This window comes from Sarcophilus harrisii, chromosome 1 (genome assembly GCF_902635505.1).
Source record: "Sarcophilus harrisii chromosome 1, mSarHar1.11, whole genome shotgun sequence".
Taxonomy (NCBI): domain Eukaryota; kingdom Metazoa; phylum Chordata; class Mammalia; order Dasyuromorphia; family Dasyuridae; genus Sarcophilus; species Sarcophilus harrisii.
Window position 1 is genome coordinate 4,956,606 of NC_045426.1, and position 144,179 is coordinate 5,100,784.

A 144,179-nucleotide genomic window follows, 5' to 3' on the forward strand; every position below is an offset into this window, starting at 1 on the left:
TCATCTGGCCATGGAAATTTTTCTCTTAGAGTTCATTGATGTCTTGTTAAATTTCTTTTTTCTAAACTGAGATAATTTAAGTAATTTATTTCCTCTTCTATTAATCTGGGCAATTTATATTTTTGTAAATATTAATCTTTTTCAATTAGATTGTCAGATTTGCCGGCATACAATTGGGCATTATTGCTTTAATTTCATGGTAAGTTCATCCTTTTTATTTTTGATGCTAATAATTAGTTTTTTTTTCTTTCCTTTTTCTAATCAAATCAACCAAAGGTGTATCTATTTTTTTCCCTTCATAAAATCAACCCTTACTTTTATTAGCTAGATTAATAATTTTCTTAGGCTTGATTTTATTAATCTCTCTTTTGAGTTTAGAATTTCTAATTTGGTATTTAATTGGGGGTTTTTAATTTGTACTTTTTTTCTAGCTTTGCATGCCCATTTCATTGATCTTCTCTTTCTCTATTTATTCATATAATTATTTAGAGATATGAAGTTTCTCCTAAGAACTGCTTTGTATGCATCCCATAAGTTTGGATATGTTGTATCATCATTGTCATTCTCTTGGATGAAATCACTGATTGTTTCTATAGTTTGTTGTTTGATTCACTCATTCTTTAGAATTAGAAGATTTAACTTCCAATTGGTTTTTGGTCTATCTTTCCCTGACCCTTTATTTAATATAATTTTTATTGTATTGTAAGAATTTGCATCTCTGCCTTTCTGCATTTAATTGTGAGATTCTTATACCCTAATATATGGTCAATTTTTGCACAGGTGCTATGTATTGATGAGAAAAAGGTATATTCCTTTCTGTCCCTATTCAATTTTCTCCAGTCTATCATATCTAAGTTTTTCAGGATTCTATTAACTTCCCTAGTTTCTTTCTTATTTATTTTGTGATTAGATTTATCTAATTCTGAGAGAGGAAGTTTGAGATCCCTCTCTAATATAGTTTTCTGTCTATTTCTTCCTGTAAGTGGCTTAACTTCTTTAAAAATTTGGATGGCCTACCATTTGGTGCATATACATTTAGCATTGATACAACTTCATTGTCTATGGTACCCTTTAACAAGATGTAGTTTTCTTTCTTTTCTCTTTTAATTAGATCTATTTTATTTTTGCTTTATCTGAGATCAGGATCACCACTCCTGACTTTTTTTTTGCTTCAACTGAAGCATAATAAATTCTGCTTCAGACTTTTACCCTTATTCTATATGTCTCTGTTTCAAATGTGTTTCTTGTAAATAATATATTATAGCATTCTGTTCTGTAATCCACTCTTCTATTTGCTTCTGTTTTCTGGTAGATCACAGTTATGATCACCAGCTCTGTATTTTTCTCCATCCTATTTTCTCCACTGTATATGCTTTTGCTCTCTCTTTCCACCCTGTCCCTCCTTAGTAGTGTTTTGTTTCTAATCCATCCTCCACTCTCCTTGACCTTCCTTCTTTCACCTCTTTTCCCTTCTCATACCCTTTTGTCCTAGTGTTTTCACCCTCCCTTCTATCCATCCTTTCCTTTTTCTTTCCCCTTTTTCCTCTACTTCCATGTAGGGAAAGATAAATTTTTACACCCAACTGAACGATTATGTTATTCTTTTTTTAATCCAAAACGGATGAGATTAGCTTCAGACAATGATCATTCCCTTCCCTTCTTTCCCTTTATTGTAATAGGTCTTTTGTATCTCTTAATGTGACCTAGAGCCTGGGGTTAAAGGAGGCACTGTCCCAAGCTTCCCATCCAGCTCTGAACTTTGGCTTTGAGCACAGGGACGCATTTGTTTGGTGTTTTGCTCACTGAAAGGGTTGGCTTTTTCCTGCTCTTTTCAGGAGACATCCTGGTTTCCCTACTCGGCAGTTTGCCTTCTGAGCTGGGACTGGAGGCTGTCCCACTGGTCTGCTCTGCTACTGATTGAGGACTGAGAATCTCATTTGCTGATCTGCTATGATTAAGACTCTCTTACTGGCTTTCCTGGACATTGTCTGAGCTGGGCTGAGCATCCCTTTCACTCCAGAGACTGATCTTTTTGGATGTCCTTTCAATCTATTTTGAGATGAAGAGTGATTTTGTTCCATCAGACCAAGTTCAGAGACTTGGTTTCATGCAGTTTTTCAAGGGAAACTGGGAGAGCTTGTGCAACTTCCTGACTTTACTTTGCCACCTTCACAGGTGAGCATTTTAGGTGAATATGTGTCTGTTTTACCTTTTAGTTGATGTAAATAATCAGTGGGTTGTTGAACAAATTTATCTTTGTAACTGTATCTATTGTGCAGTGTTACACAATTTTAACATATGGATAGGAGATAATGTCTGTCATTGCTTAGAAATTTGGTATAATATCAAATAAGGAGATCATTTTCTGGCACTGTTATTGTGCTTAAAACAGTGTTAATGTATAAATGTGTGAATTAATGAATGAAAAACTATTTATTGATCACTTATCTATTTGTCAGAAACTTGGTTAAGTCCCTGGGAAACACTGAGCAAATTTCTTGACCTCTATTTACCTCGGTTTCTTTTTATGCAAAACGAGGACAATAATAGAACCTCCCTAGCAGGGTTGCTGTGAGAATCAAAAAAATCTTATTTAACTGTAATATGTATACATATAATATTACATTATATTAAACTGAATTGCAAAGCACTTAGCACAGTGTCAGGCACATAGCAAGATCTACATAAATATTGGCTATTTTATCTGTCTCTTTTAGGAACGATGGTTGAATTTGTTCCATTTTCCTTTGAGATTCCCCTTCTTTTTGGGTTTGTGCCTCAAGCACTGCATCAACACAATAGCTTTTAGGGTGGTATTCTTTATTGTTGTGATTTTCTCCTTCTTCCAGCCCAATCTCCCACTTCAGATTCAGTGCTAGAGCCAGGTCTGTCCACTTCTGAAGGGAAGGTCTGGGCTGGTCTTGTTTCTGCCTTCTTGGAGTACTGAGTGTTGCGTTGTTCCAGGACAGCCTAGGCTAGGGACCTGCAAGCTTTCAGTGGTCTGATCCAGGGCAAAGTCTCATTGCTACCTTCACTCCCTGATTAGAGCTTTGTAAATTCCTGGCTTGGTTTTAGGGTGAGCAACTTCAGCCTGCTGCTGCACTTGGCTGTTATCAGCCCTCTGGAAAGCTCTGTTGGCTCAAAGTAATAGAATCAGGCTCTGGTCTGGAATCCTTGTCTTGGTTATTCCTCTGTAGGTTTCAGAGACACATTGCTGCTGATTGCTTCAAAACCTGTTCTCTCTTGGTGTACCACCCAGGTCCCCATCCTCTCATCATTCCCCTGGTTCTGTGACCAAAGCGTTCAAAGTTGCAAGGTGCACCTGTCCCCATTGAGACACCCCAGTCTAAGTCTAAGCATGTTTTGGCAAAGATCTGGGCCTCTGCTTGTTCAGGTAAACAGCTTCTTCTTGTGCTAAAATGCTCCCTACAAAATGCTCCTATCTATGTGTTGTCACAAGTATCCATAAACCTCTTGGCTTCCTTATACTGACCTGGCTTGGGAAAAAAATGACTTTATCTTGTATTTCCCCATTGAGATTTGGTCTGGTGCATTTTTTAGATCTGTTTGGAGAAGGTTTTTTAGAGGAGCTCATTGTGCAACTTTGTCTTGCTCTGCCCATCCTCAAAGATTTTATACCTGCATGCTATATCCTGTACCATCCCTATTTCCCAGTGAGCTAGGAGATACTTGAGGGCAAGAATAATCCTGGTTCTGATCTCAACCCAGTGGGAACATGCTATCGATCACTTTCACAGAGCAGAGGCTTAATCTGAGTTTGTGGAATTGAACTGAATGGTTGGATAGAAGGACAATCCTTGACTTTTTCTGCTCTAGTATTCCTGTTAGGAAAAAAAGGTACAGAGCAGAGGAGGAACACTTTAATGAGAGGATGCATTTCATTCCAGGATCTCAGCAATCTCCACTAGGAATCTCCCAGGAATGCATGCTGGAATCCCCTGGGAATGTGTAAGATGCTATGTGCCCTTTTTATAGCCCTCCCTCCTCTTGGACAGAAAATTGAGGTCCTCAGATATCAAGTGATTCTCCTAAGGCCACCCAGATTTGAAATCAGATGATCTCCCTCCAAATCTAGTCTTTTCCCCTCTGACCCAGTTGTCTCTTGATTTCATCCATGCTCAAAGGGGCTTTGACTCATCTAAGTTCTTTGAAGAAATAATTCTGTCTAATACAGTTTTGCTTTTTTTCTCCCTTCCTAGAACAGTAAATACCTTTTCCGTAGCAGGGGCTCAAAAGATAAAAAAAAAATTGAGTGAATCAATTGTGAAACCCTATGCCTCACAAGTGACTGGCACATAAAAATAATTAAGAAATGCTTTTTGATTGATTGGCACAGGCAGGAAGAGCTGAAGGGGCTGGAGAAAGAAAGTCATGAATTTTTCTTGAATGACATGAGTGGGTGGGAGGGAGGTCTTGAGGGGTTCGGTGCCCTTCCAAGAGTATTATCCTTCCAGCTAGATCTTCATAATGGCTTCAGGAACCAGCATTGCCAAATCCAGTGGGAAAAGGGCACCAGGGGTAGCTTACTCTTAATAAGGAAGGGATGACGTTAGATAGTGAGCTCTGGCTTTAGTGACTGAGATTTCATCAGCTGAATCTTTTCCTTGTGCTGGCTGACTGGGCTGATGGATGGACACACATAGGATTAGAGTGGGGAACAGCCTGACAAGGTGGTTAAGAGATTCAAAAAGATCAAACTGAGGATTGGATTTCTATTTTTGGATCTGATGCTTACAGTGCGATATTGGGCAGGCCATTTCACCATCCGACTGCCTCCCTGTCTCTAGGAGAAAGTCCTTCTTATCTCTTTTCTTTCTATCTTTTCCCAAAGGGTGAACATTGTTGGGAAAGTGGAAAAGATATCTCAGAGCGTGGTGGTCTCAAGACTTTCCCTCAGCAAAGCTCAAAAAGCAAAGCATCATCCTTAAAGTCCCAGAGACTCACTCTACAACTTGGGCCATAAATCATATTTCTCTTTCTATTAACCCAAGAACAGTTCAATAATGCACATGCTAATATAAAACTTCTCTCCCCCTCCCTCTACACACCTACTTTTCCGGCTATCACTGGGTCTGGTGGGCTGGGTCCCTAGGAAATCAATGACTTTTCTGCTGAGAGCCCCAAGGGTGTTTCAGAAAGTTAGCGTATTCAGTACTATTGCTCATGAGCCCCCATTCTGTGTGCTCCTCAATCTTTGAATCAGCTGGCTGACTTTTATAAAAGAGATATTTACTGAGAAGGAATAGCAAGAACAGTAATTATAAAGTGATCATCCTCAAACTAGGAGCATCCTCTCCACATATACCCCAAGGTACCTGGGGGAGGGTGGAGAGAACACATATATTCAAAGGGTAAATCTGGTTACTAGAAATCTTTACTTCCCTTTGTGGAATTCTAATTAAGCTCTGAGGCTGAGTGCCTTTGCAGAATCCTGCAGCTGCCTTTCCTTAGTTTGTCTAGTTTTTAGTTGGCTCCCAAAGTAGAAGCTGCCAGCAGCCCCAGCTGCTCTGGGGACAACAGTCTATACAATAATAACCTAAGCTAGAAGACATACTCAAAAGGGAAAATGGTAAAAGGCATCTGAGATATGGAAACCAGTTTAACCAAAGCTGGTTACCTGGGCTGATGGATGGTCATGGATAGGATTAAAAGTGGCAACAGCCTGACAAGATAGTTAGGAGATTTAAGGAGATACTTGTATGAATTCAGGTACCAAATACTCCTAAAGAAATAAGTTTTAATTTTTTTTAAGAAATAAAATTAAAGTAACAATAACAACAGCTTAAATAGCTGGAGGGATAGTTAGTGTTCATGACTGGGCCATGCTAATATAATAAAAATGACAAGACTTCCCAAGTTAATTTACATATGTAATGCTATATCAATCAAACTACCATTTGGATAATTACAGAGGCAGACAATGAAAAAAATTCATTTGGATGATAAAAGATTGAGAATATCAAGGGATATAATTACTAAAGGGAAAAATGTACAGGGAATATCACTTCTGGGTCTAAAATGGAAAATAGGATCACAAGTAGATGAAACATGTCTGGCAGCGTTTTTTGGAACAATGCATTTTTTAAAAAATTAGTGATAGTAGAATCACCTCTGATAGCTAGCCCCTGATAGTCCCGAAACTCGAAAGGAATAGCTACCAACAGCTCTGAAAAAGACCCAAACTGGGCAAACAGCTAGAGCAGTTCAAGTATGTACACATATGTGTATCTGTACTTATACTTACACACATAAAAATGCTGAAAGCAAAACCATTTAGGGATGAAATGAATGGTTCTTTGGTTATCTGAAAGAGGACATGCTGAACAATGAGAAAAAATATGTTTAGGGGTTGCTAGGTGGTATATTGGGCTAGAACAACCAGTCCTGGAAATCAAAAGGACTTGAACTTCTAGATATTTACTAATTTACTAATAGAAAAATACTACTAATTTACTAGATAATTACTACTGGGCAAGCAGGGTCCCTACTTGGACCCCTGTAGGGTCCAAATGACCCTGATTGCCTCCAAGAAGGAGGAGAATGAGGAGAGAGCAAAAGAGAAAGGGACAGTCGAAGGAAAGAAAGAAAGATTAAATAAAGAAAGGAAAGAAGAATGAGAATAAGGAAGGAAGGAAAGAAGAAGAAGAGAGAAATAAAAAAAAAAGGAGGAAATGAACCAAGGAAGAAAAGAAGGGAGAGAAGGAAGGAAGGAAGAAGGGAAGCAAGGAGTGAGGAAAGGAGGGAAGGAAGGAAGGAGGGAAGGAAGGAAAGAAAGAAAGAGTGAGCCGAGATAGGTAATGGCATGCTATTGCAGAAATGCTGGTGTTCTTGGAATCAGAGACTGTGAGTACTAGACTCAGTCTTGTTCCTAAGGGACATCTCTGACCATGAGAAAGTCCCACCTGTCTCATCGACAAAATGAGTTGGCCAGACCAGTTTATGTCTGAGGCCTCCTGCTCCAAGTCTTTAAAAATGATCTGGGAGCACATCCCTCCATGCTTATTTTCTCATGTCTAGAAAATGTTCATGGGAAAGATCTATTCACACAAATGAAGGACTAGACTAATTGACAAATTGAAACACAAAATGACAAAACTAAGTATCATGATTCAGTGAATAATGGAGGAATTTTGGGGTCAGGAAGAACTGAATTTGAGGGCTACTCCTGACACATACTGACTATATCACTCTAACTAGTAAGTGTTAACTTATATACAGGGTGTCTACAAAAGTGGTAATGCATTTTTAAGTCTTTAAAACTTAAAGCTGGACACTGATTTTTGGGGATACCCTTTTGTGCTCATCTCTCTCGGAAGTTCAAGTAATCTCTCAGTGACACAGATGACTTTCTAAAACTTGCAGCTGATCTACAATGGTGGGGGAAGATTCATTAACTTCTACTGATAAAATTTGAGATCTAGTCTCCCCTAAAATGACAAAATATTGGAAAAGGACTGGTCTTTTCCCTGGATATTTAGCAAAAGATCCCATCTGCAAAGAGGCATAACTTTGAATGATGCAAAGAATCCAACATCTGAACTTATGTTTTATTATTTATTAATAAGCATTGACGTAAAATGAGGTAAAATGTCAGTTTATTGGCTCATTTCCAACAAGGTGTCACCTGCATGTATGTTCAGATTATACAAGATTCCTACACTGTTCCTAATAAGCAAGATAACAGGGCTGATATTGGTAATCATCATCATCAGATCATCCCTCTTAGGGGAAGGAGAAACTCAGGGGGGTGCTTGCCAAAGGTGCTGGTTATTGCCATAGGCAGTGGGTCAGACTCGATATTTGTTTTTTGTTATATTTTTGTTCATGTTGTTAAATATTTCCAAATGACATTTTAATCTAGTTTGGATGGGGAGTGTGAATTGCAGAGCTGACATATCTGCCATGGAGGATGTTCATTGTATCCTGGGATCGTGGCCTTCGAGTTGGAAGGGAAGCCGGTCTGTTTTTAATTGAGAGCTTATTCTTAACCATTTTTTATGTCCTGGTGCTCTCTGGCAGCAGTCTGGGGAACCCTATAGATTCTTTCTCAGAAAAATGTTGCGTTCTTAATGGAAGAAAATGCTAACTTTCAGTTAGAGTTTAATGAAAATAACTGAGTTCACAGATCTCATAGAGTCTATCCCACAGGCTGTCCTTGGACCCCAAGAACTCTTGAGCTATTCCAACCCCCTTGTTTTAAAGACTGAGAAATTAAGGTCCAGTAAAAGTGTTGCTTCCTAAGGTCCCACAGGTTTCGAAAGGAAGGATGGGATTCAGGCATCATCCTCTGATCTCAAAATAGATTCTAGACACAATACTCTGCTCCCAGAGCTCAAATGGCAGAAGAAGTCTCTGGAGAGAGCGATGGTTCCTTCTATTTGAGCTAACATGGGTTACAGCCAAGACCCAGAATGCTCCAAGGCCTCCGGTGCTTTATTTGATGGGAAGGTGGCCCTGGTCCTTCCAAGCTCAGCCTCCAGAGCACGAGTCCCAAGCTCCTGCAGCCAGGCGGCATCTCTTGGTTAAGCTCGGCTCGGCTCGGAGACCTCGGTCCAAGGAGACGAACCAATCTTGTATCCGTCCGGCGGCAATAACCATTTGGAGTCTTGACATACACACAGAGGAAGAACATATCACGATGAGATCATTACCTTTGGAATCAATTGCCATGAAATCGAGGCCGATAAAACAGACTCCTGCTACCGAAAACCTTGGCCGGTGAGTTCTCCCTACAAGAACGAGCTGGCTCCGAGCGCTCCTTTGGCCAGGGGTCTGGTCAGCTGCCATCTTGGCGCCCAGAGGGCCGCTTCTGTTACCACTCAGCAGCTGCAGGGGAAGAGCTGGGTGACTCATGTTTTGGCTCCCTAGCAGGTGAGCCATGAGCAGAGCAGGATCAGCTCCTGTCCTTCAAATATCCTTTTGCCAAGGGAAGATAAAAGCACATTGCAAGCTTAGCAAAAGCCCAAACCAACTCGAGAGTGATTAAAATCAGAAGCAAAAAAAAATTCCGCACGCCCAAGAATCTTGAGATTCATCAGGAGATCTGAAGTCAGGGTCTGAGCTGGCTGTCTGCTCAGGATTGATAGAAGAGAGAGATTTGATGGCAGTTGGCAAAAGCATCCTTGGCTGAGGATGCCCAGCTCCACATCTCCGAAGTGATGTGCAAAGAGACCCCGAAGCCCTGGCTCCAGATGTGGGACCTTGCTGCTCAGGGGTCTGGGTCTGGGGGTCCCATGACCCGTCAGAGCATCTCTACCACATTGGGCCAGGTGTCAGATCTCTTCAGGTCTCAGCTCTAAAAGGAGGACCCTGGATTTCTTGATCTCGAAGGTTTCTTCCAGCTTTATGATGTGATCCTTCTCTGTTACCCATATGGCAGCTCCCATAGCATGGGCAGGGCAACCCAATCACGGGAAACTCAATCTCCATTTTCAGAAACCAATTCATGGTATCTCTAGGTGTTAGCACAGAGACAAAAGAGAAAGAGCCCCCGCCCTCTAGAAACTTGCATTCTCCTGGGGGAAGCAACATTTATGCATATACATTTATACAAAATATATGCAAGATAAATTCAAGGTAATTTTTTTGAGGGAGGGAGACAATCCAAGTCAAGATAATCTATTTCAGTCTCTTCTCTCATCTTTGCATCTTTGCACAGACTGTCCCCATGCCTCTGTTCATCCCTTGGAACCTCTAGGTTTGTTTAAGGCTCAAATCAAATGTTAGGGCTTATAAGAGACTTTTCTTAATTATCTTATTATTAGTGGTATCCACCCAATACTTCCCTTAAATTGTCTCATATTTATTTATACATATTACATATACATATATTTATACTTTATAAATATTATACTTATTTATATATTTTCTTTTCAATGCACATGTTGGTCCCAGGACAGAATATTATCTTCTGGAAGTCAGGGAGTGTATTTATGTTTTTTTTACTTTATATTCCCAGTGCCTGACATAGTAGGAGGTTTATAAGTGCTTGTCCAATTAAATTGATCTGGTTACACTGAGTATGGCACAATTGGGAGGTAAAGTTGGGAAACAACAAACAACATATAGACAGTGTCAATATGACCAAGGACATATCACTTGCGGCCTCAAATTCAGTTTCTTCCATTGTAGAAATTGGGCTGAGAACACTCCTTTTTCTCCCTTCCAGGCTTGTTGCAAGGTTCAAATTAAATCACCCAACAAGCCTTTGTTAAGAATCTCTGAAAGCGCAGAAAGTTACAATATTTCAGAGTCTGATTCTTTTTCTACAGCAAAATAACGTTTTGGTCATGTATACTTATTGTGTATCTAATTTATATTTTAATATATTTAACATCTACTGGTCATCCTGCCATCTAGGGGAGGGGGTGGGGGGGGGGGTAAGAGGTGAAAAATTGGAACAAGAGGTTTGGCAATTGTTAATGCTGTAAAGTTACCCATGTATATATCCTGTAAATAAAAGGCTATTAAAAAAAAAAAAAAAAAAGAAAGCGCAGAAAGTGCTCTGAGAACTATCCTGCCTCTCCCTATCTGTCTGTCTCTCTGTGTCTGTCTCTCTGTCTCTATCTACATCTCACTTTCTCTGTCTGTCTGCCTCTTTCTCTCTGTATCTCTCTCTGTCTCTCTGTCTGCATCTCTGTCTATCTCTCTGTGGCTCCATCTATATCTTACTTTCTCTGTCTCTGTCTCTCTGCCTCTGTCTCTCTCTCTCTGTGTCTCTGTCTCTGTCTCTCTCTCTCTCTCTTTCTCTCTCTCTCTCTGTCTTTGTCTCTGTCTCTGTATGTCTCTGTCTCTGTCTCTCTGTCTCTATTTGTCTCTCCATCTCTGCTTCTATATAGTGCTTTCCCACTAGCACACGTACTCAGCACCACTCACCGCACTTCCCACTTCTTTCAGCAACGTAGTTTTCTGGCTCAGTTACAGGCTGGGGAAGCCTGAGGGATTTGGCCCCAGTTTTGGACGTGTTGGGAGGAAACGGGAAGCAGGTGCACTCCCAGTCGCCCTGGGTGTGATGGACGGGCCAAGGCCCTCCGGGAGGCTGAAATTAGCTTCCTGGCCCAGGTGTCCTGGGTGGGACAGGCTGGATCCCTCCACACTCCTCCCTCAGACCGCTCCCACTGGACAGCTGGGAACCCCCCCCCCCGCCACCCTGGGCAGCTCTGTCCAAGGCACAGGCTGGTTGGGGCCCCTGAAGCATCACCAGAAAGAGCCCCTGGCGAGCTGGGCCAAGGCCAAGGCATGGAAGCCGCCGTGGGCACCTGCCAGCGCCAGGCAAGTGAATGATTACTGAGCAAAACACCTGAGAACAGAAAATGGCGGCTCCTGCTCCTCAGTTAGCGGTCACCCATGGCTGTGGGGCCCGAGTTGGGGTCCCGCTGAAAACTCCCTGCTCCCCAGCACCTCCTGCTCGGCGGAGCGCCATTTCCCCTCATCCTTAGGGAGCTCTGTAGCGGAAGGAACACTGGATTTAGAGTTAGGAAAAGCTAAGTTTGACCCTCTCAGACACTTAGATAGGCGATCCTGGACAAGTCACCCTCTGCCAGCCTTAGTGTTTTCACCTGTAAAATGGGGATAATAACAGCATCTACCTTCAGAGTTGTTGTGAAGATGAGCTAATGAATGTACAATTCTTTGTTGTCTTTATGCAGTATTATATATACATGTATACACACACAGAGGTTATAATCATTATCCCTCCTGGGGATTTTTCCCATCTTCCTCCCGAGAAGGGAGATCTGATGAGTTTTTTAGGGACACGTACCGGTTCACACCAGCATTCTTTCAGGGACAGGGAGAGAGCGGGATCCCAGGAGTGGGACCGGGGGGAGTCCTGAAGCCTCCACCTATTTCAGCAATTTTCTGAGGCCCAGAACTAGTCACCAACAATTGTGGGCTGACAGATCCAAAGCGATGGCTGGGTGCCAGGCTTTTTTCCCCTTGGTTAAGCCCACTAGCAACTTAATGGTTCCTTGGAGGCATTTGCAGTTTAATTGGGTAGAACAAACTTTCCCATCATGCTCCTGCCCCACGGCCCACAGAAGCAGGAGCAAAATGACAGCCACTTTGTGGCTGTAGAACTCGGAGGCTCAGACTAGGAAGGGGCTCCCGAGTCCAGCGAGTCCGATGCATGTGTGGCCAAAGGGCTCCCCGGCCCCAGGAGAGTGACCGTCCAGCTCATCCAGCCTTGGCTGCTGCGAGGGCTGCTTGTTTCTGACGTGACTTCCAAACGTTGAGACCTGTGACATGATCAGTCTGCCAGCCCAGCTCACCTTCCTCCTTTGCCCCTCTCGTCCCTCCTGGGGCTCAGCAGGTTCATCCCCTAGAACCAGGGGCCTGGGGTCCTCACCCCCTACCCTGATCCTGCAGAGTCTGTGCCGGGTCTCCTCCCAGGGGCTAACAAACATTTATTGAGCACTTGCTGTGTGCCTGGCATTATGCTCTATCCTGGAAATGCAAAAAGACCCTCAAGGAGCTTGTATTCTAGTGGGGAAAGAAAATTGGAAAGGGGGCAGAGAAGAAGGGAGTCAGCAAGTGCATGCCAGAGAGGAAGGAGGGGTGACGGTGGCTGGCTCTCCAGTAGGCCTTGAAGGAACTGACCATCAAAGGGAAGGGGTCCCTGAGCAGAGAGACTTTCTAAGGTCAGAAGACTGCCTGGGGGAGGGGGTTGAGGAAGTTTGAGGGAGGAGAGGTGGGAGGGTTTGGAAATGGCCGGAGCATGTCCAGAAACAACTTGCCTTGGGCCCAGGAGCCCTGATGATCTTCTGGCCTTGAGGGACAGTGCCCCCCATGATGCCATCTGGAGTCTTCTAGGGTCTTGGCCAATGTGGCCAATGCACCCAGTGGAGATCTAGACCAATTGTCTTCCCAGATGCATGATCTCTCCCCACCTCAGAGAAGGCTCTATTTGTCCCTTTCCTTCCTGTAGGCGCCTGTCTCCCTCACACTCTCCCCTCACCTTCCGCTCCAGTGGCTAGTGGTGGTTCCTTGATTCTGGCCCTAAGGCCTGGGCATTTGGCTCAGCAAAAGAAATGAGCGGGTTTTTTCCATCCTCTGGAATTTCCATTCAATGATTACTTTTAAAAAATAACAATAACTTTTTTATTAAAGCAGCTCAGAATCAACATTAATCCCCACAGGAAGTGTCTAACTCACTAATCGGGGGGTTCCAAAAGGAAATTTGCTGATTCTTGGGGACTCAGGGCACACTTACAACCCTACATACAAGTGTGTTAAATGGGGGTCAGCCTCCCAGGCTGCCCTGCAAAAGCCCATTTCAGCCATAATGTGGCACATTTGCAACGAAAAAAATCAGAGACAAATTCCGTTGCAAGGCTGGTAACCAAACCAAACAAACAGGGCCAATTAAGTGAGGGGCAGGTGTTTATTGTGTCCTCTGGGGCTTTGGGGAAAGCAGATTTAATGGAAGGGGAAGGAGAAAAGAGGGTTTTGTTTTTTGGGAGATTTTGAGGAGCGTTTCTGGGCATTGTGAGGGGTTCTTTCTTTAGTCTAATTTCTCTTCACACCTGAGGATTTCCTTTCCTTGAGATCAGGGTCTTACTAGAATCACTGCTCTGCTTCTCCGCCACAATTAAGAAGATGTTTTGGAACTGCCAGCGAGATTCAAAATGCAGAGGCCAAGGTTTTCCTGAGGTAACTCGGTGAGATTAGGAGATTGAGGGCAGCGAGGAAGGGGATAGAAGGGATGTGTGTGTGTGAGTGTGTGTGTGTGTGTGTGAGAGTGAGTGTGTGTATGTATGTGAGTGTGTGTGTGAGTGTGAGTGTGTATATGTATGTGAGTGTGTGTGTGAGTGTGTGTGTGTGAGAATGAGTGTGTGTATGTATGTGAGTGTGAGAGTGTGTGTATGAGTGTGAGTGTGTATATGTATGTGAGTGTGTGTGTGTGTGTGTGAGTATGTGAGAGTGTGTGTGAGAATGAGTGTGTGTATGTATGTGTGTGTGAGTGAGTGTGAGTGTGTGTGTGTGTGTTTTGTCATAATTTGTCTAAAGTGGACATGGCGAAAGGCGGAGGGAAGAAGATCACCACGTGCCTAGGAGCCTCTGAAGGAGCAGGTTGGGAAGGAGAGACACCAAAGAGGGTAAGAAACAAGAACCAGATGGGATAGTTTTCTGTGGTACTTCCCGGGGCTGCCATTGGCCCAGGACGGCAGGATTGGGGAATGGCAGAGACTGAGCAAGCAGCGTTGGTACAGAGGATGGAGGAGTCCGCAACGCTGGTCATTCACATCGATGGGACACTCGTAACCTGTAACGCGCTAGTGCAACCAAAAATAGTCTATGTGAGGAAGGCCGATGTCGCCCAGTGGCCAGGGCCGGGAGGATGCGAACTCATGTCCCGCCTCTGACATATCATAGCTGGACAACCCTTATTTAGACCTTGTGACTATCTTTTTTTTTTTTTTTTTTTTTTTTAAATATCACAGCCATTTTCCAGTGACTCCTTCCCTCTCTCTTCCAGGGAACCATTTCTCATAATAAAAAATAAAAATAGGCTTCAGAAAAACTGGTGGTGCATTTCATACCCAGAATCCTGTCTCTGCAAAGCAGTTGGGGAAGATGCCCAAGCAGCTCCTGAGATAATCGGCTGGAGATGAGCTGAGGATGTGCTTTGGGTAACAGGACTTTCCATGCTAGGATCTCTCTCCCCAAATGGAACTGTAAATCTAGCCCAGAAAACAACGGCTTCAAACCCACTCTGCATCTAGAGTTAAACCACAGATGGGAGGTATAACTCAATACCTTTTCCTCTAATCCGTGGCTGTTGCCAGTTACCGGATCCTTTGGGCCCAGAACCTCCATGATTCAGCAAAGCATTTCTTGGAATTCTCCACTTACGCTGGGGGACAAATACTGAACTGGGGACTCTGGGGCATCAGCAGCTTCCCCTGAGCTCCTCACTCTTGTACCATCAGTGGCTTTCAATCCCTTTCCAATACTGTCAAGGGTTTTCTCACCAGTACCACTTTCTTGATCTGACTTTCAGGGTCCTGACCCAGGTAGAACAAAGAACAGGTAATCATCCTCCCCGCCATCAGCATTTATTAAGCACCAATTATATTCCGGGCCCTGTACTAAATTCTATATTCCCTGTCCTCAAGGAACTTACAGTTTCATAGCATGACTTTCCAAAAGGGAAAGCAGTCTATGCTTCCCAAGCAATGAGCTTAGGGGACTGCTTTTTTATAACTAAGGAAAAAGTCTCCTTTTTTGCTCCAGCACAACCGCCTTCCTTTCCTGCGGGTCTGTTCTCTTTTTCATTCTTGCCTCACACCGAGGCCCGTAACAATGGTGCTGTATATCATCCAAGAGGCTGAGAGAGCTTGGGGAACAAAGCTTCCCACACTCCCCTGAGCTCTTGGTTCTAGATGGGTTGGAACATCTGGAAATAGAGGGATGGGAGAATGGCGCAGCCAGAGAGCACTCTTAGCCCTGGAATACTTGGCTCCGAAGGGCAAGACATTGCTCCCAGAGTCAGGATTAGGATCCAAGTAAAAGCTACAAGCGATTGAATCCCAGACCAAAATATGGAAAGATTTCCCAACCAGCCTCCTTTCCATGGCAGAAGGAGGGTCAGAAGGAGACCTTGGAGGGAGAGGAGGTTCTCATGACCAGCTGGGGACTGTTGATCATGGAGGGCTTCAGGTCAGGCTAGGACTCGGTGCCTTCTAAAGCTTCAAGGTAAGTGAATGATCAGTCCTGTGTTTTCTCCTGGTTTCTAGCTCATCCAGATCAATCCTGGAAAGGGCTGGATTTGCCCTGACTCCGTCAGGGACTCCTGGGATGGTGGGAACGAGCTTGGAGAAGCAACCGCCCGTACTGTGCGATCTCGGGTGGGTCCTTCTCTCTGCCTCAGTTTCTCTGGCCGTGCCCTGGGGTGTGTGTGACCTCCCAGGATCCTCTGGCTCTGACAGTCCTGCCTCTCTCCCTGTCTGGGCTCCTGACGCTCACACAGAGTTTTCCACATGGAAGTGATTCACAGCGTCCCGGAGGGGGCTGGGATCTCCCCCTTATCTCCCTCTGCATGGCTGCCTGCCGACAGCCTCGATGTATCACTCCCCGGGAACATCTAGCCAGCAGCAGGTAGGAACACCCATAGATCACCCTTCTCTCTTTCCAGAAGAATTTCCTAATTTCTGTAATCTCTTGGCAGCTCCATATTTCACTGCTTTATCCCTTCCCGCCCCATCACTGATCCCTGATAGGGGTTTGGGCAGCAGAGAGACCAGGCTGGAGGCTCCGCCACGGGCTTTCCCACCAACCTCATTGCGCTCGAGCTGAAAATCAAACTCTGCTTCCCCCAGTGAAGAAAGCCCAGAGGCCGCCCCTCGCCCCCCGCCGGCCCCCCGGCCTTCACCAACGGACGTGTGGAACAGGGATGGATTTTCCATCTGTGCCCGGCCTCTTGGCAGGGGCCGAGTGCGCTGGCAACACATGTGCTAAATTATTGCATTTTACTGTGTTTTGAATTATTTCATATCCGACCTGTATTTGTGGAGCTATGTGGCAGCTGGCCAATTTTCTCATTCTGCCTGACTTTTCCTCTTATATGGATTAGGATGGGGCAGGCTGAAAGCCCGGCTTTACGGATGAAAATCTGCCCAGGGCTCAGCCAAGTCCAACACCAGCACAAATGCCCCAGTGTTCCCTGCTTGGGCTTAAGTGTGCAGCTGTTCTGTGGGACCCTAGTGGTCCTCCACCCCCCGGGAAGGGCCCGCGCAGGAACCAGGGAGAATTCTCCACATTTAAAGTCACCATGAACATGAGCAGCAACTTGGGATGGAGACCTTGTGACAGAGCCATCCCAAAGGGAAGGAGGGGCAGGATCATGCCCTGGATTGGAGGGCTTCACGGGGAGGTGGGAAGACCACTTATAAGGATAAGATGGATTCTCTTTCTGTTGGACTAGATCCCACTGAGATTCCCTTCCCATTGGGAGAAGATTGAAATCCCACAAGATATACATTGGGAATAAATGATAAATGAGAGAGAACAAAAAGGGAACCAGATTTGTGTTCGAGAGAGCTGGGTTATTTAGTCCTGGGACTCTCCTTAACTAGCTGTGCCATCTTAGACAAAGCCCTTAATCCCTCTGGCTCTCAATGGCCTCATTTTCAAAATGAGGTGGTTGGACTGGAGTAGGAGCCCTTAACTTGTCCTTAGATTTTCAGTTTATGTTCTAGGAGGTCACCTCTGGGGGCCACACAAGGGTGCAGGGATCCTCAGACCTCTCTCCTGGAAAGCCCAGCAGACCTGTTGGACGATAAGAGGACCCTGGTTTAGCTGACCCATTTTGCAGGTTTTTGCCCATCTGTTCCCATGCAGATTCATCCTGTGGCACAGGGAGGACTCCTTAGGCTCCTCTAGCCCATAAACTGATTGCCACACACACAAAACTCAGTCCTAGGGAGAAACAGCCCTGCTGCCTTTTTCTGTTTTTCAGGGTCAGGATCTAGAAGCCAGTGGGAGCTTCCAAGGATCTTTGGGTGTTGTTTATTCTGCTTATCACGAGTCAGAGGGAACCGTAATCCTCACCGGAGTTAACACTTTCACCAAGTGCTTCCACAGCTTTGATTGGCTTTAAAGGGCTCTTCACACCCCAGTGGACTCTGATCATCTCAAGTGGGGCTTATTCTCCATTAATAATGCCGACCATCAATATTGCTGATAATGCTATATTATGCATCGGACAATCTATTATTATTAATAGGAATAATAACCCCAAACTTGGCACATAGTAACTTAATAAATGCTTGTTGACTTTAATGGAATTGATAATTATGAAAAGACAAGAAGTTTTACACCTTTCTACAGCTTTGAGAATTTACAAAGTTCTTCCTCTAGTAACCTTCTGTGAAGTCTGCAGCATGGGTATTATTAGTATCCTCATTCTACAGACAAGGAAGCTGAGGCTTAGAGAAGATGGGAGAGTTGGCTAAGAATGCACAGCCAACGGGGAGAGTCAGGGCAGCCCCAGCTGAGGGCAGCAATCTTTTTTTGCTACATTACTCTGCTGTCTATTTTCGGCCATTTCTTGGATTTCTTTTTTCTTTTCTCTTTCTGCAGAAATTTTAACCCTCTTAGTCCCCAATCCATAACAGTTTATATTTATCGGTATTGTTCAAGGTTGCTAAGTTCCACCCATCCCCAGGAGAACCACCTAATTCTTGTAGAAGTGAAGAGTATTTAAAGATTAACGATTAAAAAATGCAGACTCTTCAGATTGATAGAACATCAAGCAGAGATTCTATTTTTGATCTTCAGTCTATAATTCTCTTTCTTGGATTTATCCTTCCCTAGTTTGGATAATAAGTCTACATTTATTTCATAAGAGGATTTTAGAAGAGTGTTTTTTCCAATTGAAAATAATTTGTGAAGCATAAATAATAATTGTTTTTTTAAAGGTTAAAATCCATTTGCATGGTTCCTTCTACTTAACTGCACTCCATCCCCGTTCCTAAAAAGCCAGTTAAATTTTCTTTTCTGAAATGGGATTGTTTAAAATTTCCATTTGGTTCTGTTTATTGGCACATTTCACATTTCTGTAGCTGGCAGGAAGCTCCGGCTGCTGTAGAGCAGGTTCTGAGACTGGTTTTTACCTCTTTTCTACTAGGTGACAGCCGCCATGGGACAATGCTGGCTCTCGGGAAATGTCTCCCCTCCCTCCACACCTCCGAGTTGCATTCAGTGCTTCATGAAGGCAGGACAAGAGCTTCCTCTAACTTTGGCCTTCTCCCGTGTTTACCTGGGCTCAGCACAGAGAAGGTGCTTAATGACTATTTAGTGACTGTGAAAGGATCCAGGAGAGTGTCCAGCAAGTTGAAGAGAGGGAGAGTTCTTCACATTTACTGACATAAGAAGCAGAAACAAAAGGACTTTTTCCCTCCCTCCCTTTTTCCTTCCCTCCTTTTCTCTCTCTCTCTCTCTCTCTCTCTCTCTCTCTCTCTCTCTCTCTCTCTCTCTCTCTCCTAATTTCAAATTTTGTCTCTGACTCCAGTATATTACTCAAGAGCAAAGTGCTTCGGGTAAATTGTTAATATGTCAGATAACAAGTGAGTTACTGATTCCCCCTTTTTGAGGGAGTTTCAGCACTGATGAAAACAAATTCCTTGGTTCTTGCCCCACCATACCCCCCCCAAAAAAAAACCCTTGCATCGTCTTTTTAGGGTTTCTGTCAGGTTTACATGAGATCACATGTGCAAAGCATTTCGTGAACACTGACCAGGCAAAAAACAAAACAAACCAGCTTATAATGTTGATAGGGTCATATGTCGGCAGATTAAAAGTTGTCCAATGGGGCTCGAGTTGTATTCACAGTTACTTAGGGCTTTGCTATATTAGGGTTACATATAATGACTACCCCTATATCTATCTTGCTCTCTAGTCTTCATTGTTACTACTTTCCTGTTGCTCAGCTTTTCTCCAAGTGGTCATTATGGATCATGTCCACAAATGGTGGGACTGAGGTCATCTTTTTAAGAGCACCAGTTTTTAAGTTCTCAATAAGAACTTTTGGTGGGATCTTATTTCCCCATGTATTCCCCAAACATTAATTTGTTAAACATTATCCCCATCTAAAGCAAAATAGGATCCAGCTCTCGTTGCCCATTATGAGAAAAAGAAAATATTTTGTCATTTGATAGTAAATGAATCAATTTGCATTTATGAGGTGCCTACTAGATAATATGTTAAATGCTGGGGAGGACAAAAACAGAATGTAAGAAAGTGAGAAAGGAAGGAAAGACAGAAATGGAGAAAGAGAAACAGAGAAAGTGAAAAAGACAGAGAGAGAGAGACAGAGACAGAGAGAGAGACAGAGACAGAGAGAGAGAGAGAGACAGAGAGAGACAGAGAGAGAGAGAGAGATCGGTCTCCTGGTTTCCTTCAGGTTCAATTCTCAGTTAAAATTCTACTTTCTATAAGAAACCTTTCCTTGATGTGATTCGTTTTCTCTTGTTCAATTGTTCTATGGGTCTTGTCTCCTGCCCCAGCCTGTTAGACTGGGGACTTCTCAAGGGCAGGGCTGCCTTTTGTCTGGTTCTGGGGGTCAGTGCAGTGTCTGCCACATGGAGACAATTGTCCCGGAGGCCGTCCCGACACTCACCAGCCAGAAAGCAGGGACAGATTCCTGCTCTGATTCTGTTGCCTTTAACAGCCTGGTCTCCCCAGTTCCATCCACTCTAGACTTCTGAGCACATTTCCATCGCTTCTCGCCAACGGCGCCTTCTCTGTAGGAGGGTGTGGGTCATGGGCCACCTGTGGTTCTCGGGGAGTGTCTCTCTTGGGGCAGCCCTGTCTCCTCCATGTCGGGGGGATTGGGCCAATTACCGGGCATTTGCCCAACAGAAGAAGCCCTGGATGCCCCATTGCTGGCCACCCCCTTCTCTTCTCTCTGTGTGTCCTTTCCAAAGACCTTGGCATAAGGGGGTCCTCTATGAGCACAGTGTGTTTGCATATGGAATTTACCATCAACATAAAATCAATAAAGTGTGTGAATGGTGAATGCTAAACCAGCGGGCCCGGCCTGCTCCCCTACGATCTCTCCCCAGCAGTTCTCAGATGGGATTTCTCCAAATCAAGGAGTTCTGGGGAAAATGCCGTGGGAGTTCAGTGAACGTTTACCCCTGCCCAGGCCAGCAAGTGTAGGAGCACGGGCAGTGTGCAGGTGGTCGACTCCTGTCCAGAGTCAAAGATTCAGGACTCTGGGGGAGCTCTGGGCCCAGGCCGGCAGCACCCTCCTCATGGGGGCACCTCCATGTCTGGGAGCACTTGTGCTCTTTCACTGGGGAGGGGGCCCGGCAGTCTGCTAGCTCATCCCTCATGGTGGCATCTCACCCAAACCGAATTTTGATTCTGTTTGCCTAAAAATAAGTTAAGTTTTTAACTCATATCTCTACAATTGGATTAAATAAATACTTATTAGCGCTATCTACACTTGTAGTGGAAGAGATGCTAAAATTCAGAATTGCCAGCATTTAATGAGGATGTACTGTTTGCTGTCGACTCTAGTCTAGAGTCTCTAACGATTCTGACCCCAAAAAATTCTTCCTAGAGAGAGGAGAGAGAGGTCCTTCAGAGAGGACACTTTAGTAGATGGAGTCCTGGATAAGGTCATTGAATTATAGTTCCCAGGATCTAGCTAGGCTCCATTCAATCCCTGTGCATCTTACAAATGGGAAACTGAGCCATCGGAGTTTCTTTTGTCTAAAGATCGAAGTATAATAATCAGTATTTGAAAGGCATATGACATCTGGGCTCAAGGCTATCTCACTGATGCCTGGGAGAGCCCTGCTAAATGGAGAGGAGGGCATCCATGAGGATGAACAGCAGATTTATAGACGAGAACTGACTCCTCTCATTCAGGCCTGAAGCCCTGATTAGAAGACCAGAGAGGAGGATTTGTAGAGGAAGGCCGCCATGGGAAGCAGATAATAAATGGGTTGTACTCCCCTGTCAAGATTGAGCTGGCATCCTTCCCATGTCCGCGATCCATTCCAGGAGGCCTTTTAGCACTTTCAGTGATCTCGGGTTGTGAACCTCTAAATTACTGGGCTGCGCCTGGCTCAAGGGGCTTCGTCTGTTCCACTGACCCCTGACGATGGCAGGGCCCACTAGGAGCCGCCTTGACGAGAGCCAGGTAAGGCCCTGCTCAGGGAGGAACAAGTGCTGGGCTTGAGTCATGAATTTTCCCTGCCAGGCCTGGCCCATTTCTAATGGCTAGGATGTTGAGAGGGTGGCTGGCATGGGAAAGATAGTCTACTCCGCCTGTCAGGAAATTCTGCACCCTGGCCCGGGTAGCATTCTGCCTTCTGGGTCCGGGTTAGGGAACCGTGACTCGAGGCTGTGGCTACGTTCCTGTAGCCAGTGCCCTGGCACGACTAATGAGCCGGGCTCAGCAGGTGGCATTCAGAGGCTGAAGGGAGATAGGGGATGAAGGCCGTTTTCTTCTTTCTTTCTTTCTTTCTTTCTTTCTTTCTTTCTTTCTTTCTTTCTTTCTATGCTGTGTTCTTGTCTTTCGATCTTCCTTCCTTCACTTCTTCTCTTCCTTCCTTCCTTCCTTCACTTCCTTCCTTCCTTCTTCCTTCCTTCCTTCCTTCACCTTCCCTTCCGTCTTCAGCTTCTTATCTGCTTCTTTCTTTCTTTCTTTCTTTCTTTCTTTCTTTCTTTCTTTCTTTCTTTCTTTCTTTCTTTCTTTTCTTTCTTTCCTTCCTTCCTTCCTTCCTTCCTTCCTTCCTTCCTTCCCTTCTTTCCTTCCTTCCTTCCTTCTTCCTTCCTTCTTTCCTTCTTCTTTCTTTCTTTCTTTCTTTCTTTCTTTCTTTTCTTTCTTTCTTTCTTTCTTTCTCTTTCTTTCCTTCTCTTCCTTCTTTCCTTCTTCCTTCTTTTTTCTTTCTTTCTTTTCTTTCTTTCTTTTCTTTCTTTCTTTCTTTCTTTCTTTCTTTCTTTCTTTCTTTCTTTCTTCTTCTTTTCTTCTTCTTCTTCTCTTCTTCTCTTCTTTCTTTCTTCTCTTTCTCTTTCTTTCTTCTCTTCTTCTTCTTCTTCTTCTTCTCTTCTCTTCTCTTCTCTTCTTTCTTCTTCTCTTCTCTTCTCTTCTCTTCTCTTCTCTTCTCTTCTCTTCTCTTCCTTCCTTCCTTCCTTCCTTCCTTCCTTCTTCTTCCTTCCTTCCTTCCTTTCTTTCCTTTCTTTTCCTTTCTTTCCTTTCTTTCCTTTCTTTCTTCTTCTTCTCTCTCTCTCTCTCTCTCTCTCTCTCTCTCTCTCTCTCTCTCTCTCTCTCTCTCTCCCTCCCTTCCTCCCTCCCTTCCTTCTCTCTCTTTCTTTCTTTTTTCTTTCTTTCCTTGCTTCCTTCCTTCCCCTCAAGTTCTCTGGCTCCAAATCTCTTTCTAATGCCCTACAGCTGTTTTTTGAGTGTCTCAGCCTCTTATCTTGAGCGCCTTCTGTATGTAAGTGTCCTAGCACTGAAAAACCATATAGCTAACTTTGGGATGAAAATGGTTAAGGGAAAACACTTTGTTGGTTTAAGTTTCCCCCCAGATTTAAGAAACCCCCAGATTGAATCTCCATGGGAAAATCCCTTTGTGTGTTGGCACAGGAGTGCCTCTCCCTGTGCTGGGTAAACAGTCATGTTTGCTCCCTGTATGACCTTGGTTTATTTATTTATTTATTTATTTGGGCCTGAGTTCTGTCAGCTTCAAACTGGGACTCTTGATCTGGATGACTCTTGAGGCCCCTCCAATCGCTAAATCTGTGAATTGGTAAAAGGCGGACCCAGCTTCATTTGAGAAAAGCCCCCCAAGTGGTTGTTGGCAAGGAATTTAGGTCCCTAAGAAATCATTAGATTTTCCCCTTAAAGAGAAGCAGATGAATAAGGCTTCCCCCGCTCCATCCCTCATCTTTGTCCTCAAGTCCTCATTAAGTATTGCCTCCCTGACTCCCCGATAGTCTTGCCTCCCCGAGTCTCTGGTTGAGACTTTCCTGGGTTATGGAAGACCTGCCAGAAGGGACCCAGGTGGTCTAGTCTGATATATACATATGGAAGGAATACTCGTGCATGCTGGTGGGAGAGCCCACTGCCAATAAAGAGGTGCTGGCTTTGGGGGGGCCCACTGCCACCTTCCACATTTGGGGTGCTGCTGGCTTCTAGAAACGCCAGGTTTGCCGCTGAAGGGGCTCAGCCCAGCCACAAGGCCAGGATGGCAGCGGGGGCTGAAATTTCGGAGAGCAGTTGGCTCGTTCTGAGCACTTTCAGGCTGAGCTCAGGAGCCATGTTGGGAGGGGGGATGTCCTGTTCCTTCACCACTACAGTCCTGCTCCATGCCATCACCAAGCAGAAAAAGCAGCCTTTGGGGTCGTCTAGAGCAGGGGCTGCGGGCCAGTCCAATGGGGTCACAGGATGGGCTTTGAGGGTCTGACTTTCCTCTCAGGCCCCGGACCCGGGCGGGAAGGAGAGGGCGGGGGGGGGGGAGAGCAGGTTCGCAGCTGCCGGGCCAAGCCTGTCCTCTAGAGTGGGGTCAGGGCATGATGCAAAGAGAGGGTCCTGGACTGGGCTGAGGCAGCCGCCATCCAGGCAGAGAGAAAGGCCCAAGATCCAGCCTGGATGCCGAAGGGAAGGGCTGAGAGAATGTGAGCTTCTGGAGGGCAGGGACCACTTCATTTTGCCCTTGGACTTTCAGTGCCTAGTACAGTGTCAGGAACACAATCAGTGCTTAATTATTGCTTGTCAATCAGCTCATTAATAGCAGACCTTTGGGGTGGCAGATATTCACTAAGCACCTACTATGCGCTAGGCAACGTGCCTAATGCTAGGAATCCAATATGGAAACAAGATAATCCCAAACATTCCTGAGTTCAGTATCTGACAGGGAGAGACAATATTCCAAAAGGAAGGTGGCAGGGGTGGCAAGGAGCCATGGTGCCCGGCGGGCACAGACTGGACATGAGGAGAAGAGTGGGCTGGGATGTCCTGAAGGGAAGTTAGGGCAGGACTTCTCCACCCTCCATCAGAGCGCCCTCTGGATGAGGTGGGAGTACCAGGGCTGGTGGGATCTGGAGGGCCATGAAAGAGGGTCCAAAGGAGGGTAGGATGGGCTGGGGGTGGGCAATCATGGCCTTGGGCTCCTTCCTGAGCCTGGAAAGAGGAGATGCTCAGAGTTCTAATCCTCATTCTAACATTGACAGTTTTGGGGTCATGAGAAGCTCCCTCAGCCTCTCTAAACCCTGGGTTGCTGCTATGGTTATGTGGGGTGTTGGCCCCAGCCCCTGATTTCCTATTTATAGAGATCTCTTGGCACCTGTTGCAGAGAGTTGATTTCTATCCAATTTATCATTTAGCACATGAGGGGCTCTGCTAGAATATGTGCAAAGTGTGGAACAAATCTGAAAGGCCCTCTGGGAACTGGTCCATTTTTAATGTGAATGATCATTTTTAATCAACTATTAAGTGTCATCCCCACCCTTTACATAAAGGATAATAATCGTCCTGCTTTTCCTACTTTATGTTATCAACCTTCACATTCAAGTCTTCTAGTTCTAAGACCGTTTCATGATTAAACCTTGTTGGGGGAGGGTTAGGGTCTGACCCCCTGGCAAGGCTCAAGCTGAGGCCATGGCACTGCCCAGGTAGAGAGAGGGCATCCTGTCCCGGGCTGACAGTCACTGGAGGGGCTGATGACAAAAATCATCAACCGGGGTGAGTCTTGTGTTTGTAGGGTAAATATTACATCAGATATATCAACACACATTTCTATAGATGCCCATAATTAGCCAATGCCCCAGACCATGAGGTGCCCACCAATGGGGGAGACAAGGGCCAGGAAGGGCTCAGCCGCAGTCGGCAGGAAATGTTCCCCGGCTGTGAGGGCACCGCAACAGAGCCCATGGTCAGGACTCTTAATCCTGTCACAGGCTGAAGGCTGGGACTTGCTCCCTTCCCACTTCCCCGCCCCATCTATGTCTCCTGAGCCATGGATTTCACATTAGGGTTACGGCTCTTTCACTGCAGGCAGGAGGGTTCTGGGGCCTCAGCCCGAACTACTGAGACTTTCACCTCCTGGAGCATTTATGGAATCAGGGAAGATGGAGTGAACCCCAAGGAACACCAGGCCCAGCTGTGCTGCAGGGGAGAAGGAGCCAGCACACTTGGAGTACAGAGGCAGGAGGGCAGGGACGCTGCTGGCTGTGGGTACTTACTGGAGGGGGGAGCTGTGGTTTGGGGTTCCAGATCAGAGGGGAGAGCTGAAGTGAAGCCAGAGGTCATTCCTCCCACCCCATGTTTAGAGGTACTTATATTAATACCTCTTATTTTAAAAGAAAAAGATGAATGGGCAAAGAAGAAAGAACCCCACTATATATACTTACTATGGGAACAGAGAAGACTGGGGTTCATCTTCATAGGACACTAAAGCCAAAAAACAAAAAACAAAAACTTCTATCAAAGAGTAACATGAAATGGCTCCCTGCCCAGAGAGAATTTATAGAACTCAAAAAAGAATTTAAAAATAAAATGAGAGACATTGAGAAAAAACTAAAAAAAAAAATCATCCAAGAAAAATAAGATTATGAAATAAAGTTAACCAACTAGAAAAGAAGTAGAGTCTCAGAGATTAAATTTGAAAATTAAAATTGGGCAAGGGGAAGCCAATGAAGCTCTGAGATAACAAGAAATAAAACAGATTATGAAGATTGAAGCAATAGAACAAAATGGGAAACATCTTATAATAAAAAAGGAAAGTTTTGGAGAACAAATCAAGAAGAAAAATATATAAGAATAATTGAACTGCCTGAAAGTTATAACCCCGCCCCCCCCCCAAAAAAAAAGAACCTTGAAACAGTAATGCAAGAAATAATCCAAGAAAATTGTCCTGGAGTGATAAAACATGAAGAGAAAGTAGAAATGGAAAAAATCCACCAATCACCACCTAAACAAGATCCTTTGTGGAATATACACAGGAATATTATTGCCAAATTTTGAAACCCCTAAATGAAAGAGAAATTTTTTCAAGAAACAAGGAAAAAAACAATTAAAATATGTTGGAGCTACAATCAAAATTGTACAGAACTTAGCAGCAGCCACAATAAAAGATAGTAGGTCCTAGAATCATATTTGCCAATAATCAAAAGAATTAGACCTGTGACCAAAAATATCATATCTAGCAAATTATCTATAATGTTGAATGAGGAAAAAAATGGACATTCCACAAACTTGCAGATTTTCAGGACTTTCAACCAAACTGAAATTTAATAGAAAATTTAACACATAAGACTCAATATCAAAATTCAACTTCAGGGAACTCAACATGGAAAAATGGTGTGGTTTTGGAAATGAATATCATTGGTTTAACATTGACATCAACAGTAGGGCAGCTCAAAAGAAAGATTGGAGCATAGTTAAGGTAAAAATAGTGATTATATTATACAAATGAGCTGCAGAGGAAGAATAGACACAGAGACATTGGAGGGGTGTGGAGGCTTTTGTTTTATTTTGTTTTGTATTCCTTTTCTTTTTTTTTTTTTTCTTATTCTGCTATTTTTAAAATAAAATAAAGTAAGAGGGAAAAAATGACGCCCTGTTCTTGGTGCTGCCTCCTTACAGGGCCACTGAGAGGAAAGCCCTTGGCCCACTGGACAATCCATCAGGAATCATGGAAAAAACCACCCGACATTCAGCTCCTAAGCTAAAGGATGTCAGGACATGCCGGGTGGGTGGGCCTGGGCTCTGGGCTGAGCCTGTCCTAGCTTCTTGCTGCTCACCTTCTTGGGCAGGGTGGAGGCTGCCCTGCGGGGAGGACAGTGGAGCAAGCCCACTTTGGGACTCAGGATTCCCATCTGCCCCCCTAGATGACCTTGGCCAGGTTCTACAGAATAGCATTAGCTCATGGGAAAGACGAAGAGTCTAAAAGCCCACCTTCAGATCTCATCTCTGAAGAGTCCCTCGGCATCCTTTTCCCCATTGGTGAAAGGAGAATGTCAGACGGACATCCTTTCCAGCTGATTATGCTCTGCTGGGTTCTGGGGTCCCGACTCCCCCCTTGGCTCGGAGGCCCATCCCAGGGTCTTCATGTGGACACGGACAAACCCCCCATGCTGGGGACTCCCCCTGCCTGGATCTTTTCCTAACCCTGATATTTAAGCATCTATAAGAGGGAGATTTGTGAGAAGGACAGAAGATATTCCCCAGGCCTTTGTGGGGGGATTTGCCTGTGGGGGCCAGCGCGAGACCTGCTGGTCCAGGAAGCTGCGACGCCGTCCCGATATCATCACCGGCTCCTCCCCAGATGCTGGCCGGCTCTTCTGGGGCACCTTTGTACGTACCAAGAGCTGTCACCTTCTGAGGCAGATGGATTGTTTTCCAGGAGTCAGGAGTGGGGGAAATGCAAAGGACATCTCATTCTTTGCTTTAACCTTGGGGGGGACGCGAAGAATCTGGTTTGGACATCTCTCCCAGGGAGGGAAGAAACAGCCGTGTGTGCAGGAGCCTGGAGAAAACCGAGCATCCCTGGCAAGAGAGGGTGAGCTCCTGAATACATCTGAATAATAGGCCCAGGCAAGAGGCCCGGCTTGGGCAGCCCGCTCGCCGGGGAATAAATCACGGCGCTCCCCGCGAACAGCCCATCAGATTTACCGAGGAGCCATCCGGCTCATCTCTGGCAATGGCGTTCCTGAAGTTTGTGCAGATAAATTCAAGTGGCGTTGTTAAGACATACATATATATCATATTTATATCTCGGGTGTGTGAGTGCGTGTATTCCTATATTCCCATGGCAGCCTCTGAGCAGCCTCCTGGCTTTTCCTAGCCAGACTGCAGACTGCTGCCCCGACTGCCCCCCTGGCCCTCCTCGAACCCCAGCCCCTCCATTCTGGCCTCCTTTAAGTCCCAGACAGGTCTGCCCTTCCATGAGAAGCAATCCCTTCTCAGCCCCTGCACTCCAAGGTTCTCTTCATTACTTCCATTTGTCCTGTTTGAACTCGGTGTGTTCATTATCTTCCCTTTAGATTGTGAGCTCCTGGAGGGCAGCTCTGACTTTTGGTTCTTTTTCTCTCCCCAGGTCTTAGCACAATGTCTGCCATACAAGAAACACTTAATCCATTCTGTCTGTCTCTTTATCTCTCTCTCTCTGTCTCTCCTTCCTCCTCTTTGTCTTTCTTATCTCTCTCCTCTGTCTCTATCTCTTTTTCTGTCTCTGTCATTCTGTCTCTGTCTCCCCATATTTGTCTATTTCTTTCTCATTCTGTTCCTTTTCTCTGATTCTATTCTCTCTCTATTTTCTTCCTCTCTCATCTCCCTCTCCTTATATCTGTCTCTCTATCTCTTTCTCATTCTGCTCTTTCTGTTCTCTATCTTTGTCTCTTTTTCTCTGTCTCTGTCTCTCCCTCCCCCCTCTTGCTTTCTGTCTGTATGTGTCTTTTTCTCATTCTGCTTTATCTCTGTCTTTCCCTCTCTCTCTGTCTCTCACCTCTCTTTCTCCTTATATCTGTCTCTTTATCTCTTTCTCATTCTGAGTCTTTTTGTTCTCTTTGTCTCTTTTTCTCTGTCTCTGTCTCTCTCTCCTCTTGCTGTCATTCTGTCTCTTTCTCATTCTGCTTTGTCTCTGTCTCTGTCTCTGTTTCATCTCTCTTTCTCTTTATATCTGTCTCTATCTCTTTCTCATTCTGCTCTTTCTGTTTCTGTTCTCTATTTTTGTTTCTCTCTCTGCCTCTCCCTTCCCCTCTCTCTTGTTCTCTCTCTGTCTGCTGCCTGTCTCTCTCTTTCTCATTCTGCTCTGTCTCTCTCTGTCTCAGTCTCTCTTCCCCCTCTCTCCCTATATCTGTCTCTCTATCTCTCTATCTTTGTCTCTGTTTCTCTGGGTGCCTTTCTGATGGGCCTCAGCAGCAAGAAAAGCTTGGAGTCATTAAAATAACTTTTTGATTTCTTGGAGAAATTCCAATCCTACCTTAGTGCAGATCACCCCTGTGACCCTGTTCAAGAGCATCGAGCTCTCGATGCCCTCAGGCACTAAGTCTCTAAGCCAAAGAGAAGTTGCCAATCAGCATTTGTGAAGGGATTTTCCACCCTGGGATTTCCCCATTATGATGAAGTCACAGAACTGGATCTAGAACGTGCATATATTCACTCCCACAACTCCATACACAGGCACATTTACTTTCATTGTGTATATATACATATGTATACATTTATATATTCTTCTAACTATATGTTTATATTTGTATCAACAGCTCCAGTCACAGCTGATAATATGGATATAAATTATCTATTTACACACACGTACAAGATCCTCTGTGGGGGCACAAAACGATGTCTGATGAGGCCCACCGGTGTTGGCTTTTTAACAGTCAGCCAATGGACAAATGAGCTCAATGCAAAGGCCCTCCCTAAAAGGACATAATGGTGAGGAAATCGGCCCCAGAAGATGTCCTCCCCAAAGCCGGGGGGCTCGCTCTCTTGAAAACACACCAGGTGTCATCAGGGAGAATGGACAAATGGAGGCATCGTGGAGGGAGACTGAAAGGCAAGGAGCGCCTGCTGCTAAGGGGTGCCTAAGTAATGAGGGCCAGCTCTTCCCTACCTCCAGAGCCCAGGCTGATTGATATTTCTGTGTGGCTCCCACTCCCCCGAGTCTTGACTGGACGCTGCCCGACTGGCCAGGGATGACTTCTGCTCTGATGGCCCCTGCCAGACACTTCTTCCAGTGTGGCTGCAGCTGGAGACTACTTATAGACTCTTCTCTCCCCTTTTCTGTATGAGACAGTAGGCCAGGCAGCCAGTAAGCATTAATTAAGCACCTGTTGTGTACCAGGCACTGTGCTTTTCTCAGAGGAGACTAAGGGATGCAAGACAGTCCCTCACCCAAGGAGCTCCCAGAATGACGAAGGAGGCAACAAGCAAAGGATGATGTAAAATGAGAGGCGGATGTTTGCCCTTCATTGCTTGAAGAGAATGGAGCCTTCAGGGAGCTGAAGCCACGACCGGCAAGTGAATTGGATGTAAGGGAGGGAGGCTGGGCAAGGTCAACAGCCTCACTTTCCCCTCCAGAGCCCTCTGGGCCCAATGACAAGACAGAGAGCAAGATGGTGGATGAACTGGGCGTGTGTGCACAGGAAAACCAGAAAACGGACAAACAAGGGGCAAGGCATTGTAAGGAGGGGGCTGGGAAAGGCTTCCTTTAAAAGATAAGGGTTTTAGGGGCTCTTAAGAGAAGTTGGGGAGGTCTTGGTCGGAGCTTGGTTGTGGAGCAGGGAGAGCAGGAGAAAGTGCCTGGAGCTGAGAGAAGGAAAGGTGGAAGTCAGTGTTTTTGGCTGGGAGGAAGGTGGAAGAGGCCTGGAAAGGAAGAGAAGGAAGGGCTTTGAAGGCTAAGCTGAGCATTTTGCATTTACTTCTTTGTGTCCAGTTTCCTTAATCCAACGGCCGATGACCACCAGCTTGTCTGGCTCTTCAGCTTAATAACAAACAACGTTCCGTGTTCTGTTGTCATCGGGTTTTTAAAGAGACTCTTAGGGGGTTATTGGGTATTTAGGAGAATTCGGTTGGATCAGGGACTTCCCCACTTACATCCTTTACACTTGTAAAGTTTTATACTTGGGCCAATCAGCACTGACCAGGGAAGCTCGGATGAGGTCCAGGAAGCAGCTCACAGCCTCTGGGAGTTTGCTTGACAGGGCTGGACGTTGTCTGATTGTGTTAGACTCTGCGTGATACCCTGGGCTCTGGCTCTCCAGGCCTTCCCTCTCCGCTGTCTCCCCAAGTCTGGCCAAGCTCACATCCTCTGCCTCCAGGACTCTCTCTCCATCACATTCTCTGCCTCCCCCTTTGAGCTTTCTCAATGTCAGCTTCTTTTCCAATGCGCCCCATCTTCTCACGATGTGTCCAGAGTATTTAACCTTTAACTTCGTATCTGACCTTTCAGTAAATAACCTGAATGAATTGCTTTGAGTAGTGAATGATCTGGCCTCCTTGCTGTCCAAAGGACTCTCAGGAGTCGTCTCCAGCACCACATGACCAAACTTTAGGAAAATCCCTTGAATACTGGGAAGGATGGATTGGAGTGGGGGGTGCCTGGGCAGGCCCCGTCTTGTGCCCCCAGCTGTTATTCTAACAGTCTGGGCTGAAGCGATGGGAGCTGGCACAGGGTGGGCAGTGAGAGCGGAGAGAAAGGGGCACAGATGTTGACCCCTGGCAGCAGCCTGGCTAGGAGGGTGAGAGAGAATGAACCGTGCAGGACGATCTCGAGGGACTGGGAGGGAAGGGAAGGGGAGGGGGCCGAGAGTTGGGGGAAGATAGCGAGTTCGGTTTCGGACATGCTGAGTTGGAGATGTCTCAGGAGATCCAGCCAGTCGTAAAAGCAATTGGAGATAGAAGATTGGAGGTCAGCAGAGGGCTCCGGGCAGGAAAGGCAGATCGGAGAGTCCCCGGCCCAGAGACAGACGTTAATTAAATCCCCTGGAGCCGAGGTAAGCAGCGTGGAGAGAGAAGAGCAATGGGCCGGGAGAGTGTCCTATGGGACGCCTGAGGTCCGAGGCCGTCGGAAATCCAGCAGCGAGAGAGGAAAGCGCGAGATCTTCTGCATGGGCTTGTTATAGTCAGGCTGCCCCAGGACGCACCTTCCTTTTCTCAAAAGCTTCTGAATCTATCGTCTGGAAATCTATAATTCCCCCTTCTTCACACAGGGCTGAGTCTCAGAAAGGAATATTATGCAATAATCAGCAGCACGAGCCTCCTGTGGCCCCGCACTTCTGGAAAGTCACCATTGGTACGAGGGGAAGGGGGAAGACTGAGTCCTCGTGAGGCGAGCAGAGAACATCTGCTGGAGATGAGTGTTCAGAGCCAGTCCGTTTCCTTTTTTTTAAAGAGGCAATTGGGGTTAAGTGACTTGCCCAGGGTCACACAGCCAGAAAGTGTTCAGTGTCTGAGACCAACTAAAACTTTACACAGGACCGTGACTCTCGGGAAGCAAGATTATTGAATAATCCCTAGGAGTAAGTGTTAAGTGTCTGAGACCAGATTTGAACTCAGGTCCTTGACTGGCGCTCTCCTTCACTGAGCCGAGCAGCTGCCCCTGCATTTGCTTTTTATAGGCCCCAGGGATGTGAAGGAGTCTTCACATTTTAGAATCCTTTCTGGCCAGTTTCCTGAATCTGCTGGCCAATGAGCTCTGGGGTGTCCGGCTCTAACAAACTCATAGTCCCGAGGGTCAGGGTGCTACTGCCATCAGGTTTTTATTGCCTCACAATGTTATGGGGCTATTTAGGAGAATTGAATTGGATCGGGGACTTCCCTCCTTTACACTTGTGTTGATCAGCATTGACCAGAGAAGTTCTGCTGAGATCCAGGAAGCTGCTAGAAAGGAGTTCAGCTGACACATACTAAGGGCTCTAAAGTGATTGTGCTCTTAGTGAGGCTTCACAAGGGGACAAACAGGATGTGCTAGAGCGAGCGCACACCCACACTGAGAACCTTGGAAATCCACAGGCACCATAAATCAGGGCTTGATTTTCCCTTGACATTTTTTTTTTTAACTTGTCTGGACTTAAGAAAGTGATGGAAAAAACTGCTCATCATGGGCTAAGCTTCTTTGTTGTTTTGTTTATTAAACATTTACAACACATCCTCAGTGACATCAGTGGGAAAAGCTAAGGGGATCTCAGGCTCCAGGAGCAGGGGTGAGTGGATTCCGGCTTTTAGCTTGCATGGGACATGAAAGTGTCTTTAAACGGTTAAATGTCTGCCATATGCAAGAGCGCGGAGCACTTTTACTTAGCCTCAAAGGCCAGCACTAATAGCAATGGCTGGAAGTTGCAAAGAGGAAAATCTATGATGTAAGAAAAGCCCCACCTTAACAATTACAATTTTCCCAAAGGGGAGTGATTCTCCTCAGGAAGTCACAGACTTTTAGATGGAGAACTGGGGGAGACTTTAGAAGGCGTCTTCAACCCAAACTCCTTGTTTAGAGATGAAAAAATGAGTCACGCAGTAGGTGCTTCATATGTATATGAATATAAGTATAATGTATAATAGGTACAGCAGAGGGGCTTAATAAATGCTTGAGGCCCTAGGAACTTAACCACTTTTTCAAAGACACAGAAGTTAAGCAGCTGGAAATCAAGTCTTTGAAGGATCTGCACATAGGAGATGCTCAGAAGCTGCTTGTTAAATATAATTATATTGACTTGCTTTCCCATCCAGAAGACTTTCTGTTGTACAAGCTGGTGAGGTTCCCATTTGGGGGGTTCTCTGAGCAAAGGTTGGATTGAAGAGGGGACCCCGAAACTCTGAAAATCTCCTTCAAGATGATGGACCATAGTGTGGGGGGCATTAACAAGGATTCTTGGGTAGATGGCCTCTGATGTCCCTTCTAGCCTGAGATTCTGGGGTTCTCTTGTTATTTTCAGCTCTCTAAGGGAATCTAAAGATGACCCCACTTGTGATGAGCCAGAGCGGCAGGGCCAGCCCACACTGGGAGAGGAAACTCTTTTTGTCTTCTGAACGCTGCTTCAAAGGGGGATGAGTTGATGGGTGTGAGTTCTGGTGCCCATTGTCAGTTAGTGCCTCAGATTTATTCAGGAAACTTTTCTAAACAGAAAAATAAAAGTGTCTCCTGGGGACAGTGATTCCAAGGGCTCTGGCTCCCTGGGGGACACATCCTGCTCTTTGAATCACATCCTACTTCCTGGACTGCCCTCAAGACATTTTTGTGCTACCCACACTGCCTTTGGGAACCCTCATTAGCGTGGTATTCCCCGCTGTAGAAGAAGGAGAACAGCACATTTCAGCTCTCCCATCTTCCATCATCCCACACTAACCAAACGCCCTGTCCCCAAACTTGCTGAAATGGGAGGCTCGGTGTCGGGGAGAAAAGAGCTCCCAGCTTAGGAAAGCCATGAATCCCTCCTCCACAGAGGAAGCCAGAGTCCCAAGGTTTTGTTTTCAAAGGAAGAAAGTCTTTGTGGAGGCAGAGCTAAGGTCAGGCGGGGGAGCATCCCAAAGGCTCCCCGGCCACCTGTATTCCTGCTTCCGCTCAGCTCGGCTCCAAACACATTTTTTACTTAATGACGTGTTGTACAAGGGTCAAATTCCTCAGGTCCCAAGTGCAGATAAATCTACTGCTTCCAGCTCCTCGGCGACGGGAGGCTCCTTGCGGCCCCGAGAGGGGCTTCCTTCTGATGGAAACCGACTGCCCTCCGCTGGGGCAGGGCTGGGGACCTGCATCTCATTAGTGGTCAGCGGCTGACCGGAGAGAATGGCCAACGAGCACAATGGAGGCTGGGTCTCCCCAGGCTGCCTTCTGTCGGGGGGAAGGGGCCTGGAGACCATTCTCATTAAAGGACAATGGGGAGAAGTGGGACAGTTCATTAGGCAGGTAGGTAAGTAGGTGGCAAAGGTCTCCGGCAGGAGAGCAGAGAGCCCAAGATGGCAAATTGAGCCTCAGAATTCAAAACAAGCAAAGGGCCTGGGATTTGGGGAACTCTCCATACTGGATGGTGAATTCTCCTTTGTTCTTTCTTTGCTCCAGCGAGTCCTAGAATGTTGCAGCTGGAAGAGACGTGATCCGGGCCAATGCTCCTGTTTGACAAAGTGGGAAACTGAGGCCCAGTGAGGGGAAGGGGCTCTCTGAAAGTCTCTCAGCTACCTGATTGCAAATCCAAGGCTTGAGAGCAGATTTTCACGACTCAAAACCAGATTTCCTTTCATTCATTCTTTCTCTTTTGAAATATAATTATAATGATTGCTGTCTTCTCTATCACTTTCCTTTCCATGTATTCCTCTTCTTGTATCTCTAGAAAACCATCACTTGTGACAAAAGAATGATCAGGAAAGAAGGAAAAAAAGGGGTTTTGCAAAGCAACCAAAATATCAACTGAGCTTGACAGTATAGACAAAGTTCTGTGCCCAGAGTTCCCCACCTCAACATGGAGGAAGCTCAACGCTCCTTTAAGACTCTGTGAGCATAATGCTTCATTCATTTTGGGGCCATTATTAAAAAGCGGCTTCAGTTTCCATCTCTCTGAATACAGATTGCCCAGGAAATAGTAATAGTAAATAGGAATTGTAAAAGAGACACAAAATTGTGAGGAATAACAAATGTGAAGCTACAAGCCTCTCCAGCACGTAAAAGCTCTCCTTTGTGTATCTGACTTAACTCTGGGAGCCACGGGTTTGCAGGCCTGCAGGGTCTATGAGACCCTCCCTCCTGCTGGAGCAGGGAAATCGGGTCCAGACCTGGGCTGCTCTTGGAGTCTTTCAGATGAAATCTGTAGAAAAAGTTTTTAATATTAAATTAAATTAAATTTTAAAATATTTTAATATTAGAAGCAAAAGATCCCGTGTTCATTTCATTACAGGTCAAAGTTGTTTTATAGCATGTATTTCACTCCTTCTCCCATAGGTAACTGCTGGGGGACCCCCAGCTCAAGGATTGCTGGATGTCTGTGGAAATTGATGGGTACCGTTGAACACTTGGGGTTTGTGCTTATGAGCAATTGTGTGACATTTATCTATAATTATGGTCTTTCAGTCACCTCCTGGAGATTCATGTAGGAAACTTAAGGCTTAAGCTCAGAAGAAGTGAGGTAGAATTCTGCCTTTGCCACCAGGAGCTATGGGATCTACTTGAGTTGTGCCAGTTCTCTGAGCTACGATCTTTTTAATTTTTAAGGGGATGGTGATGATCGCCTCATAGATTTTGTGAGGAACGGATGAAGTAATACAGTTTCAACTGGGGATCTCCTCCATGCGCTGATCCCTGGATAGAGAACTCCCCAGCCCAGTGATCCTTGCCTCCTAGTCAGTCATTGCTTCCGACCCTCTGCCTTCTGACTTTGAGTTATCATCTCTCTGCTTATCCAGCCTGAACTTTTCCTCCGATATTTAGCCTTGATTCTCCAACTTTCTTCCAGACATTTCAACCTGGATGTCCTTTATCCATCTCAAACTCAACAGATGCAACATCGACCTTTGTTTTTCTCCTAAAACCTTCCCCTCTTCCTAACTTCCCTGTTACTTTGAGGGTATCATGATCTTCCCAGTCCCCCAGGGTCCAAGTTTAGAAGCCTTCTTTGACTCCTGGCTTTTGTCTCACCCTCCAAATTTAATCTGTGTGCAAGTTGTATCACTTTTGCGTTCTCCACCTCTCTCCAACACGTCCCCTTCTTACCTCTGCCACCATGACCACTCTGGGGCAGACCATTATCTGCCCCCCACCTTGCAGCAGCTGCTGGGGGGAATCCCTTCCACGAGTCACCCTCCATTTTATCCGTCCCTCATTTAGCTGCCAAAATGATCATCCTAAAGTGAAGGTCCGACCACATCAGCCTTCCCTCTAGTCTCCAATGGAGTTCCCTCTTTTATCTTTTTAGAGCAAATTTATAATCCATTGTTTGGCTTTTAAAGCTTTTCATAATCTGCCCCTCCTACTTTCTAGTCTTCCCAGACCTTCTTTGCTCCCTCCCACATACTCCCCGGCCCAGTGATCCTTGCCAGTCCTTGCTTGTGACTCTCTATCTTCTGACTCTGCATCTTCACCAGCTGCCTCCTAGGTCTGGAATGCTCTCCCTCCTTTGCTCATCTGACGGAGGCCTCTCTGGCAGCCTTCAAGTCCCAGCTAAAGTCCTACCTTCTGTCGGAAGCCTTTCCCAGTTCTCCTTCATCTCGGAGACTTCCTCCCGAGACCACTTCCAGTTCCTCCTGCCTATAACTTGTTTGGATAGAACTAAATGCATTTTAACTGCCCTCATTAGAGTGGGAGCCTTGAGATCAGGGACTATCTTTTACCTTTCTTTGCATTTCCAGTTCTTGGCACAATGCTTAACACATAGTGTTAATAATAAGTTTAATAAGTTTATGTTTAATAAGTGCTTACTATCTCTATATCTACCTATCTATCTCTCTATCTGTCTGTCTGTCTCTTTCCATCCACCCAACGATCTTTCCCTATCCAACTATCCATCTATCTATCTATTTGTCTCTCTATCTTTCCATTCATCTATCTCTCTATCCAGCATCTATCACTCATCTATCTAACCCATTGATTAATGTCAATGAAGGCAGCGGTTGGACTCATGGGGTGGAGCCATTTTTGGAGGAATTCCCATAGGGAGGACTCCCGGGGCTCCTGACATAGCTCCTCCTGATTCTGGATAACACTCCGTGTTAGGAAAATGACTTTCTCTTTATTTTGCCAGAAGCCCTTGCCCCCATTCTGCACACTCTGGCCCCAGTTCCTCGGCCCATGGCTGCCCATGCCTTGCCTAGATCCTCTTGAGCTCTTTTCCCCACCGAGATGGGTGCGAGCTCCTTTCGGGAGGGGAGCAGGTCACTTTTGTCTCCGAGACCTTGGTGCCCAGCCTGGAGCCAGACACAGTGCAAGTCCTTGAGGTCCTGATGATGCAGGGATGATCAGGACCCATTTCCTGGCATCAGACTGAAGTTGTCTCCTTGTAACCATCCTCCTCTGCTCCTACTTCTGCCCTCCGGGGACAAACAGAGAACTGATGTTTCTTCCATGTGAGGGCTCTTGAAAAGAAATGTTCAAACATAATGATTATTCCATCCTCCTGCTTCCCGCCAACCAGGCTTCTCTTCTCCAAGACAAATACCTCCTTCGCTCATTCCACAGAGGCTCCTAAGGTGTAGACTTGAGACCTTTTGCCATCCCCTGGATGCCATTTTATAATAATAGCTCACATTGCTGTGACGCTTTAAAGTCTGCAGAACAGTTTATACACGATGTCTCATTTTGTCCTCACCACAACTCTGGGAACTATGGGCTATTGTCATTTTACAGATGAGGAAACTGAGTCTGAGAGCCATGAAGTACTCTCCCAGGATCCCACAGCTAGTGCGTTTCTGAGGCAGAATTTGAAATGAAGTCATCCTGCCTCTAAGGCTAGTAATCTCACCCACTGTACCAACCAATCTGCCTCAACATCTTTCCTAGCTGTTGTTGCCCAGAACTGACCACAAGACCCGGTATAAAGTCTGGTGATGGCAGAAAATGGCAGACAGGACCCCGGCTTTTCCATCCTTGAAAGCTGCTCTTCTCAGTCAGCCAAGATCACATTCTATTTCCTCCTTGCCTTCACTGTTAAGTTCTACTGAGCTGGTAGTCCACTAAACACTCCCAACTTTCTTTTGGAAAACTGTCCAATCATCCACCCCTTTTCTTGATCCTGTAAAGTCCATTTTTTGAGCTCCAGTGTCTGCTGCTGCATTTATCCCTATTACATTTCATCTTCTCCATAATCTTCTTCCTAAGCTCATCTATCTCCCTCCCTTCTCCCAACACTCACCCTCATCTCAGCAGAAGCTTTGGAGGTTTTCTAACATCCACAGTCTCTACTTACATTATTTTACTTTTTCTTACCTACTTTAGTTTTTACAATTTGATTTGCTTGATTATTTACCCATTATTCATCTAAGTATTGATTTATTTTCACTTTTCTGCTCTGTTACCTAATTGAGCTATTTACAGAACAAACCAAACCTGGCAGTCACATTACAGGAGGGAGCCAGAGCTCCTTTTGCAGCCTGGGCCAATTATTCCAGGGGCCATGCTAGCTTTGGAGACATCCCAGGACCAGGGACGGCAGCAGCCACGGCTGACCTGCCATGAGAAACAAGATACTTTGGAACCCACCCTTCATGAAAAAAGAACATACTCAATGCAAAACAGAGACCAAGTAGCCTTGGGGCACAGTGTCCCAAATGAGTGCCGAAGAGCTGGCATCCAAACGCAGGTCTCTGACTCTGAGTCGGAGTTGGGGATAGTCTGTTGGAGCTAGGTGAGTTTTCAGGCTTTATTTTTTGTGGGAGGGGAATTAGGGTTTCTTGTTGAGGGGTTGTTCCTGGACAAAATGAGAAGGGGATGGGGAGGGGATGGATGTCATCTGGTGAGGAACCAGGGAAGTCACCACCCACAGCTCAGTCCAATTCACATTTAAAATTAATTGTTAAAAATACATCCAGAGTAAAATGAATTGTTAGAAATATATCCAAGGACACCACCAATCAGAACAAAGGGAAGACTTCAGAAAAGTGAGCTACAGGCTTCTCAAAGCCAGGAGGCTTCATTGGTTTGGGGATTTAACACTAGAAGGACTTCAGAGGCAATGGGCATTTATTAGACCCCTACTATATGCTAAATCTTACAAAGGAAGAAACCGAGGACCAGATGGGTCCATTCTTTTGCCCAAGGTCACAGAGGGCTCATTTTCAAAATGAGGTTCAAACCTAAGTGCTTTGACCTTATATTAGAGTGGAAAAAGAGGGCTGGATATTCTTCTGCTGGGTCCTGGGAGAGCCAAGCAGGTGTCTATGAAGAGAAATGTGAGCTATCTAGATCAAGCACCTATGGCAGCTTTAGGTCTATGCAAGCAAACGTCCACTCATTGGATAGAGATGGGAAGGGGAAGGGCTTACAGAACTTTAGTCAATACAAATATTGCTCTATTGTTTTGAAGAAACACAATCTCTTCAGATGAAACAGTTGAGTCAGAGGTATTCCCAAGTGAGCTATGATAAATTTTAGGAGGTTTCTGAATTTGAATGGAAGAAAACATCAATTTCTTACTGGATATTCCAAACCAAATGGCTTGGAGACATTTTAAATCCAACATGTCTAAAAGTGAACTCATTATCTTTCCCCCAAAACTTTCCTTTCTTACAACTCCATCCCTATTTCCCTTGAAGGCATCATTATCCTTCCAGTGTCTCATGTTCCCTAGACAGCATGATCCAAGAAGCTAGTCTCCGAGTCGGAAAAGGGATTTCCTGGAGAGTACCAAACTGGGGAGTTTCCTTATAGTTAATCCCAAGTAACAAAGTTCCGAGACCTGGGCTTCTAGAGGCAGGGGATTTCCTGAGTAAGAGAGAAGACATTCCTCTGCATCTGCAATCATTGGATACATGAAGTTTGAAGTCCTAGTACACATGGGAGTGGGGGAGTGGGAAGAGATTGTACCTTTGCTACTTGTATTGCTCTTGTACTGAACTACTTCAGTGTTGCAGTTCTGACGGGAAGGGGAGTGAATGGCACTTTGACAGCCCCCAAATTCATATGCCTTCAGGAGTGGTCCAGGCTGCAGGGAGATCTTGTGGAAGAGGTGGAAATGCACTGGAAGGTCGAAGGATTCTCTCAGTGTCTACCTCAAGCTCAGTCCTTCCCAGAGGAGCAGGATTATCAGACAGCGTTGCAGCAAAAGGGCAGACTTTAGGAGAGATTATCTACAGCAGACATACTATTGTGGTCACTCACCTGACTGAGAAGGAGGGAGAACATGAGTTCCTGTATTTTTTGGTTGTGGATTACAAAGACCAAAAATAAAAGTGGCTCAGGGGAGCAAGGGTTGGCCTTAAAGGCCCTGATCCCACAAGGTCTATGATCAATACCACATGAGATCCCATAATAGATTTGAGGAAGAATGTGAAGTTCACTGATCCTTTAATTATCAATGGCAAGTCAAGTTTAGGATTGGAAGTAGAAAAGGGAGAGTGAACTGTAGGATGATGAGATAATGTATGAGCCTCATGGCTAACCCCACACAAGAAAGGTACAAGACACTGTCACCTTCTGTCCCATTGCAGTACTGAGTGTCCCCTTTCCCCATCTTTGGGGACTAGAATTCTCATAGGCTCAGATAAATTCCAAACCACTGATTCTGCTCATACTGCCAGTATGGACACTGACCAGCTCTGGCTGTCCCTGCCTGTCTTTGTATCCCCTCTCCTTTGCAGCAGGAATTGCCCTCATGGATATTCACCTGCTCTGGTTGTCCCTGCATGTCTTTGCATCCCTGCTTCTTTGCAGCAGGAATTGCTCTCATGGATGTTCATGAGCTCTGGCTGTCCCCGCCTGTCTTTGCATCCCCGCTCCTCTCCCAGAGCCTGATCTAACTGGTCTGCATCAGACAGAGACTTGGCAGTGCCATCTGTCAGTGCCATGGAGGGCGGACTGGGCAAACTCCAGCTTTAAGGGGGGTTCCCTTCCAAAGGGAAGGTCTCTAGGTGCTGCTTTTTGTGGATAATGCTAGGAAAGGTTAAGATAATTCTTGGGAGATCGAGGCCTCCTCAGGGAAATGTATGGTCACTTAAAGAATATCAGCCTCATAGTCAGTCCAGACAATCTAAGTGAATGTGCTTCAGCCATTTCAGTTTAACTAATTGTCTGTGACCCCATGTGGGATGTTCTTAGCAAAGATACAGAATGGTTGCCATGTCCTTCTCTGCTTCATTTTACAGTTGAGGAAACTGAGGCAAACAGCTTCAAATGACTTGACCAGGGTAGCACAGCTAGTAAATATCTGGGGCCAGATTTGAATTCAGCCTAGCTCTCTTATCCCCTATACCAGCTAGTTGCTTAAAAACAACAGCAACAATTGCATACAGAATGATAATAGGTTTTAGATGTGAAAGGGATCTCCAAGACCATTTACTCTAGTTCTCCTATTTAAAAGATGAGGGAACCCAGTCTGAGAAAAATTATATGAATTGCTGATGACGTTAAGAAGCAGAAGAGCATTTTGAACACAGGACTTCTGCCTCTAAACCTAGCATTCTCTCTACATTATATCACTTCCCACAAAATAGAACAGATTGTAACATCTAACTAGATGGGCCGCTTGTTGGATCAATCCATCAAATGAGATAATATTTGCAAAATACTTAGCACAACGCCTGGATACACAGTCAGTGCTTAAGAACCGTCTTTCCCCTTCTATCTGCATCCACTGCACATGGATGAATAGCTGTGTCCAGAGTTGAATAGGAAGGCAATGTTTGATTAGATTTCATTTGAGAAATCGTGGTGTGACATTAATGATCCCTAACTATTCGGTACCAGAACAACCCATTTTTTCAGCACTAGGACTTTCCCACTGATGAGAGGTGACTGTGATTGGTGTGACATGGACCATACTCTTAAAATAAACCACACTCTGGAAAGACTCACGTTGAATATGAGCAGTCTGCAGCATATTATTAGAGACGATGTGTATACCAAGTCGAGTAGGACTGAACAATAAGCTGGGCTGGTCCTTTAATGAGATTGAGGGATAACTTACAGATGGGACCTGCCATGCTTTTTATCTGCTGATCTCAAAGCACTGTCTGGAAACATCTTCTCTGCTTATTTTTGCAAGCAATGCCTAATTTTATAGATGGAGGAAGTCTACGAAATATAACTTACCAAGGTTAAAGGATGTGCTGAGAACGCTGGTGTAAGCAACATTCTCCCCATGACTTCCCAATCCCACTTCCCAAATGCAGCAGAAGGAGCACTAAATTTGGAGTTAGGGAATACGAGTTCAAATCTACCCTCCGACTCCTTGAAGTGATATAACCTTAGGCAAGTGTCTTAACCTTTCTGACAATCAGGGTCCCCAGTGGTAAAAGGAGGGTGGTCAGACTCTGAACCTTAAGATCTTTTCAGTTCTAAATCTCTGATCCTGTGGAATTCTTGAATGTTCAGAAGCCTCGGTTTTCCCATCCTGCATTACAAAATGAGGACACTGGACTACATGACCTCTTTGGTCTGTCCCAGCTCTAGAAATCAGATCATATGATTCCCTACTGTTCACTGATGGCCCAGGAGAGGCTTTTTTCTTAGCCTGGAAACATTGGCCCATTAGGGCAGAATAGTCATCTCAGAAAAGTGTTGAATTTCATGTCACTTCCTCCAATAAAAACACATGATTTAAGAGCTTTTTCCCCCCTAAATTCTGTTTTTAATTTTTTTTTTCAAAAAAAAATGTCATCAAATAGAAATTTCTTAGATCAAGATTTTAAAACAGGAAATGTGAGTCAGGGAGCTGGATCTCCCCCAAGGAGCTGTCTCCCCAGCTGTGAGGAGCTGTTGTAATGGGAGGGAACCTAGAAGTGGGACCATTTGCATGGAGAGGAGGGGGGTGGGTAGGACATTGAAGACTTTCAGGAGTCTGAGAGAAGGGAAGAGGGAAAGCCAGTTCTGGACACCCTGGGGTGGGTTGGGGGGGGGCTGTGGGGGAGGAAGATGCCTTTAGGCTAATGAGCTCTCTCCAAGCTCAGATTCTGGGTGATGATGGAGGGCAATTCAGAGGGACCTTCTCCCACACCAGGGGGAGGAAATTGCTGAATCCCAGGCAATTGGAGCAATGAATGGCCACTGATGGTAATTACAGGCCTGCCCTTCTCTGCCCAGCTCCAGGCTGCAGACCCAGAGACTGTTGTTTTCTTTGGGGGGGGGCAGGCTGGGGTGCTGTTCCTGGTTATTTTTAGTTTGAACGATGGATGTGCCCTGATTCAGTCACTCTCTCCTGATCTCTGAGGTATTGTCCAAACCCCAGCTTTTTCCTGTGACAATCTGATGGTGTTTCACAAAGGGTGAAGAGCCTGGCTGCTCATTTCAGACACACCCCAGATTTCAGGATTACATTGAGAGGTTCCATCTGGGAAGAATCACAATAGCTGATTTTTTTTGACCCAATATTATGGTTTCATATATGTGGATGTATGAGCTCTTATTTCCATGGTACCAAGGACTTTACATATAATATCCAATTTGATTCTCACAATAAACTGTGAGGTTTATTACTTCATTTTATAGATGGGGAGCCTGAGGTCGAGAGAGGTTAAATTACTTGCTTAAGATGATACAGTTGGTAAATATTTGAAGAGGGATTTGACGCTCTCACTTTACTCTTCCACTCTTCATTTTACAAAGACCATCTCATTTGACCCTCGCAATAAGCCTGTGAGCTAGGTCCTGCAGCTATGAGCATTTCCAATCTACAAATAAGAAAAAGAAGATGAAAAAGGTTTGATGATTCATCCACAGTCCCAAAGTGAATGTCAGAGGAAGGGTTTGGTGGAAGGAACGTATGCTCCAGAGTCAGAGGCCCTGGATTCAAATTCAAATTTAAAAAATGTGCAGAATCTTGAGCAAATCACTTCCCTTCCTTATCTGTCAAATGGGGGGATTGGGTTAGATGCCCTTGGATCCCTTCTGGGGTCATGATCTTATGAAGTCCTGCCCCTTGTCATCATGACAGCGAGGAACAAAATGAGCCTTTCATGGGAGATAGACACGGGCAATGCGTTCATTTGTTTTTCTTAACTATGCTGGGTAACAAGAGAGGCTTTTTTCCATTTTAGAGGAGAGAGGGGGCCATCAGTGGAAAGTTACAGCCATGTATAAAAAAAGAACCCAGTTCTGGTGTCTCTGACTTGAAGCCCAGAAAGCTTTCCACTACGGCACATTGACCAGGGGATGGCCAGAAGTGGCCAGGGCTCTGCCCTCCTCCCGAGTCCCTTCCTTTGGGAAGCAGCCGCACAGAGCATCCCCCAAAGGAGGGCCAAGCCAGGGGGGCTCGAGCCTCCCTATTAGAGCAGGAAGTGGACTGAAGGGTGAAGCTCTGGAGGGGAGTCAGCCCAGGGCGTGTGCCGGTTCACCTGCCCAAATGCTTGCACTCTCAAAGGAGACAAAGCGAGTCCATAGCTTGAATTTGGAGAAAGTAAATACAGGAAGATGTAAGATAACATTGGAGGAACTGGGAGGAGGATGGGCAGATGGACCAGGGAAGCTCTCTGTAGGAGACTTAGATTGATTCCTCTGAAGAACAAGGGAGGAGGGAGGGTATTCCAGCCTGCAAAGGCTACAGCGGGGGATGGCACGTCACGTTCTGTGCTGTCTGTCCTTCAGTTTTGCAGAGGACCAGTGATGTCATGGGTGATGGCTTGTGCATGGATTGTATTTAAGGGAGGCTGAGCCATGCAAAGTCTCTCCTCCTAGTGGTGGGCAGAAGTTAAGCTGACCAGCAATGGCCCAGGATACCGGGGATGACCTTGGCATCCACCAGGAATGACCTCGGTACCCGCCGTGTCTGACCAAGCTCTGAGGGTTCCACAGAGCCTGCTTTAGCCACCTTCATGGCTATGGGTATGATTGTTCTGCTCTGCCCATCCTTCCCAGAGAAATCTTCACATGACTGGGGGAGACATCCCCTAATTCACCAATGGATTGGAAACCCCTTGTTACCCCCAACCGGGTGCAGCCCTTTGCCTGGATGATTTAGTGCTTGCTGCACTCCTTGGAGCCACAAAGGAGAGATGAGCCAGGAGAAGGCCCTGAGGGGAGGTCCAGTGGCCACCATCCATGGGGGGCTCGGGATAAACCCCTGCTCTCCTGCATTAGCTGCATGTGAATCCAGAATAACTTCACCTGCTTTGATGCGCAGGGTTCTTGGGTCCTCGAAGGACTGATTTCCTTTTAACTAAGCCTTATGGCTCCAACTCGCAGTTGCCAGTGCCACGGGCATCCCAGTGAATTTGTTCACTTGACAAACGTTGGTGGAAGCCTTATGTAGTTTTGAATTGGAGGATTCATTATTTCTTTATGCAATAAATAATTCCTTGAGCCCCTGCTATATACAAGATAGCTTTTAAAAATTTGTTTGATAAAGTGTTTTATTAAACCTTTTTAAAATTTTGTTTTAATTAAAACAAAATTAATTTGGCTAATTTATACAGATCGGAATGGGGAAAACTAAAAGCTGAAAATATACATTAAGTCTATTGGATTAATCCAGGTATGAGTTGATGGTATGATCCAGGTACGAACCTGGACTGAGAATAGGAAAGAGATGTGGGTAAAAGATATTTTTATCTTTAGTACCCAACATAGTGCTTATTACTTGGTAGGCACATAATAAATGCTTGATAATGAAAAAACAAACCAATATGAGTACCAAGGAAGAACGGACAGTTCTCTGCAATGGTTCAATGTAGGAAATGAGGGATAGAACACAATTAGGGCTGCTTGAGCAGAGTATTCAAAAGAAGCCAAAAAAGGAAAAAAGGAAAAGAAAACATAAAAGATTCAATGTAAGTGAACTGTTTACATGCCTACATGGGAAAATGATACTTGTAACTCTTAAAAATTATATCACTAATAGTACACCTAAAAGGAATATACATAGAGAGAAAGTATGGGTATAAGGTGAATCAGAAAGAATGACAAAATAATGAAGGGATGAAAAAAGAGGAATGCGCTGGGTGCAGAAGGAAGGAAGAAGTAGAAGGAGAAAACATTTCATGAGTAGGGGTGAAAAAGCTATTAGAATGGAAAAAAATGAAATTATAAAACAAAAATCAAAAAATGAAAAAATAGAGGAGAACATGAAATATCTCATTAGAAAAATAACTGACCTAGAAAACAGGTCAAGAAAACATTATATAGGAATTATTAGACTGACTGAAGATTATCATTTTAAAAAAGAGCCTCAATCTTGTACTTCAAGAAATTATTTTTAAAAATTGTTCTGAAGCTTTAGAATTAGAGGATAAAATAGAAATTGAAAAATCTACCAATCACCATCTGAAAGAGATCCCAAATTGAAGACTCATGGGAACACAATAGTTAAGTTTCAAAGCTCCCAAGTCAAGGAGAAAATATTAGAAACAAATAGAAAGAAACAATTTAAATATTGTGGAGTTATAGTTAGGATAATATAATTAAGCAGCTTTTACACTAAAAGACCAATGAAGTGGTATATAATATTTTGAAGAGAAAAGATTATTGGAATCTTAGATAAGTCAGATATGATAAACACCTGGAGAGAACAGAATAGGAATAGAATGACAGAAAGATATATATGTATGTATATTTTTTTCCTTAGTGTTATGTGACACCTTTACAAAAAATGATCCCATATTAGGCCATAAAAACTTTACAGCTAAATGTTTAAAAGAACAAATACTAAATATATCCTTTTCAGATGATAATGCAATAAAATTACACTTAACAAAGAACCATAGAACACAAATTCAAAATTAATTGGTGTCTAAATAACCTAAACTTAAAGAATGAGTAGGTCAAAAAATAAGTCATAGAAAATAATAAATAATTTTCTTAAAGAAAATTATAATAATGAAACCACACCAAAATATATGGGATGCAGGAAAAGCAGTAGTTGGAAGAAAACTGACTTCTTTAAATATTTATGTCAATAAAATAAAGAAAAGAAAGATCAAATTTAGATTCCCCAATTAAATACTAAATTGGAAATTTTAAAAAATAAAGATGACATTAATAAAATTGAATGTAAGTAAATACTAAATTAATAAAACTTGGAGTTGATTTTATTTAAAAAAAACCCTATAAAATAGATAAACCATTAGTTAATCTGATTTTTTTAAAAAGAGAAGAAAACTAAATCACTAGTATCAAAAACAAAAAGGGTGAATACATCACTAATGAAAATGAAATTAAAGCCGGAGTTTATTTTGTCCAATCGTGACAAATTTAACAATTTAAGGGAAATGGAAATATACTTACAAAAATATAAACTGCCTAAAGTAACAAAAAAGGAAATAAAATATCAAAATAAATATCTTTTGAGAAAAGAAGTTGAACAGGCTATAAATGAGCTTCCTAAGAAATAACACAAGTACTAGTTGGATGTACAAGTGAATTCTACCTAACATTTTAAAATCAACTGATCCCATTGGTAAATAATTTATTTGAAATAATAGGCAAAGAAAGAGTCTTTCCAAACTCCTTTTATGAAACAAATATGGTGCTGATCCCTAAACCAGGAAGAGCAAAAATAGAGAAAGAAAATTATAGACCAATTTCACTAATGAATAGGGGACTGCAGCAATATATGACAAAGATTATAAATTGTGACCAAGTGGAATTTATACCAGGAATTCAGGGCTGATTCAACAAGGAAAACTATTAACATAATAAATTTCACAAGTAACAAAAGTAACAAAAATGATTACATCAATAGATGCAGAAAAGACTTTTGATAAATGCAACACATATTCCTTTAAAATATAGATGTAAATGAATTTTTTATTAAGAAGTCCCTACTTAAAATAATCATCAAACATTATCAGTAATTGGGATAAACTAGAAACCTTACCAATAAGAGTGGGAATGAAACGAGAATGCCCATTATCACCATTATTATCCAATGTTGTACTAAAAGTGATAGGAATAGCAATAAGAGAAAAAAAAGTTGAAGGAATGAGTATGAACAATAAAATAATAAAACAATTTATTTTTGCAGATGATATAAAGATATACTTGGAAAATCATAGCAATTCAACTAAAATTTTACTTGATTTTAATAAATCTTTAATAATAAATAATACACTTTTAATAAAGGAACAGGATATAAAATAAACCTACATAACTCATTAGCATATTTTTGTCATCAATGAAGCCTTGTAAGAAGAGATAGTAAGGAGGGAAAGGGACCCACGTGTGCAAAAATATTTGTGGCAGCCCTTTTGTAGTGGCAAGAAACTGGAAACTGAGTGGATAACCATCATTTGGAGAATGGCTGAATAAATTGTGGTATATGAATATTATGGAATATTCTTGTTCTATAAGAAATGACCAACAGGATGATTTCAGAGAAGTTTACATCAGCTGATGCTAAGGGAAATGAACAGAACCAGGAGATTATTGTACACAGCAACAATGAAACTATATGATCAACTGTGATGGACATGGCTCTCTTCAATAATGAGATGATTCAGGTCAGCTCCAATTTCTCAGTGATGAGAGGAGCCATCTACATCCAGAGAGAGGACTGTGGGAACTGAGTGTGGATCACAACATAGCATTTTCATGCTTTCTGTTGATATTTGCTTGCATTTTGTTTTTCTTCTCAGGTTTTTTTTTCTAGATCCGATTTTTCTCATGCAGCAAGATAACTGTATAAATATGTATACACATATTGGATTTACCATATATTTTAACATATTTATTGTATTGGACTACCTGCCATCTGGAGAAAGGGGTGGAGGGAAGGAGGGGAAAATTTGGAACAAAAAGATTTCCAAGGGTCGGTATTGAAAAATTACACATGCATATGTTTTGTCAATAAAAAGCTTTAATAAAAAAATACAAGCAAAAAAGAAGAGATAGTAAAAGATATTTTAATGAAAATCATTGTACACAACATGAAGTACCTAAGTATAATTGCCAAGACAAATTTAGGAACTATATGAACTTATTTATAAAAGCACTCTTGTACAAATAAAGTCAGATTTAAATAATTGAAGAGATATTAATTGTTCATGGGTGGGCTGAGGCAATATAATGGAAATGACATATTTAACCTAATATTTCATTTGGTGCCATCCTAATTATCAAAAAGAAAGTTATTGAGCAAGAAAAATAACAAGCTTCTTTTGGAAGAACAAAAGAAAGTTCAAAGGAATTAATAAAAAAAAAAAAAGTAAAGACAGGAGATCTAGTAATACCAGATCTTAAATTGTAATATAAAGTGGCAATTATCAAAACTACTTGGCACTGGCTAGGAAATAGAATGGTGGATCAGTAGAATAGAATAGACATACAATACAGTGGTAGATGATTACTGAAACCTTGTGTTTGATAAATGTAAAGATTTAAACTTTTGATATAAGAATTCACTACTTGGTAAAAATTGTTGGAAAAGAGAACAAATTTTATACCATTTACTAAGATAAGGTCAAAATGGACAGATGATTGAGACATAAAAGGTAGATATCTCAATTTGAAAAACATGGAATGTATTACCAATTATATTTACATAGAGGAGAAGAAATTTATGAATAAACAAGAGATAGAGACCATTGTGAGATTTAAAAATGGATAATTTTGATTACATTAAATTAAAACGGTTTCTCCAAATAAAACCAATGTAGCTTAGAAGGAAAGCAGAAATTTGGGGGAATTTTATAGATAATTTCTTAGATAAGGGTCTCATATCTCAAAGATATAAAGAACTTTATCAATTTTATCATATCACCATAATGGTCAAAGGAAATGAATAGGTAGTTTTTGGAAGAATAAATCAAAGTTATATCTAATCATATAAAATTGTTCCAAATCATTGTTGATTAGAGAAATGAAAATTTAAGCAACTTAGATACCATCTCACATCCATCAGACTGGCTAAAATGATAAATGAGGAAAATGACAAAGTTGAAGAGAATGTGAAAATTGCAGTTTCTGAGACAACAGCTGAGACCAGGACTGACAGATTCTCAGGATTTGAACCTAGTTATGCTGGTCCCCTCAGTCTTACCACTGATACAATTGAGCCATAGAGCACATGGGTGACATTGCCATGTTGGTGCTAGAAGTCACCTCTCCTAGGCTCCTTCGGCCATCACTGCTCAGTCTGGCTGGGTCCCTTTGCTAGGAGCATCTGCACCCAAGGCTGCTTGTAGTTGCTTAGTGAGGACCAGCTTCCTAGACCAGCAGTACAACAAAACCTCTCTGTAGTTCTGGAGGGAGCTGCCCAGAACTGGGAAACCTGAATTGGACTGAAACTTATCTTCCATGTGCTCTCTCTCAGTCTTTAGGACTGGTCAGGAATTCATGGAAGATCCAGAGACTGAGCCTGGAGTCATTTAATAGCATCACTTTTTCCTCAGCTAGAATGTCAAGCTGGATGAGTCCCCACTGAGGAACTCCCCTTTTCAGCCCCATGTAAATGGGTGCAACCTGCCCAACGCACAGCCTTTTTTTCTTTGGGAAATAAATGTTTACCAGAGCTTTGTTATTTCCTCCTCCTCATTTCTTCCCCTCATTTTCTCTTGCCCTGCAGTGATATGTCCCATCCTAACTTTATCTTATCCACGAATGTCAGAATAACCTCAGTACTTTTCATTTTACAGATTTGACCTTGCTTTGTCAAGGTTTATCCTATTTCCCACCCACATATTATAAAGCTCATAAAGTTCTTTTTTCATCACTTATCTAGTCCTTTCAACCAGGGCTTCCTCAGCTCATCCCAAAATCCAAACCAAGATTTCCCTTTATTTGTTTATTCCACATGAAACTACAGACAGGTTTCCTCATCAGTAAACTTAGAATGATGCCATTTGGATTCCCAACATTGAAGAAGTCATGTGCGATTCGGAAAACATGATGGAAAGATCAATCAATAAACACTTAAGTGAAGCCCTGTGTTATGGTGTTGATATAAAGAAAAGTAGAAATTTCTGCTTTCAGGGACCTTGTGGTCTAATGTGGGGGAGACAACATTCAAATAATTTTGTTCAAACAAATTAAACTTGGGATAAATTGGAAATAATTAAAAGAGGGAAAACACTAAAATTAAGAGGAGTGAGAGTATGAACCCTTAATCGAGACTGTAAGCTCCCTCAAAGAGTGACAGTAACCAGGTTTTCCACTCTTTCTTTGAGCTCAGTGGGGCACTAAAAACAAACAATAAAAACAAAGTAAAACCTTGTGAATTGGATGAAAGAAGCTTTTTTCTATTCCATCATCACCTAATGAATTGAGGCTCCATCTTGGTACCAACCCAATTAAACATTTTGTATTTACTCATTGAAACTTTTAGTCAGTGACCTGCTCAGCCCTCTTGGGATGCACTCGTCCCCAAGGAGACTTATTCCATTTCTTCCCTTTTTTTAAAACCAAAACTCATTGAAAGAACATTAGCTAATGGTATGAGATCATTAAAGCTTCATTTTTTAAGCTACAGCAAGAGGAAGGAGGAGAAGGAAGAAGAGGAACATTTATGAAGGGCTTCTTTGCAAGGGCTACATCTGCATTAATTATCTCATGTGATCCAATAGCCTAAGCACATGCTAACCTCCCTGACTTGTGGGGTTCACAGATTTTCTGAGCCGAGTTCAGGAGTTTTGCTCACAAAGACGGCCAGGATCTCCCAGTCACGTCCCAGCTCTGGATCTAAAAGGGACCGCAGAGTCATCAAGCCCGGCCTCCTTCTTTGCCAAGGGAGGCAGCTGATGGCCCCAGAATTGAAGGGACCTTCCTAAAGGCATGGAAGGAATCAGGAAGTAAGCCAGCATGTGACTGCTCTTTCTCTGAGCTCCATCCTCTTCCTTGCCTTATTCCCCAGCTTCATGCATGGTCACCAACCCCCTGAAATGGGGAAGTCACAGGCGAATTTGTTTGGCTCTTTATGCAAAGAGGAATGCCAGTATGGAATTGAGGATCATGGGAGATTTGGCCGAGACTTTGGTGGAAAGTCCTCCAAGGGTCAGGTCAGCCTCCGCTGAGGTCACTGGGACTGAGAGGGCAGGAAGCCAGAGCTCTGCCTTTCTGGGCTAGTGGCTACCTTTAGGGCTGGTGAGGACCTCTGCTTGTACCACCCTCTCATTTTACAGATGAGGAAACTGAGGCTGAGAGCTTACATAAGTGAGCCCGAGGACACCCAAGCAGAGAGCATCAGAGATAGGATCCAAAGCCCTAATCCTCTTACCCCTAAGCAAGAAATCTTGTCACTGAACCACACTCCCTTTCTCTCCCCACATCCCTTCTCAAGGAGCAACCAAGGAATTTTGTTATCTTCCTTCTATGTAAGAAGGAGGAGGAGGAGGAGGAAGAGGAGGAGGAGAAGGAGGATGAGGAGAAGGAGGAGGAGGAGGAGGAGGAGGAGAGGAGGAGGAGGAGGAAAAGAAGAAACAGGAGGAGGGGGAAGAGGAGAAGGCATAGGAAAAGGAAGAGGAGGGAGAGGAGAAAGAGGAGGAGGAGAAACAGAAGGAGGAGGAGGAGGAAGGAAAGAAGGAGGAGGAAGAGGAGAAAGAGAAGGAGTAGGAGGAGGAAGAAGAGGACGAGAATAAGCCTCAGACAGTTGCTAGCTGTGTGATCTTGAGCCAGTCTTTCTCAGTTTTCCCAGGGGTAAAATCAGAATGCTAGCAGGGTGTCTGGGGAGAATATGTGCAAAAGGCCCTCCCCGATTTCTCCCGTTCTCTCTCTCTCTCTCTCTCTCTCGTTATTCTCTCTCCCTAGGACCCCACACCTGAGATTCTCCCAGAGTTTATCAGTCTTCATTTATTTGCCGTTATTTATTGCTGTTTCTCTTGGGGCTGGAGGGTCACCCCCGGTCACACCTGTCAGGAATAAAAGCATTGGCTTCGGGGTCTCCAAGGAGGGCCCCACATCCGGCAGCAGGAGGAGGCGTAATTGCTGTAAATGTCCTTCAGAGAGGCTGTAAGTCATTAGCAGTGCACAGGAAGGGCTGGGCGAGGGAGGATGCCCTCCTTCTGACTTGGGGGAGCTGACTTCCCATAGGCACAAGGCATGGAAAAAGTGGGGAGGAGGGAAAGGGAGACTGAGTCAGACATCATTAGCTGGACCCAGAGCTGGGAGGGCCAAGATCAGGAAGGGAAAGGAAAGTGAGAGACCAAAGAGACTGGCCTCCATTCACTCTCTCAGCGCCTCTGGGAGGAAGAGGGGGAGACTACTTTGATTGAGAAAACGGAGACCTTGGGCCCATGAAGGGCATCCCTCCCATAGGTGGGCCAGCCTCGCAGGCCCCTCGCCATTTTGTAAGGAGTCGGTGCTGCCCTTTGGGCAGGAAGGCAGAGTCACAGAGGAGCCCCGGAGATCTGGGAAAGTCGGGGCCCCAGGCTGGAGCCCGGTGGCTCCTGTCCTTCGAGGGCTCCTCCATGGCAGCCGGGGAGGAGGCAGCTGTAGGGAGTCAGTCTGGGCCAAAATCCAGGAGCACAAGTCAAAGCTTTTTACTAAAGGCTCAAGTTCTGAAGTCTGGTTGGCGTGACTTCTCACCCCTTTGCCGAATGGTGACCCTGGGACAAGAGGGACAGCCACAGGTCTCTGAGGCAGGGGGAGAGGCTTTGTGAGTGAGGCTGTGGGAGGGCAGCCAGAACAGGGCTGCTGCCCTCTGAGGACAAGTCCCACGCTGAGGCCTCCTGGGAAAACTAGTCAGAGCTTCTCACCTGGCGTGGATGGTACCTTGGGGTGCCCTCTCCCCTGCCTGACTGAGCAGCCCCCTCCGGAGCCTCTGCATCTCCCATTCACGGGCTCCCACTGGCGTGGACATAAGTTGGGGGGATGAAAAGGGAGGGATCCAGCTCCCTCAGGGCAAGGAAGCTTCCCATTTGGTCCTTACCTGTCTGCCACGTTCTGCCCTCCCATAACTCATGATCCACTAGAAGATGCACCAAATAAATAATGTGGGGAGTGGGGGGGGGCAAGCTACCAGAACCAGGAGGTCTCCGCCCCAAGTCCATGAACACTGGTGTCTCTGACAGTTCGATGACCATATTTCAATAGAACTGATTTCCTTCGTCATTTCTGGATTTTATATTTTGAGATTCAAATCATTCCTCTGAAGGGGGGTGCACAGGCTTTAGCAGCCTGGGGGGGGGAGGGAGTGTCCCCAACACAAAGGTGTCCAGAAGGACCGAGGAAAGAGTGAGCTCCCCTGCCTGAGGGGAAGAGCGGGAAGGAGAAGACAAGGGACTAGGCTGAGAAGCTTCCAGGATCCAGGGCAGGCAGGGCTGACCTGCAGGACTCCCGGTCCCACTGAGTTGGTTTCTGACCCCAGATTACACATCCCCATCCGGACAGAGCTCCGAAAGACCGTCCTCTTTGCCTCCTATACGTCCCGATCGTTCACACGCTCTCCCACGGCCAGATGTGTCCTGGGGGGAACAAAGGCAGCAGAAAATGGGGCGGCATCCCTGGCCACTTGGGGAATTCCCCCTCTGCACCCAGACAATATTCTCGCTGTTTCTGTGGGTTATTATGGCAGTGTCACCAGCATCTGGACAACGGGGTCCTTATGTCCCAGATGAAAAGGTCTTCTAACCAAGGAAATCCATTATGTCAGGGCCAGCCATGGTCATAAAAATTGTTTGACATAGATTTTTCTGAGCTCCGTCCTGAAGGGGGAGGGGGCTGCTGGGAAATGTGGGCGCAATTTAGACGCTTTGTTTGTTTTTTTATCTTCTTTCAGATGAGCTAGAAAGATCAAACTATGGGATCCTGGAGTCCAAAGACATCAAGTCACTCACCCAAGATGGTCTCATCTCCTGTCCAATAACCCCTTTCCTTTTTCCTTCAGTTAGAGATAGAAACAGAAACCCAGACTGAAAGGGGGTTTAATTTTGTTGAGTTAAATATAGCAATAAATACATTTTCTCTTATCTCCTTTTTCCCCCTTCCTCTTGCCCACTTTATCACAAGTATTCCATAAACAATACAATAGGAAGAGAAAATGGGCTGGTCTTATGGAGAGGAAGAAAGAAGGTGGCAGGTGAACATTTCATGGTTTCCACTGGCACTTTCCCCATGTTGGGAGAAGGTGAGGAAAGCTCCCGACCCCTTGGGTAGACTTTTGGGACTCACTTAAGGGAAGATATTATAAAGGTCTCCAAGGATGGGCAGGCTTGGAGGGGTTGCCATCTGTACCAGGGGAGAATCAATAGATATTTATTCAGTGTTGATTATGTGCTAGATGCCACATGAAGTAATCACTGCAAATTCCTAAATGGATGAGATTAATATGTCCACTAGAATATTTAGAGTCAGTAACTACAATAATGCTTTGTTACCAAAATGAGCCTTTTTTTTGGGGGGGGGGGATTTTTGAAAAATAATTAACAAAGGAACTGAAGCAGCTGGATAACTCAAAATACTAAACAAACTAATTTCAGAGGAAGCTGGGAGGACCCCAAGGAAGTTTGCAAGACTTTGGAAAGCTGACCAATGCAATGAGAGAGCATAAGTGCAGAGGATCCAAGAGGAAACATTCCCCACCGCCTGCCCACCAGAGAGGGATTATGTTTAAAATATAGGAGAAGACACAATTTTTTTGACATGGCCATTGTAGGAATTGGTTTTGAAGGGGCGTTTGGTTATTCATCATGTTATTTATTTTCTGTTGTTCAATGAGAGGGGTCAGTGGAACATAGAAGTAGATGCTTAAAAATTTTTAAAAAGAATAAGTTTTTTTTTTTTTTTTTAACAAAAAGGAACTTGAATTCTTATTTCTATTATGGGAGATTTTATGTCCAAAACACATACTATGGGCTAGAGTTGGATCATGTGACCTCTCCAAACTCTGTCATTTTGTTCAGGTTCAGGATCTCTGAGGCTTATAGACTCCCAAATTTTTTGGGTCTTGTTTCATAGTATCTAAAGAGATGTGCTTTAAAAAAAAAAAACAAAAAAAACAAAAACTATGTAATTACACTAAAACAGTGACCCAGACCCGCCTCTGATGCCTCATTCTGGCTTAAATGGGAGCCAGGGGTAACAAAATAAAATTAAAACATTAAAACAGTTGGAAAGGGGTCAATCAGCCTTTTCTCCAATTTTAAATCTTTAGAATATTTAAAGTTGCTTTTGGTACCCTTCAAACAATGTCACTACTGGACCTGTATCCCAAAGAGATCGTAAAAAAGAGAAAAGGATCCGTGTGTGCAAAACTGCTTGTAGCAGCTCTCTTTGTGGTGGCAAAACATTGGAAATTGAGGAATTGGAATAATGCTGTGCTCTAGGAAGTGATAAGCAGGGTGATTTCAGAAAAACCTAGAAAGAATTAGCTGAACTGATGCTGAGTGAAGGAAGCAGAAACAGGACAACAATTGTACGTAGTTAACAGTAACATTCTATGGTGATCAGCCAGGATAGGCCTAGCTCTTTTCAGCAATTTGATGAAGCAGGACAATTCCAACAGGCTTGGGATAGAAAATGCCAAATGAACACACAGAGAAAATTATGGAGACAGAATGTGAATCAAAATATACTATTTTCACTTTTTTTGGTTTGCTTTTGTTTTCTCAAGGTTTTCCCTTTTGTTCTGATTTTTCTTGGACAACATGACTAATGTGGAAATGTTTGCAGTGATTGTACATGTGTAATATGCAGATTGCTATATCTGTATCAGATCCAGTCTATATCAGATTGTTTGCTGTTTTGGGAAGGGAGGAGGCAAGAGAAGGAAAGAGAAAAAAGGTGGAACTCAGAATCTTACAAAAATGATGTTGGAAGTTATCTGTACTTGTAAATGGAAAAATAAAATACTATTGAAATAAAAAAAATTATCAATTTGCAGATGAGAAAACAGGAGGGCCAGAGAGTATGAAAGATTATCCAAGGCCATGCAGAGAATTAGCTAGTTCAAGAGTGGACAGCTAAGAGGGTGCAATGTATACAGTGCTGGCCCTTGAGTCAGGAAGACGTGAGTTCAAATCCAGTCTCAGACACTTACTAGCTATGTGATCCTGGCCAAGTTCACTCTGTTTCCTCATCTATAAAGTAAACTTGGAGAAGGAAATAGCACATCATTCCAAGATCTCTGCCAAGAAAATCCAAAATAGGGTCAGGAAGAATTAGACCCAACGACAACAAAGAGGGGAATGGGATCAGATTGTGTGATCAGACATTCAATCAGTCAATCAATCAACAATCCCTCAAGTACATCCTAAACACTGGGTATGCAGACAACCAGAAACCATAGCCTTGCACTCAAGGAGCTCACAGCCTAACGAATGAGATGGCCAGCAAACTGGTGCAGACACAAGACCTGTTCTCAATGATAGTGCTGGCGACTAACTCTGGTGTGAAGGACCACGGCCCCAGAACCCCATCTGTTGTGCCATCCAGGACTTTGTGGTAGACAACGCAGAGCTGAGGGGAAATGTGAAATACAAAATTAGCAGCCTACAAAATGCTTTAAAGTGTCACTCTCCAAGCATATCAGTCCCATACCTGATTCATATTATATATTGTATCATATCATATTTTATTATATATATATGTATCATGTATATACATATACATATTGTATGTATGTATAAATAATGTATATATATATATATATTTATATTATATACACTGAGGACTCTACACTTCTCCCCTCCCTTTTTTCTCTTTTTGGGGAACTCTGGACAAGATCTAACACCTAATCTTGAACAATGTCTTAGCTGGAGCATTGGGCTGGGGGTCTAATGAGCCAAAGAACATGAGAAAAGGGAGTCTAGTTTCCTCTTGTTACAGGTCGGGTCCCCCGGGACTGAACCTCTTCTGCTCCACATTCATGAGTCCAGAGCGCAGGGAGAGAGCGGAGTAGCACCGAATCCCGGCCTGATGGAGATTCTTAATATTGGACTAGATCCTGGCTAAGGGCTTCAAAGGGCAGCCTCAGGGCACTCGGTGCCATTCTGTTGGCCAGCTTTTCCCCTCTCATCTCCTCTCCAATCCTGTTCTGTTTCCTTCCTCTGGCATTTTCCCTCTAACTCCTTCCCCTCTCCTGCCCGTATACAATTGAGATGAATGATGAGTAGAGCGCATTAGAAGAGGAAAGGATGAGTGGAGAGGCTGCTTCCACCTCCAGGAAAACCTTCTCTGATTTTCCTGTTAAGAATGAGGGAGGGGAAAGGGTAAAAAAAGGTCACTGGTTATGACTAGACCTTCTCCCCCAAGCCTGAATCGACATCGTAAAGGAAGACCCCCTTCTGCTTGTTTCTTAGCCATAATTAAAATGAATCATAAAAATAAAGATTTAATATCCCCCGCTCCCTGAGCCAAGAACTCTGTGTATGTATGTGCACACGTGCCACAATTTAGGGACCCCTAAGAGCTCAGCCTGTCTATTTCTTTCCATCCTTTAAGCTCAAAAGGAAAGCACCAGACATTCTCTCCCCCACACGCCAGTGCCAGCCCAAAACCGGGATTAGGATAACAGGGAGCTACAAATCAGCCTCCCCTTCTGGAAGACACACTCCACTTCCCCAAAGGCTTAAGAGCACAGGGACTTTTGTGAAACCAATTATAGACTGAGGCCAGATCCCTAAATAAGGGGCCAGGGAAATTCCAGCCTTCACACACTTTGTCTGAAGAACAGATAATGGAAATGTAAAGAAATGGGCAACGGAGGCATTTCAGGGAGCTCCACGCCCCACAGTAAGGGGGTCTCGATATTAGGCAGGGACATTCTTCCCTGTTGAGTTTACCTCCTGGTCTTAGGCCAGAGGCGTCTGAAATGACGCCGCGTTGTTAGAAACCGTGGAAAAGATCAAATTTAGAATTCAGAGACTCAGGTTTCAGGCCTCTATTCCTTGCTATTATTGTGATTTGGGCAAAGTACTGTATTCTGGTATCCTGCTTCAACCTCCCAAACGTGTCAAATGTGAAAGTGTGTGAGTGTCTGTGAGTGTGTGAGTGTGTTTGTGCATGTGTGTGTGTGTGAGTGTGTGTGTGTATGTGAGTGTGTGTGTGTGTGAATGTGAGTGTGAGTGTGTGTGTGTGTGTGTGTGTGTGTATGCACACTCACCCACAAGTGTGTGGGACCCAGTGACTTCTAAGGTATTTCCTGCTAATGGCCCCATGTGAAGATTCTGAACTACCTAAAGAGTGATTTTGGAATAATTTGCAGGGTCTTCTCAGACTTCTATATTCTCCACCATTTGCAAATCCCTAGAGATCTTTTCTTTGGACCATATTTTCCCATAACCCCCCCAAACAGTGGAAGACCATGGGCACAGAACTGGAAGGGCCCTAGGAGAACCTCTAGTCCAATCCCCTCATTTTTCAGAATAGGGAACAGACTCAGAAAGGGGAAGGGACTTCCCTTGCATCCCTCAGAGATGAAGGATCTTGGGCAGGAGTGGGGAACTGATACACCTCTCATTGTCTGTCTGTTGCTCAATGTTACTTTTTTCCTTTCCATTTTCTCTCACACAAACCATCTTGGGCAACATGTCCCACGTGGTGCAATTATTCCTGCCTTGTTTAGCCTTTGTGTCATTTAAAATCTTTATTCTGATGATTTATTTTGTCTCATGATTCAAGCCACCAAGCAGCTTTGGGAGTTGGCCCCCTCCCCACCCTGAGGAAATAGAAGGGCTCAAAAAGGGGAGAGGATTAGAACACAGAAGATGTCAGTGCGTAATATAGATCACTTGTCCAGAAAAAAGACAATATACCATGAGCCAGGAAGGTGCCCCTGCTCTAAAGAAGCTCATGGTATAATGGGAGGAGACAGTGCTCAAAAGTCACACAAAGCTGACGAATGCGGGATGGTGGGAGATAATTAACAGAGAGAAGGAGCAGGATCAAGAAATGCCAGCTTGGAAGGCCACCTCACAACACACCTCAAAGCCATCTAGTGTGTATTGTTTGGTATGGTAGATATTTCTTTTGTTGCCCTAGTAGGACATAGGCTTGCAAACAAATTTTATGGCATTGAATTAAATTGAAATGTTAGGCTTTTCCTTTTACCCAAGACTATTTAGGTTCTTCCCCTCCTCCGATTTTAATCTTCACTGATGTGTGGTAGACTCACTTGAGTAGCTTCTTCCCCTTCCCCTTGAGTACCTCCAGGGACATCCTTGAACAAATAGGTAAATGTCCTATTTATGGTGATATGTCCACTTCCCTAAGACCCCCAAGTCTGTGATGAGTAAGTGATGCACTTGTTGCTCTTCAGACACCTAACTTTAGGAGAAAAGGCAACTCGCTGCCTGGAGAAAGAATTTCTGTTGTCTCTTCTTTCCATTACTATTTGAACAAACCTACTTTTTGTTAAATGCCTGGGAAACCTCTGTTTTCAGGAGAAGAAGCTGATGGAAAGCAGTTCTTTTAGAGGAAAAAAAAGACAAATATCTGATGTTAGCCAGGGTAGGGGCTGAGCCATGCATATTATTGCTAATTTGAAGACCCTGAAGACTGAATGTGGCCTGTGAGAACTCCATCCTGAGGTCCTGAGCCATATGCACATCCTTTCCTGTTCTGCCCTTGGTTGTGTGTAACTGAAAATTATTTATCTATTCAGGCAATTCATGTTGATCTTGAAGGAAGGGGACACATACGACTCATCTTGGAGGATGAGAAAGCGTGAGATCCAGCCAGAGAGGACGAAACCATAGGTGGAGGATCCCAGTTACACGGCCGCCATCTTGGACTTGGACAAGGGCATGCTGTTCTTTTTATAGCTGCATATCTGGCTTATTCCTCAAATGAGAGGATCTTGAAGAATGGCTTGCCTTTGTTACTAACGACATGACTCCTTGACTAGGTCACAAGCTGCAAGTGGACTTGCTCTTAGTCTTCCCCAGGTCCCTCACACTGCCAAATACAGGCCCTTGAGGCAGGATTTGGGGTGTAGACAGCCCCTTACACTAAACCTGACACTTCCCTTAGACGGGCTGCTATTCCTCAGTGCATGTCCTTATGATGTGGTGGTACGGGCCAGCCAAGTCTCTGGTGATGAGCTTCTCCAGACCAATGCTTGGGGAGCAGGCCCCCGTCCACCACTGATCTACACCGACCTTCCTGGCTTGGTGGGAGCTATGATCTGCTGGCCTATTTTTCCCAGAGCCGAGGCTCACATATATGGCATAATGAGTAATTGGAGGCCGACCTGAGTCTGAGAACCAAGAAAATAAAACTCATTTGGCAAATCCCAGAATTCAAAAGTTGAAAGGGATTTCAGAAGTCTCTAATCCAGTCCATACACAAGCGAATCCATGTTCTATCACACTCAACTATTGGTCATCTGGTCCCTTCTCAAAGACCCCCAAGGAGGAAGAGTCTATCAGCTTCCTTTTGGGCAGCTCTACTTGCTGGGACAGTGAGAAGGGAGTTCTTCCCTCACATCAAGGCCAATGGGTTGTCATGGGCTCTTGGGCAAAGTCTGAAAATTACACACCTAGGGAGAGGGACGTGTCCCTGAAGTCTTGGATTGGCTCCTGATGCTGCCTGTGTGGAGCAGCTCAATATCAATTCAGTTTAGATGATGAGAAGTGGCTGCAGATTGGAGTCTGAGTTATCATAGATTTGCTGGGTGATAGCAGCTGGTTACCTGCCGGTTGGGCTGTGTCCAGAATGGGAGCCCTGAGTTTGCCATTCTCCTGAGAAAACTCTTCAAAACTGGAGTAAAAGAGAAGAAGCTCCATCACTGGGTGGATTCCTGGGGAAGGTTCCTGCGTGGGTGGCAAGCTGCTTTACTGGAGTGACTGCCCACCACAGTGACATCAGATGCTAAAGCCCTTGGAGCTTCCTTGAGAGAGAACTAGCTGCAAGGCAATAAACAACAATTGTGTTTTTTTCTTCTACTCGGAAAAGAAAAATAGGAAAACAATCCTCTGATTCGATAAGTGATTGTTTCATTTCACCTCTGTCCCCAAAATGTTTTTCACTCCAAACATAATCACAAAGAAAGATATAGAGAATCGTGTAGACTTGTCTTTTTGCCCAAATAATTGAAGCGACCCGAAGCATGGGCGCTGGAAACAAGGGATACAAATTATGCTGCCTTCTGGGACAGGACTGGGCATCCTCCAAGATATTCTGACAGTGTCAGGATAGAAAACGCCCTCCTTTGTGGCTGGACTTCCATCCACTCCCACTGCAGGGAAAGCTCTTCAGAAGTGACTCAAGTTCATGCTTTTGGCCCCCTTGTCGGAGGCCGAGCCTGTCAATGGAGCTGGTGAAATTGGCAGAAACCTCCATCCTGGTCTCAGCAAACACCAGAGAGCCATAAAACGGCTCTGTGTGGAAAATTCAGCTTTAGCAGAAATTACACGTCTGTGGCCAACAGCACCAAGTGGACTGGAAACCAACCAGAATATTAGAAAAACAAATGACCACAAACCAGGGAAAATGTTCATATCCGCAGTCTGATGAAAGACACTCCAAAGGCTCCAATGGTTTGATTTATATATGATTCCAGCCCTCACCAGTGCCTCAAAATCACAAGCCTTTTGTGCAACTCCATTCTTAATGTATTTTACATCAGAGTGTGAGAAAAAGCATGGAAGAATGGACACAGTCATAGGTGCTTACACGTGCACCTACTCTGTGTGTGTGTGTCTGTGTGTGTGTGAGTGTGTGTGCGAGTGAGTGTGAGTATGTGAGAGTGTGTGTATGTGAGTGTGTGTACATGTGTGTGAGTGTGTGTGAATATGTGAGTGTGTGTCTGTAAGTGTGTGTGTGAGGGTGTGAGTGTGAATGTGCATGAGTATGTGAGTGTGATTGTGTGTGAGTGTGTGTTTGTGAGTGTGAGTTTGTGTGTGTGAGTATGTAAGTGTGAGTGTGTGTGAGTATGTGCATGTGTGTGAGTGTGTGTGTATGAGTATGTGTGAGTGTAAGTGTGAGAGTGTGTATGTGTGTGAGTGTGAGTGTATGTGAGTGTATGTGCGTATTGTCTGTATACATAAATCAAAAAGAAGAGTCCTGTTTGGCCTGTAATCAGCATAGTATATGAAGCCATCTCTTCTTGGTGGCTTAACCTTCTGTGAGAACCACCAGTCTTATCCCAAATGGGATAGAAAGTCTAAGAAAGTCACATAAGACCAAACAAACTTGGGCTAAAGAGTCTCACAATTTGTGAGAAATAGAGTAGGTAAGAAGAAATGGAGAGAGAGGGAGGGGAAGGGAGGGAGGAAAGGATTTAGAAAGACAAAGTGAGACAAAGACACACACAGAGATAGAGAGAAGGAGACAGAGAGGAAGGAAGGAAGGAAGAAATGAAAAAAGGAAGGAAGAAAAGAAAGAAAGAAAAAAAAGAAAGAAAGAAAGAAGGAAGGAAGGAAGGAAAGAAGGAAGGGAGAAAGGGAGGAAGGAAGGGAGGAAGGAAGGAAGGGAAGGAAAGAAGGAAGGAAGGAAGCAAGGAAGGAAGAAAGAAACAAAGAAAGAAAGAAAGAAAGAAAGAAAGAAAGAAAGAAAGAAAGAAAGAAAGAAAGAAAGAAAGAAAGAAAGAAAGAAAGGAAGGAAGGAAGGAAGGAAGGAAGGAAGGAAGGAAGGAAGGAAGGAAGGAAGGAAGGAAGGAAGGAGAGAGAGAGAGAGAGAGAAAGAGAGAGAGACAGAGAGACACACACACACACAGAGACAGAGAGACAGAGAGAGAGACAGAGAGAGAGAGAAAGAGAGAGAGAGAAAGTCATCCACTCCTAAACTTGAGGAGTTCTTTCCAGCTCATTACATTCTCCCCCTCACAGGCTCTCCGGTCCTCGGGCCCAGCAGCTCCCTCTCCCCTGTCCCCCAGCTTGGAGCACCACGGTGACAGAAGGTTATCAGGGCCATTGGTCCCGGCAGAGGTGGGGGGGGGGGGCTCGGGCCAGCAGCTTCCCGCACACCCCAGTCTTTCCCCCTCCCCCTGATGACTCTTTAATTGATGCAGCCTGGAATAATCACATGTGCTACAAGCTCCGAGTTAGGGTTGCCTTGGGGAGGCCTGGGAGGGGCGCTTGGATGGGACTCCTGGAATTCTGTCTGTGGCTGAAGACAAAGAGTGTTCCGGTAAAGTCCAGAAGAGACCCAGCCCCCTCCCTCCTGGGTCACTGTGGACTGTGCCTCGGAGCATCCACCAAAGTCTGGCCCGTCTGCTGATTTCCTTCTGCCCCAGAATCCTTTGAGAAACTGGGAAAGGAGCAGGAGGGGGGCGGTGGCCGTGCTGTGTCTCCTTGCAGCAGCTGTAACAGCACCTGGAGGACCCATGGGCCTCAGCAGAGCCCTTAGAGCATCCACAAGCAGGGATGTGTGTAAAGAAAAAAAAAAAAAAAAGGCTCAGGTTCAATCAATACAATTGCTTGTCCCCCAGATAGTTGTGATTAATAATGACAGGAAGCATCAATGGCTTGATTTTGGCCTCCCTGGGGAGGCAACTTTCCAGATCTCGGGGTTGGGCTCCCAGCGGGGGTGACGAGGCTGTGGAGACGCAGCCATGGGAAGGGCCTCTGTCCTGCAGGACCCCAGGACTCACACCGATAACTAACAAAGGGAGACTAAGAGCCGGGCACTCCCGTGAGAGATCCCAGGAGGAACAGGAACTTTAGCTTGGCGGGGGGGGACCAGGGAAGGCCCCACAGCAGCCCAGCCCCGAAGATCCTCTCAGGCCAGGAAATGGGCTGGCGGAAAGGGCCCTGCAGGTTAGCTGCCGAGCACGGGGGCGCCCTCATCTTCGTCCCTGTGCCCCAATGCATGGCACACAGTAGGTGTTCAATAAGTGCTTGTCGACTGATCAGTGAACAATGTCAGTCACCCTTGGTCTGGGTGACCCCTGGGGAGGGAGCACAGCTCATGTCAAGGAGCTAGAGAGACTTTGGAGCCTTTGACAGCAGTTTCTGAGTCTGGTCCAGGTGTTACCCAAAGCTGGGTCTGGTCCTTTGGGTAAATCTTTGAGTCTGAGCATAAAAAGGAAAGCGGCTGTTGTCAGCCTTTTCTGTCTCAGCCATGCCCCACTTCTCCTTGGGGCCACAGCCGTACCTCAGGGCATTTCTTTCCCTGCTTGTCTTTTGGTTTTGTCCAACTATCAGCCCGGTTCCTGTTCTCTTTTATTAAGAAGGGGCATCTGGGAGGCACCGTGGGTACAAGGCTGGGCTGGCTCAGGAAGCCTCCTCCTCCTGAACTCCAATCCAGCCTCAGACACGTCCTAGTCGTGACCCTGGGCCCGTCCCTTAATCCTGTTTGCCTCAGTTTCCTCTTGTGCCAAATGAGTGGGGGAAGGGAAGAGCCAGCGGCTGTCGTGTCTCTGCCAAGAACACCCCAAATGGGGTCACGAGGAGGCAAAAATGACTGAAAAATGACTGAAAAGCAACAATAAAGTTCCTGGGAGCTTGGGTAGCCTCAGACCTAGACCTGGCAAGCGCCTCTCAGGCCTTCTAACCCAGAAGCCCAGAGAAGTGCACAGGTTTCCCTAAGGTCACACAGAAGATAACAGTACGAATGCTTAACTTCAGTGGTCCCTGCTCCCACTTTACAGATAAGGAAACTGAGACTGAGAGACGGCTAATCAGTCTAAACTCAATCTTTAAAGCAAGAAGCACAAATTAAGTGTTTATTGAGTCCCAGGCACGGTGCTGAAGTCTACAGAGGCCATAAAGCAGAAGCCCTCCCCTCCCGCCTCCATTAGCCTTGTCCAAAGCATCCTCCTTCTCTGGGCTCCAGGTAAAACGATGGGGTTGGGCCCGGGGAGGCTGGCAGTCCCTGAGATAGTGTTAGGCCTGGGGAGGCCGGCAGCCCCTGAGTGTCCAGTGATGCTCAAGTTCTCTAAAATCAGTTATTTGGATCTAACATTAGAAAAAACTTCCAAAAGCCAGAATTGTCCCCATTGGGCTGGGGCCGGCCCACAGGGTTGAGGCCCCCCGATGGAGGACTACCACACGAGGCCGGGGTGGTTCTCGGGGATGTTGGTACACAGGCCGGCTTGGAGATCCTCCACCCTTGTGCTCTCTCTCGTGCTGGCAGTGCTGGCAATGCCGGCGATCAGCGCCTCGAGCCTCCCCGGCTACTTTGCCATCCGTGCTCGGTGAGAATCCGAAGTGTCCCAAGGCCTCCATTTTCATCTTCCTCAGTCCCTCACCACATCCTCACTCTCAGCATCGCTTCTGGCAGGAGGCCCGGCCCTGAAACCATCAACACCTTTTATAGGAATTTGACATGATTCCCCAAAGGAAAGGGCTTGTCTTTCAAACTTTCAAGCAGTAAATGATGTCAACTCTCCGACAAATTGGGTAAACAGAGACATTCTCACCTTCGCCATGAGGTCATTGCAGCCATCCTTCAGTGCCATTTTCCAGACTCCTGTGGATCAGCTGCGAAAACAGGGAGCAAAACGCAGTTTGGAAAAGAGCGAGCCCCAAGAGCACGTTTTCTTGGGTAATGAAGAATTCAGATCCTGTGCCTTAAAGGGATTAAATCTGAGTGAATTAAGAGGCCGGGGACTTTTACAAGACATGGTTCCCCTGCTCTGGAGGTGAAGGTGAAAGGACCAAGGCTCCCTCAGAATGTGGGGAGAAAGAAAGCTCCCAGGACAGCTCCCGTTCCTGCCCAGTCTCTCCCCACATCACTAATGGACAAGTGGCGGGTCGGCGAGGCCTTGAAGGCCAGAAATGAAATTTCCAGAGGGCGAGGGGAGCAAGGGGGGCAAAGGGGGCAGCCTCCACTCCACGTCCTTGTGGTCCGGCTGACATTTTTCTCAAAACCGAAGCAAGCATCTCAGACAGAAGAGTTCAATGAGTCTCTGGCCCGATTTATTTTTGTTATGATCATCAAGTAGGTATTTTTCTTGGGTCTGAGCTTCCCCAGCCTCCTTCCTAATGTCCCCAGAACTAAGGCCTACATCCAAACCCCAATTCATGGGAATGGAATTAAGTCTCCTCTTAAGCTAAGGGCAGCTCAGGGGAATCTCAGCAGCTTTAGATGACTGAGTCCTGGCCAGCCCATTTCTGACTGAAAGGGCCTCTAGGCCATCGGGTGAGAACACGGACGAAGCCGATTCCACAGCCACTAGGGCTGAGAAAAGGGAGGGCTTATTGTCTGCGGTTGTTCGGTCCCTGCAAGACTCGAGAACCCCAAAACCTGGTCTCCTTCTCCTCCCTATGCCCTTCTCCTCAAGTCAAGCTTGTGTCCACCTGCCCTGTCTTCCCTACAAGTTTTCGTCTGGATTTAACTCTTTCCTGCCATCAGCAAGCTTGGCTCCCTCTCTACACACCTTGGGGTGTTCTGTTACCCTTTTAGGGCAGGGCCATGCTCCCTGTTTTCCCTGAAATGCCCCCCTTCTCATTTGATGGCCGTCCTCCAGGCTCCACAACCGGCAGGAAATGGAGGCGAGGCAACCCAGAGATACCCGTGGCACTTTAGAGAGCCGCCGACAACAGAGAGCAGGGCAGGGCACCGGCAGCTTTCATCGGGAGGCTCCTGAACGCTTGGTCATTGGTTCAGTTTGCTGGGCGTTCTGACAAGTGTTGGGAGAGATTCCAGCCACTCCTGCCCAAGCGGCCCCCAGCGGCCGTCCCCAGTGGCTGAGCTCCAGGTGGAGCTCTGAGTTTTAGGGGTTTGGGAGTTATTGGGGGGCACAGGAGACTGGAGCTGGACCCACGTCCACATGAATGGTTTAGAGGTGGGGACAAGCCCCCAGCCAGCTTCTTCTCTGCCAGGACACTTCAGATGCCAGTCTGAGAGGGAGGCCCCGAGCCAAGGGCCGTTTCTCCCGTAGCTAGGTAACGACCTGAGGAAATGAGAAGAGGTGGGCTGCTGACCTGGTGGGAGCTTAAGGAGGGCAAGGAAAACCATCCTCCCCTCTCTGTGCTTTCTGAGCAACAATTACTCGCCCAGTGGGAGAGGGAAGGGCAGGGTTTCCTGGAGGTTAAAATGGGATCCAAATCCAACTTGAGTCTACTCAATCCAACATTTATGGAGAGTCCTGTGCTAAGGATGGGGGCCACGAGGATGAAGAAAGGACTCAGTGCCCATTCTCCAAGGGCTTGGTTTTTCTGTGGGCGGGTGCCACATGCTCACAGATAAACACCTGCACTATTTAAGAAGGAGGAGACCCCGAGCGGGTGGGGGGATTAGAAAGGGCTTCAAGGAGGAGGTGGCAACTGAGGATTGGAAGAAGATAAGGATTGTAAATGGTCGAGGTAAAGAAAGAGGGCATTCTCATCCCTCTACAAATTATAAGTGATAGGAGTTGGAGAACATCATTATCACCATAAATAATGATGAATAATAAATGACCAGAATGATAAATAATAAATTAGTCATCATATTAATAGTGATAAATAACAAACAAAACAAGACTCCTCATCACAAATAAGTTGATCATTATCATAACAGTTGGTGAGATCTGCCAGTTTGCTGCAGAATCACTCAATTCCCAGAGAATTCAAGGTGATGGACCAGAGACTCAGGCTTTCTTGATCCTTATGTCCATAGCCTCAAAGATCCATAGCTGGAAGGGAAGCTGGTGGTCCCTGAGCTCAACTCCCTCATTTTCCAGATGGTGAAACTGAGGCAGAGAAGATGTGCCTGGGGTCATGGAGTTAGTATTTGTGGCAGATTTGAATTCGCATCCTCCGATTCCAGGTCCAGTGTTCCATTCTAAATGCCTCCTGACTCTAACCCTCTTTGCCCTTTTCTTCCTCTATAAAATGAGAACAATAGTGTCGTACTTCTCTTATGCTTTTAAAGTCTTAAAATTCTCCACACAAAATGCTTTCTGAGCCTTAAAACAATCTATCTCCACACATGGAGAAGCATACATATGGCTGACATTAGCTGCTATCTCCTTGAACATAGTTGATTTCTGTGGTTATCGTGTCCTCAGTTCTTTGGGGATTTCGTTGTGCTTCTTCATTCTATTTAAAGATCACTCATCAGATAACTCTCAGATGCCTTTTCCGCGAGCTGCCATGTCTCATCACCAACTACCTACTGGGACACCTTGGGGTCCCATAGGCAGCTTCAACTGGATCTGTCCAAAGCATCTCAAATTTGACATGTTCCCAACAGAACCCATTCCCTCCTTCCTTTCCGAGCTTCTTCCTTTCTGGGAAGGGCCCCATCATCTTCCCAGACACCCATGTCCACCATGTTGGAGTCATTCTCAGCTTCTCATTCTCCCTCTGCCCATGGGTCACCATTAATTGCTCAGTAGGTGTTAATTCCTCACAGTTCCCTAATCAGCCTCCCTTCTTCAAGCCTCTGCCTTCTCTTATCCACCTCCATATGATAAAGAAGGACATTTTCCTGAAACAGAGGTCCTAATATGTCACTCTCTTGATCAAGAAGCTTCTATAACTCCCAGTTGCCTTTAAGATCAACTACAAATGCTTTTGTTTGTCATTTAAAATTCTCCAAAGATTCTTTTCTGCCTTCCCACACTTTCTTTCTTCTTTCTTTCTCTTGGCTCACAGAGGAAAAAGTCAGTAAACTCCTCTCTCTCTGATGGCTTGGAATAATAGCCATCCATCTGTCTGTGCTGTGTGTCCATGGGTGCATGTTTGTGTGGACAAGTCCACACCAATTTTGTGCTTGATGTTGATGACCAACTCCTTGGGTACTGCCCCAGGACGTGAGTCCCAGAGCCCAAGAATGCGTGGATCGGCTCTACCCCAGTGATGAGATCACAGCCGTCTTTCCATTCCTAGAGGTGGAGAATAGACTATATAGGAAAGTCCCAAATGAGAAAGCTTCCTCTGCCAGTGTGGACCAGCACCTTCTCTGCCAACATATGGTCTGAGAGAATAGCTGAGAACACTGAGAGAAGTGACCTTTCTGGGGTCACACATACGGCCATGGTGGGTCAGAGCTGGACCTGGAACCCGGATGCTTCTGGCTCTGATGCTGCCATGTTGGTTGATGAATTCTCTGGGTAGTCTCCTCATTAAACAACTTCTCTATTTCCTCCTCATTAGAAGCTTTTCTAATTTTGTCTTTATACTTTCATTCACAAGAGCTCTCTTGGGTCAAATTCCCCATCGTTCCCATACTTCTGAAACCACTGAAATTCAACTTTCTACGATCATCCACAGTTTTCACTTCCTCTGTTACCAACTCTACCACTGAGAGCTTTCTTGCCTTAAAAGTTCCCATGGTCTTTTCTTAATTTTTCTCTCCATAATTCACCAGGCAGAGACAGTCACTGTCAGGACTGACAAGTCTGAGAAATCTCCTACCAAGGCATGTTGACATTTCCTGAGAAAAAAGCTGATTTTTCTGTTGCAAAACCATGGAAAATGAGGTTTGGTGAAAGTAGTTTCTAACCTAGAGAAGAGGTGGCGGGAGTGGGGGTGGAGGAGGAAAAGTGAGGCCATCTTGAAAAAGTGGAAAGGTGTCATGTGGAAGAGAGAGCGTACTGGCTTTGCTCAGCCCCAGAGCACATGAAGAACGGTGGTGGGAGGCACAAAACAGATGAGTTTGGACTCCTAAGGGAAGCCTCTGGACCACTGAGTTATAGCTAATTAAAATGGGCCCTGTTTGGAGGAAGGATGTCCCCTTCACTAGAAGTCGAGGCAAAGCTGGATGAGCACTACTCATCGAGAGGCAGTGTTGTATCAGGAACTTTTGTCCGGGTACTGGTCGGACTAAATGGCCTCCGAGGTCCCTTTCAACAGTGTGACTCTGAGGTGCAGGGACCTGATGAGTGATTCACAAGTTCCTTTCTGAACAAATCATTTATTTTCATTTTGGTGAGATTATTTGGGCCCCAGAGAATGGGACTGAAGTCTCTGAACTTCTAGGAATTTAAACATGCAATGTTTTCATCAGCATTTGTAGATGTCAACTGGTCATCTCACATTCATCAGCAATAAAAATAATAACAGAGACAGACGTGTCTAGACCAGGATCTTTACATTTTTTACACTTGCAAACACTTTTTTCTCTTGGGAAATTTTTATGTGGTCCTGGGCATATAGCTATATAAAATAGATATACAAATAGAACATTTACTGATAATAAATGATAATATGATGATATTATAATGATATGATATAATGATGATAATATGATAATGATAATAAATCATGATTGTGTGACCCCCACATTAGTTAGGAGAGCCTATATGGGGTGACGGATCACAGTTTAAGAAGCTGGGTCTAGAGCACCACAAGGTTTACCAAGTCCATTACTTTCTTCTATCCTCACAACACCCTGATGAGGTGGGTTTTATCTCCATGATTATCCCCATGTTACAGATGAGGGAACAAGGATTCAGAGACTGAGTGACTAAATAGATATATATTCAATAAGTTTTGAAGGTGATCTGAACCCCAAGCTCATTTGTTTCAAGGCTTATTTCTTTTCTTTTTCCACCATACTGCTTCTTCATGGCAGCGCTATATTTAAAGACTCCTCCTGCTAGAATTCTCCATATGGCTAAAACTCTCAAAGCCTAAAGCAACATAATGGATCCCAAAACACAAGATGAATCGCACTCCTACATGTTGTGCTTTAAGGAAATCCAATATGTGACCAAAATAAAAACAAAAAACACATTGGGGAGGTATCTGCATCTCAGAATAATTCTTTATTTCATAGTGTAATCCATGGGGGGCCCTTTCTTGGAGCTAAAACAAGACATGACGATGTGTACCTAAGGTTTTAGACTGGTTGTTCATCTAAAGCAGAGGATACCCGCATGGGAGAGAAATAACCAGCCTACTGTGTGGCAAGGCAGAATCTTGGTCAGATGCGCCAATAGAGGTCAGGTCTTAGAGGTCCTTTGGCTATAGAGGCATCAGTTACAGGAAGGATGCAGGCTGATGGAGAGGAAACAAATAGTCAAAGGTGACTGATCATCAGCAACAGCAAAAGATTTTTGTTTGATTCCAATAAACAATTCTAACATTTCATGATATCCAAGTCATAAAGTTTGTGTTTGGTGTTTGGTGTGTTTGGTGTTTGTGTGTTTGGTGTTTACGTCACTCTTTACAAAGCACTTTCTCACAGTGATCCTAACTGTGAGATAAAATAATGCAAGCCCTAACATTCCTGCTTAACAGATGAGGAAACTGAGGTTTAGAGAACCAGCAGGGTCTTGCTGAGGGTCATATCGTGGCTCCAGCCCCTATTCTGCCCTCTGAGACCAAACAGAACAAGCAGGAGCCTTTTCCCAGATGTCAGGCCTTCCTTCACAAAGCCAGCTGTTGTCTCTCTGCATCTTCTCTGCTGCAGGTGAATCATGTCCAGGGCCCTTGAAGCAGCCTCTCCTGGCATGATCTCAGGGCTCATGGAAATGCTTTCTGTCTGTCCTATGATAGCTTCTTTCTCTCTCTCCTTTCTTTCTTTCTTTCTTTCTTTCTTTCTTTCTTTCTTTCTTTCTCTTCTTTTCTTTTCTTTTCTTTTCTTTTCTTTTCTTTTCTTTTCTTTTTTTCTTTTTTTCTTTTCTTTTCTTTCTTTTCTTTTCTTTTCTTTTCTTTTCTTTTCTTTTCTTTTCTTTTCTTTTCTTTTCTTTTCTTTTCTTTTCTTTTCTTTTCTTTTCTTTTCTTTTCTTTTCTTTTCTTTTCTTTTCTTTTCTTTTCTTTTCTTTTCTTTTCTTTCTTCCTTGTGACACAATTAGGAAATGTTAAGTGTCTGAGACTGGCACTCTCTCCACTGCACCATCTTGCTGCCCCTGATAGTAGTCAAGATGCTACACAGTGAAAAAATAGTTCATTAGAAATCATGGGTACAGTAGAAATCAGTCTTCACAAATTAGTGTTCTTAATTTTTTTTTTTTGCTCTTTCTGACTTTTTGACTTTCAAAACCATACCGATTATTGTTGCCATATTCTGGAACTTCTCTCAGCCCCTGGGATCTCCTTACCCTGGGATATACAATCATCTCTGTAGGCTGCTCCCTTTGGAATATCCCTCTGTAAGCCCTGCCTTCCTCCCCTTATTCCTCATTTTGTGGAGGGGCCTCCAGCTGTCTGCCTATATTTCCCGTGACCCTGTTCCTGACTTTCTGGACTTCAAAATCCTGCTGAGTGTAGAGGTTCCTTCACTCTCTCCTTCCCTTTTTGTGTCGTTCCTCTCTTCCTCTTTCCCTATAAGAATTTAAGCTTCTTGAGGGTAGGGACCGTGTTTTCCTGGAGCTCTATGCCCAGCATACACTAAGCTTCCTCCTTTTTTTGCTCATGGGCTCTTCTGAATTAAATCAATGGACTTGGATCCTCGAAGTCCCCATGAATGACATAGGAAGGTGTAAATTCATTATTGGCAGGGAAAGGGAGTGGGGCTGAGGGAGCTCTGGGTGCACCTTATTCTGAACCCATTGGTTTTTTAGAATGAAAGCTCAGAGAAGACCAGACAAAAGCCAGCAAACCCCCCAATTGCCTCAGTTTGTGTTTCTTTCCCGCTTCTGGGGTCAGGCCCCCAGATCCCCAGAGGCAGCTCTCAAAGCCACTCATCGCCTGTTCTGGGCTGCCCAGCATTACTTTGTGCTGAGGAGATGACGAGCCCAGGGTTCCCACGTCTGCTGACAGACTTTTCATGTCAATGAAGAAGACCCAGACAGGCCGGGGGTTGGCTGTCTAGAGAGAGCCTCACCCAGCCTCCCCAGCCTCCGCAGAAGAGCCCAGCCGGCAGGAAGGCAAATGGTTCACATTATTATTAGCTAATTAATTTCCCCCCCACTGTGTCCATTGATGGATTCCAGAGAGATGGAGAACGGACCTTTTGGCTCAGGCTCCGAGCCCCAGTTGCTCAAGCAACGCAAAGTCCGATGGAATCCGCAGCTCAACCCCAGCAAACCTTTGTTATAGGGATCTGTTTTTTCCTAATAAGAGGAGGCAGATGGTAGGCGTCATGATTCATTCCCAATGTGCTGGGCCTGACTCTGCAAGTGAAATGGGGGCCACAGGGCCCCACCTTACTTGGGGTCCCATAAATCCCACCTGTGAGTTTCTGGGTGCTTGGTAGGAGACCACGGAAGGCTCTACGGTCCTGGATAATGGCTCCCTCTGCCCCAGTCACCAAGGCTCTTTGGCTCTGGCTCCCATGATGTCCCTCAGGGACTTTAGTGCTCCCTTAGCTGGACCCCTCCTCCAAACCTCCAGACCAATGATGCTGACGGGTGCCCGGCTGGTTCCTAATTAACCCATGGCTATTGGCTGGGGAATCCTGTTGGGAAACCATGCTGTGGTTGGGTTAGAGGGATCTCTGGGGCTGCTTTTCTTTAACAATGTGTGACCCCAAACAGGGATGTGGAGCATGTGCTCATCCTGGCAAAGAAGCGCCGACCTGCTGGCCCTACGGCCCCCAAGGGGTTGGGACACTGGCTACAAACTCCTTTCCTGGGGAAACTGGCAGGGAAATGACTACGGCTATCACCCCTGTCGGTGACGTCCCGCTGGGACTTGAGGAGCCAGAGCTTCTGACTTTGGGCTTTATTTTCCACCCCAGCTTCCGCTGTGTCTGCAGCCACATGTTCACTGGGAAGCTCTGAGAAGGCTACAGAGCCCATGGTCTCCCCGCCCAATGTCCCCGGGATGAAGCCCAGGTGTGTGCCTGAGGTATCCTAAGGCTCCAAATGGGGCCCGGCTTCTTTGGATCTAGGCCCAAACACTTCATTTCTGCCGTTATCAGTTTTAGGAGATGAGCAAAGCCAAAGGGACTAGAAACAGGGCTTCCCCCAAACCCATGTTCGCACGCTGATCTGTCCAACTGGGTTGTCTCTCCAGGCCCCACCTGGAGGCCTGGTCCAAATAGAGGGGCTTCATCCCTACAATTTCCCAGCAAACTGGCTTGTTTTACAGGAAAGAGGGAAGGCTGATTGAGGGGGAGCAATCTCAGAATCCAAAAGGGCCTCCGGGGACCAGGAGGGAGTTTATCCCTCCAAGGCTGAAGGGTGAATGTCCCAGGCTGGCTTATAGTCGGCCACACCCACCCGCAGACTCGGGGGGACACCAGTAGAAATGCTCCAGCACACGCATAAAGTGGGAAAGAGGCTCTAATTCGTATTTCCTTTCCAACCGTAACAAACCAGGGTCTGGTCTTCAACTTTCTTATGGTCCTCTGACTAGTCTTCCCGTCTCCCTTCTCTCCTCTCTTGCAGCCATCTTCTCCACATCTGCCGGACATTGGTCAGGTCAGGCCATCTTTAGTTTTTCATCATGGAGATTGAAACACAAAGGCAGAATTCTCTCTCTCTTTTTTAAAATAACTTTTTATTGCCAGAACCTATGCCAGGGTAATTCTTTACAACATTATCCCTTGCACTCACTTCTGTTCCGATTTTTCCCCTCCCTCCCTCCGCCCCCTCCCCCAGATGGCAAGCAGTCCTATACATGTTAAATAGATTACAGCAGATCTTGGATACACTGTATATGTGCAGAACTGAATAGTTCTCTTGTTGCTCAGGGAGAATTGGATTCAGAAGGTAAAAATAACCCGGGAAGAAAAACAAAAATGCAAACAGTACATTCATTTCCCAGTGTTCTTTCTTTGGGTGTAGCTGCTTCTGTCCATCCTTGATCAATTGAAACTAAGTTAGATCTTCTCTTTGTTGAAGAATCCACTTCCATCAGAATCCATCCTCATGCAGTATGATTGCTGAGGTATATAATGATCTCCTGGTCCTGCTCATTTCACTCAGCATCAGTTCATGTAAGTCTCTCCAATCCTCTCTGTATTCATCCTGTTGGTCATTTCTTACAGAACAATAATATTCCATAACATTCATATACCACAACTCATTCAGCCAGTCTCCAGCTGATGGACATCCACTCATTTTCCAGTTTCTGGCCACTACAAACAGGGCTGCCCCAAACATTCTTGTACACTTGGGTCCTTTTCCCTCTTTTATGATGTCTTTGGGAAACAGGCCCTGAATCAAAAGGTATGCACCATTTGATAGCCCTTTGGGCACAGTTCCATATTATTCTCCAGAATGGTTGGATCAGTTCACAATTCCACCAACAATGTATTAGTATCCCATTTTTCTAGCATCCCCTCCATTTGTCATTATCTTTTCCTGTCATCTTAGCATGGTATCTTGTCATTGTTGAATTATTTCAACTGTGTCTAACTCTTTGTGACCCCCTCTGGGATTTATTTTGCAAAGATACCGAAGTAGTTTGTCATTTCCTTCTCCAGCTCATTTTACAGATATGGAAACTGAGGCAAACAGAGCAAAGGGACTAACCCAGGTCACACAGCTAGTAAATATCTGAGGCCACATTTAAACTCAAGTTCATCTGACTCCAGGTCTGGTGCTCATTGATTCTGCTATTTAATTTGCTTCAAGCTAATTTTCTAAGACATCATTCAGGCTCCATTAAAACCTGTTAAGTGTCACTGAAAGGGAACTCGATTTGAAGTCAGGAGTAACCTAGATTTGAAACTCATCTCTAGCTCTATATGATCATCAGCAATCTTTGAAATGTTTCTGAGACTGTTTCCTTATCTGCAAAATGCAGGTGATGTTATCTGGAGCACCTACTTCACTGGACTATTTTCAGGCTGAGATAAGATAACGTTTGTGAAATATTTTCCAATTATGACAATGTTTTATAATATTAAATATTTTTAAAATAAATATTAATCTTATTGATTTCTTTGGATGAGAAGAGAAATTCTGTGTCTGAAAGACAACTTGTGCTTAGATCCCTCTCTTCCTTACCCTTCATAGGCCTTGTTACAGGGAGACCTCTCTCTTTGGGGTTGATTCTACAATCATCTAACGAGCACTCTACAGTTGAATCTAGGATGAGAAATGACCTCAGAGGCCGTTGAATCCGAGCCGAAAGAAGAAGAAACTGAGTCCCAGAGAAGTCTGGTCAAAGAGTTCCCCTGAGGTCATACCATCAAGAGCAAAACGGGGATTTGAAGGATATGAAGATGGTCTTGTTCTCCATCTAATACACTTGGATATACAATTGTATAAGTGAGGGATTAGAGGAGTTAGGAGAGGCATAAGATGGCACTGCTTGAGTCCATCTGTTCAGGGGACACTAGGCAGGGCTCTTCCTCTGACTAGATCTTGGTTTTCTAATTTGTAGAAAGGAGTTGAACCAAGCAGATAGTGTGACATGGTGGATAGAACATTGAACTTTGGGTCAGGAAGATCTGGGTGAGGATCCTGCTTCCAACTTTAGCTCTGTCACTAACACCTTGAGTCTCAGTTTTCTCACTTGTAAAAAATGGTCTCTAAAGGACCTTCAGAACTGGAGCTCTAAATGATATTCTGATCGATCACATGGTTCCATAAACCTATGGTTTCTAAGGTATCTATGATTCTATGACTCTTAAGATCTCTTTTCATTTATTTATTTATTTATTATTTTTTGCTGAGACAATTGGGGTTAAGTGATTGCTCAGGGTCACAGAGCTAGGCAGTGTTAAGTGTTTGAGACCAGATTTGAACTCAGGTCCTCCTGACTTCAGGTTTAGTGCTCTATCCACTGCAACACCCAGCAGTCTCAAGATTTCTTCTTAAATTATGGTCCTGTGAAAGGAGGAAGGAAAATGAGTTTTCTTGGGAGGGCCGTGATCCTGGGCCCATCCCCCTGTAGCAAGCCGTCCAACTGATCCCTCAGTGGTATCTAATTTCTGATGTTGTTTGAAGGAACGTGATGGGAATTCTCTCTGGAGGCTTCAGAGGGCAATCTGGAGAACTCAGTCATGCTCCCTCGACTGCTGCATTTTGGTTTGGGTTTTTCCCATCACAGGAGAAGGGCTGTTGCCTAGGCTGCTTGGGCGTTAGATGAGGGTGCGGCAGCTGCAGGGGCCATGGTGGACCATAAGCATGGAGTCAGCTTACAAGAAGTCAAATGATATCCAAGAAAGCGGATGGGCTCTGGGCAGGAAACATCCAAGCTCTGCTCCTGGCTGCAGGAATTGTTTTGTTCTCCTGCTGTGAATATTGAAAACTCAAAGCATTTGAATTTGGAGGAGCCTGGGAAAGCCCCATAAGCGGGAATGGTGGGGAACGTGAGACGCCCCCTGACTTTATAGAAAGCACGCAGAATGTGGGGTCTTTGGGAGGGAGGGATTACACAGGCCATAAATCGGTGACCAGATCTGAGCCCTAATCCAGCTGAGATCTCCTTCTCATGTTTTACAATAGCTGAAGGCAAAGAGTGGATTACCTTTGTTGTTACCCCCTTCTCTTGGTGTAAAGAACATGAGCTCCTCAGAATCCGAGGAGGCTGGAGGGCCATCTCAAAACTCGTGGCTCCTGTGGAAGGCGGAGGGCATTTTGCGGCGAAGAATCCTAAAGGTGCTTTCTCTCTGTGATGGATAAAGGTTTGTCTAGTTGGCTGCCCACAAATGATAGGATGTTAAATTGTATTTCTTCCCATGCATAATAATTAATCCATCACTCTATGGAGGAAGAAGCATTTATTAAGTATCTGTTGTATACTGGGACTATACTGAAGTTAGGGATACAGTTACAGTGAATGAAATAATTCTAAAGAGCTCACAATTTAAATGGGAGACGCACATATAAGAAATGAAAAGAGCATAAATCTAAAAGAAACAAATACAAAATGAATACAGAGTAGTCAGAAACAGGCTACTTTCGGAGGTAACAGTAATTCATTTCTATAATAATTTGTTTGCAAAACCTCGCAGCCCTTTGATGGCGCCGAGGCGAAGATCCCGTTCTTGTTTTGCAGAGAGGCCAATAAACTCCTCTAGGTTAAATAGAAGGCCTACGATGACATAAAATACCCTGAAGGCTGCCCTAGGTTGAAATAAGCTTGGATGTGACTTAACATTCACTCAAAACTTTACTCACAACCAACTGATTATTTTCTTTTACTCAACACCCAGGAGATGCATTAGTTCTGAAAGGACTCTGAAGCAGAACGACTGGGAAAGGCTGCTGACTTTTGTCCCTCTGCACACCAGCAGCAACTCCCTTCCTTTTTTGTCGGCGGCTGTGTCTCTTTACAATTTGCCCCCTTTTCTTTCATATCTAACGCCTTATTCTCCATGAAATCAGCCATCCCTGCTCTCCCACTATCATTCCATCTCCTGTCTGTGCATTGGCGCAGAACATTTCCCTTGCCTGAAAGGCTCTCCCTCCCCACCCCACCCTCTGGGAATTTCCCACTTCCTTCAAGATTCAATTCTAGTGCCCCTCAACACGAAATCTTTTTTGGTCCCTGCCCCACCCCCAGCTTCTAATGTACTTCCCCACAAAACTGGATTGCAGATACTTTGCATTTGCAGTATATACCCACAACATATACACGGAATCTGCCTCTTTCTGTGTCTCTGTCTCTGTCTATGTATATAGAGATATCTATCTATCATCTATATCTATCTATCAATCAATCATCTATATCTATGTATCATCTATATCTATTTATCTATCATTTATCTATCTACCTATCTATCATCTATTTATCATCTATATCTATCTATCATTTCTATCTATCTATCTGTCATCTATCAATCATCTATCTGTCTATCATCTATATCTATTTATCTATCATTTATCTATCTATCTACCTATCATCTATCTATCTATTTATCATCTATATCTATCTATCTATCTATCTATCTATCTATCTATCTATCTATCTATCTGTCTGTTTCCAGTCAGCCATCTATGTATTACCTATCATCTATTAATTGGTGTCCTTCATACTTGAAGAGGACCAAAGTGACATCATGATGTTAGAGTTGACTGACCACGTGTCTGTGTCTGATCAGACACGAGCTTGAAATGCTCTGCCACAGATGGGACACAAATAATCCCTAGGGACATTTAGGGTGAATTCTAACTTGGACGCTTGTGTTTCTTCGGAGCTAATTCACTTCTGCTTTGCTCTTAGGGCACAGAACCTCTCTGATGAGAGCAGGGCATGCTGGGTGATCCTGTGCCAGTGGCTCTCGTGTCATACAATCAGTTCTAATGTTCTTAAAAGGAAGTGTTCTTGTATCATTTTTTTCTGACTACCTTGTGAGCACTTGCCTTGTATGAGATCTTCATAAGAAGAGAAGGAAAAGGAAGAAGAAGAGGAAGAGGAGGAGGAGAAGGAGAAGGAGAAGAAGATGATAAAGAAGAACTAGCAGGAGAAGAAAACAGGAAGTGAAAGAAGGGAAGAAGGAGAAGGAGGAAGAGGAGGATGAAGAAAAGAAGGAGGAAGGAGGAGAAGAAAGAGGAGAAGGAGGAGGAAAAGGAGGAGAAAGAGGAAGAGAACTTAAGGTTAGAGTTGGGGACAGCAATGGTTAGAGCAAAAGCCATTGGGAGTAGAACAGAAAATCAGGCTACTGATGACTCCCGACTGGAGCTGTGGGGTTTGCCTGCAACATGCCAATGGATATGGACCCAGACATCCAGAAGCACAGACAATGGAGAGAAGTTTGACAAGATTAATGTGGTCAAGGCAATGATGGCATCCTGAATGGTTAAGACCAGCAGGTAAGGGCCCAGAACCCCAAACAAAGCAAGAGAAGATAATACAGCACAGCCCAGGCCATTGATGAAAATCCTTAAGGGTAATTTAGAAAAAAGTGGTCTGGGCTAGGAATCACAAGGTGAAGTTCTAGAGTCAGCTGAACCCCTCTAGGCCTTAATGTCTATGTCTAAATGAGAGAGGGTGAAGATCAAATGAATTTTGAAGCTCCTTCCAGCTATGCCTATAATTTATATTAGAGGCAGCTGGTAGTACAGTGGAACAGGTGTGAGATGTGGAACCAAGAAAACTTGGGGTGGTTGTTGAGAAGGAAAGATTTTATAAGCTCTATGGAAGAGCTCCATTGGAGGACTCTTTGGGATCAGTGTGCATAACAGACACTTAAAGAGAAAAGGGAATTCTAAGGCATCCACTTCCTAAATCTGGGACAGGTGGAAGTCCTTTGGCCATTATAAGTCCCTTTCTCACAGAAGGGAGGAAGCTTCCTTTTTTGCTGTTGAGAACACATAGATTAAGGAGGGAGAAGAGATGGTAAGATCTATGTAACATGGGTAGGAATGGGGATCAGGAGAATCATAAGCAATAATCTTGCCTTCTCTGCCTGAATTTCCTTAGGATTTGGAGAACCAGGTGGATTTTGTATCCTCAACTCAATTGTACTGGGTTTGGAGGGACTGAGTCCCTAGAATTCATTTTTTGGGGCATTGGATCACTACTGGGAGTTAAATAAAAATTAGAAGGAAATTTCTTACGAAGGCCTAAAAGTCCAAAAGTTTTCTTGGATCTAGACTTTGAACCAACATCAAACACAAGTGGTCAAAAAAGATAGACCTAATCTTAGCCTAGCTTCACTTGATTTGGATTTTTATTCTTTCACTAGGTATTGTGGGGCATAACTCCTACGGCTATGATCTAAAAGAACTAAATTCACCTTTGCCAGAAAGAGGCTTTCTAGTTACTATACCACAGGCAATGAAGAGAATAAAGAGATATTCCCAAAGAACTGAAGCCCTGGACAGCGCTCATCCCAGAGGAGCATTTTGATTCTCAGCAGAGAAAATGAAGCCAAGCCAGGAAAACAGACCCAAGCACTACAAGAAGGGAAGTGCAAAGAACCACGACCACAAAACGATAGAAAATGAATATTGCAAGCCAGGACCCCAAGAAGAGCTAGAAGATGGCAGCTCTGTCCATTTCTTGGCAAAGGGAGCCAGTCCAGAGGTATGAAACATCCCAAAGTTTTTTCAACATTTTTCCGATTCTCTTCTTTTAATATAAAAATATTCATTGTTGTATAGAATGGATGTCTGGGAGAGGAAATGCAGGGGGAGAATCCAGCCAACGGAAAAACAAAAGGAGCAATAAATATATCAAAAAATAAAAGATAGTGCTCCATTTCCAGCGAAATAAAGCTAGTGAGGAAAGCTAAGCTCAACAATATTTCTTTGATGGTGGTACTGGTCCATTTTTCTTAGTTATATTGGGTAAAAAGGAGGATCAGAGAAAAGATAGGATCCCTCCAAGGGAAAGGTTGTGTGATTGTGGGATTCTGTGATGTCTTCCAAAGGCATCGGCCACACTGCTGTGTTTGAAGCGCAGCTGGGGGAAAATCTTAGCTAGCTTGCCATGGTTACGTTTGTCCCTGAACCCAACAAGCCCCATGTGTGCTCTTGAGTCACTGCTTTTACATACACATCCCCCAACTATGTATGTGATTTATGTATGTTCTCTTTATCCACATTCCCTGATCATGGACGTTCTCTGTATTTGTTCCTTTCTTCCTTGGCGTGGTGATGAGGAATTTATGGAACAAAGCAACCCGAGTGTATCGGGAGGGATTTTCTTCATCATTTTATCTCCTCTACACTTTAATTAAGAGGCTTTTTATTTGAACCGATGTATATTCTGGATGATGAGAGAAAGCAAACCTAATGGTGGGGACTCTTGAGATGTGGCTTTCCGAAGATGCTGAAAGGCAGGCCTTTCCAGGGCTCTGCATATGAAATGGTCTAGTCTAGTGCTACACTTGAAAGGCTTCACTGGCTCCCTCTCATTGGGGTAGTCCCAGAGTCACGAAACAAAAAGAAGCAGTTTAAAAAATAGCTTTAAAAAATTAGAGCCGGTTCCCAAGAAGACTCTGGAATCGATGGCAATATTGTGCCTCCTCATTTGAGTTAGCTGAGCACACACAGCCTCTTAGGGGAAGAGGAGTGATGAGGCTCCCTACCTTCTCTGGGATGGATGGATGCGAAGGGTTCCTGGAGCCTTTCAGATGCTCCGAAGTGTCTTCCAGTCATTTCTCCTTTTTTATTTTGAAGAATTTGTTTCTCTCTTCAGAAAATGAAAGTTCTGAGCCAGATACTCAACTAGAATTTGTCTGGGAAGAAAGTTAAAAGCATTAGCATTTCTCCAGGCTGGGCCACCTCTTAGCAAGTGCAAATTGTCTCCTCGTGTTTTGGGTGCCACAGAGGGAGAAGTATGGGGGGGGCAGCTTCTCCCTCTGGTCCCTCACTTGTGACATCCAAACATGAGAATGATGCTGTCAGAACAGGCCTTTTTCATAGGACTTTCATTTTTCAACTTATAAAGTAGACTTTCCTCCAGTCTTTGGTGGGAAATAATCCTCGCTTCCCTGGAAAAAAAAAGGGGGGAGGGGTTGGTTTTCTTTGGAAGGCCACTTTTGTTCTCTTGCCATCTGCTTAAATCCCCTCTTTCCTCATTCTTAAATCTGGGCTCCTCATTCTCTTCTCCTTTCCCATGAATTACACCCCCAGCCCCACGCCTCCTCCTACACCTTTTCTGCTTTGTTCTGCCCCAATTCTTTCCCTCCCAGTTCCCTTTATCTCCCTCACCCACCCACTCAACTCTCTAACTCCGAAGCTCTTTTCATCCTGCCCTGCTCCTTGCCAATCATCCCACCCCAGACCCCACCCTTCTCAATTAGAGACAAAAGGGGAGGGGGATGGAGAAGGGGCCTATAGAGCCTACCTTCTCTGGGAGATTTGTCATTCTCTCCTCCTGCTCCGGCTATCTCCCCTGGTGAATCAAATTGCCGCACAATGTTGCAGAGAGTTGGGGGCAAAAGAGCCCTTATCACTAAGTCATCGCTCTAATGACCCTCTGGGTCACTGACAATGGGGCTTGGGACTGGCAGTGAGCACCCTGGCTGGTATTTCTCCTCCCCCACCTGCACTTTGGTCTTTATTCTCCATTCACGAGCCTGGGTACAAGAAAGGGCTCGGGACCAAGAGGCCAGGTCCTGTTGCTGGCTGAGGGAGACCAGCCGCACCACTTCCTACAGTCGCTTCAGCATCCCTGGTGATAGGGTTCCAAAAGTCTATGAATTTTCCCTACAGTCCGGGGCCAGGCACACTAATAGTATTGATCATGGGGGGAAAATATGGCAGAGTGGAGTGTGGTGAGCCTAGAGTTGGGAACAATTGGGTCCAAGCCTGTCTTCTCCTTTCCTGGGGCAGCTCTTGAAGACTCTTAGAAAACAAACAAACAAACAAAAATGGAAGCTCTTTGAGGGACGTGTTGGTAGAGGGAGTTTTCCCCATGGGCACATACATGCACATGTACTCATTATATGATCATGGAGGTCAAGCCCAGTTCCCTCAGTGTACATGTGTCCAAAGCAGATAATTCTTATTAATATCAGTATCTAATGAGAAGGCTACTTCAAGATGGGGAATAGAAGTTTCAGTTGTTTTTGTATCTTACCACTTGGTAACGAGTGTACACATAGCAGGTGCTTAATCCATGTTTGGTGCATTCGGTTAGAGAGGAGGAACCTGAGCATCGGACACATGGGATGTCCTGTAATTATCCGGGGGCTCTATGTGCCCAGAACAGGGGGCCTTGCTTCAGGAAGGCTCGAGTTAAAATCCAGCCTCAGACACTGACTGGCCATTAGCCCCTGTGTGCCTCAGTTTCCTCATCTATAAAATGGAGATAATAATAGTACTCGGCTCTCTGGCTTGTGGAAATCAAATGAGATATTTGTGGCTGGTACGTAGTAAACCCTGTGTAACATCAGCATGTACATATACATATATATATATATATATATATATATATATATATATATGTATAATGTTAGCATAGGAGGGTAGGAATTAGAATTCAAGGCCTATGAGTAAAATTCTGAGGGTTTTCCCCCTTCCCCCAACCCCCAAAGAGGAGCACCCCAAACACGGTGCCTCATTGGAAACAATCCCGTCTCTCTGGCTTTCTCGGTGTATTGTGGATCACGAGATAATTAGTCTTTCTAGCTGTCTCATCAGACAGGAGATGTGCACACAGACAGACTAGTCTGGCTCGGAAAATAAATGGTTGCATGAAGTCAAACAAGCAGTTAGCAATTTCAGCAGTTGTTTTGAAAGCAGTTTCCCTGAATACAAGTGTGAGCACATTTCTACCGAGTTTAGACACCGGCACTGTCAGGGTTTCAACTCATAGATTTGCATCTAAACCAGCCCCTCCCCTGCAGACTCTTCTCCTGTTAGACCCTTCCTGTCCCATCATGCACAGTGCCGCCCCCCCCTCCCCAAAGGTTGATCATTCTTTAATATAATTAATACAAAGGATTTGGTGCTTTCATGAATCACGGGAAAAAAGTCTTAATATATAATTCAGGTACATGATGATGATGATGATGATGATGGTAACAAGCTTCATTTTCTGAGACCACACAGTCCATTTGGAGGAACTGATCTCTTCCATGGCGGCTTCTCCACCATCCCAGGAGCCTTGGGCTCCGCCTTTCTTGGCCTTTCCCCATCCTCATGGAACGGACTCAAGGGTCGTCCATCTCTTGGTCACCCTCCTTTGGCTACTCCCCATCAACATCCTTCAATGGAGCTGCCCACAGAGAACACGATTTCTGTCTTTGATTCTGATCCTTAACCATATGTCAGAGAGAAGCAACACCCTATGATGCGAGACTTCCACAAGCTAATTGGCAAAGTGTCTCCAGTCTCTGGACCCATGTTCTGGTTCCCCTCCTCACCTGAAGGGGATACTCCTCTTCACCCCCTGTTGGGGTCCCTCATTTCCTTCATAGTTCAGCACAGAAATCACTGCCTGCACTTTCCTAATTCTCCCAGCTCCTCGGGTCTCTCTACCCACCTAAGGAATGATCTTGTGATCATTTCATATATTTTCTGTATCTACTTCTAAGGGGATACTTTTTTATTTATTTATTTATTTTGTATTCCCCAATGATTAAGTTCTTTAAGGTCTGAGACCACTTTATTTTTGTCTTTGTGCCCACAGTGCTGGTACACAGTTGGTGCTTAATAAATGTTCGTTGTTTGATGGATAGCAATCTCACGAGCAAAGATGATAATGTGTAATTTAAATCCTGGGCTGGCCGAATGACCAGATCCAGAAAGTTGTGGTTAATGAAGGCAGGCTGGTCCTGCATTGAGATCCAAGCTCTTCCAGCCTAGTCACTGAACTTCCTGGAACTTCAATGTTTTCATTGAGAAAATTGAAAATAAGTAAATGTTAGTTATTGTTATCATCATCATCATCCATCTCAGTGATTGACTACAAAGGTTTGAACATCAAGAGATTATAAATGGAGGCGTGATTAATAATAATAGTTTGTATAAAACTTTGTGCTTCATAAAGAACTTTATATAGCTTATCTCATTTGATCCTCACAGTAAACCTGGAGGTAGTTATTATTATCTCCATTTTACATATGTGGAAACAGAGGCACAAAGTCAGGCGGCTTTTTCAGTCATACAATTATTAACTCTCTGAGATAAGATCTTTTAGACTCCCAATTCAGCTCTCTATGTGCTATTTCTTGAAAGCACGCCTGAGAAGTATGAAAAGATCAGAAAAGATTTCAAAAAGCAACATAATGAATTGAATTAATTGCAGTTTGTTAAACCTAAATTTCATTTAAAAAAAACAACTGCCCAAGTAGAGAATGGACCCGTTGTGGCAGGGCAACAAAGACTATGAAGAAGACCTACGGTTCCTGGGGGATAGGGAACTCAGTCTTGACTAACAACATAATAGAGTTGCCCAAAAAACAAACAAGATGGAGTGTCTCCAAATTCTTGGGACAGTTTTAAATTTAATAACACTGGACTACAGGATAAATGATAAAAGCACAAAAAAGTTAAAAGGTGAATTTTTAATTTTAAAAACACTAGTATTTATTAAAATTCAAAATAACCATTGTCGTGCTATATATTGATTTTTAAATTTCATGAATACCTTCATCAGCTGTTACTCAGATTTTGAGGAAAAAAAAAACTGAGATTTAAGATCATCCAAAGGAGTTTTTGAGTGATTGCATGAGAAAGAGGCAAATAGTTGAGTGACCTGAGATGGACCAGCAAGAGGATGTGCTCAGTATCTTGGGAAGTGTCATCCAAAAACCACCACACACGTGAAGCACAATGAAAGGGCCCAAGTCTTGTTAAAATATCAAATGTATTATTCAAGATTTACAAAAGACTATGAGGAAACATGGAATGAATTAAAATAAGTTTTCAAATGATGCTTTAGTATTTCTGAAGTCATTAAGGCTTGAAAACGCACTAAGACTTTTGGTACATGATCTACTTTTGGTTTTATTAATGGAAGCAAACTGCCCAGAATGAAGAGGGTGATTGTTTCCCTGGACACAAGCTGATAGATCCAGGCCAGAGGGTGGCAGTCAGCTCCGGGCACCACACCTAAGAATTTCACTGAGAGAAGCACAGCTCAGATAAGGAGGGACCTTGAGAAGATTTCTACAATTATGAGTCGAAGGAACTACAGATATTTAATCAGAAGAGATTGGGGGGAGGCGCGGGGGCGGGGGGGGGGATTGAGAATTAACATTGGCTAACATTGTGTTTGAAAGGCTGTTGGATAGAAGGGGATTGGATGGATGATTGCATTGGCTCCAGGGGGCAGAACCAAGAGGAAGAGAAGGAAATGAAAGAAAACCAGGTTTAGCCTTTTAGTGAAGGGGGGCAACAGAGAGGTCATTATCTAGAATGGCCAAAAGGGCTTCTGGGAGAGGGAGAGCCTTTCATGCTGTCCTGAGGATGGCTGCTTCTGCCTGGGTCTGTCCCAGCTGTGGGAAGGGAACAGAAGCCTGGAGGGGTAAAGGCCTTGGAGAATGGATGGGACAGGGATCCTTTGGGCAGTAGAATGGTAGGTGGGTGGGTGGAGAGCTGAGGAAGGGCCTGGGGAAGCCACTGGAGTGGCCAGCCAGCAAGGACTCTCTCCCCGGCGCCCCGGCTCTCTCAGTCCCTCTTGGACGGGTTAACGTTCTGTCGGATTGGCTCCCTCTGGATCCAAGTCTCCTCTGAATGTCTGGGTCTGGGGAGGAGGGTGGCAATAAAGGGAACGGACTCGCCCCAGACCGGTAGATGTTGCCTCCTTTAGACCGAGTCTCCTTGAAGGTCCTTGCTCTGCCCCCTGAGGACACACTGGCTGCAACTTCACTGGGTCTCAACGACCTTGCCAAACAAATGATTCCCTGCAAATCCAGTGTTAATAAGGAGAGGGGGGAGATTTAATGGGATGAGTTAATAACATGGTTGCTAAGGTAACTCTTCCTGATTAGAAGGAAATTATCTCAGAGTTGGACAGGCAGAAAGAAAGAGGAAGGGAGAGAACTTGTTTCTCCCTCCCCCTTCTTTAAACCAGGAAAGGAAATAGAAGCCAAGAGAAGCCCCAGGAAATTTGGTTCTCCCAGAAAAAAAATCATGCAGAGCTGTTGGTAATTAGGGCCAGAAGCTAATTAAAGGTGTTTAACTCCTGAAGCACAGAACAAGGCAACATGGCAAACTTCCCAGGAAGGCCTCGTGGTCCCCCACTCCCCGTTCCACCAAGAGGAGGCTGCATTAATGTTGTGCCTCCCATCCGGGGCATTTTCTAACAGGGACTAGGTAGGGTGAAAAGGAGGGAAATGAAAACCAGAATCCCGCCACATTTTACTGAGATAGAATAGTAAAGTCAATAAAATGGACCAGCCAAGCAAGGGAACCATACTTACTCCCCATATGCAACCGGCTACCATTTCTTCCAGACACGTGGGTCACTGGAGGAAAGGAGTGAATCTGCAGAACATCCTCCTCTCCTTCCCAAGCCAGAGCGGCTTAAGTAATCACTACTTCCCTAACTATATTACTATGAATTATCCTTCTCTGGGGAAGAAGCCCCTTGTATTTCCTGGAGAGAATCCAATGGCTAATGCTCGAGGTGAGCATGAAGATGATGAAAGAGAGATTCATTACTTCCTCCTACAACACCCTAGATCTAGCCATGGAAGAGACTTCATTTACTCCCAACTCTGCCTTTTATTTCTGGAAAGACATTACTACAACTTGCCAAAATTCACTTGGGCTATAAAGGGTGGAGCCAGAATTCACATTCAGATCCCGTGACTCAGTTTAATCTGATTAAAGGTCACTGTGCAAACTCGGGAGCCACTTCCTCAGGACTGGGCTGGCTGTCTGGCTCTCTCTTCAATGGTTCCAGGGTAACCTGAGAACTTTATGAGTGTTTCTTGTCTTTGTCATGGACTGGAGTCCCCACCCACTCTGTTCCTCCAATACTCGGGTCAGTGCCCAGCATCATCCCATCAGTGCCATTTAATCACTTAACATTCATTAACTTTTCAAAGGAATATTTAGATTAAAGATATGACAAGAATTAATGTAAAAAAAATTTCCCCAAGCCCTTGAGGACATCTTTTACATACTACTTCAATGTCCTATGGGGAGTTTAGGTTCAAAGATTTCAGTTCCCTCATAGGAAGGTCCCATCAAATTCAAGTCCAAAAGTGCCATGGACTCCCATGGATACTTTATGGGGACTCCTCTCTAGAGTCTAGAAAGTCACTCTTTGCTCCTCAGAACTCAACACCAGGCTGACTGCAACACCCCCACGCTAGAATGATTAGACATGAGGGTGCCCTTATAAGTTCTAAAAGAAGTCCTTGGGATTAGCTTCAATGTCTTTAACTCAGAATGTCTATTTCTTGGCTAAGGTCTATTTCTTGGAGCTATATAGCCTGAGGGGGAAAGGCTATATGTGATGTTAGGGCCTAACATCACTTCCCTTGCATGATGATCTGTAGCACAAAGAAGCAGCAGCAGAGCTAACATCACTCTCTTTGAGGATCTCCAAAGTCAATCAGAGAATCTCCTTCACTACAGCATTAGCTGATCAGAAGAGTGGGACCAAATAAGGAAAGCCCATGGAGAAAGGATGGGTAGAACTCAGGGTAAGGCTGGACCAGTGGAGTGAGCTCCTGTGTGCCGATTTGTCATTCCACAAGCATGGGATTTTATGAGCCAATCATTCAGAATGGGAGAAGAACTTTTGCATGCACTGGAATTAGTTTTCCTGTTGGAAGCAAATGTTCTTAGTGAGCCCCCTTTTCAATCAGTACTTTTAAGGGCAGCAGGGGACAGTGGAGAGACTCCTGGATTTAGTCAAGGAATACCTTCGTGGTTGTCATATGGGTTTCTCTGACTAGAAAATTTCTCTACAAAATGTGTGCATGTGGGTAGACTAGATGATTAAATGGATATCAAATGACCCCCTTGCTCTCTGGGTGATGGGCTTGGCTAGGAGGGGGGAAAAGCTGCGGGCTCTCCTTGTGATGGGGTACAAGAATGAAAGTATGAATGAGAAAAGGATAAGGAAGAAGGCAAGTCATAAAGTCTCAAGATCAGAGAAACTAAAAAAATGATATCAAAGTGGAGTAATCACAGATTCCCCCAGTCATGGTCCCTGAGCCCACCCCAATCATGTGTAGGGTGAGCCAGACATGATTAGATGGAGCTGGTGATCTTGCTATTTTCAATTGCTCTTTCACAGAGATACTAAGTGAAGAGATGGTATTTCCTTCCTGATCCTTTAACTCCAAGAACAGGATGTCTCTGACTCCCCTGGACTATTTGTATATGAAAAAAAAGGAAAATTACTGAATCAATAATCCATGGATTAATGAAGAATCCTTTCCAAATGAAAGAGATAATTTAAATAATATGGGAATCATGAGCAATATCTATTTAAAATCTGTGGGCAAAAAAAGCCCTCCAAATCAAATATAAAGAACTGAATATTCAAGTTAATGGGAGGAAGTGAATGAAATGAATCTAAGCAAGCTAGAAAAAGATAAATGGAACAAACAAATGAATAATAAAAGAAAAATAGAAGAAAGGATATTACTCAAGACAAAGTAAAAATCAATAAAATGAAAACAAAGCAACCATAGAAATATCTTCTGAGCTATTTTGAAAATACAAAACACAAGAAACAAAAATGAAACAATTAAAAACCATAAAAGAAATGGACCAAATTTAGAACTGAGAAAGATACTTAGAAAATTGTTAACCTCATCATGCTTGGAAGGTATCCCAAAATTCTGGGAAGGTATTGCCAGGGGAGTATAAACTCTGTACCTTCCTCGGGCCCATACAGCTGGCAATTCTTTGGAATGGCAGCTGGGATACAGTTAGCGCCTGCCAACATTAAAAAGCACCTGTTAACAAGACCATGACAAATTCTGGATCCTCTGGTATCTATCCCTCCTATAATTATCCTCAGAATCATAAAGGAAGCCATTTCTAAAGTGCTTTAAGATTTGCAAGCTCTTCAAAAATCATCATTTGATCCTTACAATAGCCCTGGAAGGGAGGTGATATTATTATCATCATCTTACAGATGAGGAAACTGAGCCTCAACTGAGTGATTTACCCATGGATCCACAGCTAAGAGTGGTTTGAGCTAGGATTTGAAATCGAGCTTTCCAGACTCTTCCCAGTCCAGCTCTCTTTGCTCTATGTGACCCAGTTACTTCTGTTTCATAACATCCCCATTTCTTCAAGTCAACAAGTCATGTCAACAAGAATTCGTTCGATGCTTTCCATGTGCCAGATGCTGGGTGAACAAAGGAGGGAATAAACAGTCCCTGTCCCCATGGAGCTCGTGTTCTAAAGGGAGAGATAACATACAAGTAATAGAGATTCTCCTTCACTACAGCATTAGCTGATCAGAAAAGTGGAACCAAATAAGAAATATACACTCCTTTCTCCAAAGCATAGAACACATGGTAAGGCTATATTAGTGGAATAAACTTCTGTGTGCTACATGTGCCAATTTGTCATTCTGCAAGTATGAACTTTTGTGACTCAAACATTTAAAATGGGAGAACTTTTACATATGCTGAAATCAGTTTTCTATTATAGTTCCTTCAAGATATCTAGAGGGTAACTAGGAGATAAATTCAGTGGGGAAGATGCTAACATTAAGGGCAACTGGGAAAGGCTTTCTTTTGTAATTTTAATTTTTAAAGCTTTTTAATTTCTTTTTTCTTCTTTTTTTTATTATAGCTTTTTATTGACAGAACATATGCATGGGGTAATTTTTCAACATTGACCCTTGCAAACACTTCTGTTCCAACTTTTTCCTTCCTTCCCTCCACCCCCTCCCCTAGATGGCAAGTAGTCCCATACATGCTAAACATGTCAAAGTATATTTTAAATATAATATATGTGTGCATATTTATACAGTTCTCTTGTTGCACAAGAAAAATCAGATTTAGAAAGAAGGTAAAAATAACCTGGGAAGAAAAACTAAAATGCAAGCAAACAGCAACAAAAGAATGTAAATGCTATGTTGTGGTCCACACTCATTTTCCAGTGTTCTTTCCCTCTGTGTAGCTGGTTTTGTTCATCAGTGATCAATTGGAACTGAATTGGATCCTCTCATTGCCGAAGAGAACCACTTGCATCAGAATATAGCCTCATTTAATGTTTTTTTTAAAATAACTTTTTATTGACAGAACCCATGCCAGGGTAATTTTTTACAACATTATCCCTTGCACTCACTTCTGTTTTCCCCTCCCTCCCTCTACCCCCTCCCCCAGATGGCAAGTAGTCCTATACATGTTAAATAGGTTACAGTAGCTCTTGGATACAATATATGTGTGCAGAGCCAAACAGTTTTCTTGTTGCACAGGGAGAATTGGATTCAGAAGGTAAAAATAACCCAGGAAGAAAAACAAAAATGCAAACAGTTTACATTCATTTCCCAGTGTTCTTTCTTTGGGTGTAGCTGCTTCTGTCCATCATTGATCAATTGAAACTGAATTAGGTCTTCTCTTTGTTGAAGAAACCCACTTTCATCAGAGTACATCCTCATACAGTACAATTGTTGAGGTATATAATGGTCTCCTGGTTCTGCTCATTTCACTCAGCATCAGTTCATGAAAGTCTCTCCAATCCTCTCTGTATTCATCCTGTTGGTTGTTTCTTACAGAACAATAATATTCCATAATATTCATATACCACAATTTATTCAGCCATTCTCCCACTGATGGGCATCCACTCATTTTCCGTTTCTGGCCACTACAAAAAGGGCTGCCACAAACATTTTTGCACATGTGGGTCCTTTGGGAAAGGCTCTGTACAGAAAATCCTGTTTTATCTGGGATGTGGGGGAAGTCATCGGGTGTAGATGAGGATGGAGAGCATTCCAGGCACGAGGGATGGCTTGTGGACCCCAGCACCCCAGCATTGTACGTCGGCTTCTCTTGTTGAAGATCCTGGAGTGGTTGGACATTCCCTTCCCTAGTGACTTAAAACAAACAGAGTGTTAAATGACTAGGGTAAAAATAAATATAGATAAATAGATATAAACAAGCAAGTAAATAAATAAATGACTAGAATCACATAGTGTTTTACTCTGGATTTGAATTCATGTCTTCCTGACTACAGGCCCGGCTCTCTCCACTAAGTCATCTAATTGTCTCAAGGGCCACAAGGCACAGACATATCAAGTGAATAGTTTTTGTTTGTTCATTTTTTAAGGACGAAGGAGATGTGTCTTCATGTCTATACTATTTTAAAGGTCTAAGTTTTTCTGCCTCTAGATTCTCCTCTTTCCTGACCATCCTTCACGTTACTATCAAAATACCTTTCTTAATTTCCTAATTTCTATTGAGGGCCTCAGCATCCTACCTGGTAGCCGTGTTCCCAACTCAGGAATCATTCCCAACCTGCCATTCTCACTTGCCCACTTGCTTGTCAAAGTTGATCAGGTTTCCCTCTGCAGTATTTCTTGTGTCTGTCCCTTTCTCTGCACTCAGACCCCACGGTAGTCGAATCCCTCATCCCTTCTCCTCAGGTTGGTGCATTGGTCTCCTAAGGGACCTTTCTGCCTCCAGAATCTGCTCCCTCCAATGACTCTCCTACAAAACTACAGAAATCATCACCCAAAGCGAGGATCTGATGCTGTCACTTCACTGTGGGGGACTCCTAGAAGAAGGGGAACTCCTAGAAGAAGCCCTCCCTGATTATTCCAGCTGTTTGAACTAGCCATTTTCTAAAATTAATTTGTATTTTTGGTTGTATGTATTTGAAAACACATTATATATTTATGTCGTTCTTCCTGCCTTTCCTTATTTTCAGCAGAATGGGAACTCCTCAGGGCAGGGTCTATTTCATTTTTGCCTTTACACTAATAATGGCCAGCATTGCACCTGTGCCAGAATACAAGCTAAATAAATGATTGCTTAATTAATTTGAATGGAATGGAGGCCCTTCATGATTTTCTTTCAACTCACTTTTCTATTGCTATCTCCCTTTCTCTTATTCTCTTTGTCAGTCACACTAAACAAGGGGCTATAATACACATCATCACATTTCCCCATCATCCCCCTTTCCTAGATCACATTTCTTCCACATGGCTCCTGGCTGAAGTCTTTTTGTTTCCAGTCCCCAGATCAATGCTACTTCCTACAGGAAGTCTTCCCTGCTGTCACCAGATAAAATTCAGCTCTTCCTCTTCTGTTCTGACAGCCCTTTGTGGGAGATCTTCTCTTTCTCCTTATCTCCTACTTTCTGATACTTGTCAGAAGGTAAATTTGATCTCCTTTCTCAGAATGTGACCTTCTAAGGGCAAGGATTGTTCTCTTCTCCATCATTCTATCTTCTGAACAAAGTGCTTTGAGTATGGTAAGTCATAATTCCCCTAAAAGAATATAAAGTCTTGAGGAGGGAGTGTCTCACTTTTGCATTTTTATCCTTAATCAATGCTTAATAGAATGAGTTTTCATTCATTCATTTGATTTCCAAATTTGAATAGGAGCAAGAAAAAGTGTAACTGTTAGATATAATTATTACATTATATTAGGCATTAGTACTGAACATATGATTTCCCTAGTCTAGGAAGTCTACTCCTTCTATAGATGCAGGTCACTACCTCTCCTGTAGCTCAGTAGTTTGAGAGTTGCCTAGAAATCTGGAGATTAAATTAAATTAGATACTCAGACTCTCAGGATGTGTCAGATACAGTGAAATATGCAACATCTACTTATAACAAAAGTAGTGAAGACCTAATCATCAAAGTGTTTTCTCCAGGAGAATAAAGCCATATAATTAAAATGAAGAGCCAATACATTGGAAACTGGGAGACATAACCTCCCCAGACAAGTACATGGGAGTTTAGAAATGTTTAATACCACAATAAAGCAGGAAGAGAAATGAAAGGGACGGCTTGTTAACAAAGAGTTAAAACATCTCTGTTTGGAGATGACAATAATCACAAAGCTCGAAAAAGAAAAGAGACTCAACCCAAATTAATTGAGATAATAAATGAGTTTGGCAAAGTAGTGGGGTAGAGGGCAAGTCCTGTGCAAGAGTCCTTTGCATTTTCTATTTAGTTAACAATGTCTAAGAAGAAAAGATTAAAGGAGAAATATTATTTGCAACAATGAAAAAAGCAATAGTTTTAAGGTTGTTTTTCTGGATTACTTTATAGGTGGTATATGCATGAAGTGATAACCAAAGTTACATTAAAAAAGAAAAGAAAGGAAGGAAGGAAGGAAAGAGAGAAGAAGAGGAGAGAAGAATGGAAGGAAGGAAAGAGAGAAGAAGGGAAAGAAGGAAGGAAGGAAGGAAGGAAGAAAGGAAGGAAGGAAGGAAGGAAGAAAAACCATAAAGACCAGAGTTTAGAAAAAACAGGTGGTGGATGAAAAGCTCATCTGGCTGGATTTAAGGCCATTTGTAATGGTGTGAATGATTTAAAAAATTAATTTAAAGATGGACCAATGCTTTTCTTCATGAGGCTGTTGTCAAGACTGTGTTATTTCTCTCTGGCTATAGTTTTACATTTTCCTTTGGAGTGTGGTGAAGAGATGGCCCGAGGAAGAAATTATTATTAGGACCGTGAAACTTGATCCTGCCCTTCAGACCTTTTGGACGCTTTGAAGGGATTTTAAGAGCAGGAGACCTCACTGTGCTGCTGGGGCCTTTCCATGAGATTTCATTTGCAAGTGCATGTTTTTTTTCCTCCATTGTTCTTCAAAGCAAAAGGTCAGGGGAAATTAATTAAGGCAACAAAACTGCTTCTCAGATGTCATAGGGAAAGGTATGGGGACAATCTAAAAAAAGCCCCAAAGAGTGCAAAGGCAGAGCTTCCCGTTCTGGTTCTGACTCTCACCCCTGGGGGACTTTAGATTGGTCACACCTTTATGAGCCTGCATCCTCGTCTGTAAAATGGGACTAACAATATCCACTTGGCTCTACCAGACATGAGCACATGAAGAATGAATGAGCTTGAAGACCCCTTGAAAAATGTTCCAGCCTAGATGGAAGGGATTATCATTAACTACTGTTTTTCTTTTCCTTTTGGGTGCCCTGAGAAACAAAGGCTTTTCCTTCCCATTGTTTGGGGATGAGATAATTCCTTGGGATGTCATTTTTCAGCTGTGTGAGCGGGTCCTCTCTAGGTTTTAAAGCCCTCTCTCATCATCATTTGGACATCAAAACGAGAGGACAAGGAATGTGTGAAAATGTCCCTGGGGAAGATTAAGGATGCTCTGAAACCTTCACAGACCTGAGCCCAGATCCAGGCATCTTTAACAAATCACTTGAGCTCCCCAGGCTCCTTCTTAGGGTCTGTTTCTCAGCCTGTTTACATTCCTAAAAATGTTCCCAGGGTTGTTTGTGTCATAAAATACAAAAGAAGAAGCTTTGAGGCTGTTCTGAATCTCAATTAAAAACAAAATTAGTTATTCATTTGAGAATGTTCTGTGGATATTTGCTGAAAGCCAATGTGATTCCAGGAGTTTAATAAATAATAAATTATCATAGAGATCTCCTGAGTTACAGACTTAGCCAGCTGCCTAATTTCGGTGTGTGCCTTCGAAGGTCCGGGGGTCCTCAGGCCACTGGGTGCCATGAAGCTGCCAAGGTTTCCAGGATGCCAGTTGATCCATCAGTGGTGGGCTCCAGGAGGCAAAGAGCAGACTTCAGTGGGGAAGAAAGAGCCCCAGCCCAACACCCCGTTTACGTGATGCTCTTGGTCCCAGGGACCTCTGGGGTGGAGAGGTCCTTATTTCAGGAGTGTTGGGCCGGGGATGCAGAGGACTTTGACTTCCTATGTTCTCAGGTGTAGGTTTTTCTGTATCCATTCCTTCGTGTCAGCTTCCATACTTAATCCCTCCCATCCCTATGAAGGTTCTGGCTCTGTAAGAAGGAATAGCATCACATATGTGTCTGGCTATATGCATATGTAACATATATATACAGGTGTGTGTGTACAGAATAAATATGAGGGAGGGAGGGAGGGGGCCCCAGAAACCAGGAGCAAAAGAAAGGTTTCACGGATTTGATTTGTTCCGTGAAGAAAGAGAGAAGGGTATACCTGAGGGAGGACTCCTTCCCCCATTGGGGAATGGCCAGGGCAAAGCATGGAGGTGGGAGAGGGTCTGTATGTGTGAGGAACAGAGACCAGTCTGGCTGGAAGAGAAAGTACAGGAAGATGAACATTGTGCAACAAACCTGGAGGGACGGGTTGGGTCTGAGCTGGGAAAGCCCTTAAAAACCAAAGAAGCTGATACATGATAAGCTACAGGCACCAGAGGATGATGGGAGTTTCCTGAGCAGGGAAGGGACCCACTTATAGCTTCACCTATGAAACTGTCTTTGGCAGCTTTGGGAAGAATGAACGCAGGCCTGCAGGAGATAGACTCGAGGAAAGGAGACCTACTGGGGAAGCAAGAGCTGGTGGGAGCCTGACCTGGCTCCATGGGCATAAAAACGAGAGCTATTGAGGTAGAAATGGTGGCTCTGGTGAGGAGTCAAGGATGACACTGGGTTAAATAATGTGGAGACCCAGGGGAGGGAGTGAGAGGAAAGGAAAGGAAAGGAGGGAAGAAAAGGGGAAAGGATGAGATGGGAAGGGAGGGGAGGGGGGAGGAGAGAGGAGGAAGGTCCAGGGCAAAGTCACAGGGACCAAATAATTTGGGGGCATGAAATAGATAATGATTCATTGAAAAAGATTAAGAGCCAATAAAAATGGGTGAGAATGGTGTCAGTAAACCCAAAGAGGAGAAAGCATCCCAGAGGAGAAACAGCAGTGTCATATGTCCCAACTTCGGGCAGGAGAAATAGAAGCTAAGTGGTGGAGATGGAAAGGGAGGGCTTTCCACACTGCAAAGGTCTGGAGGCGGGAGATGAGCTCTGGGGTGTGGAAAACGTCAAGACCAGGTTAGCTGAACCATAGAAAGGATGGGCTCGGGGCTGGTCGGGGGTGTTTCCAGTCAAAGCAGAAGGTTTGTTTTGATCCCATTGCAACATGGAGCCCTCGGTGCCTTTGGGATGTGCTTAGGGACGTTGCTGCTGATCCTTAGTTCTCCAGGGGGACAAGGCCATCACAAGGGATGTCTTGACTTGCACCTGACTTAGGCAGGACCACTCAGTCATCACTTCCCGGCATCAGAATCCAGGGGCAGGACGACGGCTGGGAAAAGGGGCTCTGGCCCGGGATGTGGCGGGTGATTCTGCCAGGCTCTGAGCCTTCCCCAGTGCCTGCTTCTGCGGCTGGACCAGTTCCCGGGTAACTGCCAGTCTCCAGAGACAGCGGCGCCTCAGGAATATCGCTCAGTTGGAAGATGGGCCCGAGGAAGGAAGACCCCTCCTCACTCCTACTGCAGCTCCTACTTCAAGAGAAAAGTGTCGATGTCGGTGATTTGCTCGACAAGGGTCCTTCCAATCCATCCAAGGGAGCAAGGGACCCCAAGGGCTGGGGAGGGTACTGGGGGGTTTCAGCCCCACATCAGCAGAATTATTGCCTGGAGCCAAGAGTTTTGAGAACACCGTGGGGTCCTTCTCTGGAATTCTGAGGCCCTGATTCTCAAACATGGGGCTTGCCTGGTTTTAAACCCAGCCTCAGACACATTAAGGGGCTGCCACGGCTGAGGCTGGGGGTGGAGAGCCATTTCTCCTCTGATGGCAGATCGGAGCAAGGCAGCGCAGCCCATTTGTTCCTCTCGCAGGGAAGGACAAAGGGGTCAGGGAGCCGGCTTTAGTGGGCTCGTTTAGCCATTCTGTTTTGTTAGGAGAAAGTTGCTTTAAGCCGGCTCTGCTCAGGCCAAAGCCCTGTTTAGATATGAGTCTATCTCCTTGATCCAGCGACTTCTAGGCTGCATTAGCTCTCCCCTCTGCTGGTGTCTGGTGGCTGGGAAATGAATCACGCCGATCCGGGCCATTCTGACAAGGAGCTTAAGGCTAGCTCAGCCAGGCAGAGGCAGCCTGAGTGGGCAAGGGCATCCGAGGCCTGCTTCGGGTGCCACACGGGGCCGGCATCTGGACAGCTTAATTGACTTCCTGTTCCTCAGCAGCCACCAGGGAGCTTTGAGAGTCTGGGGATCAGGGAGGGAAGTTTTTATTTTTATTTTTGGAAGCCCAGCCCCCTGCCACAGCTCTGGTTGCCTGCAGCCTCTTCAGAGCCTTGGCTGCCTTTGTTTTCCCTTTGTTGGTCCTCTGGACCCATAAGAAATCCCTCCTTCTTCCTGATAACATAGAGAGAATTTTTTCCCAATCTGGCCAACATTTCTTCACCCCATCCCCGGCCAAGAAAGACCACTTGAGAAACAATATTAATTGTTGTTGTCCAAGTGGCTGCAGAGAATTTATTTCTTATTCACTTCTGAAATGTCATTGACTTTGTTAGGCTTTCTGCCATCTGAGAACAATCTCGGAACATGAGCCACCCAATGGATCCTCTGTGAGAAGGTCTGGTTGTGATACAGCTTTTCCCAAAGTCACAAACTGCATGAAATAGTTGAGTGTGTGTGTGTGTGTGTGTGTGTGTGTGTGTGTGTTTATGAGTGCGTAAATGTGTATTTGTAGTTTTCCATATTAAGCTGCACAATTCTCACTGATAGAAACAAAAATTCAAATGCTGATCTTACTCTCTGAAGAGGCGATCAGCCGTCACTGTGAACTGTCCTGGAAATCTGAATTTTGCACACACACTGACCCTTCTGGGCGTAAGCAAGGGTCACAGAGGTAGAGGGATTTTGTTCAGTGCCTTGTTTCCACATGGAAGAGTCTAAAAAGCTCTGCCTCCTAGCAGGCTAACCTGATTCTACTTTGTGCAACTCCTGTAACTGAGTTTTGCACATGCCCAGTCACTCAAGATGACCTCCATCTTAAGTAGGTGATTGTATGGATTGCCTTCTAGAATACCTCCTGCCTTCCCCTACCACATGGATGGGAACAACTGCTTTTCATGGGATACATGGGGGGAAATGGCTATGTCCTTAAAATAGCCAGGCAGGGACAATCTCACTCTCTTTCCAGCCACACTCAGAGATGAGGGTTTTTTCCCCCCTCACAGCATAGGAGATATTCACTAAATAGGTCTCCTTTCCCCTTCTCCTTCCTAGGTACTGTTGTCCCAAGTAAAAAAAAAGAAACCTGGGGTCATGGAATGTTTTATTTGTCCTTTTCAGTTCTAGGCCCAAGCAGCGAAGACCTCAGATCAAAGAGTTTGAGACACGGCAACCTTGGAGCCAGGATTCCAGGTAAAAGCCCCAACAAGCGCCGGGATCCGAGCCAAGGTAAGTTGGTGGGACTGATGTTTTATAGGAACTGAGAAAAACTTTGAACCTAATCCCCCCCTTTGTCCTAGACTGAGGTAGCTAAGGGAAATTGTAGCTCACCTGATATATTTGCCAGGGAGAATATTTGTGTAATTGTTCTTTCTTTACCACTGATGTCAAAAGCTCTTGTGACTGTTGAACAGAACTGGGATGCTAGGGACCTCTAAAATGAGGGAACATAATCACCGGGGACTTAAGGCAAGAAATTCTACATCTAATCTTCCTAAAGGTACTGGAGACTCTGGGAGACTGTTAAGTTCCCCAAATGAAGGGGAAACAGAACTTCTGAGCTCGGAGCTTAAAGGCTTTCAGAACATCCAAGTCCATTTCCCCATTTGACCTGTCAGGTATGCGATGGTGGGGGACCCTTTTACATGTAGGTTGGACTGGACATGACTGGTCCCTTTCAACTTGGAAGTTCTCTTATTCCATGATTTCCTTTACTCAGGGAGACTTAGACCAGATGAAGAGAGGTGGATGATCCAAGATCCCACAGTGACTTAGTGGCAGTACTAGACCTGGAGCCCAGTTCTCGGCCAGCTTGGTACATTTCCTGGAGTTTCCTCATCTGAAAAGCAGGGATGATAATAGATTTCATCTCACAAAGTACACCATCCATCTTAGAGCACTAGGAAAACGTACATTGTTGTTAAGATTAATCTTCTATTATCTCATAGAATCACAGAATTCACTTAGAAAGAACTTCAGAGTTCCCCCCACTCATTCAGTTTCTGAAAAAGATGCTTGTGGAAATATCTCAACCTCTCTCCTGCCTCTGTTGAAGATCTCCAAGGAGCTAGAACTTACCTTGAGAGGTAGCCCGTTCCATACTGGGAGAATTCTCCTTGTGAGGAAGTTCTCCCTGACTTGGAGTGTGAATCCTACACTTTGCACCTTTCAGATACCTGGAGGAGAAAATTCACTCACCTTTGGAGCTTCTTCACTAAGGCCCAAACTTCTCACTAGGAACAGACCAACCCCAGCCTATTTTATCTTGGTGGGTCCAGGTCTCTGACATCCCATGAAACCTCCATTCGGGCCATCTCACCATCTGTTTGCCTTGTCCCCCTTTTCTTCAGGACTCAGTAAGGACCAAATCAACCTGGTTGAGGAGCCCTGACAAGAGATCAGACAAGGAGGTGGTGCTTGAGCTGAGTTCTGGTAAAAGCTATAAAATAGAAAGAGAGGAGGGAGAGGGAAGGGAACCAGAATTTATTTAGCACCTCCTGTGTACCAAGCATTATGATGAGACATGAACAGAAAGACTTCACAAAATTGTCAACCATTTAAAACACTGCTGCTACTCAATATCAAGAATATTATTATACAATAATATGTAATTATATAACAATATAATAATAAGAAAGATGAAGAAAAAATATTAATTAATTAGTTCAAAGGTTTCCTTTCTTATTGAACAAATTATCAAAGATAACAGAAGATGAACATTGTCAGTGTTGGAAGGGTTACAGACACATGGCTGCCTTGTTGGCAGAGCTCCTTGAGAGTAATTAGCACAATCCCGGCATAGAGTAGGCTCTTAATAAAATGCTAGTTGATTGATTGACTACTGGCCCAACCATTCTGTAAGCTTCTACTGATTAGGCTAACCATGTGATTGTGTTTGATCCAGTGATAACACTGATGGGTTTACGCCCAGAGGGCAATAAAAAAAATCAGCCAATTCATCAAATTCATCAGCATCTTTTGGGGTAGAAAATAACTAGGGAAAAAAGGATGCTCATCAACCGGGAAGTGGCCAAACACTATGGCATACAAGAATGCAAGTTATAGTGTTATAGTGTAGGAAACAATGGCTGCGATGAATACAAAGAACCATGGGAAGGCATATGGCTCTACAAAGTGAAGGAAACAGAACTATGATATGCACAAAGACTATATCAACGAAAATGGAAAGAACAACAAAATAATTGAAATTGAATGATTTGAATTCATAATGACCAAGCTTGACCCCACAGATAAGATAGGAGAAGGCAGCTCTAGCCTTTTGAAAATCAATTATATATGAATATACAAATAAATCAATTATACACATACACACATATGAAAATAAGAAACACACAAGACATATACAAAGCAGGTGGAAGAAAGGAGATCTTGGCAAAGAAGGCACCATTAGGGTGAAGAGTGACAATTGAGGGAGTGGAGGGGGAGACAAAGACCTTCTTGCAGAAGGGATTTTGGAATTGAGTTCAGAAGGAAGCTAGGAATTCTGAAACAAATAGGGCAATAATTACATACAAAAGCTCAGAGGTGGGAAATGCAATGTTTTCTCTGAAAAATAGCAAGTAAGTCAATGCGGTTACACTAGAAAGGCGTGGGGATTACAGGTGTGCCTTAGATGTCATATTTTTAATGTGTAGATTAGTTTTGCTGATTTTTTCCTCCCCCCCCCCCTTTTTATCTTTTGTTATATTAGCTGGGGAAGGAGTAGAGGTATATTAAGAAATGAAAGTAATGAAAAAAGTTCAATAATTTTTAAAAATGCTTATTGGTTGAAGAAATGGATGAATGAATAATGAAGGCGAAACTAAATTAATGAAGTCTAGCTTTCATTCTTGCCACTAGATTCATTCAGAGGACCTTGGAAAGAAGGCTCATCTTGGCTTCTACACTATCACAATAGTTCTTTTATTTTTTTTTTTTTCCTAGCAGAATCACTACACAAGTTTGTTAGCAGAGGCTCATAGTCAGAGAGTTACAAGGAATTTTTTAGGTTTAAATTCTAATGAGTGCCAGAGCCAGGGAATGCATACTTAATGTTAGCCTGGAGCATTTGATTGCTTTGTTGGCTATCTCCTAGATAAAAAGGGTAGTTCATAGGGTGAGAATAACTCTCCCTCTGCCAGCCACTGAGAGATTTTCTTGCCAGTACTCCCTCTAAGAGTGGTGGAGAGTTGTAATGGTCCCTGAAGAGGTTGAATGAAGTCCAAGAGTAGCTTTAAGGAGACACAAGGTCAACATAAAACCTGAGGAGCTCTCCAATAGCAATAACAGCACAAAGCAGGAGCAAGATGTTCGGCATGGAGACACGGTACCTAGATGAGACAATGTATCTAGGGGAAAGCAGCAGAGAGATGCTCTATGGCCTCACCAGGAATGAAAGTCCATTCTGAAGGCATGGATCGGAGTAATCCCTGCTTGTGCCCTAGTCACACAGGTCCCCACACTCCCTGCTCAAATCAGTTCTCTATGTAAGTGTGTATCTTACGTGCATTTCCCTGGATACACCTAGTCTTTATATGTGTCCCAAGCATCCTGGTGGTATAGTAAGCAGTGGTAACTAGTATCCTGTTTATACATAGAGCAGGGCTTCTTACACTTTTCCCACTCACAACCCCTTTTCACTCAAAAAAAATTTTACATGTATACAAGTATATGTATATGTATATATACCTATATATATATATATATATATATATATATATATACATATATATATATATATACAGGTATATAGGTATACAAATCAAACATTTACTAATAATAAATAATAATTTTGTGGCTCTCATATTCAATTTAATGACCTCTGTTTAAGAAGCTTAGATGTAGAGGATGGAGGGTTTTTTCCCTCATCATTTCATTTTCTATATTATTTGGTAAAATGTATTTTGAACTATCATGTTCTTCTTCTGCCTAGGTAAAAGTTGACATATTTATGTATGTGGAAGGCAGGGGGGTTGTTGAGTGATGGTCAAATGGCCTGAGGTAGTTTTTTGGATCCATATGTGATGGTTTCCCAGTTACTAAAACGCATGATATTTTGACCAACAAATGTTTTAATTTGTGTATCATTGAAGAAAGATGGTACAGAGAACAGATGTAGCCTTTGGGCTTCCACTTATTTTCCCTTTAACATTTGGGCACCTCCCTTGATCTCAATTTCCTTCCTTATCAAATAAAGGATGTTTGCATTGATGATCTCTTAGGACTCTACTCAAAACTTCTAGGATTTCTCCCACAAAGGAGATGCTGGACTTTCCCTGGAACCAATCCTAACAACATTTTTGGTTCATTCCCTTCCTTCTCATTCTTTGCCAGCTTGATCACATGACCGTATTCTTGGACTGGAACTATTCCCAGGGTGTCTTACCATTGATCTATTGTAGTATCTGCTTTAGGAAATGGTGGCTTGGCTTGGTATGGGGGCAAGGTGAGGCTCCAGTGGTCAGGAGCTCTTGCTCCCTTCTCTTTCTCTGGGAAACTACTCAAAGTCTTGGTGACTTTGCCATTGACCATCTGGCCGAGAGCATGATGCTCTCATGGTGGAGTGTTGCTTAGAGGGATATCTGGAGGAGGGTGGAGACCCTCAGGGATGGCTATGGACTTTCCAAAGTGAACGACACATGGAGATGTGTTTGTTTGTTCTTGTTTGTTTTAACTGCATGGAATGTGAGCATCTATCTCTGTGAAGTTTGGTGATTCATATTTGTTCTGTGGGTTTGGGTTTCTGACCCTGTACAGTCAGGAGAGTTGACCTGAAAGTCTCTCAAGTCCTTTGCAGTTCTAAAGGTATGTGATTGAGTCGTTAGATTAATTTTTACAAGTGACCTTGAACACCTTCCTATCTGAAGGTCAGATTTCTTCAGTGAAGATTTGGAAAAATCAAAAAAGGAATTTTTCAAATGTTTTTGCCATGATGGTTGTTTTCCTAAGTGATAACACTTTTGTGAGATTTGGGGTGGCAGTGGCAATATTTTTATGGGAATGTCATTGATATTATTAAATTGTGTCCTGATTCCTTCCCCCTGGCAAACATATCCATAGGAGGTGATTACATGGATTTTAGACATTTTCATTTATCCATTCATTCAGGTCAAGAAGCATTTAATGAAGATCTACTATGAGCAAAGCATTTTTCTGGGCACTTGGGATACATAGAAAAGAATCAGTCCCTGACTTCAAGAAGCTTACATTCTACTGATTAGCTATTCTCAAAGGACTTTCCACAACAATCAATCTGGATCGTTCATAGATGAAGCAGCAAGGTACCCTGGGAGGAGGTTGGGGGGAATAAGAGGTAGCAGGTGCCAGACAACTTAAATCACCAATACCACCTTGACCACCATCTATCTCTCCTCAGACTATGATGAAAATAGCCCAGGATGCTTTACCCTTCTCACAGTTATCTTCCTGCCAGGCTGTATTCCTGGCAAGGGCTCCTACAGGTACTACTGAAAACCCAGTCCTCAATCCTGTCCAATGGTTCAAAACCAGCAACTTCAGTGCACCCGAAAGTGGCCTGGCCATTTGCCTCGAAGTTGCACATTCAGGACAATGGGATGTTTCTATCTGACTTGCAGCTTCCTTATGTGTTTTCTCTCATTGTGATCCCTGAGAGTGGGAGCAGCTTGACCGGGTACTCCAGCGCTTGTGCAAAGCTCTCGGTGAGAACTTCATTCATTCAATGACAAAATCATGGACAGTGTCAGTAGTTCCACTCTGGTTGATCAAGTAGGGAATAGGGAATTCTTCAGGAAGGTGTAATGAAACGAGGAGAGACTATGCAGGGAAAGCAACAGCCAACAGGTCCTGGATCAATGACTAGTTATTGCTCGATTGCTTATTGCAAGAGTCCAACATGAAGTGGCGAGGGGGCTGCACCATCAAAAAGTGAGCAGAACCAGGAGAACAATGCTTACAATGATCACAGTGATTAGTAGGAAACAAGATTAAGGAAATTCAGAGATCAGGTCATTATAATTATCAAGTGACTCCAGAGTTTGGCTCAGGAAACAAGCCTCTGTCTTGAAAGATGGAAGGTTCCAGGTGCCAAGTGGGGTGTACAGTGCCAGAAAACACAAGATGCACACAATGAGAGAAGCCCCCCAAGTGTCCCCGGGGACCATTTGTGGCCAACCTGTGGCCGAGCACCCCGAGATCGTTGTGGTCCGATCAGCCTTGGGAGGACACCCTGAGACTTGAATCTAACATGGTCCTGTCCTTTTGGTCCTCTTAGAGCCCAACAGGCAACAACCGACCATCCGAGTCAGACTCGCTCCACGTGTAAGCATTGTAAGCTGCAGGAGGGACGGCGCAGGGATAACGCCATGAGTAACTGTCCAAAAGAGAAGCCCAACATCACTTTTTATGGCTGTTATGGAGCATTATCCACTAAAGGTGCAGTGACAAGTGCCCTTCAGATCGAGGATGAGGGCCAAGCCGTAAGCACAGGGAGTCCTTCCCGGGGAAGGCTCTGGGGGCCGGGTCAGGGCCAGCTCCAGGTTACTAACAGCTAGAGTCAGGGCCAGCTCTAGGTTACTAACAAACAGCTAGAATCAGGGCCAGCTCCAGGTTACTAACAGCCAGGGTATTTCTGGCTTTCCAGGCAGGTTTGGGAAAGGATAAGTTAAGTGATGGCCGTTTGAAGTCATCTCCTGCCTTGTTCATGGGAGCGACCGCTTCAGAGCTTGGATGACTCCATTTCTGTCCCCACGTCCTCGGGACTGAACAGGTTAAGGCTTCCTTTTGTTCTGCTCTCATCCCCAAGCCAGAGGACAGCATGTGTCCTAGGTAGGTCAGAAGGAGGCTGGAAAAATTTCCATGCTGTGATCAGGAAGTCGCCCGGGTGCCTCCCTCTCCACATTAATGATGACCTTTGAACAGACAACAGGATGTCCCGGGAGCTAAATTATGGTTGTTGTGCCAAGGGAGGGCTGGGTCAGGCCCGCAGGAAGCCAGAGCCAGGAGGAGACGCTAAGTGAGACCGTTCATGGGGCCGGCCCCGAGGGTGGCCAAGGCCAACTGGCTCCAAAGGGAACCCGAGTCCAGGAAGGTTGTGCTGAGCCGGGCCCTGCCCTGACTGGCCGTGGCTCTCTGAAACCGGAGGGAAAGTATCCCTCTGCTCTTTTCTAAAGCCCTTTCCTGAGAGTTGGAGCAACCTGGGGAAGCTGATGCTTGGGTAACAGTTGGGGCAGGGGGTGGGAGGCAAAGGGGTCAGGACGTGTTCCAAAGCAGGACTTTCCTGTTGGGGCTGACCCCGTACAGTCTGTTAGTGTAACAAACCCACAATAATAACTCTTAATTCTCTAGAGAAGTCATCTACAGACGTTATGTTAACAAGCCTTACAATAACCTCGAGAGGGAGATTCTACAACTATCACCATTCTCATTGTACAGTTTTACAAATGAGGAAGGTTTCTTGGTGAAGGTTGAGTGAGTTTCCCAGAATCATACAAGTAGTGAGCACGTGGCCTAGGTTTTGAACCAAGGCCTCGAGGGCAAGGGTTGGATATATCCCATATGTGTCCACCAAATGCCAGTGAAGTCCTTGGGGATACCCCATCATCTCCCCTTCTCACTACAAGTCCTGAGGATTTGGGGTTGTAATATTTAGCTAGCATTTATGGAGCACTTCAAGGTTGACAAAACAATTCAGAAACATCTCATTTGCCCCTTACAACAATTCTATGAAGTGGGCACTATTATTATCCCCATTCTACAGATTGAGAAACTGAGACAGGGATAAAATGACTTGTCCGGGGTCCCACAATTAGTGTCTGAGGCCATTCCCCACTTTGCTTGGAACTCCTCATGATGCTACTGCTGCCTGACCCCAACTACACCGTGCCTCTCCAAGGCCCTCCAAGTGACGCTCATCTTCTTTTCTGAGGGTTGGTTCGCATCTGGATTTTTGTGACTCCACATGGGGTTTTCTTGGCAAAGATGGTGGAGCAGTTTGCCATTTATAATGGCTTGAAATCAGCACGATGACGACTGCAAATGGGAATATCTCCTTGACTTGGATCTCCTCTGTTATAGGGGCAAGAACCTTTGGAGAGAATATATCTCTCTTTTTTAGGCCATTCCTCCAAGTTTATGCCCTGAGGGTCAATGAGCAGAGTAATGTCTATTTTTATACCTCCCAACAAATCTTGAATAACTTGAATACATGGACAGAAGACAGGATTTTTTTTTAAAAATAAGAGATACATAAAATTGCATTTCATTTTACTAAATTGGATGCTCTTCTTTTTTACTTTTTTTCTTTATTTTTTAATCAACAAATAATTAGCAAGAATGCTGGTGTCTAGGAAGTCTTTTTTGTGTGCATAAATGACCCTAATAATAAAGATGTGTAAATGGGAAAGTATGCACAGTGATCAGTAGATGTGGATATTTTCTTGTTTTGTTTTGTTTTTTTTAATTTAATCAATGAAGTCTGGGAATTTTTTCTATTTCTTTGGTTTCTTCCCATCCTTAAGACACTGTGTAAATTGGCCCCATGATGCCCTTATAGCTGTATTGCTTCCAGCACATTTGTCCTTTATACACACTTGACAATCTGGCTGCTTTTCCTGTCTTTGTTCTCTTTAGGACCATTCCTGCCTCTTTTGTTAGTTCCTCAGGGACTGTGATCATGAGTTATGAGAGTGGTGGGTCCACAATAAATTGATGGAGAAAACTGTTGAAATGATCTTTGCAATTTTTTGTCATTTTTCTTCTGTTTGTGGCCCCTTTATGTTTTTATCCTTGTGTGCTCAGGATGACTTTACTCAATTAGGACAGCTTGCCAAGTTTTCTCTAGTTTGGTTTTTGTCCTCCCCTCATCACTCATGCTCCTTTCTAGTTTTTAAAGGTGAGCTTATGTTATAATCTGGTGTTGTTTTTGGCAGCCATCTTTCTCTATTGGCCAATATGTCAAGTGTTTGCTTTGACAAGTATTTGTACTCTCTGGCGCTTAAGTTTGGCAAATAATTCAAATATTTGCTGACTATGATACTTTAGGAGCTGCTTTTGGTCCCTTGTTAGAGCAATTAACTAATATTAGTTTAGTTTTGGGACGAAATTATAGTTGGTGTTGATGTCATTACTGTTGTCCATTTCCTATTTTTGATTTTCAATAGAATGATTAAATAATTCAGGATTAAATCTTAGTTGAATTCAGTCCTTCTTCCCCCCCCCACCATTATTATTATTTTGTCTTGTTGAATTCAAATTCTGATAATACTTCTGATGAGTCAGTTTTCTAACTTGCCTAGACAACTAACTCAGAGATAACTCATTTATCTATAATAAGCCTTTTTCCATCTCTCAATTTGTAGTCAGATTCCTTCTCGATGATGTCGCTTGGTGCTCACCATCTCCAGTTCGTACTTTTCTTTTTTTTAAAGGAAAATTCATGATAGATAAGCACAAGGTTTTTGAGTAATATCCAATTCTTTGTTCTCTACCCTTTCTTTCCCTTAAACACATACTTTCCTGTGTATTTTTCCCCAGCCTCACCTTTCCCAACTTTGTGTTGAAGTCACCAAATATGAGAGTTTATGTTCATTTAATTTAATCAACTTCTTCACAGAATTTCTCTACTCTTTCACCCTTAACGACTGATATTGATCCCTAAGCTGCAGCTATTTTATGGTGGCCCTTTTGGAAATTCTTATCATTGGTTCTGCAAAAGGTGATAGCTTACTCCCAAGAAATAAAACTTCATGTATCTTTGGGGGGTATGATTCAATCTACCCTGCCAGTACTATCTCTGCCTCTTATCAACCTTTCTTCCATTTAATTATGATTTCTTTTTCCATTTTTTTAAATAGAAGAATGTCAAGATGACTATGATTCAGCCTCCCCACCAACACGTCACCTTTTCTTTTTTATGGACAAGGATGTCATAATTAAAGTACCAATCATTTGTGATGCAATACTTGTCACCGATGATCAATCAGGAGTTACTGCATCATATTCACAAGGCATATGTCCTGCAGCCAGGGCTCAGAGTAAATGTCACCCTGCAGGGGAGGGGACCTAGTCTAGCAGATCAAGAGCTTCCCCTGATCAATCCTATTAGACGTTTAGGGGGCACCGTGGATCTAGTACTGGACCTGGAGTAAGGAACACTGAGCTCAAATCTAGCTTTGGATACATGCTAGTTGTGTGACTCTGAGTAAGTGACCTCTGTCAACTTCAATTTTCTTGTCTGGATAATGGAGTAATTATAATTCCTATGTTGTAGTGAGGAATCAAATCAAATAATATATATAAGATACTTTCTAACTTAAAGATTGTATATAAATGCTGTTTATTATTATATTAATTACATACATAAGACTAAGATCCATTCCCCCAATGGATAATTGGGGGATATGAACAATTTTCTTTCTCTCTTTTTCTTCCTTCCTTCCTTCCTTTCTTTCTTTCTCTTCCTTCCTTCCTTTCCCTTCCTTCCTTCCTTCCTTCCTTCCTTCCTTCCTTCCTTCCTTCCTTCCTTCCTTCCTTCCTTCCTTCCTTCCTTCCCTCCCTCCTTCTCTCTCTCTCTCTCTCTCTCTCTTTCTCTCTCTCTCTTTCTTCCTTTCTTTCTTCCTTTCTGCTGAGGCAATTGGGGTTGATTTGCTCAGATCCTCCTGACTTCAGGGTGATGCTCTAGCCACTGTGCCACCTAGCTGCCCCAACAGTTTTCAAAAGAACAAAATGCAAACTATAATGGACACATATATTCATATTAATTCCCTCAGTACCTCAGATACCAGAACTTTGTCAGAAATATTTGATTCAAGGATTTTTTTCCCAATTGAATGTTTTCCTTCTGGTTCTAATTCTATTGATTTTGCCCATGATGTTTTTAATTTTATGTAATTAAAACTTTAAAACGCTCAGAGAATGGTATTCTTGGACAACAGAGGTGAAGATGATGAGAACAGAGATGTTCATTCAACTTGAGTTGAATGAATAGAAAGAAAATGTTTCCAGGAAATTTCTCTGACATGATAATGTTATGATCACAGAAGCCTCTTTCACTTGCTTCCTTGTGTCATGGATGGGCCCTTGGTAATGTAAAATCTGTAGCCACCAAGGACAAATGTTGGCAAGTCTAGAGTCATGGGACAGTCTTCAAATCTGAGTTCATATCCCTGTGAACCAAAGGACAGCCTCGCTAACCCCAAGACATCTCAGCATGGGGGCCACTATGGATAGAGTACTGGGCTTGAAGAAAGGAAAATCTGAGTTCATATTCAGTCTTAGACACTGGTTGTGTGATGTTGCACATGTTATTTAACCTCTGTCTACCTCAGATTCTCAACAATAAAATGGGTTTTCCTCTTTTGTCGGATTAGCCATCATAACCTCAGGTCTGATCTCTCTGTCTCCAAATCTGCCTGAAACATTTTGGAAAAGGACTGGTCCAGCCTACTTTAAGTGCCTGCACTTGGGCGAAGCAACAAGAGCCAAAGCCTATCCATAGCGTCCCCTCCACAATGTTGCTCAGAAGACACCAGTTGTCTTCCAAGTGACAAGGCTTTGTTGTTGGTGATGGGTTTTCTCCCATTGGGGCTGAATTATGGGAGCAGCTGTTAAGTTTGGGAATTTGGAGACCAGGTCTTTGGGTAGTATAAAAGGATCCACAGAGATTAAATCAAGGGAATTCATATAGAGAAGAGTCCATTTTACCCCAAACTTGAACTCAAGTCCCAGAACTCTAGGACCCATGTCATGCATACTGAGAAATCTGCTGGAGGGTCTTCCCATCTAAGGAGCACCTTGCCCAGGGAACCTCTGCTGGTATTCCTCAGCTGGGCCAGGGCTGGGACTGTCCCAGGTCCTGAGCTCCTTTCTCTGGATCCTCTCCTCTGCTCCTCGATGGTGGTTATTAATTTCATACCAAGGCCCATTCATACCAATAAAGGCCATGACCATTTTCCTCCACTTCATCCCCTCATTCAGGGAAGGGCAGTGAGGACCAGTTTACTCCGTTCCTTATGGTATTTGCTACATGATCAGAGGGATTCTGGATCCTTCAATCCTAAGTTCCATGACAAGCAGTTGGGAGGAAACAAATGAGCCTCATGCAGTTTTAATGATGAAGTCATTTTTCTTACGCAAAGCCACCAGGCACTTCTCAAGTTCTAAGTGATAGTTCAAGCATGAACCCTTAAAACTAATCATTATGTGTGTGTAACCCATGGCCCAGTGCCTCCCCTCCTCTCTCAGAGGGACCAGTTCCAGGGACCAGTTTCAATTATGGGGGCAGTCCCACAAGTCTTTCTCTTCCAGCCTCCTTTTGCCTCTACTTTTCCCTTCAAGAAACCAAAATCCAATTTAAAGCTAGCTTATGTTTCTGTCTCCATAAATATGGGTAAAACAGTCTCAACTCCCCTGCAAGCCCTGAAGATAACAACCAGTATCTGAACCAGGATGTTCCTCCTAAAGAAAAGGACTCACGGCAGCCCATAAAACAAAATAAACAATCTCCCTTCTTAAAGGAGTCCCCCTTTTTTCCAGGGCAGGCCACAGGCATTTATTAAATGAGCCAGGTGATGTGGTAATGATTGTTGTCCTTCGTTCCCAGGGGGACTACAAGGCCATCACGATTTAAGAGTTCAGGTTGCAGTGTCTGCCAGTGGCTCTCCCACGGCTTGGGCACAAGGAGTCCGTGGGAACAAGCTGGGTGGGTTCTTCTCTAAGTCTGCCCATCTCGCCTTTCCTTTGGGCTAATCCAATCTGCTTCGCTCATAGAGCCCAGCCCCCTCTCTGATGAGGACCGTCCTGTGCCAGTCTCCCGTGCCATGCCATCGATTCCAAAGTTCTCAAGCGAGACCTGGAGAGTACCTTGTATCGCTTTTTCTGGCCACCCTGTGAGCCCTTGCCCTTGTGAGTTCTCTAGAAAATGGCCTTTTTTGGCATCGAACAATGGGACCAGCCCATGCAGGAGAGTCCGAACGCCCACAGTTTACTCTGAGAAGAGACCTCACTTTCTGCTCTCTTCTCCTGCTGGGGAGAATCTTCCCAAGACAATTCCAAGGGAAGTGACTCTGCTTGCCGGTGCGGCGCAGGTAGACTGGCCAGGCTTCCCGGGCATAGACCAGCCCAGGCTGCAACCTTCGGTTTAGTTCAGTCTGAAATCCCTTCTCTCCCACACTTGGGGGCATCCCCTACTCCGGGCTACGGAGTCACGTTGATTAAAGATAAGGACAAGGTCCTAACGAGATGGGCCGAACACTCCCACAATGGTCTCAATGGACTATCAGGCTGAAGCCATTGACTGTTTATTGAGGCTGTTCTCAATCCCTCCGTAGCTGGAGTCCCAGCTGAAGGAGACACCTTGAAAGCCATTTGGATCCTTTTGTGTGGCAAAGCACCAGGGGCCGGTTCCATTCCAGCTGAGATTTACAAGGTGAGGTGTCCATCGCTCATACTAAAGCTGACTGAAATTTTCCAGGTTAGATGCAAGAGGAAGTTATCCCCCAGCAGCTCAAGGATGCCTCCATCTTCCATCTCTATAAGGTAAAGGGAATAGATTGTCCTGCAATAATAACTATGTGGGGTGTGGGGTCTCCCTCTTAGTCCCTGCTGGCAAAATTCTTGCCAGAATCTCCTTTCTAAGTGATCATTCACCTGGAAGAAGGTCATCCACCAGGGAGCTCCTGTGGCTTCCAAAGGGGCCAAAGAACACTTGATATGGTGTTTGTTGCCCAACGACTCCAGAAAAAAAGCCAGGAGCAGAACGCAGGTCCGTGTACAATGTTTGTAGACCTGACTAAGGCCTGGAGACTGTCAGTCATCAGGCATGATGCTAAATATTCAAATAGAAGCAAAACCAGTTCCTGACTTCAAGAAGTTCTTTCTAATGAGGAAGACAATTTTCAAAAGGGAGACGAAAAAAGAAGGGGGAATGAAGTATCCATCAAAGACAGAAGGACATGGGGCCAGAAAGTCGGAAGCATCTTGGTCAGCCTGGATCCCAACCCCCCCCCCCCCCCCCCAAAGAGGACCTATGAGGAACTCACCAAGGAGGGAAGAACACTTGTTGGAAAATGGATATTTCAGGGGGAGAAAAACCCAGCAATGGAGCTTCCAGAGTGAGACTGCAGATAAAGTTCCTAGAATTATCTTGACATCCTGTGATTTTCATTGGTTGGCAGGGAGGCCATTTTACCCCCCATCCCCCCATGTTGTCTTTTCTCCCATCTCCAGCCTAGCAACTGCTAATAGGAATCCTCAAAGAACCTTGTCTCTTCTAAGAAGAAAAATTAACTCAGGGTTGGAAGAGAGAAAAATCTCTTTCCTATTGGAACCACATGGTATGAATAACTCACCCTGTGGCTAATAATAGTAGCAATAATAACTAACATTTATGAAATATTTAAAGATTTGCAAAGTGCTCACAATCCTTGAAGGTAGGTGCTAGTGTTATCCGACTTTACTGATGGGGAAACTGAGGGAAACAAGAGTTAAATGACTTGCTCTGGGTCACACAGCTAGAAAGAGTTTGAGGGCAGATTTGGACTCAGGTCCTCCTGACTTTAGGCTCAGTTTCCCCCTCACTGTGTTACTTTGCTGGCACAACAGAGGGCAAAGTCCTTAGTTCCTGCCTTTCACAGATCAATCCCTTCAGCATTTTTTTTAAAGAATGAAGGGTGTTGTATTGTTTTAGAGCTACTGGGAAGCCACTGAAAGTTTTATCAGAAGCAAAACTGGACAGACCTGACCTTTAAGTGTATTAATTTGGTAGCTATATGCAGGATCACTTGGAATGGGAAGAGATCAGAACCAAGCTGACCCATTGGGCAATGAGGGATGACGAAGATCTGATGGGTAGGGACTCTGGGAGTAGGGAGAGACTCAAGCAGGGAACCACAATGGCCAATGAAGAATTAAAGAATGAATATAGAATCCTGGAATATTAGTGCTATAAGGTCTCTTAGAAAATGGTTAGTCCAACACATTCATTTAACAGACGAGGAAACTGTTGGTTTCTTCTCTGCCCTACCAAAGTAGAAGCTCCCTAGGGGCAGACTGATTCTTGGTCTTTTTTGTACTGTTCCTCTCTTCTGTTAACGACATCCTTGATCCTACAGTCTACCCATGTTCATGACTTCTAAGGCATTTATATTCCATATAGGCCATAGGAGTTGGATAAGAAGGAAAAATCAATTTAAGATCTAGCCCTGTAGCCTTCTGTCTTGTTAATGCCTCTGGCTGTCATCCCTTTCCCCCGATTCCCACTAGTTCCCTCCCCCTTCTAGTTCAGGACCTCATTACTTCTCTCCAGAACTATCATAACTGACTATTAACAGGTCACTTTGCCTCCAGGCTGTTGGCTCACCAGGCAAGTTTCCACATGCCATTCCAATAAATATTCAAAGACTTTCAGTGACTCCTCATTGCCCACCAAGCTTCTCAGCCGGGCGTGCAACTTCCTCCCAAATCTCTTATCTCCTTTCTAATTTTATCTTGTATTCTGTCCTTCGATGTACTATAAAACCCCAGGCTGTTGTATGTATTCTCTATGTTTTGAATGTATTTATTTCTTTAAGCCCTCCTCACCTAGGCTCCCGCTGTGCCCAACACCTCCCTGCTTATTCAGATTTCACAGATCCTTCTCGACTTTCAGTTTCATGTACAATAATCTATTATTATTATTATTATTATTATACAGTGTTATAGAAATGCCTGTTTTATTCCATAAATTAAATATAAAATAAAAAAGATCCATCTCATTTATCATTCTCTCTAGGAAGCTGTGCCTGATGTTCCCAGTCAAAAATGATCTCTCCTTTGGATTTCATGACACTTTACATGAATGATTTTTATTTGCCCACTATGTTGCTTTATTATATGTCCTTATATCTTTGTCTTTTTCCTCTCTACTGCATTTTTGAAGAAGTGGCTAGGTGATGTATTGGATGGATTTTGGAGGCAGAGTCAGGTAGATCTGAGTTCAAACTCTACCACAGATATTGGCTAGCCATGGTCAAGTCATTTCACTTCTATTTGTCTCAGTTTCCTCCACTATAAAATTGGGATAAAAAGAGCACATCCTTTAGAGGATGGTTGTGAGGATCAAATGAGATCATATAAGCCAAATACTTTGTAGACCTAAAGTGCCACATAAATGCCAAATATTGTTGTTGTTTTAAATAATTCCATTCACCTGTAACTTATTATGTGTGAAGTAGAGGATTGAGGTAGTGTGATACAGTGGATAAAGAGCTAGCTTTGAGTGAGAAAAATCTGGATTCAAGTCCAACTTTAGTTACACTCTGCCTGTGTTTGTCCAAGAAACTCCATTAATCTCTCCTGGACTCAGGCTGGGACCAAACATTATAAATTATAGCAGCGGAACTAATTTGTATTGGAAGATGGAGTTTTGTTACCGGGAATTCCCAACAGGGATAAAATTTCAGGTCCAGACTCTTCCCTCCATAAAATGTCCAAGGTACTGTGAGGGATGGATGGATGATGGATGGAGGGATGGAGGGATGGATGATGAAATATGGCCATATGGACATCATCAGCTCCTTTAGTATTTCAGGGGATCTCTGGATTTCTCTTTGTAAGTGTCACCTCTATGCATGTCATCCCTCCAAGCCTTCTTAGCTAATGTCATCCATGGACGCCCTGAACATTCCCGGGCTGGTCTATGCCCGGGAAGCCTGGCCAGTCTACCTGCCTTGCGCCGGCAAGCAGAGTCACTTTCCTTGGAATTGTCTTGGGAAGATTCTCCCCGGCAGGAGAAGAGAGCAGAAAGTGAGGTCTCTTCTCAGAGTAAACTGTGGGCGTTCGGACTCTCCTGCATGGGCTGGTCCCATTGTTCGATGCCAAAAAAGGCCATTTTCTAAAGAACTCGCAAGGGCAAAGGCTCGCAGGGTGGTCAGAAAAAACGATACAAGGTACTCTCCAGGTCTCGCTTGAGAACTTTGGAATCGATGGCATGGCACGGGAAACTGGCACAGGACAGTCCTCATCAGAGAGGAGGCTGGGCTCTATAAGCGAAGCAGATTGGATTAGCCCAAAGGAAAGGCAAGATGGGCAGACCTAGAGAAGAACCCACCCAGCTTGTTCCCATGGACTCCTTGTGCCCAAGCCGTGGTAGAGCCACTGGCAGACACTGCAACCTGAACTCTTAAATCGTGATGGCTTTGTAGTCCCCCTGGGAACGAAGGACAACAATCATTACCACAGATGACAGTGGTCATCTGTCTAAGCCCTCATTTTTGGCTGTTGTTCAGTCATTTTTTCATTGTTTCTGACTCTTCAGGACTGCATTTGGGGTTTTCTTGGTGAGGATACTCCATTTCCTTCTCCAATTCATTTTGCAGATGAGAAAACTGAGTTGCCCAGGTCCACATGATCTGAGGCCAGATTTGAATTCGGAAAGATAAGTCTAACATTCTATCCCCTGCCCTACCTAGCAGAGAGAGGTTAACCGACTTATGGTATCATACAACTTGTAAGCATTTGAAGCAGGATTAGAACTCAGATCTTCCTCCATCCAAGTCTGATATGTTAGTCAGTATATGACATTGTCTCTCAATAGTTAACATTTACATAGCATGAAAGGTTTGCAGAGCACTTTATGTATATTACCACATTTGATCTTTACAACAACCCTGGGAGGGAGATGGGGTAATTTTCTCCATATTACAAATGAGAAAACTGAGACCAACAGACACTTGTTCCTGACAACTGGCAGGCACCTAAGACAGAATTGGAATTAAGGTCTCTGAGCACTGTTTTCTTTCACCTTTACCCTGTTGCCTTCCAATGAGTCTGTTCTCCCTTCCTTTGCATCCTTTTACATTCTTTGTGCACCAGGGATGGTCTGGGATGGCCTGGTTGAGATCCCCTCAATCTTGGACCACATGACTGGTCCATTTTTTAATTCTAATCATATCTTCCTGCCTCTTACGTGACTGCTCTGTGGCAATTATTGCTGATAATAACTGTGGGTACATGGACGCCACCATGTTTCACTTTTTGAACTTTGGATCCCCTACATTTCATTCCAGAGATTGCCATGTCTCGGGATTCATAAACATACAATGTCACTTAAATTTGGGCCATGAACAATTCTATCATGGAGCAATCCGAGATAATTAAAAGCATTGTGCATTTCCCACTCTGGTCTGCTCTCAGCCTGTCACCCAGGAGGTGATAACCTCATCTTAGACTGAGGGTCTTAGATTGAGGGTATCATATCAGGGAATGTCTAAGAGTCCTTCCAATTCTAGAACTCAATGAATCCACTTTTAGAAAACTGTTATTTATTCAGGGAAGAAGGAGGAGGAGGAGAAAGAAGAGGAAGAAAGAAAGAAAAAGGAGGACGAGAAAGAAAGAAAAGAAAGAAGAAAAAGCAAATTGAAGAGATTTCCTTAAAAAGAAATGTTTTGCTTAATAACATATTTTGACCAGAGAGGTAAGAGAAAACTGGATTTTTTGAGGGGAAAAAACCTTTAGTGGTCACTTCAAATATGCTGCCTTTCATATTGAAGATAAAATTATGAGGAGGACATGCATTCTGAGTTGTATTTTCCAGGAGCTTCACGGTTTGTGGTGAATCAGTTGCGTCTGTCACCCAATTGCCCGTGTAACTAATGACTAGGTTGGTTGGCCATGGGTAGGAATCCAGACTGATGCTTTTGGCCAGGATTTCTTTTTGTGAGAATCTAACAGACTCTTATGAAAAGAAACCCATGACTATGGGACTATGGTCCAGGGTTGTCCTGACTTTTTGTTTGTTTTTTTCCTAAAATCTTAAGTTCATTGAGGGTGGATACGTTAGGGGAAGTGATAATTCCTGATGGGTGTAAGGGGGTGGGGTTCAGAGTTAAAAGGACAAATTACCAGGGGAAGAGGGCTGGTAATGGGGGCTCATTACTGCAAAATCCAGAGGACCCAAAGTAGAGATGGGCAGTCACTGCATGGAGGGATGACCACATGGGCTTGATTATCCTGCTAACTGGATTAATCAGATGGAAAATCATTAATTCCAACCGATATGGGATAAGCAAAGTGACAATAACCACTGGATATTCAATGTGATTATAAATAATGCTCTCCTGGTCCTAATACCCAAGGACAGCCCTGGGATACTACTGCACTCATTTGTACAGCTCTTTCCTCTGCCCCCATAGTTCTCACTGTCATCAATCATTATAGACAGAAGGTCCTTGAGTCAGGATGGATCTCCTTTTCATCTCTGTATTACCAGTGTCCGGGCACATAGTAGGAGCTTAGCAGAGTCAAGTTGTCAGTCATTTGCCCTGCCTCCCTATCTACCAGTCTTGCTGCTTCTATGGTTCCATACTCTTCAGCATCACGCAAGATGGGCCCAGTCTAGAAATCCTTGAGATGAAAGTCAGAACTCTGTGGGATTAGTCTCTCTAGTTGGTTTTCTCTGTGTTGGGTTTCCTAAAAAAGCCAACCCCCAAAACAGACAGATGAATCCCCAGCTTGGGATTCTAAGGAGACTCCGGAGAGGAGGAATTCTCTCAAGAAAAGGTTACTTGGGAGAAATCAAAGAAGTGGGCTTCAGGACCATTGCCTCCCTCTACTTTTTTCTCGTCCCTCTGCCTCCACGCTTTTGTCCTGCCTAGTCCTGGGGAGCCCCCACCGATCAGTCTTTCTGCGTGATGGCTGGAGCAGAGGGAGAGGTGACTAACTTGAGTTCTTTTCAGTCAGCCATCAGCTTCAAACTAGAAGCAGGAAATAGGGGGAAGCCTGGCCCAGTGGCTCAAGGGAACAGCCCAAATTGGCTGCTTCCTCCAAGTGATCTTTAAGTAAAGGTTGAGGATGAGAGTAGGAGCCTTAGGGATGTTAAAAAGCGCCCGCTTCAGACAGGGAGTTGTCAGGTGGAAATTGTCATCAAAGTGGGCTTCGGGGGGCCGGCCTCGTGTCCAGTGAGTTTCAAGACAGACAGTTTGAGGTCTCTCTGGTCCTACCAGAAAGGGAACGGGAAGCAAGCTGCTTACAAATGTCTGTGTGCCTCCCTCAGTTCTTGCCATTTCAATTTGGTACAAGGATGACAAGCCAGAGTGAAAAATTTGGATTTTCTCTCAGAGTTTCCATTCACTTAAGGGAAATGTGGACTGGTTATCATCCAGCAGGGCCTTCTATAGATCTGGGTGATTTGGTGGCATTGGGAAGGCATAGAATGCCAAGGCAGAAGTCCAAAGGCTCTCTCCTTACCGGGATGTGAATGGTTTGGAAGGCAGATGATTCTCAGATATGATAAGCAGGATCCACTACTGCCTGAGCTGTTGGAAACTGGAGTGAGGTGCCCCATTCCTGAGGTCAGTCTCAGGGCTCCCACCCATCATCCCCATCCCCAACCGTAAGGAAAGGAGTTGGGGCAGGGGTTGTTCTCTGGAAAATCCTGACTTTCAAAGGAATGAAGATGAACTGAGGGCAAGCTCACCAGCCTGGAAAACAAAATCACCCTGTGGTTACCGGGCAGACTGAGGAGAAGGATGATTATGGCAGAGGTTTGGGATATGGAAGACTCATCCTCCCAGCCCTATGGTGGTGAGTTCCCAGAGGGCTGGGATTCCTAGAAATGTACCATGTTTATGATGGCCCTGCCCAGGGCACAGGTCCAGCAACCACAAACATTTATTTCCTCCCTTCAGAATGATGGCTCTGCAGAAAGAGACAGGGAGCCCCAACATGAGGCTGCTCCAGGGAAGCAGGAGCATTGAACAAACATGGAGGAGGTAGCTAAGGCTTGTCATGATGCTTCCTTCTCCATTCTCCTTCACCCAGGAGAACTCCAGGCAGCCCAGGCTCTCTGAGACATGCTGCAGCTAAATTCTACTCTTCAATTGGTCTCAGACAGGGAAGGATCCCTCTTCTCCAGAACCCTGATCCAGAAAGGGAGTCCAGACCACCGCCATCACCTCCTCATAGCCAGATCCCAGGGAGAATTCTATAACAAGAGAAGTTATTGGGCTTGCCTCAGTTTCCCTCTGCATTTCGGCTTAGGTTAACTGAGCCCCTGCTTTCTGAGCAAAGTTGGGCAGGGTCCCGGGTTCTGAAGAGAGAAGACTGCTTCAGTCTTTCTACAGTCATTCTGGTTTGATTCTCTTAATCTGTTCCATGCCTGAACTCTCCTCTGTCTGCCCTGATCTTTAAGAGAACATTCCTCCAGTGGCATCCTAAAAGATCCTTTTGTTTGCACTTACACACCCTCCTCAGTGTGGCTTTATAGCAGTTCTTCTTCAACTTTTTCCACTTGTGACCCCTTTTTGCCCTAGAAATCTTTATGAGATCCCAGGTATATAAAATAGGTATAAAAAGCAAACATTTGCTGATAAAAAAAATCATAATTTTGACCCCCACATTCAGTTGTATGATGATCATTTGTACTTGTGAATTTAAGCAACTTTGGTTTATAGGTTTCTAATATCCCTCTCCCCAACCCTTTTCATCTAAATTAAATGAACAAAATAAATACAATGAATTTCAAATGTCCAAAGGGACTAGAGGACAGGAGATTAGAGCTGGAAAGGCCCTTAGAAGTCAATTACTCTCATTCCTTAATTTTTCAGATGAGGAAACTGAAAAAGCTCAGAAATGTTCCCCCCCCCCCTTTTTGGAGGCAATAGGGGATAAATGACTGGACCAGGCTCCTATAGCTAGAAAGTGTCTGCTACTTTGTCACTTATCTTCCCTAATTTACTTCAGTATTACCCTTTATATCTAAACTCTATAATTCACTCTGCTATTCAATTCCCTTTTATAAGTGAATTTGCTCCATTTACATTCATAATTATGATTTCTATTTCCCTCTCTCCTACAATTTTCCTTTATTTTTTTCTTTTTCTCTTTTCATCCTGTCCATCTTTAAAAGGGCTTTTCTTCTAACTACTGCTTCCCTCAATTCATCTTCCTTTTTGTCATCTCACTCTTCTTTTATGTCCCTTCAATTCTACTTCCCAATAGGGTAAGAAAGATTTGTATACCCAACCGAGTGTGTATATTATTCCCACTTCGAGCCAATTCAAATGAGAGTAAAGTTCAAGTGTGGCCCTAAAAGCTCTCTTGTACTTCTTTTATATGAGATAAATTTACTCCATTTTGCCTTTCCCTTTCCTTTTTTCCCAGTGCATCTCTATTTTTCATCCATTTATTTTATTTTTTGGATAGGATCCCATTATGGTAAATTCATATCCATGCCCTGTCTATGTATACTCCTAACTGCCCTCATACTGATAAGCTCTCAAGAGTTACAAGAATCATCTTTCCATATAAGAATACAAACACTTTGGCCTTATTGAACTCCTTATGATTTCTCTTACCTTTTTCCTTTTTTATGTTTCTCTTGAGACTTGTATTTGCAAGTCAAATTTTCTATTCAGCTGTGATCTTTTTATCAGAAATGCTAGAAAGTCCTTATCTTCTGAGAGCCCTAAAAGCTGCTGCTGGCTTGTATTGTGCTGTTATCCACACTGACCCAGTAAGACAGACCTTTCCTGCTGCCTTTCTAAGTTGCTTTGGGCATGAAAACTATTTTATCCTATCCTTTCTTGAGTTCTGTAACTTCATGATTCATTTTAAGGCATTACTTGAGTGTTGTTTGGAGGGAAATTTGGGAGAGATCTAGTTAGTCCTTTTGCTATGCCATCTCCACGCTAACCCCAGACTTCCTTTTTCTGAACAGAAGCTTACTCAGAACAACTGAGTTTTGCCCAAAATGAATCTCTGATGTACTTTGACTTGAACTGTGTTCATGAAGAATCAGGAATCTAGAAAGACTCTGGAAGTCTCTACAAAAAATGAAGTCTCTTGTGCAAGATGACTCCCATGGATGGTTGGGCCATTCCTAAGGAAAGCCTGGGGGTAAGTACAGGTTCCCATAGCAAAGAATTTTATTAATGGTGCCTTTGCTGGGCATATCTTGGTGCAGGATTTCTTAATCCTGTCTTCCTGTAGGAGGCAGATCCCCAAAACTCACCTTATTTGTTCATAAAATAAAAAGATTAAAGAAATCCAGTCTTAACCCTTAAGCTTTGTTTCTGTTTCATGAATGATAGAAAATGGAAGACCTCATCTTTTCGAATTCTCCAAACGTGGTGGATTTTTCCACAGAGGAATGAGCATGGAAGCTTTTTTTCATCCCTTTAGAACTGGAAATGGGAGAACTCCCAGAGCATCAATGAACATGATTGAATTTAGTAGTAACTAAGGTTTAGTGAGTGTCTTCAATAAGGCAATGGACCATGTGCTGGGATGCCAAGATTAAAAGGACCCAGTCCTTGTCCTCATGGAGTTTACATCTGATTAGGGAAAAGAAGCAGGTGCCATGATTAGGGTGTAAAACAGAAATGTCACGTGATTGTAGTAGATGAAATCTAGCAGGAGGAGCTCCTGAGCTGAGCCTTAAGAGAGATGGATGTTCCAAAACAGAGATGGGAAAGGGTTGTTCCAGGCATTCAAGAATGGAGATGGCAAGTGCTGCGTGGGTAACATCAGGAAGGTGTAGAGAGAAGAGGAGACAGAAGAAGAGGGACTGGCTCGGAGACTTATAGCCAGGATAAAATTCCATCACCTCTTTGTGGTCTTACATGTAAGATGCTAAAATGTGCTGAGAACTGTTTAACTTTCTGATGGGGGGGTATAGAAATTTACTCTTGTAAGTTTAATCTGCACTATTAATACATTGTCTGTCTCTTTGATTCTCTGTGTCTCTGTCTCTGTGTCTTGTCTGTGTATGTTGGTCTCTCCCTTTCTCTTACTGTCTGTCCCTTTTCCTCCCCTTCCCTTTCTCTCTTTCTGTTCTTCCCCAGCGTCTGTGTTCAAGATGCTAGGGACACATTTGTCCGACTCAAACAACACCCCCTTTTATGCTCAATGAGGGTGAGGAGAATCCTCCCTCCTGTGGGGCTAGAGGACCTTGGCTTTGGCAACATAGGGAGGACCAGTAGGCTTTCCGGTGACTTGCCCACATCTTCTCAGGATGACCCGGGGATACTCGTGTTTACAGAGGGATCTAGTGACAGTCATCCCCTTGTGACTGTCCTTTCCCTTCTATATCCCTTTGCCTCTGGGGGTCCAATCTGCCCCGCCCCAGGATGATAATTAGTTCATTTTCAGCCTAGGAGTGATAAAATGGCCCCTCATGTCTATGAGTCAGAATCCATTCCTCCTCTGCTGCCTTAGGGAGTTTATATTAAAAGCAAAGTTAGGAATACAATTACAATCACTCAGAACCCCCAGTTTGGAAAATTCCAAACACGAAGGCAAAGGTTTGGCTCCCTGCCTTCGTTCAGATTTATATTTGTCTCTGGCTAACCCTTGGCCCCTTTGCGGTTGAGGCAAATTCAGGTTACTGGAAATGTTTGGGTAAAGAAATGAGCAGAATGTGTTAGAGTGTCTGTTAATAGACAGACACCAGGAGGGGAAGTTGGGGGAAGAGCCGACCTTTCCTGGGAGCCTCCTCCACCCTTGAGAATGTGGGGGTAGCTCAGGGCCCCCACCCTATTATCTGTCCCTTGCCCTGGGAGCCCCTGGAGCAGAGAGCTCATCTCTATCTCTCCTTGCTCTGATATGGCTTAGTCCTTCTTTGTTCTTTCTCCCTTTATCTGTCCCTCCCAAGCTGCCAGATCTTTCTGGCTTAACTCTTGAGGTCCCCACTCCCTCTTTTATATGGCCAATTCAACTCAATTGAATACAATTCATTAAACATCTATTAAGGGCCTGATATGTGCCAGCTACTTTGCCAAGTAGTGTGGATACAAGTGAGAAAAAGGAAGCTTCTTTCAGTCCTCGAGGAAACTTTAATATAATAAGGAAGACAAAAGAAATCTGAAAGGAAGGAGAGGGAAGAAGGTGCCCATTGGTTATGGTGAACAACTCAAAGTAATAAGGGAGCTGAGGTGGACGGGCTCAGCTATAAGCCCTCTGAAAGGGAGGGATTTTGTAGATGGTTCTTTTGCCCTCGGGCCCTCCAGTCAGAGGGCACTGAGGAGGCAAGAGTACGAAAGCTAATGACATTTGTTGAAAAAATTACCCATGCTTGTGTTTTGTAAAAAAATATATAATAATAAAAAAGAAAGAAAACGAAAACTAATGACATCTGGAGATGATGAGTTTCCTGGTGACGAACTTTTCCTGGAAGCATGATGATGTGAAATCATGTAGTGATGGTGGAAAAGTTTTAGACGCACTCCACAGTGTGTGACCAATTCCCTCAACCTACCCAAAGAGATTTCCTGTTTTTTCTACCCCAGGTAGAGATTCAGGCCATGTTCACACCAAAGTCACACCTCTGTTTGATTCAAAATGTATTTTCATTTGAGCAGGGTTTTACATCCCCATCCCTAAAAGACACAAGATCCTGGAGTATAAGGGCTACCATCTTACTCTTGCATTTCTTTAACCTAAGTCAGTACCTGGGAAAAGGAGGCACTTAACACACTTTCCAAATGATTGTTGATGGGCTGATTGACTGTCAGGTGCAGAGAATATCTCAATGTTGATTGTCAACTGCACAAATGTTTGGGGTGGATGGGATTAACATTCTTCTTTGGGGCCCTCTTCTTGATGGTGACTCAGACACAGGGAAGATCATCCAAAATTCTTCATTAATGATAACTTTATGGAATGATTCTGAAACTGTAGACAATTAGTAGGACCAGGAAGGAGGAAGACAACTCAGACTGCAGTTGAAGAAAACATTCCCGGTGGTCGATGGAGCTCTTCAGATGCTCTTATTTGGGGATGAGACAAAAATTCCTTGAGCTGTAGAGACTTCTCAATGAGATCTGAAGTTACTCCAGAGATGAGTGGGTTCAATTGGGCCCCACCCAGAATGGTGCCCAAGGTGCAGTATTCAAGGTGGCAACAAGAGCGGGTGTGATTGGGAAAGGAAGCGGGCAACCCAGCAGCTCAGGGAACAGCCTGCCTTCTGCCCTGGTACCTACAAGCCATGAGGAGGAGCAAACAAAGGCTGCCGAGGGTATACTCTGGAGGACAGGACTTGGGGATAGGGATGGACAGAAAGAAAACGCCACAGGACGGAAGGGGAAGGAGGGTTGGAGCTGTCCTGGTTTAGACAATCATTTGCTTCCTCACCATCTCACTGACCCAGAGGCGTCTCTTCTTTCCTTCAACCTCCCAGTTCTTTCAATTCCCAGCTTATTTGTCTTTGTGCCCAGTGTAATGATTGGCACACAGTAGGCACTTAATAAATTTATCGATTGGATGGAGAAAACACATAATGAAATCATGGCTCTAGTGAAGTTTTACATTTTGTCATCACTGATTGGAAAGTTGGGGGATCTCCTTGGCTTCGGGAGGGACAAGATTGCTTAGGTTCTCCTGCCCATTTTCTCCTCAGGCCTCCCCAGGCCTCCAACCCAATGCCCCAAATGTTTACCAACTACCTATTGCGTGCTAGGTCCAGTCCTAGAGAGAGTCTTTGCCTTCAGGGAGCTTGCACTCTCTTAGGAGTTGGGGGAAGAGTTAGCACATGGATGCAGGCAAATTCACCCATGATAATCAGCTCATAGAGCTCTTACCCTCGGGCTCTCTGCAGCCCCCTCCCTCCCTGGCTCTCACCGGTGCCCTGCTTCTCATTATGGCTTTAGCTACTGCGAAGAAGGCAACCCCGGACCAGGAGCTGGGTCCTCGCCAGAGGTTTCTGGGCCATTTTTCAGAGAGACCAGGCCCATAGCCCTGCCAAAGGTACGTGACAGAGGGAGGGATGCTGGCTTCCAGTTTGCTCAGCCCTTGCCCAGGCCTTCGGGGATATTCTCCCTCCCCTTCTAACAAGAACAAATGATGACAGGGTCTGTTACTATCAGGTGATGGGGCTGAGTGTGTGCGAAACAAGTGAAGTTCTCTCAGACCCTGGTCTGTGTTGGAGAGAGAAGCCCTTCACTCTGACACAAACCACCTGGATGCTCCTCCTCACTGGGGGCAGCCCAGGACCAGACCATCAAATGGGATGCTGGGAACTGAGTGTGTTTAAGCCAACAACTCTTTTCTCAGCCTGACTCTGATGTGAAAGATGGCACAATGGCAAATGGAAGCAGGTCGGACCAGCAACCATCTGCTTCTCTTGCTATTGGGAGAAATGGGATTAAATCAAAATCGCTGGAAGGACCGGATCTGGGAGAAGAAGCGCTTTTCTCTCGGTTCTCCCATCTGAACAGATCTGCAGAATCCCTTTGTGCTGATACTCCACCCCACCCATGGCTTCTCTTTGAAGGAGAGGGACTTTCTGGGCCACCAAGTTCTTGTCCTTTAAGGTTAGTATTAACATTTCTGTAAAGCAGCATTTTGGGTCAAGTTTAAATGTGGTTTAAAAATGCAATAAGTGACTGTAGACCATCAAATACAATTAAAACCAACTTTATAAGTCATTAAGCATTTAAAACACACTTAAAAAGGAGATAGAACAGAATTCTCTCTGTAGTCAGAAACTGGAGGATGAAATCTGCAGTTACTTGATGTTCACAGAAATAAAAAAGAAAAGGAAAAAACCACGTTAGCTTTTCCCTCTCTTCTCCTCTCCTCCCTACAAACTGAACCTTTCCAACTCTTCCAGAGAAGGGGAGAGAAAGGACTCTAGCCATGGTGTCAGAGCCTGAGCCTGTCTCATGACAGTCAGAATCTCAGCACATAGGAAATTGGAATTGGCCAACCATATAGGGAATTGCCCCCTAGTACTTTTGCTTGTAGGTCTTATTATTTATCATTTTTCCTTATTATTTATGATGGGGAATTCTAATAAGAGGTAAAATGGAAATTTGCCCATTATAGCTAGGCAGGGAGCACAGATCCTCTAAATTATAGCAGTTTAAGCTAGATTTCTAGAGCAGGAAAAAAGGGCTTCTTCCCATATTCTTCTGGAGTGGGGGCTCAAGAGTAAAATGATGATAGATAAAAAATGGGATTTGTTAATCATTATTTTCAAACTTCCCCAAAGAAGTGCAATAAATTGGGGTAAAAAGAAGGCGCCTCAATGAAATTCATTCCCCGTTCCCATCCTCTCCCAATCTCCTAAGGGTCCATATAGAGGTTTGACTGAGGGAAAGAAAAACAAGAGAAAACAAATCGGAGTATGTTAAATGAAAAGGTGGGGAAGACCTGAGCTAGAAAAGGGTCCTTGGCTCACCTGGGAGGTGGATCAATCTCGGCTGAAACTCTTTGCTGCATCTATTACATGATGATTATAGCCTTGGATACAACAAGGAAATAACCCCTGTCCTCAAAGTATTCTATTTCTTTTGGGGAAAGAGTCATTAGGATTATGCAGGAAAAGCAACATTGCCCAAACGATGGGGGCTCATTCCTCAGACTCATTGTACCAAAAAGAGACACCGAATTTGCTCTTCTGGATCCCAGGGGAAAATCCAGGTGCAAATGGGGGTAGGGACTGGATCCATCCATTGGCAGATATTTATTAGGTGCTGGGCTAGGCACTGGGCTAGGTGCTGTCCTAGGTTCTGGGGGGGTCAAGAAGATCTTTTCAAACCCCAATTCACAAGAAGCTCACATTCTAATAGGAGAAATTTAGGCTTTATGTGAGGCAAAGCTTCCAAAAATAGAACTATTCAGCTGTAGAACAGTGGGCCTCAGGAGTAGTGTCCCCTCAGTGAAGAACTGCAAGAAAAGAGCAGATGCCCCTTGTTGGGCATCCGGCGACCCTGAGGGGCGATCTCGCGGCATTTCCAAAGGGAAGAGGCCTTTCCGGGACTAGGAATGGGGACAGACCCTTTGGATGGGTTTTCTCCTCACTCCCCATATGCGACTTTAGCTCTGAGCCCCTTTCTCCTCTGTGGGTAAGTCTGTGTACGGTGTTTGTATGGATGTTTATGCGTGTTTTCCCCAAACCCACCAGGGAAACTTTTATTTTTATTTTTTTATTCCAACATGAGCTTAGTAAATGCCCTTGGCTAAGACTTAGTGCAGTTCCAGCGATGATGGGTGAGGATTTGGGAACAGGCATGAGAAGCTCACAGTTCTGAGTGGGGAAGGGGGGAGAGGCCCCTTGGGGAAGTCAGACTGGGAAAACTGTCTCCTTGGTCCCTTTTATGAGGCATGCATTTGGAGCTGGAGGTCCAGGAGACATGACACTGCGCACGTCCCCTAAGGTTGCCCACATGGGGATCACCAACCGCCAGCCCTGGGCATCCTCCCCAGAGTGCTCCCACGGGTCCCAGCACCAATGCGTCTTCCTCGGGGCTCACGCCTAAGGAGGATCTTTGTGGGCCAGACTTTGAGGGAGCCCTTTCCTGAGTGGGGCTGGTGGAGAACTGCGGAGACCCCTGAGCCAGGGAAGCCTGGGGAAAGGTCAGATTGTGCAAGATGGGAGGGAGGAAGATGAGGAACACGGGAGGCTGGTCATGTGGAGGCTCATGGAGGCCAAGGTTTGCCGTGAGGCGGGGAGAGCTCCCAGGGGCTGCTTTGCTGCTTGTTGCAAAGTTCTCACTTCCCAGAGATGAAGCAAAGGGGGAAATCTGCCGACTCTGGGACGTTGCTGGGAGAACGCGACCTCTGAGCTCTGGAATGGGCCGGCCTCACCGGGGAGCAGCTGGTCTGGGAGCACGGCCGGAAGATGCCCAGGATGGGCCGCCTGCTCCGCCATCGAGGTCAAGGGCCATAAAATAAGTGCCCAGACATCAGCGAGTCACCAAGAGGTGGATTCCCACAATGCGGCTCCGGGAGCTTCCCAAGGTGGCCACAGGCCCCGGCCCTGTCGCAGAGTCAGAGTTTCCAGGCAGGGGCTGGTGGGGACTTGGCCCAGGCCTGTTACAGGCCCACTGGGGGACGTCTCCTGCCAGGGAGGCCGGGCTGGGCCCAACTGGAAAAGTGAATAAGCCTTTTCTCTTCCGGTTCCAGGATTGGCTTCTCTGAGCCCCTCATGTGATCCACTCCTGGCGCAGAACATGTGCTCCCCAACACTCGGACGGTGGTCCCCAGCGGAGCTTTATTCTGGGAAAAACTACTGCAGGCCCAGAAAGGCCCAGAAAATAAAGTTCCCTGAATCAACACCCTTTGTCACGGGAACATCAGAAAGTTGGAAGCTGCCCGTGAGTCCTGCTCGTCCTCTCAGTCACATGGATTCTGCTTCTCTCTAACCGCAGAGGGTTTGCAGCCCAGTAATGTGCTTTTAACATCTTCCAGCCCTGGCCCCCGGTTCATTTGGCCCGGCTGCCCAGATCCGCCACGAGCTCCTAGGCCTCCTTAAGGAGGCAGAGCTTGGTGGGAAGGAGAGCCCACGTCCTCCGGAAGGCCCAGCCGGGGAACTCACGGGCGCCCTCGGGGAGGCGGGGGATGGAGGCTCGGCCTGGGCGTGGATGTAGGCACAGCCTGACCCAGGCAAGGTTCCTGGCCCTCCCAAGTCCCCAGCATCCTTGGGGAGGCTTGTGATGGCAGCTCGGCCCGAGTCCCCAGCACCCTCGGGGAGGCAGGGGATGGAGGCTTGGCCTGGCAGTGGATGCAGGCACAGCATGACCCAGGCAAGGTCCCCAGCATCCTTGGAGAGTCTGGTGATGGCAGCTCAGCCTGGGCCGTGGGTGCAGGCGCAGCCTGACCCGGGCAAGGTCCCCAGCATCCTGGTGATGGAGACTTGGCCTGGCCGTGATGCAGGCGCAGCCTGACCCTGGGCAAGGTTCCCGGCCCTCCCGAGCCCCCTTCAGCCATCAGGCACAGGGTGGCCTCTCTAACTCCAGGCTTCCTTTGATTTATCACTGTCACATTTCACATTAAGGAGGCCCACGTTGCGTTTTCTTCATTTCCTCCCTAATTACTGCTCCTCGGCACGATCATTTACGTTGTGTGGTGTTTGAAGTCTGGGACCCAGTTTATTCCGGCAAAGTAGGACACGGTGGGACGGGTGACTTTTCCGTTATCAGCCTTGGAGGAGCTTGGTCTTTTCCCTCAAACTTCAACTTCTCTTCCATCCAATGACATGAAAAGACGGGAATAATGATGGCAGAAGGCATAGAAAACACTTCCTCAAAATCATTGGTTACATAGAAAGTTCCTGTCTTGTGGGTTATCCCCATAATACAGATGAATAAATAGAGTTTCAGAGAGTCCAGGGTCCAGCAGCATGGAACACAGTTGGCCCTGATCCCTCCGACTCCCAATCCAACATGATTACCTCGGGCCTTGTGGCCCCTTGCTCAGGGATCTGTAACCAGAGCAGTGGATTAGCAGTTTAGGAGCACTGATGCCTCATGGGAACTGGGTCAACAAGGTACATGGAGGCATTCACTGTAGGTGTGGAGCCTGTCCTCCAAAGGTGGGGATCTCCCCTCCTGCAGCACCTCAGCCCTCAGAGGCCATGGGGGTCAGAGCCGAGGAAGGGGTGTCGGGGAGATTTGTCACCCAGGAAGTGAATGTCTGTCTGAGGCAGGGCCCGGGTCCCTGATGCTGAGGGAGCCCCCCACTGCCAACCCCTGGGGCTTAAGAGCTCTTGAGTCTTCTCTAAGTAAGAGCATCCTCTTCCTTTGGCAGGCGAGACACCAGCACCTTCTGCGCCGTTTGCAGTTGCTAAGGTCCAGTAAGATTTCCAGGAGAAAACTGAGAAGCCTCTTAAGGTTCTCTCGGCAGGCAGCCCCCAGTCCTGGCCCACCTGCCTTCTTTTTAAGTAAGTTGTGACTCGACCATTGAATTCTGTTCTCAGAGACTCTCTTTGAAGCTGGTTGATCACTCCCAAACCCACCTTTCTTCAAGCCTCCCCCTTCAGTTGGCAGCAGGGGGATCTCTCCTGCTGAGCCCCCTACCACGGAACCCCCCACTGCTGATCCCCCACCGCCGGGCCCCCTCTGCCTCCATCCTTCCTTCTTACTCTTATTAGAGGCTGTCTCTGTGCTTCGGAGGGTTCCTGCCTGCTGTAGGACAAGCAGCCATTGGCTTCGGGACCGATCCTGGCAAGTCCTGTAGCCTTAGGACAGAGGGAACATGGTGCGGGGGAAGCAGGGAGGACCTGGATTCAGATCCCGTCTCTCATGCTATTACCTGGAACGATCCCTTCAGCTGCCTGTCCCCAAGCTCCTCCTTGGCAAAAGGAACAGCTTGACTCAGTGGTCTCTGAGCTCGAGGCTCAGATTTCAGGTCCCCAGGAGCTGGGGTGGCCCCCCTCATTTGCCTTTACTCCCATCCCACAAATAGGAAACTCAGTCGCCGGAGCCACAGACAAACGGCATTGGCATGGGCGCCCGGGAGGGTCCAGCAGCCCCGGAGACACTTACAGCCTCACCCTGAGGGTCCCAGAGCTTGTCACCGAGGGCTGAGAACCAGAGCTTCCACACACCCCGGTCGTCCTGGTCCGAGGGGCCCAGATAACCCCCTTCCCCTTCTCTGGACCCCAGAGCCAGGAGAGCCGGGCTTCCTTCCTTCTCCCACCATGTCCTGGAGCTGCTCCACCCCAGGGAACTCAGTCAGCCCCTTCGGGCTTCGGCATCTCATCTCCCTCAGGAGGCCTGTGCAGGAGGGGCAGCTCTGGGACCCTGGCAAGACCTGGGTTCGAATCTCCCCAAGTTAACTTCCCTACACCCTTGTGTCCTCATCTGTGAGATGATTTCTTCCAGTTCTGAATCGAGGAGCCTCAGAATAAGGTTATTTTGATGGTCAAGTGAGATCAGTAGGTGAAGGGCCTTTAAGTCTTAGAATATTAGAGAAACACCAGCTCTGATTAACTGTAACGACTATTTGGTCAGGACTTCATGGGAGCAGAGAATCCCCAGTCTGTAAGCTCCCTCCCCTGATGGAGACGGCAACTCTTCAGGAACCTGCCAGGGATGCTGGGCCCTGGGAGACTGGGCAGCTTGCCCAGGGACACTTGGCCTGCCCAGGGGCACCCAGCCTGCCCAGGGATATCCAGTTTGCCTGGGGGCACTCAGCCTGTCTGGGGACACCCAGCTTGCACTCTCAGAGCAGGGGCACCCGGCCTGCCCGGGGACACCCAGCCTACCCACGGGTACCCAGCCTGCCCGGGGACACCCAGCTTCCCCCCGTATTACCCCAAGTCCACACCACTGCTCAGAACACTAACCAAGGGACTTGGGCCCTCTCTGGTGTTTGCAGAGAGCGGGGAGAAGCCAGAGTTCCTTCTCTACCAATTTTCACCACTAATGGTCCACTGAGGCTCGGAAGGCAGAAGGAAGGTGCTACTCTCCCCCAGCCGCCCCCGCCCAGCTCCTGGACAGGAGGCCATCGGCCTCTGCAGCTTTGATCCTGGACTCAGGGAAGCCTAGAGACTGTTTCCTAGAGGGAGATTTTTAAGTGCATCAATTAAAGTACAAAGGAGAGATAGGGAATTAATTACAGCAAATGCAGCTCCAAAGGGCGTTTTGTGAGGGTGTAATGGACCCCAGGTTGGGAAATGCTGCCCCAGGCAGGATCACGTCCGAGTCCATGTGGGTTGGGCTGGATCCGTACCCCCCCAATTAAAACCCACAGGTGCCCTCGACGCTCGGGTCAAACTGCTGCTGCCCGGCTTCTCAACAAGTTCAGGCCTTTTCCTTGTCTACCCATAACTGCTCTGGCTCATCCTGCCCGGGGCTGGGGGCAACAGGAGCTTCTGCCCTTGCAACCTTCTCCTTCCCGCTCTCCATCAGTGGACAGCTCACACACACTCACACACACAATCACACACACACCACACACACACACTCACTCACTCACACACATACACACTCACACATACAATCACACACACACTCAGAGGCACTCTGTGCACAGCTTCTTGAACTCCTGGCCTCTGGGTTCAAAAGTGAGCAATGCTCTCTTTGGCCGGGCCCTTGAGCCTTGCTGGGCAGGGTCCCTGGGCCCCCAGCCGGGGAGGGGGTGGGTGCTGGAACTAGCTCAGGGGGAGACAGGCAAAGCTCCTGTGAGCTCATTTCCACGCTGGCACAGGAAGGGAGTGCCAGTCAGATCTCAGCTTGTGGTTTCATTGATTAGCCAGACTTAAGAAAGTATAATACAAAGGAAGGGACTTTCCCCCCAGGAGAGCCGGTTGCTGAACATTTACTGGCGCACTCCTGCTCCGAGATGACTCTTCCATCAGAATTGAGTGGGATCCCAGGAACATCCCAGGAACATAAGCCCTCCCTATAACATACCTTGGGTCTGGCCCCTTCTTCTTCCCCATGAGGAAACTGAGGTTTGGAACTGAAGTGATTCCCTGGAGGGACACCTGCTGTGTCTCAGTGGGTCAGGAGGCCCCACGGCCTTCAAGAACTGAGCCCTGTATCCATGGGTTCCCCGAGATCCCTAACACAGAGGGCCGGCTGAGCAGGCTTTAAGAATTCCCAAAAACTCATCAAAAAAGAGGCCCAAAGCTTGTGGACATGACCCCAGGAGCCCCCAGACTTGTCTGCTTCCACTTTAACTTTGCGTCTCTCCTTGCTGCCATTTTTCTATCTTTTCCCACTCTCCTCAGTGGCTCCAACCCCACCAGGCTCCTCTCGGTTGAAAATCTCTTCTCCTCATTCACTGGAAAAGCTAAATCATGGCTGGCTTTTGCTTCTCCTAGCCTCCTCTCACATCATCCAGAGGCATCCCCGGCTGCAAGAACAAGGGGCCCTTCTCCTGCCAGGCTCCTCGACCTGTACAAGAGATCCCATCTTCCATCCTGTCTTACCCACGATGGCCCCTCTGTCCCCCCGCTTTCTCACTTATCTCTCTGCCTGCTGGCAAATATCCTCCCACCTCCTCTCCCCACTTGATTCATCCTTCCCTTGTAGCTGTTTATTGCCTCACAGCTCTTCTCCCTTTTGTGGTTAAATTCTTTTTGGAGGCCATTCATCTCCAAGAACCGCCTCCTTGGCCTTTCCTCCCTCTGTCTCCCTGACTCTCTGGGGTCTGACTTCCAACTTCATCATTCCATAGAAATTGCCCAGAATTACAAAGTAATTATTTGCTCGATCTAATATCAAGTTATTTGACCTACATTTGTCTCAAATGTAAAATTGGAATAATAGTATCTAGGCTTCATAGAGTTTTTATGAAAATCAAATGAGATAATATTTGTAAAAAGCTCTTAGCCCAGTGCCTGGCACATAGTAGGGGCTTTACAAAAGTTTATTTTTGGTGATTCTGCTCCTGATCCTTTTTCTACCCATCTGACAGTTCCTTCTTGATTTCCTTTGCTCGATCGAATGACATCTGCTGATCCTAGGTCACCCATCGGGCTCTCTCCTCTCCTGGGCCCACTGTACACTGCTTTATTTGGGGATCCCACCAGCTCCCATGGATTTAATTATCATCTGTAGATGATGGAGAATCTGATGACTCTCATCTAGTCCTAACTTTTCATCCAAGATGTTTATTCATCTTGAACTCAGCATGTCCAAAATGGAACTCATTCTCTCCCCCAACCCTCCCCTTTCTGACTTCCAGATTACTCCGGAGAGCACCACTACCCTCCCAGACCCAAAGCAATAGCTTTGGCATTAAGGGGGCCTATAATAGGGGGTCTTGCCCTCCATGGTACCCCCAAAAGGGAAGGTACGGCAGCTCCCTCCCACCCAGCGTCCAGTTTCGCTGTTTCTGAAGGCACAGTCCCGGTCCCTCTGGCCACAGCTTGGTGCTGTTTCCTCCTTCCATTGCACCATCACCCCTCATCCTTCCCTTCTTTCTTGGCAATGGTTACCCCTGCTTGTGAAGGCCTGGCTCCTTGGCTGCTGCCGGTTATAGCCGCCCTTCTCATTTGCTGATGTAGCCAAACTGTCAAGACTTTAGCATCACATGGATTCAGGGGCTCTTCCTCTTTGACCGGGAGAAACAATCCCCTTTCCTGCCCCCGAATGAGCAGCCGCCATTCGTGTCCTGGCAGCCCAGACCTTCCATCCAGTGTCCATTGACTGGATCTGTGAGGTTAAGTAGCCAAAAGGAAATTTCTTCCCTTGCCTCTCATTTTTCTTGGCACGCATGTGGGCCAAGCGTCAAGCACTTGGAAGCCGATGTGGAGCCCCTGCTCCGGGCGGGGAGAGGGATTCTGCTTTTCACTGGAGCTGGGAATACCTTGGATGACCCGGCAGTGAGTGGGAGCGATTATGACAGCACTTGGGGGCTTAAATGGGAAACATGTGGCCCTTGGGGAGGAGAGCCGGGTCTTCCAGAGCATGGTCAGGAAATTCCTCCCTGCTCTTCTGAATTTCAGAATCAAGCAATAACACTCCTGGATCACAGAAGGCTTTCATCTGCTCCCTGCCCTGGATGAGCTCTCGCTGAGGCCTGAGAACACGGGTGAACCCTCTCAGCATGCTCACGCCCTCGCTCGCTCTGGGGTCTGATGGGAACAGCAGAAAGGACCCGGGTTCTCCTTGGCCTTTTGGAGCCTCTGCTTGGCAAAAGGGAAGGAAGGAAGGGGAGCCATTGTTCGGACGGGGCTCCTGTGAGAAGAAAACCCCCTTTCAGCCTCCACAGGGAAACCTGCCTGGAAATGGGATGAATGAGACATGAATACAGACGAGGCTGAGCACAGACTCTCCCTTGTGAAGCCTCCGACTTGCAAGGTCTGTCTTGGAAGAAGACAGGCGCCTGCAATGGGTTTTTGAGACTAATGCTGCTTTATTCCCATCCGGGATCTTTTTTCCCAACTTTCCCCCAATGGAGGAGTGAAGCCTCCCATTGTGCCACTTACCCCCCACTCTGGCTCCTGGGTCAATACTCCCATGGGACAGATTAGTCAGAGGGGCAGAAGATGGGACATCTTCCTCTGAGATCAGTTTCATGACAACTCTCTCCTCCTCAAGAACCTGTTTCTACTCTTGTTGCTTGTCCATTCAAAGACAGCCTCTTCTCTTTAGCATTCTAGGGCCTCCATCATTCTCCAACCTAATCTCATTTTTATAACAATTCTCTCCTCCTCAAGAACCTGTTTCCACCTCTCGTCGCTTGTCCATTCAAAGCCAGCCTCTTCACTTTAGCATCTAGAGCCTCCATCTATCTCCATTTTAGCCTGATTTTTCATTCTTCAGAGGCTCACCTCCTCCCCTGTATGTCCTGATTTCCCTCCCGTAACACAGGCCTCCTCCTTAGAGCATTGCTGAAATGCTGAATCCTTCATGAAGAAGCCCCTAACCCTGGGGGGAGCTGGTCACAATAACCTTGTGACTACTACTGCACCTCTTGAAGACTCCCCTCAAATCCTGTCATTCAGGAGAAGCCTTTCCCGATCCCCTTCAGTGCTCAAGCTCTTCCTGGCCTTGATAATCTCCAGTTATCCTGATATCTAGTTGGCCCATAGTGGTAGCCATACTGTGGGCTTTATCAGACTGTGAGCCTTCTTCTGCCTTTCTTTATCTCCTCAGCACTATACCTGCTACAAATAGTGCATAATAAATGCATTATTGGATTGGATAACCCCACTCAGTTAGGCAGGGGATATCTCAGACATGTTACATTTCTCTCTCATGAGACTTACCACAGAGACTGGCCCATAGCAGGAACTTACTGCGAGTCCTTCCCACTCCCTAAGTCCATCTCCAGTCCCCCCAGCATCCTACACGAAGCTTCCCCTGGGAAGTCCGAGCAACACTGACCTCTTCCTTCCTCTGACCTTAGGGCCCATTCTCCCTTTTCCAGTTGTATTGAATTGCTATTCTTCTGGCTCCTGACTGTGATACAGACATCCTGGTGCTGCTAAATCCTTCTGAAACGTTCTCTTTAATCTCCATCTATACACCGGGTCCTCCGAGCCTTTCCATCCACCTGCTGCCACTCTCTCAGTGTCGTCTCCCTTAGTCCGACGGGAGCTTCTTGAGAACAAGGACTAAACAGCTTTTGTATCTGAATCTCCAGAGCTTCACGTTCAGCCACCTCCATAAAAGTATCTTAATTTATGCATTCTTGAACAGCCGCCACACTTCTTGTCTCTACCAAACATTTGACCCCCTCATCAGGTTCAATTTTACATGTCGTCACCAAGTTCTGCTCTAACCTGGTCTTTTTACCCCAATATCCTAATTTCCCACAGGCCAGGGCCACTCTCTTCCATGCTTCATGGAGAGCTCAGAGCCATCATCTCAGAGCTGGACCCAGAGCAGATACTCCATTAATATGGAGGCCCCTGAAACTGCATAAAGAAGGAAGATGTGGGACTCACTAAGAGTGGGGCAGATAAGGACATGTCTCAATAGGAATGAAGCATTTTAAACACACACACACACACACACACACACACACACTGATCTCTCCCTAAACTTTCCTATCTTTGTCCTATCTTTCCATTTCTTTTTAATCTTTCCATTTTCATGTTTTCAACCTTGAAATTAATATTGTATCTCATAGATGAGCCTCCCTCACCCCTTCTTTGTCTCTGTCTCTGTCTCTCCCTTTCTCTCTGTGTGTCTCTATCTCTATCTGTATGTGTGTGTCTCTGTCTCTCCATCTCCATCTATGTCTATCTCTCCCTTTCTCTGTGTGTGTGTCTTTGTCTCTGTTTCAATCTGTATGTGTGTGTCTCTGTCTCTGCATCTCCATCTCTGTCTCTCTCAATATCCAATCGGTTGTCAAGAATTGTCAATTGGCCTCCACAACACTTTTCTCACCCATCCCAACCCCTTCTCTTCCCTCCCACAGCTGCCATCCTTTATTATCGTTCCCCTGGAATAACATATTAGCCTAGTTCCTGGTCTTCTATCCTCTCCACTCTGTCTTAGTTGCCTAACCAAGAGACGTGTCTGACTATGGCCATCCTTTGGTTCTGAATCTTCTAGATTTCCTTATTTCTTCTGTGTTAAAACACAAACTCTTTGGCATTCAAGGCTCTCCACTCTCTGCTCCCCATTTCCCTTTTCTCCCTAATGCCCTTCATGCTCTCTCCTCTGCAGCCATGTTACGCTTTTTCCCTCCTCTAAATTTAGGGATCCCTCTCCACCTCCCTGTGCTTACACAATGGTTCTCCAGTAGCCTGGAACACACTCTCTTACTGCTTCAACCTTTTGGAAGCCTCTTTAAGATTCAAAGCAGGGACCCTCTCTTTAGGAAGGACTCCATGATGGATCCCGGGGTTCATCTTCCTCCTCCTTCTCCTCGATTTACCCTGAATCTAGGTACATCTTCTGCATCAACTCTCCCTCCTTCCCCAGGGAGTCAAGTCTGTAAACGCAGGCTCCTTCTGCTTTGTCTATGTCCAGAGGCCCTTTTGGAGTGAATATTTCCTGTTGGTTTAATATAAAGGTCTTTAAATATACTTGCTTTTTTCTCTTCCTCATTGAGTAGCTTCAGCCCCCGCAGTTAAGCACTAAGATCCAAAGGGAGCAACAGGAATACAGCTTTGGAAGTTGGCAAAGCACTTTGCAAATGGCGTCTCGTAGATGATCCTCCCTCATCCCAGCCCTGTGAGCCAGAAGCTGCAGTATTATCCCCATTTTACTTATGAGAAATGAAGACTGAGACGGCTTGAGGGTCACACTTGGAGTCCCATAGCTAGTAAGTACCTAGGATAGGACTAAAATCCAGGCTTTCCTGCTTTCCAGTCCAGCCTTCTATCTACTCCCTGCTTTTTGCAATTGGACATAACTAGGCTCATTTGGAGGGAAGAATCGTAAAATGGTTCTATGGCTTTGGCTCCCTCGGTACCTCGCTGGGAATGGATGCGTGCCCAGGCAATGCTGACCCCCAAACCAGCTTGTGGATTGGATTGCATGTTTCCTTAGAGATCTTCTGGTCCAGAGGTTCTCCACCTGGGCTCCACAGACTGAGTTCAGTGCATAGATTTCTTTGGGGAGGAGGGTGTTTAGCTACATGGCTAAGAAAAAGCAAACCAGCTACATATATATATATATATATATTTCACTAATGTCGAACTGAAATTCAGCATTTCCTTCTACTATGGATACAGGCAACAAGCCACAGCAGTGGCTTCTTCAGATAAGCCAAGGGGGCTTGGGTACAAAACACTATGGACCCTCTACTTTATGGGTGGGAAAGGAAGGTTTGAAGAGATCCAACAAATTGTCCAAAGCCTCAAAGCCTGAGAGTGTGTGAGCTGAGACAAGAAACCCAGGCTCCCGCCTCCCAGTTCAGTGATTTTTTTTCCAACCACAGATGGGAAAAATCATTTTTTTGGGGGGAGGACATATATTTTTCTAGAATCAGGAAATAATCAGAGTGAAAACTAGGATGATCCAAGCTAGTCTTTACTTACTTGTGTTACTCTCCAGTTTGTTTAGTTCTGAGTAGCTTAAAATAAGAAAAAGATCTGGCCTTGAGTTCAGAAGACACACTGTGGGTTCCAAACTCCATGTACTTTCCCACCAAAAAATGCCAACCATTTGTTGGCCACAGAACAGTCTGGGAGCCTGGAGCTGCTTAAGATGCACAGCTTGGGGAGGCCGGGAGACAAAGCAGCCGATCCTACCACACATGAAGGGCTTCTGGGAAGTGCCAATCAGTTCTGTCTGCCTCTCCGCCTGCATTTCTTAGTCCCCGAGATAGGATCTGGCCCCCTGCTCTTTGGGTCAAGACGGAGGAAGCCCGGGGAGCTGGCAACATACAGAGACTTGGCTTTGGAGTGCAGCAGAGCCAAGTAGCCTTGGGAAATGGGTCTTTAGGTGTGTGACTAGAGGAAAACAGATCAAAGCATGATCATGGGAACTGAATAGGAAAGAGAAAAAATGGAAACAGCTCAAATTCGACCTCTGAAACTTGCTCTTTGCATTACTGGGCAAGTCAGTTAACATCTCGGGGCTTTGCTTATTCTCCTCTGAGCTTGTCTCCAACAGTCCTTGAGCTAATTCTCCAGGCTCATAAGATAAAAAACTAACAACCACACACTTTACAACCAAGAGAACGTTTAATAGAGGCCTCGAGGACCCTCCCCATCAAATCCCATCTTTATTTGAGATGCTCCCAGACCTTGATATTCCATCTTCATCTCTCTCCAGCGCTTGGTCCTGATGGACAGCTCCACATGCATGTCCCAGGTGCGTCTCAAGCTCATTCAGCTCAGCTCATCATCTTTGTCCCTCCCTCCATTCCTCCTTTTAACATCTCTCTTCCTGCGGAGACCACCAGCATCCTTTAAGCCACATGTCCACAGCCTTAACTCCCTGTCTTCGCTCCCCAATGTGGAACCATTTGCCGAGATATTGCCGATTTAAGTGTTTGACGCATTTCCCGTCTGCCCCTGCCCACCTCCATGTTTTATACACTTGGTGACCTTGCCCATAATGCCCTTTATCTTCAGTTTTACTTGATGAGATCTCTTGCTCTCCTAGGGCTTACTTTTCATAGGAAGCCTGTCACTTATAAGAATAGACTTCTGACCCAGAAATCTTCACTCTACTCAAGAGAAGAATAAGCAAACAGCCACTTCCATGATTGTGCCCTGACGGTCTCTTTTCTGAGATAACAATGAGACTGATGATTATTTAGCATATGTGCCAGATGCTGTGATAATGCTGTATAATTATCATCTCATGTGATTCTCTCAATGGCCACCACTGGAGATATAAGCTATTATGATCCCATTTTACAGATGAGGAAACTGAAGCGTACAGAGGGTCAAATAACTAGTAAGTGTCCGAGGCTAGATTTGAACTATGTTCCTGACTCCAGACCCCGCTCTCTGTCCATTGACTCAAAACGCCTCATTCATCTCCATCCAAACTAGTTGAAGAAGCCCTTAGAGGACCGATGCATGCTGGTTGGGGACCCATCTTGTACCTACCTTTTGCTCATTTTCCCATATGTAGCAGAGACCACCCAAGCAGCCGAGCCTGGGGGCCCGTACAAGCCATTTGGGATGGGCACACTGGGAACTTTGTTGTTGCCTGCTATCCTACTCTGGTCTGCCAGGGACAGAGCCGTGGATGGTGCTTCCTGCATATATTTCATCCCTGTAACGACGGGGAAAGCCTCGGTGCTCTCCTAGGTCACGTCCCTCCTGGCCTGCCCCTAATTGATTGGTGTGTTTCTACAGCCCTGCTGCTTAATAGTACAAGCCTCATCCCCCCTTTTCATCCTCAGCTTGTCTTAGCCCGGGAAATCAATCCAAAGGGCATCTGTCCATTTACCACTGGATTCCCCAGTGGCCGCTGGGCTTCTGCATTTCCCAGAGATCCTCAGGTCTGGGGCCCGGGGCTGATCGCACACAACCAGCACATGCTATTCTTTATGTCCTTTGCCCAACTAATGGTTGGTTTTATTGAACATTATAGGACCCAGACTCTGTCATCCAATGTGAGAGGGAGACTTTCTAACTTTGGGCTATTTGAAAATTGGGTCTGTATGTTTCCTTTTCTGTCATGAGGGACCCTGGGAAAATATGGATTGGCTTAGGGCCAATAACAGGTAACCTGTGGCAGGCCATTACTTCCTCCGAGGGGGCATTAAGGTTTACTTCTTAGGTCTGGTCACTCATCCAGATCCAAATCGACCTCACTGTCCCATAATCCACCCCATCTCTCTTTGCTGTCAAACAGAAACCTCAAGTCTCCCTCCAGAACTTGCTACCTTCTTCCCTATAATAGAATGTGACACTCCTTCCCATGGATGTGTTCTTTACTTGACCTGGCGCACCTATAATGCATAATTTGCTCTCAACTGGTCACTTTGTAGAAACAGTTAAATTACTCATCACTTAGAGACAGACGGGTGTAGCTAAAGCACTGAACCTAAGGGCAAGAAGATCTGAGTTCAAATCTATAGTTGTGAGTATCTTAACTCTGTCTGCTTCATTTTCCACAATTTGGGAAAATAATAGCATCTCTATTACATGATAAAAAAAAAGATAATTTTTGTGAAGCACTTAGCATGACATCTGGTACATAGTATGTACTTATCAGTTGTTTAATTCCTCTATCCATCCATCTATTCACACAGTCATTCATCCATCCATCTACTTGGTCCCGAGCATCAGACACTATCAGTCTCTACATTTGGGGACCCTCAAGCGGCTATACAACTCTGAATGTCACAGGCCTGTGCTGGAGTGGACAAAGCCTGGACTTAACATCATAGACTTCAGTGCATGTGCGCTTGCTGGCTTTGTAGGCCTGGGCTTCTGGTGGTCTCCTACAGAACAGAGGGACTCAATCCCATGGTTCCTGTGAACAATCTATAATCAATGAACCCCTCTGAACTTCACACAACTGCCCAAGACTTACTACTAAATCACAGCCGGATTAAGATCTCCATTGGCAAAGAGAATTCCTTGCCTGAGGCTCCCACATTGTAGAAATCACAGGTCCTTCTCATGTTCACACCAAGGCTACTAACTCTCCCAGGGGTTGGTCTTAGGGTTTGGAGGTGGGGTCAGGGGCAGCCTGAGAGTTCAGACTTTGCTCTGCCTAATTAATTTAGTCATTAAATGTTTGGTGACCACCTGGAAGGGGAAGCAGGCCCCGGAAGGCAGGATGCTAAAAGGAAGAGGACGGCTTCTTCTCTTGAGGGAGCCAGCCCGAAGATGTAGCACACAAATGCGAGCAGGGTGTGATCGAGGAGGCTGTGGTACAGGGGAAGGAGTGCTGGTGAACTATAGTCATCTTAAACTCAATGTCTACAACACAAGACTCATCCCCAAGCTCTCCTTCCTTCTAGCTTCCCTATTACTGGGGAGGGCAACGCCATCCTCCCTGGTCCTCACAACAGAGGATCCTCCTGGATTCAGGATGGCCTGAATATGTCCCTTTTCTCCTCTGACTCCGCCCCCACCCAATCCAGGCCCCATCA